Raw genomic sequence first — 107867 nt, 5'->3', positions numbered from 1 at the left:
CAGCAGCTGGGACTACAGGTGCCCACCACCACACCCGGCTAATTTTTTGTATTTTTAATAGAGACGGGGTTTCACGGTATTAGCCAGGATGGTCTCGATCTTCTGACCTTGTGATCTGCCCACCTCGGCCTCCCAAAGTGCTGGGATTACAGGCGTGAGCCACCACACCCAGCAGTGGCCTAGTTTTAACTCAGGGCTCTGCTAAATCGCGTGGGATCACAGGTGTGGAAGGGTTTGCTTTCCGAGAGGACTGCAGAGATTTCCCCCACTCCCTGCTCCAGCCTTCCTTTCTCTCATAGAAACAAATGTAGGGAGTCTCTCTGTTCTCCTGCAGAGTCCAGGGTTGCTGGAGAACTGAGAAGGGCTGTGCCATGGTTTCTTCTCAGCACCAAGAGACTGGGTTTTCCCTGAGAATGACAAACTTGTCAGGTGCGCCCCTAACAAACGTGTATTCAGCACCGAGGACAGCGATCCCAGGAGCCGCCAGAGCCTAGAGGCCCAGAAATGGCTGCAAATGGGCGGAACCATGCTCTCTGTCCACCTCTTCCTCCGTGATCTGGGGTTGAGCGTTCCTTGCTTTCAGCTGTGGTTTCACCCCTCAGCTTCGACTTTAACAATAGCATAAGATGATCAGTAAATACCTAAAATGGAGACCTGATCAAGGAAGGGAGAGGTGGGGACACGTGTGTGTGAGTTCTGGGAAGCCTTTAGGACAACTTCACCCCTCACCTGGGTACCCTGATGAGCGTGGTCGGGAGGAGCCCCACGGTCTGCCTTCCTTCACTTCCTTATTCCAGGACACTGGCAAAAATGATGTGGTCCAGTGTGCCCCGCAGTAGCTGGCCTCTGTTGGATGTTTCTTGCCTGTGAGATGACTAAGAGCTGTGGCTCCTGGTCTTTCTACCTCCTCAGTTCTGACCAGGAACACAGAAAGGTCTCTAGCACCCTTGGATCCTGGAAGGGGAAAAGGCAGGAACTCCACAGTCCTTTCCCCTGAGCTACCAAAGCATTCTTCCCCTGCCCCAAGTCAGCGTCATTTGGGGAATGGAGCTGAGAAAACTTACTCTGGGTGTGGAAGAAGGAATTAACCAAACCCAGTGCTCCCTGGGTTCTGAGCAGTGGGGTGGGATTGTGCCATAGTTTTGAATTAAGACTTTGAAAGCACTTTGGGGCCAGGCGTGGTGGCTCACGCCGGTAATCCCAGCACTTTGGGAGGCTGAGGCGGGAGGACCACGAGGTCAGGAGATTGAGACCATCCTGGCTAACACGGTGAAACCCCGTTTCTACTAAAAACACAAAAAATCAAAAAATTAGCCGGGCCTGGTGGAGGGGGCCTGTAGTTCCGGCTACTTGGGAGGCTGAGGCAGGAGAACGGCATGAACCTGGGAGGTGGAGCTTGCAGTGAGCTGAGATGGCACCACTGCACTCCAGCCTGGGTGACAGAGCGAGACCCCATCTCGAAAGAAAAAAAAAAAAAAAAAACCAAACCAAAAAAAAAAAAACCCTTTGGGAGACCAAGTGAGGTCAGGATTTCCAGACCAGACTGGCCAATATGGCGATATATATCTCTACTGAACCTGGCCAATATATCTCTACTGAAAACACAAAAATTAGCCGGGCATGGTGGTGGGTGCCAGTAATCCCAGCTACTCGGGAGGGTGAGGCAGGATAATTGCTTGAACCCGGGAGGTGGAGGTTACAGTGAGCCAAGATCATGCCACTGCACTGCAGCCTGGGTGACAGAGTGAGACTTTGTCTCAGAACAAACAAACAAAACCACCAAGAGATGAATCCACCTGGGGAAGTATGTCTTTTTCAGAAGCCATAAAGCTCATCACTGCTATTATGAACTGAACTACATCCTCCTTCAAAAATGTGTAAGTTGGCGTCCTAACCTCTGGTACCTCAGAATGTGATTGTATTTGGAGATAGGGTCTTTGAAGAAGTGATTAAGTTAAAATGAGGTCAGTTTGGGATTGTGAGGCAGATGGATCGCTTGAGCCCAGGAGTTTGAAATCTACCTAGGCAGCATGGTGAGAACCCCATCTCCAAAAAAAAAAAAAAAATTTTTTTTTCTGGCCGGGCGCGGTGGCTCAAGCCTGTAATCCCAGCACTTTGGGAGGCCGAGATGGGCGGATCACGAGGTCAGGAGATCGAGACCATCCTGGCTAACACGGTGAAACCCCGTCTCTACTAAGAAATACAAAAAATAGCCGGGCGAGGTGGCAGCGCCTGTAGTCCCAGCTACTCGGGAGGCTGAGGCCGGAGAATGGCGTGAACCCGGGAGGCGGAGCTTGCAGTGAGCTGAGATCCGGCCACTGCACTCCAGCCTGGGCTACAGAGCGAGACTCCGTCTCAAAAAAAAAAAAAAAAAAAAAAATTTTTTTAAGTTAGCCAGGCTGGGCACGGTGGCTGATACCTGTAGTCCCAGCACTTTGGGAGGCAGAGGCAAGTGGATCGCTTGAGGTTAGGAGTTCAAGACCAGCCTGGCCAACATGGTGAAATCCCGTCTCTACTTAAAAATACAAAAATTAGGCCAGGCGCAGTGGCTAACGCCTGTAATCCCAGCACTTTGAGAAGCTGAGGCGGGTGGATCACCTGAGGTCAAGAGTTCAAGACCAGCCTGGCCACCATGGTGAAACCCCATCTCAACTAAAAATACAAAAAAGTTAGCTGGGTGTGGTGGTGGGTGCCTGTAATCCCAGCTACTCAGGAGGCTGAGACAGGAGAATCTCTTGAATACTGGAGGCAGAAGTTGCAGTGAGCCGAGATCACGGCATTGCACTCCAGCCTGGGCGACAGAGCGAGACTCCATCTCAAAAAAAAAAAAGTCACTAGGGTGGGCCATAATCCAACCTGACTGGTGTCCTTATTAGAAGAGGAGGTTAGGGCACAGACACCTGGAAGACAAGGGAGAAGGTGGCCATTTGCAAGCCAAGGAGAGAGAGGCCTCAGGAGGAACCAAACCTGCCCACATCTTCATCTTGAACCTCCAGCCTCCAGAACGGTGAGAAAACAAATCTCTGCTGTTTGGGTCACCTAGTCTGTACTCTTTGTTGCAGTAGCCCTAGCAAACGAATATACCAGTTTTTATGGAAAACTCAACAGTGCCCAGATTCCTGGGTTCTGAACAATTGGGGGATGGAATTTTCTCATAGTCTATCTTTTCTCTTTCTTCTCTTCTCTTCTCTTCTTTTTCTTTCTTTTTCTTTTTTCTTTTTTTTTTTTTTTGACACGGAGTCTCACTCTGTCGCCCAGGCTGGAGTGCGGTGGCCGGATCTCCACTCACTGCAAGCTCCGCCTCCCGGGTTCACGCCATTCTCCTGCCTCAGCCTCCCGTGTAGCTGGGACTACAGGCGCCCACCACAGCGCCCGGTTAATTTTTGTATTTTTAGTAGAGACGGGGTTTCACCATGTTAGCCAGGATGGTCTCGATCTCCTGACCTCGTGATTCGCCCATCTCGGCCTTCCAAAGTGCTGGGATTACAGGCTTGAGCCACCGCGCCCGGCCCTTCGTTTCTTTTTTTGAGACGGAGTCTCGCTCTGTCACCAAGGTTGGAGTGCAGTGGCACCATCTCAGCTCACTGCAACCTCTGCCTCTCGCATTCAAGCAATTCTCCTGCCTCAGCCTCCCGAGTAGCTGGGATTACAGGAGCACGCCACCATGCCCAGCTAATTTTTGTATTTTTAGTAGAGACAGGGTTTCACCATATTGGCCAGGCTGGTCTCGAACTCCTGACCTCAAGTGATCCACCTGCCTCGGCCTCCCAAAGTGCTGGGATTTCAGGTTTGAGCCACCGCGCCCGGCCCATGGTTATTTACTCAAGACTCAAAAAAGTTATTGATGATCCCCTCTGGAGGAAATATGTTTTTTTCCATGGGACGCTAAGGACATCCCACCTTCCCCATCCTCCGCAGTCACTTTTCTGTTGATTTCATCAGCCTGTGTTCCCACCACGAGTGCTGCTCTGGGGTGCAGGACGCTCTGGCCCTGGGCTGGTAAGATTCGCTAAAGACGTGTGGTGTGTTCTCTCCTGAGTCTGCGCTTTGTGGGGTTGGTGGGGTTTTCCGTCGGGAGCGGCACCAGCCATCCTGGAACCGCACTTCCAGAACCGCGTCAGCACCAAGGACAGCGCCAGGGAGCCTTGGCGGCAGGGATGGAGCCCCAGATGGGGCTGAGAAGTGGAAGAGGGAGGACCGTCGTGCCCTGGAGCCTGCGGCCGCCACGCCCTTATTCCAGCCCCAGCCTTCAACCCACTACACAGACGCCCAGTGAGCACTACGTGCCTCACGCAGGAAGGAGGGTGGAGAGTGGGAGGCCCTGGGTGTCAACGTAGGGCCCCGGGAGATGTTGATTGACAGGTAGTAGCCCCCGGGCAGGTCCTGGCTGGCCCCACCTCTGACCTCAGGACACGGTCCAGGCTGTTCCGATTCACGTCTGTGCGTGACACCCCCCACGATACAAGTGAAAATCGCCACTCCCTGCCTGCCCCGGGGTTGGCAGCCCACCCCCAAGAGGCTCCCTGCCCTGGCTCCTCGTTTCTGGCCTGGGTGCGAGGATGGAGCTAGGAGAACCCCAGCTCTCTTACAAAATGATGAGTCAGGCCCCTGTCACTTCCGGGATCTTTCCATCCTGGCTCCCCGCAAGGCCAGGAAGAGCGAAAACACGGGCTGGATTCGGTGGAAACGGGCAACACAGGACACAGCGTGAGGAGCGAGCAAGCCGGAAAACCCGGGTAGGGGTGTGGACTGGTTCACCTGAAATGAGATCAAAGATCTAATCGCGGCCGGGCGTGGTGTAATCCCAGCACTTTGGGAGGCTGAGGCCGGTGGATCACATGAGGTCAGGAGTTCGAGAACAGCCTGGCCAACATGGCAAAACCCCATCTCTACTAAAAATACAAAAATTAGCTGGGCGTGCAGGCGCATGCCTGTAATCCCAGCTACTCGGGAGGCCAAGGCAGGAGAATCGCTTGAACCCAGGAGGCAGAGGTTGCAGCGAGGCAGAGGTTGCAGTGAGCCAAGATGACGCCGCTGCACTCCAGCCTGGGTGACAGAACGAGATTCCATTTCAAAGAAAAAGAAAATCTAATCCCGGATGAAAGTCCAGGGAAAGTGAGAGTGAAATAAGCTTACATGAAAACGCAGACCAGACCCCCGAGTGTGGACCTGGATAACGTGGCACACATAGTCAGATTCAGATTAAGCGATATTGCCTGAGGTTTCATCAGCATTCGGTGTGGAGTTAGCCTGATGTCCCCTAAGATGAATAGACTTGTCTCTACCCTGAAGAAGCTTCTTTCACTCTGATAAAAGAAAGGAAAAACAGGCAAAGCCACAGACAATGTGATGAGTATTATAATAAGAGATTTGTTTAGTTTGACTTCAAACATAGGAGGGAATAGCCAACTGTATCTGGGGTCAACCAGAAGTAGAAAGAGAAGTAGGCCCTGGCTGGTGGAGAAAGATTTTACCAGGCAGAGGGAACGGTGTGTGCAAAGGCCCTGAGGTTTGAATCAACCTAGAGTGCTAAGAAAAACATTCACAGACATCTGGGTAGCTGGAGTAAAGATAGGAGAAGAGGCTGGTGAGGTGGGCAGAGAGCAGATCTGAAAGAACTCCAATCTCATGCTAAAGAAATCATTCATTCGGCCGGGCGCGGTGGCTCAAGCCTGTAATCCCAGCACTTTGGGAGGCCGAGATGGGTGGATCACGAGGTCAGGAGATTGAGACCATCCTGGCTAACACGGTGAAACCCCGTCTCTACTAAAAAAATACAAAAAACTAGCCGGGGGAGGTGGCAGGCACCTGTAGTCCCAGCTACTCGGGAGGCTGAGGCAGGAGAATGGCATAAACCCGGGAGGCGGAGCTTGCAGTGAGCTGAGATCTGGCCACTGCACTCCAGCCTGGGCAACAGAGCGAGACTCTGTCTCAAAAAAAAAAAAAAAAAAAAAAGAAATCATTCATTCATTCATTCATTCATTCAACAAATCTTACTGAGAAATGAATAAACATCTATAAGTATCCATCCCAGTGAGGATAAATTGCTACCCAGGAGTGAGGGGGAACAGTGTGATGTCTTATGGGTTGATAAGATGACCGAGGTCCCAGACAGTCTAAAGGGAATCAAACTGTTGGAGTAAAGAAAACTCTTCATTCAGGCTAACTTCTATAGGCAAAATGCCTTTTCCAGTTCACTTGCTGAATACCAGGGGCCAGAGGCTGTGTTGATTTGCTGAAGAGACCTTACCCTGAGAAGGCCAGCCACCCCTGAAGGTATCACCCTTTCTTTTTTCTTTCTTTTCTTTGTTTCTTTTCTTTTCTTTTTTTCATCTTTTTTATTTTTGAGATGGGAGTTTCCCTATGTTGCCCAGGCTGGAGTGCAGTGGTGCGATCTCGGCTCACTGCAAGCTCCGCCTCCCGGGTTCACACCATTCTCCTGCCTCAGCCTCCCGAGTAGCTGGGACTACGGGCGCCCCCACCACACCTGGCTAATTTTTTGAATTTTTAGTAGGGAGGGGGTTTCACCATATTAGCCAGGATGGTCTCGATCTCCTGACCTCATGATCTGCTCACCTCGGCCTCCCAAAGTGCTGGGATTACAGGCGTGAGCCACCAAGCCCGGCTGGTATCACCATTTCTTACTTCTGTCTTCCAAGATCCATCAGCTCCTGCACAGATTAATCTTGTGAATCAAAGGATAATGTTCTAGGAATCACCCTCCCACCCACCCCCCCATGTCTTCCAAGGCTTGATGCTGGCGTTAATCTCTGTGATTCCCTGGGTTGACTATCTGGGAAGGATGATACTATAGTTTGGATCTGTGTCCCCGCCAAATCTCATGTTGAAATGGAATCCCCAGTGTTGGAGGCGGGACTTGGTGGAAGGTGTTTGGATCTTGGGGGTGGACCCCTCGTGAATGATTTAGTACTAAGGAAGGAGACCACTACTCCTGCTGCCCTCCTCCCCCGACCTTGCCTCGTTCACAAGACAGGAGGAAAGAGAGAAAGAAACAAAAGTAAGATAAATAGCCAGACAACCTTGGCACCACCACCCGGCCCTAGGAGTTAAAAAAAGGAATAATAATAACATCAACCCCTGGCCTAAACTACTTGTGTTATCTGTAAATTCCAGACACTGTATGAAAAAAGCATTGTAAAAACTTTTTGTTCTGTTAGCTGATGCACGTAGCCCCCAGCCACGTTTCCCACGCTTGCTCGATTTATCACGACCCTTTCACGTGGATCCTTTAAAGTTGTAAGCCTTTAAAAAGGCCAAGAATTTCTTTTTCAGGGAGCTCGGCTCTTAAGACGCAAGTCTGCCAACACTCCTGGCGGAATAAAAAAACCTCTTCCTTCTTTAATCTAGTGTCTGAGGAGTTTTGTCCACGGCTGGTCCTGCTACCTTTCTTGGTTCCCTGACCGGGAAGCGAGATGATTAAAGGACGGTGGAGGCAGCCCCTTAGGCAGCTTATGCCTGCCCTGTAGAGCATCCCTGCGGGAGACTCTGGCCAGCTTGAGCGATGCGGATCCTGAGAGCGCTCCAGGGTAGGCACTTGCCCCGGTGGAACGCCTCCTCAGAGCAGTGCACAGCAGGCCCCTGTGGGGGATCAACACAGTGGCTGAACACCGGAACGAACTGGCGCTTTAAGTCCAGACATCTGAAACTTGGTAAGACTGGTCTTTGGAACTCGCCCACTCCATTTGAGTGGAAGCGTGGCCTGATCACCCACGGCGTGCCTGTACCGGCACTTTGGTTTTTGTTTTTGATTTGACTTGAATTAATTGCTTGATACTTTGGTTTTAGTTTTTATTTTGACTTGACTTGAATGACTTGATAAACAGGCGTGCCTTTATTGGCGTGCCTTTATTTTGACTTGGCTTAAATTGCTTGACGAACAGGTGTGCCTTTAACAACATTTGGTTTAAGTTTTGGTTTTGATTTCGTGTGAATGAGATGAGTGAGTGACCTTTTACCCTTTCCTTCTTGTAGTGTGTATGTTGTTTTGTCTCGAGAGAAAAATAGGTCAGACACACAGTAAGCCCACTCCGCTAGGAACTCTGTTAAAATATTTCAAAAAAAAAAAAAAGGAAAGTCATCAAATCATCAAAACTTACTCTATTAAAATGCAGGTTACAGAACCTTAAGAAAGGTTTTGCAGGAAATTATAGAGTTAAGTTAACCCCTTAGAGGTTAAGATCTCTGTGTGAATTAGAAGTGCCCTCTGTTGGTGTTGGATGGCCCACCGAAGGAACTATAGACAAGGAACAATTGGCCATGTATTTCAGGTGGTGACAGGGGTTGGAGGACAGCCAGTGTACCTAGACCAAGTTCTTTTTTTTTTTTTTTTTTTGAGACGGAGTCTCGCTCTGTCTCCCAGGCTGGAGTGCAGTGGCCGGATCTCGGCTCACTACAAGCTCCGCCTCCCGGGTTTACGCCATTCTCCTGCCTCAGCCTCCCGAGCAGCTGGGACTACAGGCGCCCGCCACCTCGCCCGGCTAGTTTTTTGTATTTTTTAGTAGAGACGGGGTTTCACCGTGTTAGTCAGGATGGTCTCAATCTCCTGACCTCGTGATCCGCCCATCTCGGCCTCCCAAAGTGCTGGGATTACAGGCTTGAGCCACCGCGCCCGGCCGACCAAGTTCTTTTATATTGACTCATGGTTAAATATAACACAGACAAAATCAGCATAAATTTAGCCCTGTTTAACAGCTTATTGCAGAAAAGCCAAAAGTAAAAGTAAGAGCAGCTTCACCAGCAGACACAGAGTTAAAAAAGACAGTCCCAGAAACAGCAAGAGAAGCCAGTTTTGCAGGAGCCGTCAGAGATAACAGAAATTCTTTCTCCATGTGTCCCAGGCTACCCCGCTTTACCGAGGCCAACAGCCCCTCAGAAACAACATTCAGGAGCTAACACGCCCCAGGTCTCACCTGGAAGGGGAGGATCGGAGTCTCCAGAGACCAAGGAAGGAAGTCAAGATAGCCAGGTGGGCCGTCTCAGATCTGGTCTTGCTCGAGCTATGCAAATGCGTCTCAGGGAGACGCGAGGACCTGTCTATTATAGTGACCAGACCCACACCCATAGGGGCAACAGACTTTCATCTATCAGCCCTTTTCAACCACTGATCTAATAAACTGGAAACACCCTGAACCCGCCACCTTGCTCCCGGCAGCTAGAGCCCTGTGGAGCATGACTGTGTAGAGGTGTTGGACTCAAGCAGACCTGACCTCCGGGACCAGCCTTGGGCATCAGTAGACTAGGAGTTATACGTGGACGGGAACAACTTCATCAACCCACAAGGAGAGAGATGTGCAGAGCATGCGGTGGTAACCCTGGACACTGTCGTTAAGCTGAGCCCATTGCTTTAATTCAGGCCTTAGAACTCAGTGAAGGTAAGACTGTAAACATTTACACGGACTCTCGGCATGCCTGTTTCACCCTCCAAGTGAACGAAAAATTATATAAAAGAAAAGAGCCTGTTAAGCTCTAGGAAAAAGGAGAAAAACACCCAGAAAATGCAATTCAGCTTCAACGTTTGCAGAGGTACTGAGAAGCACTTCTGCAGAGGTTAAGAGCTGGTAGAAAAAAGAAAGACTAAGAGTGAGTACAAAAAAGAAAAATTAGCAATGTGAGAGGACATGAACGTGGATGTAAGTGTAAAAAAAAAGTCAAGTTAGGCAAAGATTCAAGAGCCGGACAAGGCTAGAGAGAGATTAATATGCGAGGTGCAGAAAGAAAGGACACTAGAAGGGTAAATGTTCACAAGGCAATAAAGAAAATGGCCAAGGCCACAAGACAAAGAGGCCATTGGCCAAGGGCTGCCTCACCTTGGAGGAACCAAATACTGATCTGATCAGACTGACAGGAGCTGAAGAATGTAAAGACTAGGGCAGAATATGCACCTTCTCATTAGGCTCCCGGGAGCTCATGGTCACATTAGAAGCTAAAAACAGCAAGATTCTGCCGTATCTGGATTCCAATTTCTCGCTGAAGGCTAAGCCACTAAATAGAGTTACAAATGGGGGGAGAAGAATCCCTCCTCTAAGAAACTGAAACAGGAAAAAGAGCCATACCTTGTGAAAACTTGTTTGTAGACTTCACAGAAGTACCTGTGCTGGAGGTTATCGGTACATGCTAGTGCTTGTTTGCTCATTTAAGATAAAATCAGGTTTCTGCCTATGGTCCTCCTCCGAGTCAGGTGCACCCCCACCAAACAAACTAGGTATTTGCCCTATAAGATTTTGTTCAGTCGGCCATCTCCAAATCATAAGTTAAATTAAAGGTGACCTCCAGAAACTAAAGAAATTAACCTTAACAAAAGCAAATGCAGGCTTTAAAAATAGCCATACAACGTGCTCATAATTAAATAAATGAAAATAAAAAACTTCTTCCTTCTTTTTTTTTTTTTTTTTTTTTTTTTTTTGAGAGGGAGTCTCGCTCTGTCGCCCAGGCTGGAGTGCAGTGGTGCGATCTCGGCTCACTGCGAGCTCCGCCTCCCGGGTTCACACCATTCTCCTGCCTCAGCCTCCTGAGTAGCTGGGACTACAGGCGCCCGCCACCGCGCCCGGCTACTTTTTTGTATTTTTAGAGATGGGGTTTCACCGTGGTCTCGATCTCCTGACCTCGTGATCCGCCCGCCTCGGCCTCCCAAAGTGCTGGGATTACAGGCCTGAGCCACTGCGCTCGGCCAACCTCTTCCTTCTTAAATCCAGTGTCTGAGGAGTTTCGTCTGCGGCTCGTCCCGCTACAGTACCATCCCCATGGTGATGAGTGAGCTCACAAGACATCTGGTTATTTTAAACTGCGTGGCAAGGCCTGGCGCGGTGACTCACACCTGTCATCTCAGCACTTTGGGAGGCCGAGGTGCGTGGATCGCCTGAGGTCAGGAGTTTGAGACCAGCCTGGGCAACATGGTGAAACCTTATCTCTACTAAAAATACAAAAATTAGCTGGGAGTTGAACCCAGGAGGTGGAGGTTGCAGTGAGCCAAGATGGTGCCACTGCACTCCAGCCTGGGTGATATCTCAACATTTTAATAATAATAAAATTTTAAAAAGTGTGTGGCACCTCCCGTCCTCTCTCTCTTGCTTCTGCTTTCGACATGTTATGTGCCTGCTCCCTCTTCACCTTCTGCTATGAGTGGGAAAACTCCCGGAGGCCTCCCCAGAAGCTGGACAGATGCCAGCACCATGCTTCCTGCACAGCCTGCGGAACCGAACCGCGAGCCAGTTAAATCTCTTTTCTCTATAAATTACCCCGTCTCAGGTCTTTCTTTTTTTTTTTTCTTTTTCTTTTTTTTTTGAGACAGAGTCTCGCTCTGTCGCCCAGGCTGGAGTGCAGTGGCCGGATCTCAGCTCACTGCAAGCTCCGCCTCCTGGGTTCACGCCATTCTCCTGCCTCAGCCTCCTGAGTAGCTGGGACTACAGGCTCCCGCCACCTCGCCCGGCTAGTTTTTTGTATTTTTTTTAGTAGAGACGGGGTTTCACCGTGTTAGCCAGGATGGTCTCGATCTCCTGACCTCGTGATCCACCCATCTCGGCCTCCCAAAGTGCTGGGATTACAGGCTTGAGCCACCGCGCCCGGCCAGGTATTTTTTTTTTTTTTTAATTGTACTTTAAGTTCTAGGGCACATGTGCACAACGTGCAGGTTTGTTACATATGTATACCTGTGCCTTGTTGGTGTGCTGCACCCATTAACTTGTCATTTACATTAGGTAAATCTCCTAATGCTATCCCTCCCCCGTCAGGTATTTCTTTATAGCAATGAAAGACTGGCCTAATATAGATGGGGCGATTTCCAGGGGCTTCCATTTCTTCTTTCCACCATCAAAGCTTTCACATTACAGATCAGGGAAGCCAAAGCGTTGTGTCTGCCATTTTATGAGTAGGTCGATTTCAACTTCACTCTCAAGGCCTGAGGAAGGAGCCACACGGGGTCTTTAGAGCCCCCTTGACCCACTGTGCGATGGTCTTTAGGTAAATCCTCCATTCGTTACCTGACACCCCCAAGCACACCAGTCAGACCAGGATTCACAGCGACCTTTGTGTCCCTACAAATTAGGATTGAGTCAGAGTCAGAGTCCAGTAATCTTTTCTCTTTCTCTAATCCCCAGCGACCGTGGACATTGGCCTTTAGGAAAAACTGGGAGAAAGGTTTACAGTGTATGCTTTGACTATTATCAGTGAGTCCACCCTGGGGGAAAAGCATCCCCTACAAGGAAGGGATTCCAAGACCGATAACTGGCTCAGGACTGCTAACAGGTGCGAGGCTTTACGGGTGGACGTGCTGGTGCCTCACCCAGATCTCCTTTGCAGGCACTGAACACTCATTCCTAAGCAGTGTGTCGGCTGCTGGCAGATGCCACGTTCTCAAGAGACTTGCTCTTGGCCGGGCGCAGTGGCTCACACCTGTAATCCCAGTACGTTGAGACACCGAGGCAGGTGGATCACATGGGGTCAGGAGTTCGAGACCAGCCTGGCCAACATGGTGAAACCCTGTCTCTACTAAAAATACAAAAACTGGCCAGGTGCGGTGGCTCACGCCTGTAATCCCAGCACTTTGGGAGGCTAAGGCGGGCGGATCATGAGGTCAGGAGATCGAGACAATCCTGGCTAACATGGTGAAACCCCGTGTTTGTATCTACTAAAGATATAAAAAATTAGCCAGGCATGGTGGCGGGTGCCTGTAATCCCAGTTACTTGGGAGGCTGAGGCAGGAGAATGGCATGAACCTGGGAGGCAGAGATTGCAGTGAACCGAGATTGTGCCGCTGCACTCCAGCCTGGGCGACAGAGCAAGACTCTGTCTCAAAAAAACAAAACAAAACAACAAGAACAACAACAAACGAAAAGTAACTGGGTGTGATGGCAGGTGCCATAATCCCAGCTACTCCAGAGGCTGAGGCAGGAGAATCATTTAATCTGGGAGGTGGAGGTTGCAGTGAGCCAAGATGGTGCCACTGCACTTCAGCCTGGGTGACAGAATGAGAGCAAGACTTCATCTCAAAAAAAAAAAAAAAAGAAAGAAAGAAAAAAGAAAATAGAGGCTTGCTCTTGCTCTTGACCTGAGAGGGATGTGTTTTACTAGCTAAGAAAGTCATGAAACTCTCGTCCCTGGAGAAGCCCATAGACAAAGATTAGAGGTTAAAAGTTCAGATCCTGTCTCTGTGATGGGATCCCTCTGAAGTGATAGCCTCCCTTGGCTCCTTCCTCTGCCCTATACTGCTTTCATCACTCTCTTTCTTGTGAAAGCAAACCCTCAAACGTTTATGAGTGTCTGAACCCTTGCCTCAGGCTCTGCTTCTGGGAAACCTGAGCCAAGGCCCCATGCTGCCCCACTGTGGTGACTCTGGTGCCTGCTCACCAGAGCTAGAGATGGTATCATATACACCAAGTAACACTGTCTTGGTGCTTCTTATCACACTGGTAAGAGGAATTGAAAAGAACTCAGGTGGTGAGGGTCATGCTAACAGGGTCTCTCATCAGTGGCTCCTTGGGAATTTCTGCTCTTAAGGGGGAAAGAGGAGCACGGCTGAGTCTCTCCTGAGGTTGCTGCTAAGATGTTGGCTGGGGCTGCATTAATCTGAAGACTGGACTGGGAGTTGGAGGGCCCACATCCAAGGTCCTACAGGTTTTTTTTTTTTTTTTTTTTTTTTTTTTGGGGTGGAGTCTCGCTCTGTCGCCCAGGCTGGAGTGCAGTGGCGCGATCTCGGCTCACTGCAAGCTCCGCCTCCCGGGTTCCCGCCATTCTCCTGCCTCAGCCTCCCGAGTAGCTGGGACTACAGGTGCCGCCACCACGCCTGGCTAATTTTTTTGTATTTTTAGTGGAGACGGGGTTTCATTGTGTTAGCCAGGATGGTCTCGATCTCCTGACCTCGTGATCCGCCCGTCTCGGCCTCCCAAAGTGCTGGGATTACAGGCTTGAGCCACCGCGCCCGGCCAGGTTTTGTTTTTAGTGTGCCTTCCCCACACACAGGCAGCTGCTCCATGAGGATTTTGGAAGCTGGGGAATGTGGGCCATTTTGTGGAGTGGTTGATTTTTTTTGTTGTTGCTTTTTGTTTTTTGAGATGGAGTATCCCTCTGTCACCCAGGCTAGAGTGCAGTGGTGTGATCTCGGCTCACTGCAGCCTCCGCTTCCCAGGTTCAAGTGATTCTCCTGCCTCAGTCTCCTGAGTAGCTGTGATTACAGGTATGCACCATCACGCCCAGCTAATTTTTGTATTTTTCAGTAGAGTTGGCCACCATGTTGGCCAGGCTGGTCTTGAATTCCTGACCTCAGGTGATCCGCCCACCTCGGTCTTCCAAAGTGCTGGGATTACAGCCGTGAGGCACCATGCCTGGCCAAGGAGTTGGGTTTTGAAGAGAAGGCAAGTCGAGTGTGGTAGGATGGTGGGTGTGGAGTCAACATAAGTAACGTGGTTTTTTCAGACAGGGAGGGTGAGCATGTTTATAAGTTGGAGATCTAGATGGGAGGGAAGAGAGAAAGAAAGAGGGAAGAGAGAGAGAGTGAGTGGGGGAGAGGGAGACGGAGGGAGGGAGAGAGAAAGAGAGAGAGAGAGAGAGAGAGAGAGATCAAAAAGTATAAGGGAGACAGCTAGGTGTGGTGGCTCATGCCTGTAATCCCAGGACTTTGGGAGACCAAGGTGGGAGGATCACTTGAGCCTAGGAGTTCGAGACTAGTCTGGGCAACATAACAAGACCCCGTCTCTATTTAAAAGAGAAATTTAAGATATAAGAGAGAAACAGAGAAAGTTTAGAACAGAAACACAAGTGCCTGGCAGGAATGACATCCGGTGCCTACTGAAAGGAAACTTCTCGCAACCAAACCCTTCTGTGTACAGATGGGGAAACCGAGGCTCTCAGAGACAGAGAAACTGACTTCCCAAGAGCAGTGGTGTGAGAACTTATTTATTTATTTTGTTTATTTTGAGACAGAGTCTTCCTCTGTCCCCCAGGCTGGAGTGCAGTGATGCAAACACAGCTCACTGCAGCCTCCTCCTCTTGGGCTCAACTGATTCCCCCTCCTCAGCCTCCTGAGGAGCTGAGACCACAGGCATGCACCACCATGCCTGGTAATTTACTTTTACTTTTTATAGAGACGGGGTCTCCCTATGTTGCCCAGGCTGGTCTTGAACTCCTGGGCTCAAGGGATCCTCTCGCCTCAGCCTCCCAAATTGCTGGAATTACAGACATGAGTAACCATGCCCAGCTGTTTTCTTTTGTGAGACAGGGACTCACTCTGTCACCCAGGCTGGAGTTCAGTGGCACAATCACAGCTTACTGCAGCCTTGACCTCCCAGGCTCAGGTGATCCTCCCACCTCAGCCTCCCGGGTAGCTGGGACTACAGGCGTGCACCATGCCTAGGTAATTTTTTTCTTTCTTTTTGTTTTTCTTTGCAAAAGATGGGGTTTTGCTATATCGCCCGGGCTGGTCTCAAACTCCTGGGCTCAAGTGATCTTCCCACTTCAGCCTCCTGAGTAGCTGGGCGCACACCAACATGCCCGGCTGGGGTTTGTATTCTTAACTTCCAGACTACATGTGAGATTAAGGCAGTTCACCTGTGCACATAATTATAAGTCAACAAAAACACCTTGAAAAGCCCTGGGTGTCAGGCCCCTTCTGAGCACAGGTGACCTAGGGATGAACTAAAAATAAACGTGACTAAGATTCATCAAGTGTTTAAAACGGGCCAGGCTTTGTTCCAAGACTGTCCACGTAGTAACTCATCTATTTATCTTAGCATATTTACAAGGGTGCCCATTCTTTAGAGATGACGAATCTGAGTCACTGAGGACTTAAGTCATTTGCCCAGGGTCAGATGAATATCTGATGATGAATATGAATATGCAGATGAATATGCAAATTAGAAGAATCTGTGGTGTGGAAGACAGCGCACAGGGTCCTGACTGGGCTAGAAAGGCCCCGGGCCCAGTGTGGGTCATTTCCAAGCTGAATCCTAATGGAGGAGTAGGTAGGAGACTGTTGGGGGGAAAGTAGGCAGGTGCACCTAGGACTGGTGGGGCAGACAGTCTAGGCAAAGGCCAGCAGGTGGGAGCCCGCTGGGCTCATTTTGTGAGAGCTGCAGGGGCTTGTGGGAGACGGAGAGGGGAAAGGCCTCAGAGCCTGAATGGAAGAGCGTGCTCCAGGGACGAGGGGCGTGAGGTCTAAGCCCCAGGCTGCTCTTGATATGTGATCACCCAGCAAGGAGACAAGGGAGTCAGCTGGCCTTTCTCTCAACACCTCCCGCTCTCATCCTGTGCCCCACGACCCACGTTCGTGCAGCAGTGGGACGCAGCACCCAGTACCTCGGATGCAGAGGGAGATTTCAGGGGACAAAGTGGAGTGGGGCTGGAGAAAGGATCGGAGGCATCTCCAGTGTCAGAGCTAGAGGCAGCGGTGAGGGAGGAAGGTGAGGGCCAGCAGGGCAGGGCTGGGAGCTGGGTTCCACTTCCTCCTCCTCCCCTTCCCGCCCTGGCCTCTGGCTTCACCAATGATCTGGGAAAGGGGAAATTCTTGAGTATAAAGTCCAGCAGGTGGAAGGACCAGGCCTGGGACTCCTGGGTCCCCAGCAGTATCTGGAGGCATGGCTGGGGCTGGCGGGGGCCTCAGGGTCTGGGGGAACCTGGTGCTGCTGGTAAGTGCTCCCCACCCAGAGCGGGCTCCCAAGGCAGGGACTCCCAGGTCTGAGGGAGAAGGAGCTGGGTCCCTGCACCTCGATATTGAGGAATTAGGTGCCAAAGATCCCCTGGAGAAGGAAGAGGGCTTCAGGCTTGGCAGAAACTGTAGGAGAGTCTTACACCTGGGCTCTTAGAGACTGCTGTGTCTGCTGCGGGGACACCGGCTTCACCCGGGCTCTTAGACGCTGCTGTGTCTGCTGCGGGGACACCGGCTTCACCCGGGCTCTTAGACGCTGCTGTGTCTGCTGCGGGGACACTGGCTTCACCCGGGCTCTTAGAGACTGCTGTGTCTGCTGCGGGGACACCGGCTTCACCCGGGCTCTTAGAGATTGTTGGCTGCGGCCGGGACACTGGCTTCACCTGGACTCGTAGATACTGCCATGTCTGCTGCGGGGACACCGGCTTCACCCGGGTTTTTAGACACTGCTGTGTCTGCTGCGGGGACACCGGCTTCACTGGGACTCCTAGATACTGCCATGTCTGCTGCGGGGACACTGGCTTCACCTGGGTTCTTAGACACTGCTGTGTCTGCTGCGGGGACACCAGCTTCACCTGGGCTCTTAGACGCTGTTGTGTTTGCTGCGGGGACACTGGCTTCAGGCGACACACAGCTGTGCTCACAATGACTGACGGACAGGGAGCAGCCCCTCCTTCCTCAGACTAAGAGTCCAGACCCCCAGCCCCTCCTCCCTCAGACTAGGAGTCCAGACCCCAGGCCCTCCTCCCTCAGACCCAGGAGTCCAGACCCCAGCCCCTCCTCCCTCAGACTAGGAGTCCAGACCCCAGCCCCTCTTCCCTCAGACCCAGGAATCCAGGCCCCCAACCTCTCCTCCCTCAAACCAGGGGTCCAGATCCCCGCCCCTCCACCCTCAGACCCAGGCCCCCAGCCCCTCCACCCTCAGACCCAGGCCCCCAGCCCCTCCACCCTCAGACCCAGGCCCCCAGGCCCTCCACCCTCAGGCCAAGGTTCCTGTTCCCCAACCTTGGTTTTTTTCTCTCATCCCAGTGTGTTCATTGCTCTCTGCCCTCGGTTTTCAAGGCCATATATTTCGGGAAATGAAATCATTAATTTTATCTCTCGGCCTTCTTGGGTGGAGCCAACCCCAGTCCCTGACTCCGCCCCTGCCGTGCTCCCCCTTCTCGACCCAGGAAAGATGGTTTGGGTGACCTTTGTGACAGCCAACCTAACGGGGGCCCCACCCTCCCGTGCAAGGGTGACTCATGGGGCGGGGGACCAGCCGCTCCTCCCAGCCCCGCAGCCTCACTGGGTGGAGGAGTGGTAGAGAGGCTGACTCCGTTTTCTCTGGGTTCCCTCCAGGGCCTGTGCAGCTGGACAGGGACCAGGGCGACCGGTGAGTGACCCCTGCCTGAACTCACTGCCCACTCGAAGAGGTGGGACCGCAACTGCCATGAACCTCTGGGGGGTCCGCGTGGGGCCCAGTGGTCCGTGGTAGGGCTTATGAGCGCTGTTGTTTCTGGACTCGGGGCACGAGCTCAAGGGGTTGGGAGAGATGGCACTGACCTGGTTCCCTTTTCACCAGACCCTCCTTCCCAATTCTCAGCCCCCAACCCAGTGAGAAACCTGACAGTGGGGACTCAGACCACCAGCTCCATCTCCCTGAGCTGGGAGGTCCTCGATGACCCACAGAACTCCACCTACCGGGTTCAGTGCACTGGAGACTGTGGTAGAACCGAGACACGAACCACAACATACACCGTCACCGTGGATGGACTTAAACCCGGGTCATTGTGTACGTGTTCTGTGTGGGTGGAGAAAGACGGAGTAAACAGCTCTGTGGGGACTGTCACTACTGCCACAGGTAAGAGGCAGCCGCTGTTTTATTTTTATTTCTTTTGTAAGGGCAGTGGTAGGCGGTGGTTGAAAGCTGACAAAATGCGACAGGTTCTTTAGTCCAATCGAAACACAGTGGAAGCTACACATGAGAATTTCAATTTTTCTGTCAGCCACATAAAAATAAGTAAAAAGAAACTGGTCCTCCTGTCTCTCCAAAAAAATTTAAAAATTAGCTGTGGTGGCGTGTTCCTGTGGTTCCATCTCCTCGGGAGGCTGAGGTGAGAGGATCACTTGAGCCCGGGAGGCAGAAGTTGCAGTGAGCTCTGATTGGACCACTGTACTCCAGCCTGGGCAACAGAGAGAAATCCTGTCTCAAAAACAAACAAACAAACAAACAAAAAAAAAAAAAAAGAAAGAAAGAAAGAGAAAGAAACAAATAAACTAAATTACTATGAGACATTTTATGTAGTCCATCAGATACATTTTTTTTTTTTTTTTTTTTGAGACAGAGTCTCGCTCTGTCGCCCAGGTTGGAGTGCAGTGGCATGATCTTGACTCACTGCAACCTCTGCCTCCCAGGTTCAAGCGATTCTCCTGCCTCAGCCTCTCAAGTAGCTGGGATTACAGGCACGTGTCACCATGGCCGGCTGACTTTTGTATTTTTTTATTTTTTTGAGATGGAGTCTTGCTCTGTTGCCCAGGCTGGAGTGCAGTGGCCGGATCTCAGCTCACTGCAAGCTCTGCCTCCCGGGTTCTCGCCATTCTCCTGCCTCAGCCTCCCGAGTAGCTGGGACTACAGGCGCCCGCCACCATGCCCGGCTAGTTTTTTGTATTTTTTAGTAGAGACAGGGTTTCACCGTGTTAGCCAGGATGGTCTCGATCTCCTGACCTCGTGATCCGCCCGTCTTGGCCTCCCAAAGTGCTGGGATTACAGGCTTGAGCCACCATGCCCGGCCGACTTTTGTATTTTTACTTGAGATGGGGTTTTGCCATGTTGGCCAGGCTGGTCTCGAACTGCTGACCTCAGGTGATCCACCTGCCTTGGCCTCCCAAATTGCGGGGATTAGAGGTGTGAGTTACCACACACAGCAGATACAAAATATTATCACTTTGACATGTAATCAATATAAAAAGAATCATTAAGGCCGGGCGCGGTGGCTCAAGCCTGTAATCCCAGCACTTTGGGAGGCCGAGACCATCCTGGCTAACCTGGTGAAACCCCCTCTCTACTAAAAAAATACAAAAAAATAGCCGGACGAGGTGGCGGGCGCCTGTAGTCCCAGCTACTCGGGAGGCTGAGGCAGGAGAATGGCGGGAACCCGGGAGGCGGAGCTTGCAGTGAGCTGAGATCCGGCCACAGCACTCAGCCTGGGTGACAGCGTGAGACTCCCTCTCAAAAAAAAAAAAAAAAAAAAAAAAAAAAAATCATTAAATATATACACCGAGTACATACCCACAAAAAATATAGATATACAAAGGATCAATGAGATAGTTGACATTCTTAATTTCACACCAACTCTTCAAAAGCCGGTGTGGATCTCACACTAATGGCTCATCTCATTTCGCAAAAGCCACATCACGAGTGCTCAACACTCACGTGGAACTCGTGGCTGCCACACTGGACGGTGCAGAGCTGGGCCTCCCTGCCTCCACCTGCTGGATCCAGTGGTTAAGGAAGGGCCGGAAATTTCGAGGGCCAGAAACGACAACTCATTTCCCCTCCGGTGCTGGTTTTCAGCTCCCAACCCAGTGAGAAACCTGACAGTGGAGGCTCAGACCAACAGCTCCCTCGCCCTGACCTGGGAGGCCCCCGAGGGCCCAGACCCACAGAACTCCACCTACTGGGTTGAGTACACCAGAGACGGTGGCAGAAGCGAGACTCGAAGCACAACAGACACCAACATCACCGTGGATGGACTTGAACCCGGTTCTTTGTACGTGTTTTCCGTGTGGGTGGAGAAGAATGGAATCAACAGCTCCCGGGAGACCGGAAATGCCACCACAGGTGAGAGGCAGTCGCCATTTGTTTGATCTCTTATTTGTTTAAGGGACGGTAGGCAGGAGAACAGGGCCGATTGTCCAGTCCATAGTCCCTCTGGGCCACACTGAGCCAGGTACCCATGTCCATATCCTGGGGCAGTCTCAGCTCAGGAGATGAAGAAGGAATGAATGTCCATGGTACCTCCAGCTGTGAAGCTGGGGCCGGTCTGTGTCTAGAACTCTCTAGAATGTGGACCATAATGCCCAGGAGCATCTTCCTGCACCGACAGGAATGTGTAGGGGCCAAGGCATGTTACCTGAGCTTTCAAGGAATGAGATACTGTGAGTGGGGACACTCTGACCCTCTGACTCTTCTTCTAGTTCCCAACTGTGTCACATATTGAGGCTGGAAACTCAGATCGTCAGCTCCATGACCCTGATGTGGACAGCTCCCTGTGTCTACACCTCCATTATCCAATATGGTAGCCACTAGCCACACGTGGCTATTAGATTTAAACTCATTGAAGTTGCATGAAACTGCAAATTCAATTTCATGTTTCATATGTTTGAAAGCCCTGTTGAGGCCAGGTGCGGTGGCTCCCGCCTGTAATCCCAGCACTTTGGGAGGCCGAGGCGGGTGGATCACGAGGTCAACAGATTGAGACCATCCTGGCTAACACGGTGAAACCCCGTCTCTACTAAAAATACAAAAAATTAGCTGGGCGAGGTGGCGGCGCCTGTGGTCCCAGCTACTCGGGAGGCTGAGGCAGGAGAATGGCGGGAACCTGGGAGGCGGAGCTTGCAGTGAGCCGAGATGGTGCCACTGCACTCCAGCCTGGGTGACAAAAACAAAAAAAATGAAAAAAAAAAAAAAAAAAAAGAAAGCCCTGTTGAACAGCCTCCATTTCTTTCTCTGTTCTCCTACCGTACTTGAAGGTAGGAGAACATTTTCGTCATTGAAGAAGCTCAGTTAGAAAGTGCTGACTCAGGTCCTTGCTACTCAAAACGTGATCCGTGTGTAGGTGGCATCCATGTTTCTGAGATCTGATTGGAAATATATTGGCAAGTGACACTGGTGGGAAAAAAAAGGGTGTGGGGGAATGCTGACTCTCAGCTCCATCCTAGCCTTGCTGAGTGAGAACCTGCCTTTCACAAGGTCCCCTGTGAGATGGACACACAGCGAAGAATGAGAAGCACTGGTCTAGACCATACACCCTGCATCTACTGGCACCAGCTGTTGAGGGAGAACTAGGAAGTTTGATGATCAAAAATGGCCACTTGGCCGGGCACATTGCCTCACGCCTATAGTCCCAGCACTTTGGGAGGCCGAGGTGGGAGGATCACTTGAGGACCAGAGTTCGAGACCAGCCTGGCCAACATGGTGAAAAGATATAAAAATTAGCCAGATGTGGTGGTGCACACCTGTAGTCCCACCTACTCGGGAGGCTAAAGCAGGAGGATTGCTTGAACCCGGGCGGCGGAGGTTGTGGTGAGCCGAGATCGTGCCACTGCACTATGGCCTGGGTGACAGACGGAGACTCTGTCTCGAAAAAACAAACAAACAAAAAGCTCACTGGCTGCCCCCATTATGTTCTGTAGTCCTGCTCATATTAGATCTTTCTTCCTAATTTCTCAGCCCCCAGCCCAGTGAGAAACCTGAGAGTGGAGTCTCAGACCACCAGCTCCATCTCCCTGAGCTGGGAGGTCCCCAATGGCCCAGACCCACAGAACTCCACCTACTGGGTTCAGTGCACTGGAGACTGTGGTAGAACCGAGACACGAACCACAACAGACACCAACGTCACCGTGGATGGACTTGAACCCGGGTCATTGTATACGTTTTCTGTGTGGGTGGAGAAAGACGGAATAAACAGCTCTGTGGAGACTGTCACTACTGCCACAGGTAAGAGGCAGCCACTGTATTTCTTTTGTAAGGACAGTGGTAGGCGGTGGGTTGAGAGCTGACAAAATGCGACAGGTTCTTTAGTCCAATTGAAACACAGTGGAAGCTACACATGAGAATTTCAGTTTTCTATCAGCCACATAAAAATAAGTAAAAAGAAACTAGTCCGCCTGTCTCTCCAAAAAAGTTAAAAAATTAGCTGTGGTGGCGTGTTCCTGTGGTTCCATCTCCTCGGGAGGCTGAGGTGTGAGGATCTCTTGACCCCAGGAGGCAGAGGTTGCAGTGAGCTCTGATTGGACCACTGCACTCCAGCCTGGGCAACAGAGAGAAATCCTGTCTGAAAAAAAAAAAAGAAAAAAGAAGGAAGGAAGGAAGGAAGGAGGGAGGGACGGAGGGAGAGAAGGAAGGAAGGAAGGAAGGAAGGAGGGAGGGACGGAGGGAGGGAAGGAAGGAAGGAAGGAAGGAAGGAAGGAAGGAGGGAGGGACGGAGGGAGAGAAGGAAGGAAGGAAGGAGGGAGGGACGGAGGGAGAGAAGGAAGGAAGGAAGGAAGGAGGGAGGGACGGAGGGAGAGAAGGAAGGAAGGAAGGAAGGAAGGAGGGAGGGACGGAGGGGGAGAGAAGGAAGGAAGGAAGGAAGGAAGGAAGGAGGGAGGGACGGAGGAGAGGAAGGAAGGAAGGAAGGAAGGAGGGAGGGACAGAGGGAGAGAAGAAGAAGGAAGGAAGGAAGGAGGGAGGGACGGAGGGAGGGAAGGAAGGAAGGAAGGAAGGAAGGAAGGAAGGAAGGAAGGAAGGAAGGAAGGAGGGAGGGACGGAGGGAGAGAAGGAAGGAAGGAAGGAGGGAGGGACGGAGGGAGAGAAGGAAGGAAGGAAGGAAGGAGGGAGGGACGGAGGGAGAGAGAGGAAGGAAGGAAGGAAGGAAGGAAGGAAGGAAGGAGGGAGGGACGGAGGGAGAGAAGGAAGGAAGGAAGGAAGGAAGGAAGGAGGGAGGGACGGAGGGAGAGAAGGAAGGAAGGAAGGAAGGAGGGAGGGACGGAGGGAGAGAAGGAAGGAAGGAAGGAGGGAGGGACGGAGGGAGAGAAGGAAGGAAGGAAGGAAGGAAGGAAGGAAGGAAGGAGGGAGGGACGGAGGGAGAGAAGGAAGGAAGGAAGGAAGGAAGGAAGGAAGGAGGGAGGGACGGAGGGAGAGAAGGAAGGAAGGAAGGAGGGAGGGACGGAGGGAGAGAAGGAAGGAAGGAAGGAAGGAAGGAAGGAGGAGGGACGGAGGGAGAGAAGGAAGGAAGGAAGGAAGGAGGGAGGGACGGAGGGAGAGAAGGAAGGAAGGAAGGAAGGAAGGAAGGAAGGAAGGAAGGAAGGAGGGAGGGACGGAGGGAGAGAAGGAAGGAAGGAAGGAAGGAGGAGGGAGGGGGACGGGGGGAGAGAAGGAAGGAAGGAAGGAAGGAGGGAGGGACGGAGGGAGAGAAGGAAGGAAGGAAGGAAGGAAGGAAGGAAGAAAGGAAGGAGAAACAAATAAACTAAATTACTATGAGACATTTTATGTAGTCGATCAGACACATTTTTTTTTTCTTGAGACGGAGTCTCTGTTTCCCAGCCTGAAATGCAGTGGTGTGATCTTGACTCACTGCAACCTCCACCTCCTGGGTTCAAGCAATTCTCCTGCCTCAGCATCCCGAGTAGCTGGGACTACAGGCACATGCCACCATGCCCGGCTAACTTTTGTATTTTTAGTAGAGACAGGGTTTTGCCATGTTGGCCAGGCTGGTCTCCAACTCCTGACCTCAGGTGATCCACCTGCCTTGGCCTCCCAACGTGCGGGGATTAGAGGTGTGAGTCACCACGCCCAGCAGATACAAAATATTATCATTTTGACATGTAATCAATATAAAAAGGATCATTAAATATATACACCGAATATACCCACAAAAATAAAAAATATATAAAAAGGATCAATGAGATAGTTGACATTCTTAATTTGACACCAGCTCTTCAAAAGCCGGTGTGGATCTCACACTAATGGCTCATCTCATTTCGCAAAAGCCACATCACGAGTGCTCAACACTCACATGGAACTCGTGGCTGCCACACTGGACGGTGCAGAGCTGGGCCTCCCTGCCTCCACCTGCTGGATCCAGTGGTTAAGGAAGGGCCGGAAAGTTCGAGGGCCAGAAACGACAACTCATTTCCCCTCCTGTGCTGGTTTTCAGCTCCCAACCCAGTGAGAAACCTGACAGTGGAGGCTCAGACCAACAGCTCCCTCGCCCTGACCTGGGAGGCCCCCGAGGGCCCAGACCCACAGAACTCCACCTACTGGGTTGAGTACACCAGAGACGGTGGCAGAAGCGAGACTGGAAGCACAACAGACACCAACATCACCGTGGATGGACTTGAACCCGGTTCTTTGTACGCGTTTTCCGTGTGGGTGGAGAAGAATGGAATCAACAGCTCCCGGGAGACTGGAAATGCCACCACAGGTGAGAGGCAGTCGCCATTTGTTTGATCTCTTATTTGTTTAAGGGACGGTAGGCAGGAGAACAGGGCCGATTGTCCAGTCCGTAGTCCCTCTGGGCCACATTGAGCCAGGTACCCACGTCCACATCTGGGGCAGTCTCAGCTCAAGAGATGAAGAAGGAATGAATGTCCATGGTACCTCCAGCTGTGAAGCTGGGGCCGGTCTGTGTCTAGAACTCTCTAGAATGTGGACCATAATGCCCAGGAGCATCTTCCTGCACCGACAGGAATGTGTAGGGGCCAAGGCATGTTACCTGAGCTTTCAAGGAATGAGATACTGTGAGTGGGGACACTCTGACCCTCTGACTCTTCTTCTAGTTCCCAACTGTGTCACATATTGAGGCTGGAAACTCAGATCGCCAGCTCCATGACCCTGATGTGGTCAGCTCCCTGTGTCTACACCTCCATTGTCCAATATGGTAGCCACTAGCCACACGTGGCTATTAAATTTAAAGTCATTAAAGTTGCATGAAATTGCAAATTCAGGCCGGGCGCGGTGGCTCAAGCCTGTAATCCCAGCACTTTGGGAGGCCGAGACGGGCGGATCACAAGGTCGGGAGATCGAGACCATCCTGGCTAACACGGCGAAACCCCGTCTCTACTAAAAACACAAAAAATTAGCCGGGCGAGGTGGCGGCGCCTGTGGTCCCAGCTACTCGGGAGGCTGAGGCAGGAGAATGGCGGGAACCCGGGAGGCGGAGATTGCAGTGAGCTGAGATCTGGCCACTGCACTCCAGCCTGGGCGACAGAGCGAGACTCCGTCTCAAAAAAAAAAAAAAAAAAAAAAAAAAAAAAAAGAAATTGCAAATTCAGTTTCACATTTCGTGTGCTCAAAAGGCCTGTTGAGGGGCTCCCAGTTCCCCCTTCATCCTCCACTGTGCTAATGCCTACCATATTGGAAAGTCAGAGGCCATCTTCACCACCACACAAAGCTCCCTTGATTCTCTCTTATTTTTTTATTTTTTTTTTAAAGCCGGAGTCTCGCTTTGTCACCCAGGCTGGAGTGCAGTGGCAGGATCGTAGCTCACTGCAGCCTGAAATTCCTGGGCTGAAGCCATCCGCCCACCTCAGCCTCCCAAGCAGCAGGGACTACAGACGTGGGCCACCACGCCTGACTAATTTATTTTTTTTAGAGATGAGGTCTTGCTATGTGGTCCAGGCTGGTCTCTAACTCCTGGCCTCAAGCAGTCTCCCAACCTCCACCCCCCAAATTGCTGAGATTACAGGTGTGAGCAATTGTGCTGGGCCATGGGGCCTCTCTTAGGCAGTGACTCCAGGCATAAAGGCTTCACCTTATGATATAATCTTGCAAGGGCCCGACCTCTTAATGCTATTCCATTGGAGATTAGGTTTCAGCTTATGGATTTGTGGAAGGGGACACACATATGGAGGCTATAGTGCTACTCAAATTATGACCCACGTGTGAGCTGCATCAGTGTTACAGGGAGCTGACTGGAAATGAGTCGGCGCCACCCCAGACCTACTGCTCAGAACCCGCATTCAACGAGATCCCCCGTGAGATGTGCACACATTAAAGTTTTTTCTTTTTTTCTTTTCTTTCCTGTTTTTCTTTTCTTTTCTTTTCTTTTCTTTTTTTTTTTTTTTTTTTTTTTTTTTTTTTTTGAGATAGAGTCTTGCTCTGTTGCCCAGGCTGGAGTGCAGTGGTGCAATCTCAGCTCACTGCAACCTCTGCCTCCTGGGTTCAAGCGATTCTCATGCCTCAGCTTCCCGAGTAGCTGGAATTACAGGCACACGCCACACCATGCGTGGCTAACTTTTGTATTTTTAGTAGAGACAGCGTTGCTTTTTTTTTTTTTTTTTTTTTTTTTTTTTTTTGAGATGAAGTCTCACTCTTGTCCCCCAGGCTGGAGTGCAATGGTGCGATCTCGGCTCACTGCAATCTCTGCCTCCTGGGTTCAAGCGATTCTCCTGCCTCAGCCTCCCGAGTCACTGGGATTACAGGTGCCCACCACCACGCCTGGCTAATGTTTGTATTTTTAGTAGAGAAGGGGTTTCACCATGTTGACCAGGTTGGTCTCGAACTCCCGACCTCAGGTGATCCACCCGCCTCGGCCTCCCAAAGTGCTGGGATTACAGGCGTGAACCACTGCGCCCGGCCAAGACAGCGTTTCTACTAAACCCCGTTGACCATGTTGCCCGGGCTGGTCTTGAACTCCTGACCTCAGGTGATCCGCTTGCCTCAGCCTCCCAAAGTGCTAGGATTACAGGCGCGAGCCACTGCGCCCGACACATTAAAGTTTGAGACACACGGTCTAGAACATACACCCTGCGTCCGCTGGCACCAGTAGTTGAACAAGAGCTAAGACCATGGAGGGCAGTGAGGGGCCCACTCTTGCCCCGTTTTGTTCTGTATGTCTGCCCACATAGGATCTTCTTCCTAATTTCTCAGCCCCCAACCCAGTGACAAATGTCCATATGGAGACTCAGACCAACAGCTCCATCACCCTGAGCTGGGACGTCCCCAGTGGCCCAGACCCTCAGGACTACACCTACGGGGTAGAGTACACTGCAGACGGTGGTGGAACTGAGACCCGAAACACAGCAAAGGCCAGTGTGACAGCTGAGGGACTCGAACCCGGAACCTTGTACACATTCTCTGTATGGGCAGAAAAAAATGGAGCACGTGGCTCCAGGCAGAATCTCAGCATCTCCACAGGTAAGAACCCCCAGTGCCCACTCCCTGTTTTGGCGAGAGATTCAGAACCAGCAGCAGCGGCGTGGCACCTCCTCTGGGCTCTGGCTCTGTAGTCCGTAGGCTCTTCAGCCTCACTGAGCTCAGACACCCCCCTCTCCAAGTTCACAGGTAGATGTAATCACAGCTGGGAGCTGGCTCTGCCCTGAAGAAGAAGACAGCCCGTGCAGACGTCTCCTGCCGCTGAGCGTGGGGCTTCGGGGGCACAGGCCTTTTCTTTCTTCCCCTTCCCCTTTCTCTTTCTTTCTTTCCTTTCTTTCCTTCCTTCCTTCCTTCCTTCCTTCCTTCCTTTTCTTTCTTTCTTTCTTTCTTTCTTTCTTTCTTTCTTTCTTTCTTTCTTTCTTTCTTTCTTTCTTTCTTTCTTTCTTTCTTTCTTTTTCTTTCTTTCTTTCTTTCTTTTTCTTTCTTTCTTTATTTTTTCCTTCCTTCCTTCCTTTCTTCTTCTTTCTTTCTCTCTTTCTCTTTTCTTTCTTCCTTCCTTCTTCCCTCCCTCCCTGCCTTCCTTTCTTCCTCCTTTCCCTCCTTCCTTCCTTTCTCTTTCTTTCTTTCTCTTTCTTTCTTTCTTTCTTTCTTTCTTTCTTTCTTTCTTTCTTTCTTTCTTTCTTTCTTTCTTTCTTTCTTTCTTTTTTTTTTTTTCTTTCTTTTTTCTTCTCTTTCTCTCTCTCTCTCTCTCTCTCTCTCCCTCTTCCTTCCTTCCTTCCTTCCTTCTTTTCTTTTTCTTTCTTTCCTCTTTTTTTTTTGAGACAGGATTTCTCTGTTACCCAGGCTGGAGTACAATGGCACAATCTCAGCTCACCGCAACTCAGCCTCCTGGGCTCAAGCAATTCGCCCGCCTCTGCCTTCCAAGTAGCTGTGACTACAGGCACGCACCACCACACCCAGCTAATTTGTATATTTTTAGTAGAAACAGGGTTTTGCCATGTTGCCCAGACTTGTCTTGAATTCCTGGCCTCAAGTGATCCACCCACCTTGGCCTCCCAAATTGTTGGGATTACAGGCGAGAGTCACTGCGCCTGGTCTCTCTTTCTCTCTCTCTCTCTCTCTCTCTCTCTCTCTCTCTCTCTCTCTCTCTCGATGATCCTGCTCTGTCTCCCAGGCTGGAGTGCAGAGGCACAGTCATAGCTCACGGTAGCCTGAACCTCCCAAGCTCAAGCGATCCTCCCACCTCAGCCTCCCTAGTAGCTGGGACTACAGGCATGTGCTACTGTGCCCAGCTAATTTGTTTTAATTTTCAGTAGAGCTAGGGTCTCACTATGTTGCTCAGGCTGGTCTCAAATTCCCAGGCTCAGGCAGTCCTCCAGGTTTAGCTTCCCAAAGTGCTGAGATTACAGGCCTGAGCCACCGTGCCCTGCCAGGAATATTTCTTAATGAGCTGGGCTGCACAAGGACAGGGCATATCACTGTGTTCTGAACTCTTGGGGACTAGGGGACGTGGAAATCCTGACTCTGCTCCCTCTCCCAGTCCCCAACGCAGTGAGAAGCCTCAGCAGGCAGGACGGGACCAACAGCTCTATCACGTTGCGCTGGACAGCTCCCCAGGGCCCAGGCCAGGCTTCCTACACCTACTGGGTCTCATGGATTGGGGAGGGCATGACTGACCCCAGGACCCAAAACACCTCAGATACTGAACTCATCCTAAAGGAACTGGAAGCTGGCCTCCTGTACCACCTCACCGTCTGGGCCGAGAGGAATGAGGTCAGAGGCTATAACAGCACCCTCACTGCAGCCACTGGTAAGACACACTCAGTTCTCAATACAACTCTATTAGGATGGGGGAAGGGAGAATGTGAAGGGACTTTGGGAGCTCCTTGGGAGACGAAGAGTTCCCATGGGCTCCTCCAGCCTCACCGGCCGGAGCTTAAACCTATAGGCCCCGTTCCTAGTGGGTGTCATTTCTTAGCAGACAGGGCTTTCCAAGCTATGGGACCTGTTTCTTCTCCCTTTCGGAAATGGGCTCTTTGGGGTCAGGGAGAGCCCTCAGTTGTCCAGGACCACCTCTCAGGAGCTGACAGGCACCAGCTGGACAATAGCCAACAGCTGGTCCCAGGGAATTAGATGAACCAAGAGGCCCTCATCTCTCAGCCTAGGCACACTGGGTCCCACTCATGAGAAAATTCAAAATCACTCTGGAGACTAGCTTCATTCTTTTTTTTCTTTTTTGAGACAGGGTCTTGCTCTGCTGCCCAGGCTGGAGTGCAGTGGTGTGATCATGGCTCACTGCAGCCTCGACCTCCTGGGCTCAAGTGATCCTCCCATCTCAACCTCCTGAGTAGCTGGGACCACAAGCGTGAGCCACCATGCCCAGCTCATTTAAAACATTATTTTTTGTAGAGACAGGGTCTCATTATGTTGCCCAAGTTGGTCTCAAACTCTTGGGCTCAAGTGATCTTCCTGCCTTGGCCTCCCTAGGCACTGAGATTATAGGAGTGAGCCACCATGCCTAGCCTGAACCTGGAACTCTTCAATCCTTGGTCATTTGGGCTAAAAAGATGAAATTTGTCAGCTCCCTCTAGAAAGGTGGTGTGTCTAGAGTGAGAAGGCACCCTACCTGGGGTTCCTGTGGAAAAGAAAATACAGAGATCAGATCTCAAGGGCCCTGAGAGGTGGTGGACTACAAATCCCATCACACCATGGAGCCATGACTTCATAAGCTGCAGCGATACAGAGAGTCTGTGGCATCATGGGAGTTGTAGTTTCAGTGGGTGAGATTGGTGTGCATTTGGGAAGAACAAAAAGATGACAGGGTGGGACCCAGGGCTGTAGCCAGGGGACAGAGAGGGCTAGGAGATTCTGGTCCCCACAATCTTTGGGTGTCTAGGCTCTTTCCTGTGGTTCAGCCACCTTAGTCACTGGAGCCATTGATAATGGGTATCTCAGCTTTGCTGTGGGAGAGAGGCAGGCGGGCTAGGGTAGGAGGGTCTTCGAGGATACCCCCTTAGGCCTCTGTTCTCACTTCTCAGCTCCCAGTGAGGTAACAGATCTCCAGAATAAAACTCAGACTAAGAACTCAGTCACGCTGTGGTGGAAGGCCCCTGGAGACCCCCACTTTCAGCTGTACATATACTGGGTCCAGTGGGCCAGTGAGGGACGTCCCCAGAGGGGGCAATATCCCCGAGCGAATTGGGCCAACCAGACCCGCAGGACCAATGAGACACAGTACAAGGTGGAGGCGCTGGAACCCGGGACTCTGTACAACTTCACCGTGTGGGCAGAGAGGAATGACGTAGCCAGTTCCATGCAGAGCCTCCGTGCGTCCACATGTGAGACTCCCCTTCCTGCCTTCACGTGGTGAACTGGGCTTAGCTCAGGCCTTGAGGGCTGAGAGATGAATGGAATACAAATCCCATCAGGCCACGGGCCATGACTTCATGAGCTGCAGTGATGGAGGAGCCCAATGCCTCATGGGAGTTGTAGTTTGGAGGGACTTGTGTCCGTTTGGGGAGGACAGAAAAGGAGGGAAGATGAAGAATTTGGATTTGGGGAGGAAGGGATGGGCTCCTCTCAGAAAACTGGCCTGAGTAGTGGGGGTAGGGGTGGAGGGGGTGGAAAACCACCTTGGATGGCGCTGCTGATCTCTTGCTTCCTTCACCCAGACCCAGACACAGTCACCATCACTTCCTGTGTCAGCACCTCAGGGGGCTATGGAGTCATCTTGACCTGGTCCTGCCCCCAGGGAGGCTACGAGGCCTTTGAGTTGGAGGTGCGAGGACAGCGGGGCTCCCAGGACAGATCTTCATGTGGGAAGGGTGTGTCTGTATCAGGTCTTGGGCCGGCTCAGTCCTACCCAGCCACTATCACGACCATCTGGGATGGAATGAGGGTTGCGTCTCCCTCTGTGACCTGCCACACTGAGAGTGCAGGTGAGCGGAGCCTTGTGGGCCAAGCAGCTACGATGAAATGCTCAGTAGACCCCATCAGGCCCCGTTGTGAGGAAATCAATGGGACTCTTTTGTTTCTCATTTCCTTTGAAACATTGTTTTTATTTTATATTTCCAGATGGAGTTTTGCACTTGTTGCCCAGGCTGGAATGCAGTGGCATGATCTTGGCTCACTGCAACCTCTGCCTCCCGGGTTCAAGCGATTCTCCTGCCTCAGCCTCCTGAGTAGCTGGGATTACAGGCACGTGCCACCATGCCCAGCTAATTTTTGGATTTTTAGTAGAGATGGAGTTTCACCATGTTGGCCAGGCTGGTCTCGAACTCCTGACTTCAGGTAATCCACTCAGGCTCCCAAAGTGCTGGGATTACAGGTGTGAGCCACCACCCCCATCTACAACTCACCACTTAAAGGTACAATTCAATGACTCTTCTTTTTTTTTTTTTTTTTTTTTTGAGACGGAGTCTCACTCTGTCACCCAAGCTGGAGTGCAGTGGCCGGATCTCAGCTCACTGCAAGCTCCACCTCCCGGGTTCACGCCATTCTCCTGCCTCAGCCTCCCGAGTAGCTGGGACTACAGGCGTCCACCACCTCGCCCGGCTAGTTTTTTGTATTTTTTTAGTAGAGACGGGGTTTCACCATGTTAGCCAGGATGGTCTCGATCTCCTGACCTTGTGATCCGCCCGTCTCGGCCTCCCAAAGTGCTGGGATTACAGGCTTGAGCCACCGCGCCCGGCCCATCAGTGACTCTTCTTATATTCACAACGTTGTGCAACCATCATCACTATCAGTTTTAGAACATTTTCATTACCCCCAACAGAAAGCTCACCCCGCTGAACCATCACCCCCTAGTTCTCCCATTCCCCAGCCCCCAGCCCTCGGAAATCTCTCATCCACTTTCAGTCTCTATAGATTTGCCTCTCCGGGACATTTCATTAAAATGCAATCATAGAATGGGCATAGTGGCTCATGTCTGGAATCCCAGCACTTTGAGAGGCTGAGGTGGAAGGATCACTTGAGCTCAGGAGTTCGAGACCAGTCTGGGCAACAGAGTGAGACCCCGTCTCTACCTTTTAAAAAATTAGCCAGCCGTGGTGGTGTGCGCCTGTAGTCCTAGCTACAAGGGAGGCTGAGTCAGAAGGATCACTTGAGCCTAGGAGTTTGAGACTGTAGTGAACTATAATCGGGGCCACTGCACTCCAGCCTGGGTGAAGGAACGAGACCCTGTTTCAAAAACAAAACAAAAAAAATGCCATCATAATTATGTGTTTCTTTGTGACTGGCCACTTTCACTGAGCGTAATTTATTTTGTTTTTGTTTTTGTTTTTGTTTTGAGACTCACTCCGTCACCCAGGCTGGAGTGCAATGGTGCAATCTCTGCCCGCTGCAACCTCTGCCTCCAGGGTTCAAGCAATTCTTGTGCCTCAGCCACCCAAGTATCTGGGATTACAGGCATATGCCACCATGCTTGGCTAACTTTTTATTTATTTATTTATTTATTTATTTATTTATTTATTTTTGAGGCAGAGTTTCACTCTTGTCACCCAGGCTGGAATGCAGTGGTGCGATCTCGGCTCACTGCAACCTCCACTTCCTGGGTTCAAGTGATTCTCCTGCCTCAGCCTCCTGAGTAGCTGGGACTATAGGCGCCTGCTACCACACCCAGCTAATTTTTATACTTTTAGTAGAATATTTGCCATGTTGGCCAGGCTGGTCTCGAACTCCTGACCTCAAGTAATCCTTCTGCCTCTGCCTCCCAAAGTGTTGGGATTTATAGGCGTGAGCCACCGCACCTGGTCCATCCATTCATTTTTACCCATTCCCTGATCCAGTTGATGGATCAGTTGAGTAGTTTCCACTTTTGACTGTTACGGGTAATGCCACTAGGAATGTTTGTGGACAGGTTTTGTGTGGACGTATGTTTGTATTTCTCTTGGGTCTATACCCGGTAGTGGTACTGAGGGATCACATGGGAACTATATGTCTAACTGCCCCCTTCCTTTTTTTTTTTCCTAATGTGGTTGTATCATCTTGCATTAATCAATGGGATACTTGAAGAAGTTTGGAGTTTAGACTTTGGAAAGACCTGGCCATGTGCCAAGACCATGGCCATAAGCCTCACTCTGCCCCATCGATCACTCCCTAGGAATAGGGTTACTTATGAGATTGGGTCTCCAATCTGGAGAGAGACTGGGGGTTGACGCGGCGATCAATGGATGCTGTTTGAACTGGGCTTTGCCAGACTCCATTGTCTGGAAAGTTCTCTGCCTTAGTAACAAGGATCCCTGAGAGAACAGGTCCTCTAGTCCAATTCTGTGAGCCCAAGTCCATGAACGAGTCTCCCCTATAGGTTGTAAGATTCTGCAGTTCCCTGTCAACAAGCACGCTCTTCCCAGGATTGTTGAGAAGCTGCAGCTCGGCGGCCTTCAAGGCTGATGGAGATGGGCCATAGGCTTGAGTCTACCCTAAGACCAGACATTTAATGACAGGTCTTGGAAGAGCTGTGCCGTCAGCCTGAGAGCAGCCATAGACACCACACCACAGATCAGCCGGGCGCGGTGGCTCACGCCTGTAATCCCAGCACTTTGGGAGGCTGAGGCGGGCGGATCACCTGAGGTTGGGAGTTCGAGACCAGCCTGACCAACATGGAGAAACCCTGTCTGTACTAAAAATACAAAAAATTAGCCGGGCGTAGCGACGTGTGCCTGTAATCCCAGCTACTCAGGAGGCTGAGGCAGGAGAATCACTAGAACCCAGGAGGTGGAGTTTGCAGTGAGCCGGGATCGTGCCATTGCACTCCAGCCTGGGCAACAGGGCAAAACTCTGTCTCAAAAAACAAACCAAAAAAAAAAAAAAAAAAGACACCACCAGATCTCAGTAGGCTCCTCTGCTGGGGAGCCCTTCCCCAGCCAGCAGGACCTCTGAGAAGATGAAGCCTCAATTCTGGGGAGAACAGAAGCCGTCCATGCTGGGGACGATTTCACAACCGGCGAAGTGTTTCCTCTGCCTTGGCACTACAGATGTTTCAGGCTAGATCCTTCTTTGTTGGGGGGGAGGGTGGGGGGGCGTCCTGTGCATTGTAGGATATTGAGCCGCACGTCTGGTTCTCACCAACTAGATGCCAGTAGCACTCCCACTTCCCAGCTGTGACAACCAAAAATGTCTCCAGACATTGCCCAGTGTCTCTTTGGGAACAAAATCACTCTTGTTGAGAACCACAAGTCTAAGCTAAGGAAGGTGAGAGTCACTTTTTGAGACATGATTTCACTCTGTTGCCCAGGCTGGAGTGCAGCAATACGATCACGGCTCACTGCAGCCTCCACCTCCCAGGCTCAAGTGATCCTCCTGCCTCAGTCCCCTGAGTAGCTGGGACTACAAGCATGTACTACCATGCCCAGCTATTTTGTTGGGGTCCTTTTTTTCTGAGAAGAGTCTCGCTGTGTCGCCCAGGCTGGAGTGCAGTGGTGCAGTCTCAGCTCACTGCAACCTCCACCTCCCAAGTTCAAGTGATTCTCATGCACAGCCTCCTTAGTAGCTGGGATGACAGGTGTGGACCACCATACCCAGCTAACTTTTGTATTTTTAGTAGAGGCGGGATTTTGTTATGTTGCCCAGGCTGGTCTCAAACTCCTGGGCTCGAGTGATCCACCCACCTCAGCCTCCCAAAGCGTTGGGATTACAGGCGTGAGCCATCGCACCTGGCCAGGAGTCATTCTTCAGCACCCAGGTCACCTGTGAAAATGATGGACAGTTGACTTTTGAACAATGGTCCCCTACACAGTAGAAAATCTGCGTATAACACCTGGGCGCAGTGGCTCACGCCTGTAATCCCAGCACTTTGGGAGGCCAAGGCAGGCGGATCATGAGGTCAGGAGATTGAGACCATCCTGGCTAACATGGTGAAAGCCTCTACTAAAAATACAAAAAATTAGCCAGGCGAGGTGGCGCCTGTAGTCCCAGCTACTCGGGGGGCTGAGGCAGGAGAATGGCATGAACCAGGGAGGCAGAGGTTGCAGTGAGCTGAGATCGCGCCACTGCACTCCAGCCTGGGCAACAGAACGAGACTCCGTCTCAAAAAAAGAAAAAGAAAAAAAATCTGCATATAACATTTGACTCCCCCAAAATTTAACTACTACTACCTACTCTTGATTGGAAGCCTTACCAATAACATAACATATATTTTGTCTGTAATATGTACTATATATTGTATTATTTTTGTTTGTTTGCTTTTGAGACGGAGTCTCGCTCTGTCACCCAGGCTGGAGTGCACTGGTGCGATCTCTGCTCACTGCAAGACCCGCTTCCCGGGTTCACACCATTCTCCTGCCTCAGCCTCCCGAGTAGCTGGGACTACAGGCGCCCGCCACCACGCCCGGCTAATTTTTTTTGTATTTTTAGTAGAGACAGGGTTTCATCGTGTTAGCCAGGATGGTCTCGATCTCCTGACCTCGTGATCTACCTGCCTTGGCCTCCCAAAGTGCTGGGATTATAGGCGTGAGCCACCCCGCCTGGCTGTACTATATACTGTATTCTTATAATCAAGTAGCTAGAGAAAAAAAGTTCTTAAGAACATCCTAAGGAAGAGAAAATGTATTCACTATTTATGAAGTGGATCATCATAAAGGTCTTCATCCCTGTGGTCTTCGCATTGAGTAGGCAGAGGACGAGGAGGAAGGAGGGGGGTTGGTCTTGCTGTCTCAGGGGTAGAGGAAAATCCATGGATAAGTGTGTAAGTATAACTGGACCCACGCAGTTCACACCCGTGATGTTAAAGAGTCAGCTGTAGTTGGACCAGGCTCCTGGGGAAGAGGAAAGGCTGGGCAAGGTTGGAGACAGATGACCAGATAAGACCTGCGCTCTAAGAGTTCCCAACGCCTCCTCCCCACAGGGGTCATTGCCGGAGCCATCGTGGGCATCCTCCTATTTCTCATCCTGGTGGGCCTGCTGTTTTTCTTCCTGAAGAGGAGGTGAGACTCCGCACAGGGCTGACCGCCTGGAGGGTGGGGGCTGGAGAAGAAGGAGGAGGATCCCTGGTTGCAGCCTCACCCCTGAGCCTTTCATCCTAACGTCCTTTTCCCAGGAATAAGAAGAACCCGCAGAAACCAGAACTTGGGGATCTGGTCTTCAGGTGAGCAGAAGGTCTCGGGGGCGCGTCGGAAAGAATCTGGTCAAATCAAGGGGTGTTTGCCGGCTGCTGGCTAGGTCAGAGGGCTTTCCTTGAATATCCTGCCTAAAATATTCCCGCGGGGTGTGGCGGCTCACGCCTGTAATGCTAACACTTTGGGATGCTGAAGTGGAAGCATTGCTTGAGGCCAGGAGTTCGAGACCAGCCTGGGCAACCTAGTAAGACCGCCAGAGGGTGGATCAGTGCATCTACCCACAAAGGTCTCAGAAGGGACCCAGGCCCCTGCGGCTTCTGCGACAGGGACCACAGCCCTTCCATCTCGACTCACTCCCCAAGCAGCCTGGGCCAGTGAATTCAGTTCTGGTCTCAACTCCTGGACTTTCATTCATTCATTCAGCAGAATTCATTCATTCATTCAGCAAATATCAGCTGAGCACCAGCATGTATCAGGCACTGTTCTAGGTGCCAAACAACAGCTAATTAAACCAAGATTCCTGCCCAGCAGGGGCTTATACCCTGGTACAGGAGATATCAATAAACAAGATCGCTGGGGCACGGTGGCTCACGCCTATAATCCCAGCACTTTGGGAGGCCAAGGCGGGCAGATCACGAGGTCAGGAGATTGAGACTATCCTGGCTAACACGGTGAAACCCCATCTCTACTAAAAATACAAAAAATTAGCTGGGCTTGGTGGTGGGCACCTGTAGTCCCAGCTACTTGGGAGGCTGAGGAGGAGAATGGCATGAACCTGGGAGGCGGAGCTTGCAGTGAGCCAAGATCCCGCCGCTACACTCCAGCCTGGGCCACAGAGGGAGACTCCATCTGAAAAAATAAAAAATAAAAAAAAATAAATAAATACACAAGGTCATTAAAAATATGATATAAACTTTCAGACGGGGCCAGGCATGGTGGCGCACACCTGTAATCCCAGCTACTCAGGAGGCTGGGGCAGGAGAATCACTTGAATCCAGGAACAGAGGTTGCAGTGAGCTGAGATTGTACCATATATATATAGAATAAACTTGGAGACAAAGCAAGAGGAGGGGATAGGAAGGGTAGAGGAATATTTTGATTTTTTTTTTTTTTTTTTTTTTTTTTTTTGAGGTGGAGTCTTGCTCTGTTGCACAGGCTGAAGTGCAGTGGCACGATCTTGGCTCACCGCAACCTCTGCCTCCCGGGTTCAAGCAATTCTCCTGCTGCCTCAGCCTCCTGAGTAGCTGGGACCACAGGCATGCACCACCACACCCAGCTAATTTTTGTGTTTTTTAGTAGAGACGGGGTTTCACTATGTTGGCCAGGCTGGTCTCGAACTCCTGACCTTGTGATCCACCCACCTTGGCTTCCCAAAGTGCTGGGATTACACGTGTGAGCCATGGCCCCTGGCCTATTTTGATATTCTTCTAATGTGAAAATTAGAAGAAATTAGAGAGAAAATCAGAAGAATTATTTTATTTTATTTTATATATTAATTTGTCAAGACAGGGTCTCACTCTGTGGCCCAGGCTGGAGTGCAGTGGCCCTATCATAGCTCACCACAGCCTCGACCTCCTGGGCTCCAGTGGCCCTCCCACCTCAGCCTCCCCTGTAGCTGGGACCACAGGCATGCACCACAATGCCTGGCTAATTTTTAAATGTTTTGTAGAGATGGGAGTGGGAGGGGGCGGTCTTACTAGGTTGCCCAGGCTGGTCTCGAACTCCTGGCCTCAAGCAATCCTTCCACTTCGGCCTCCCAAAGTGTTAGCATTACAGGCGTAAGCCGCCACACCCCGCAGGAATATTTTAGGCAGGATATTCAAGGAAAGCCTTGCTAACGAGATGACTAAGAGGCAGTCATCTGAGTACAAACCTACGCAAGTGGGAGAGGAGCAGTGCACGCATCTGGGAAGGGCGTTCCGAGGACAGGGACAGGCGAGTGGAGGGCCCGAGGCAGCAGCACACGTGAGGTTCGGAGAACATTGTGCATCTCCCACTGAGCAGAGCGAGGAAAGGGAGGGAGGTGGGAAATGAGATCAGAGCGACATCAGTGGGGCCAGAGCAGGCACAGGCTTGTAGATGAAAGTTAGGACTTTGGATTTATTGTGAGATGGGAGTTCTTAAAAGATTTTGAATAGATTAGTGACATAGTCTAACAGGTGTAAGAAGCAAAGGGAAGAGATTTGTAATAATCCAGACAAGAGGCCAGGCGCGGTGGCTCACACCAGTAATCCCAGCACTTTGGGAGGCTGAGGCAGGAGGATCACTTGAGGTCAGGAGTCCGAGACCAGCCTGACCAACATGGTGAAACCCTGTTTCTACTAAAAATACAAAAATTAGCCGGGCATGGTGGTGGGCACCTGTAATCCCAGCTGCTCAGGAGGCGGAGGCAGGAGAATCGCTTGAGCTTCGGAGGCTGAGGTGGCAGTGAGCCGAGATCACACCATTGCACTGCAGCCTAGGCGACAGAATGAGACTCTGTCTCAAAAAAAAAAGAGAGAAAAAGAAAGAAAGTGAAACTACAAGAATGGGCCAAACCCTGTAAGAAGTGTGTGTCCAGTGAGAAAAGTGGCTTGGGGCTGGACACTGGGGAACAGTTACCTTTTAAGACGGACAGAGGAGGAGGGGCCTGCCCAGGAAATGGACGAGCAGCAGCTGGGTAGGTGGGGGCCAAGCCAGGACCGGTGTTCAGGAACAGTGCAGATCCAGGAAACAAGCAGGCACAGGCGATGGTGCTAAACGATGCTGAGCAGTCAGGCTGGTGGGGGCTGAAACATGGCCTTTGCAATTACAGACAGGGAGGTCATGACGATTTTGGAGAAAGGTGGTCCCTGGAGTGGTAGATACAGACTCCAGGCCATGGTGATGGGATAACAGGAAGGAGAAACACTGGTCTGCATGAGAAGATTGAGTGTAGAGCTGTCTGAGTAGGTTTATTATTATTATTATTTTATTTTTTATTTTTTGAGATGAAGTCTCGCCCTGTCACCCAGGTTAGAGCATAGTGGTGCGATCTCAGTTCACTGCAACCTCCGCATCACGGGTTCAAGCGATTCTCCTGCCTCAGCCTCCCGAGTAATCGGGACTACAGGTGTGCAACACCACGCCCAGATTATTTTTGTATTTCTAGTAGAGACGGGGTTTCACCATGTGGGCCAGGCTGGTCTCAAACTCCTGACCTCGTGATCCACCTGCCTTAGCCTCCCAAAGTGCTGGGATTACAGGTATGAGGCATCGCGCCCGTCGAGACAGCATTTATAAAATTCTATTACAAGCTGGGCGCAGTGACTCATGCCTGTAATCCTAGCACTTTGGGAGGCCGAGGTGGGAAGATTGCCTGAGATCAGGAGTTTGAGACCAGCCTGGGAAATACGGTGAAACCTTATCTGTACTAAAATATAAAAAATTAGCCAGGTGGGGTGGCGGGCACCTGTAGTCCCAGCTACTCGGGAGGCTGAGGCAGGAGAATTGCTTGAACCTGGGAGGCAGAGGTTACAGTGAGCCGAGATCATGCCACTGTACTCCAGCCTAGGCGACAGAATGAGACTCTGTCTCCAAAGGAAAAAAAAAAATTATATTACAAGAGGAAGAGTGAGAAAGAGCTGAAGTTCCATGAAGTCAAGCAACTTTTTTAAATGTTTTAATTTTAGTTTTAAAAATTGAGACAGGATCTCACTCTAGGCTGGAGTATAGTGTGGCAAACACAGCTCGCTGCAGCCTTGACCTCCTGGTTCAAGTGATCCTCTCATCTCAGCCTGCAGGTAGCTGGGACCACAGTTGTGCACCACTATGCCTGGCTGATTTTTTAATACTTAAATTTCTGTGGAGACAAGGTCCTGCTGTGTTGCCCAGGCTGGTCTTAAACTCCTGGGCTCAAGCAATCCTTCTGGCTCAGCCTCTCAAAGTGCTGGAATGACAGGCATGAGCCACCGCGCTGAGCCTCCCTTGTTTTTGAGGCTGAGTCATAGTCCATTGTATGGCTCGACCACGTTTGGTTTATCCGTTCCCCCATAGATGGAGGTTTAGGTTGCGTCCACCTCTGGGCTATCCTGAACATTATAAATATGGGCATGCAAATAGCTTTTTAAGTCTTTGCTTTCAGTTATTTTGGGGATATACCCAGGAGTGGCATTGCTGGATCAAAAATACCTTTTCATTGATCCCAAAAGCACTATATATATATAAAATATACGTGTATATATATACACATACACACACACACATATATATGTATACATATATATACATGCCATTATTATAAGATTTCAGTGAGTGGAAAGGATATCTATATATCTCTATATATAGATATCTATCTATATCTATCTATATATAGATATCTATATCTATCTATATAGAGATATATATATATATATAGAGAGAGAGAGAGAGAGAGATGGACAGAGTCTTACTCTGTTGCCCAGGCTGGAGTTCAGTGGTGCAGTCTCGGCTTACTCAACTTCCACCTCCCGGGTACAAGCGATTCTCCTGCCTCAGCCTCCTGAGTAGCTAGTAGACTACAGGCAGACACCACCATGCCTGGCTAATTTTGGTATTTTTAGTGGAGATGGGGTTTCTCCATGTTGGTCAGGCTGGTCTCAAACTCCTGACCTCAGGTGATCCGCCCGCCTCAACCTCCCAAAGTGCTGGGATTACAGATGTGAGCCACCGTGCCCAGCCCTCAAAAGCACAAGATTAAAAGAGGTTACGGTCTTTTCTCCCTGCTCCCCCAAAACCCGTAGCTTCCCAGGGGACATCCTGGCTGAAGACTTCGCTGATCACGTCAGGAAGAATGAGAAGGACAGCAACTGCGGTTTTGCAGACGAGTACCAGGTGGGGATGGGACAGAAGGGCTGAGCTCAGCCTCCCTCCGGTGGCCTAATCCCCAATCCCCACCCCTTGGCCAGACCTCATGGCTTTCAGGATTAAGCAAAAGCAGCATCGCATACGTCACTGGATTGTGCAGAGATTCCCAGGCATGTTTTCTTTCCGCTCACTGACATCTTAAAATAATGGCGGGTCAGTCCTAAAGTAACTCTCTCCGCTCCCACCAAGTGAGTCCTTTCTCCCCTGACACCTGCTTTCTTGCCTGCCTGAGGAAGTCCCACGGTTCCCTAAATCCTCCTGAATGCCCCACAGGGCAGGTGGCACACATATGTTCTGTTTTGGTGGGTGCCATAGAATCTCAGGGTGCAAGGAATAGACAAGGGGTGATGTCGAAGAAGGCAAGGGGAGCTTGGGGGGTACCCTTGAGGGAAAGTAGAGAAAATCCAACACCAGGTACTGCCTCTGCCTGCACTCCCAGCAACTGTCCCTGGTGGACCACAGCCAGTCTCAGACGGTGGCGTCAGCTCCGGAGAACAACGGCAAGAACCGCTACAGAAATGTACTGCCCTGTGAGTCTCGGGCTTCTGCTGCTTTCGTCCCAGCCCCGATCTACTCAGTTCCCCATCCCGGTCCCCTTCTCCTACCTGCTTTGAGAGACAAGACCTGCCTCCTACCGTGGGAACCCACACACACTTTTTTCTTTTTCTTTTTCTTTTCTTTCTTTCTTTTTCTTTCTCTTTTTCTTTTCTTTTTTTTTTTTGAGATGAGTCTCACTCTGTCGCCCAGGCTGGAGTGCAGTGGCATGATGTCGGCTCACTGCAACCTCCGCCTCCTGGGTTCACGCCATTCTCCTGCCTCAGCCTCCCGAGGAGCTGGGACTACAGGCGCCCGCCACCGCGCCCGGCTAATTTTTTTTTTTTTTTTTTTTTTTTTTTGAGACAGAGTCTCGCTCTGTCGCCCAGGCTGGAGTGCAGTGGCCGCATCTCAGCTCACTGCAAGCTCCGCCTCCCAGGTCTACGCCATTCTCCTGCCTCAGCCTCCCGAGTAGCTGGGACTACAGGCGCCCGCCACCTCACCCGGCTAGTTTTTTGTATTTTTTTAGTAGAGACGGGGTTTCACCGTATTAGCCAGGCTGGTCTCGATCTCCTGACCTTGTGATCCGCCCGTCTTGGCCTCCCAAAGTGCTGGGATTACAGGCTTGAGCCACCACGCCCGATGGCTAATTTTTTATATTTTTAGTAGAGACGGGGTTTCACTGTGTTATCCAGGATGGCCTCGATCTCCTGACCTTGTGATCCACCCGCCTCGGCCTCCCAAAGTTCTGGGATTGCAGGTGTAAGCCACTGTGCCTGGGCCCCCCTCCCCATTTTTTTCCTTTGAGACAGAGTCTTGTTCTGTTGCCCAGGCTGGAGCGAAACGGTGCCACCTCAGCTCACTGCAACCTCCACCTCTCGGGTTCAAGCAATCCTCCCACCTCAGCCTCCCTAGTAGCTGGGATTACAGGGCCCGCCACCATGCCTGACTAATTTTTGTATTTTTAGTAGTGACTGGGTTTCACCACGTTGGCCAGGCTTGTCTCAAATTCCTGACCTCAGGTGATCCACCCACCTCAGCCTCCCAAAGTGCTGGGATTACAGGCGTGAGCCACTGTACCCGGCTGTGGGTCCCTTTGAGAGTCCTCCTGGCCTGCTCCCTGCAGCTGGGGTCCCTCCGCCCCTCCCAATCCCTGCATGGCTCCCAGCGTCTGCCGGCATCTCAGCATGACTTCTGTCCATGGGTCTTGGTCTTGTCTCTGTGCCTCTCTGGGTCTCTCTGCCTGGCTAATGCTGGCCTCTTCTCCTAGATGACTGGTCCCGGGTGCCCCTGAAGCCCATCCACGAGGAGCCAGGCTCTGACTACATCAATGCCAGCTTCATTCCCGTAAGGTCGTGGTTGGGATTGAAAGGGTGCCCAGAAGGCCTGGAGAGATCAGAGCTGGCGGGGGGTCATCTAGAGGCCCCCCTGACCCGCCTGCCTTCCTCAACCAGGGTCTCCGGAGCCCCCAGGAGTTCATCGCCACCCAGGGTCCCCTGCCACAGACGGTGGGTGACTTTTGGCGCCTGGTGTGGGAACAGCAGAGCCACACCCTGGTCATGCTGACCAACTGCATGGAGGCCGGCCGGGTGAGAGATCTGAGTCCTGGGTGCTGACTGGGTGCAGGACCCTGCCCCGAACACTGATCCAATGTAGACCCCACACCCAGACCTCACGGATTCCTCCAGGGTGACCCCGGGTGTCCTCGGTGTAGACCTGTTCCCCACTCTCCCCCCAGCCCATCTGCTGGTTCACATATGGGGCCTAAAGCAGACCCCACAGATCTGGGGAAGAGGAGTTCTGTTCTCTGACCCCTCCTCCGCCCCCAGGTGAAGTGTGAGCATTACTGGCCTCTGGACTCGCAGCCCTGCACCCATGGACACCTGCAGGTAACCCTGGTGGGTGAGGAAGTGATGGAGAACTGGACGGTGCGGGAACTGCAGCTCCTCCAGGTGCGTGTGTCCAGCCCCGTCCTGGCCCTCAGCCTTCTCCTATGACATATGCCATGCTTCCAGGACCCTCCACCAACTCCAACCTTCCACTCACTCCTCTGAGGAGCTGCAGTGTGCCCCAGGGAACCCACTCCTAGTGGTAGAAGCCGGGTCCTCCTTACATTCATCTCCAGAGCCTGTGAGCGCTCCCTCCTTCCAGGTGGAGGAACAGAAGACACTATCCGTGCGGCAATTCCACTACCAGGCCTGGCCAGACCACGGCGTTCCCTCCTCCCCAGACATCTTGCTGGCTTTCTGGAGGATTCTCCGGCAGTGGCTGGATCAGACCACGGAGGGAGGCCCACCCATTGTACACTGCAGGTGGGGACCAGCCCAGGACCCTTGGTCTTGAGAGAACCGCTCCCTTGGGGCTCAGACGATGTTATTAGATGGGACCCTGGGAACTTACAGGGGAGGTGGAAGAGGGAGAGAAGGAGGAGGTGGATGCGGAAGATAAAGGGGGATGTGAAGCAGTTAAGGAAAGAAGGAGGGGCCAGGTGCGGTAGCTCACGCCTGTAGTCCCAGCACTTTGGGAGGCCAAGGCAGTCGGATCACGAGGTCAAGAGATTGAAACCATCCTGGCTAACACAGTGAAACCCCATCTCTACTAAAAATACAAAAATTTAGCCGGGCGTGGTGGTGGGTGCCTGTAGTCCCAGCTCCTGGGGAGGCTGAGGCAGGAGAATGGCGTGAACCCGGGAGGCGGAGCTTGCAGTAAGCCGAGAACCTGCCACTGCACTCCAGCCTGGGCGACAGAGCGAGACTCTGTCTCAAAAAAAAAAAAAAAAGAAAGAAAGAAAAGGAAGATAAGGATGAAAAGATGGGAATGAAAGATGAAAAGGCAGGCCAGGTGCGGTGGCTCACGCCTGTAAATCCCAGCCCTTTGGGAGGCTGAGGCAGGTGGATCACTTGAGTTCAGGAGTTTGAGACCAGCATGGCCAACATAGCGAAACCCTGTCTCTACTAAACATACAAAAATTAGCCAGGTGTGGTGGCAGGCACCTGTAATCCCAGCTACTCGGGACCCTGAGGTAGGAGAATCGCTTGAACCCGGGAGGCGGAGGTTGCAGTGAGCCGAGGTCACACCACTGCACTCCAGCCTGGGTGACTCTGTCTCAATTTAAGAAAAAAAAAAAAGGAAAAAAAGAAAAATGAAAAGGTAAAGGCAGAGAAAGTTGAATGCAGAAGAGAAGGGAGAAAGGATGAAGACGCAGGATGGAGATGTGGTCACAGATTCTGAGAAACACTGGACACATTTCCTTGTACTGGAGTGCAGGGCCTCCCCCGTCAACTGCTTCCCTGATACTTATTTTTGTTTTGTTTTATTTTATTTTATTTTATTTTATTTTATTTGAGATGGAGTCTTGCCCCATCGCCTAGGCTGGAGTGCAATGGCACAATCTCAGCTCACTGCAACCTCTGCCTTCCAGGTTCAAGCAATTCTCCTGTCTCAGCCTCCTGAGTAGCTGGGTTTACAGATGCTCACCCCTGCACCCGGCTAATATTTGTAATTTTAGTAGAGATGGGGTTTCACCATGTTGGCCAGGCTGGTCTCGAACTCCTGACCTCGTGATCCGCCCGCCTCGGCCTCCCAAAGTGCTGGGATGACAGGCGTGAGCCACCACACCTGACGCTTTCCTGATATTTATGCTGAAGTCCCGTAGGTCAGATTTCACCTGACGGTAACTATTAGAGAGATGAGGAAGAGTGACAGCCCCTGAGACTGGGGCTCTGGTTTCAGTGACAGTGAACCTTTACACACTCCTACTGTTTCTCATAACATCCTCATGGCAAAATTGTCCTCCCCATTTTATTTTATTTATTTATTTATTTGTTTATTTTGGAGGCGGAGTTTCGCTCTCGTTGCCCAGGCTGGAGGGCAATGGAGCGATCTCGGCTCACTGCAACCTCCGCCTCCCAGGTTCAAGCGATTCTCCTGCCTCAGCCTCCTGAGTAGCTGGGATTACAGGCGTGTGCCACCACGCCTGGCTAATTTTGTATTTTTAGTAGACACGGGGTTTTACCGTGTTGATCAGGCTGGTCTCGAACTCCCAACCCCAGGTGATCCGACCACCTCAGCCTCCCACATTGCTGGGATTACAGGCGTGAACCACCGCGCCCGGCAATGTCCCCCCATTTTAGAGTTGAGTGGATATCATTACATCATTCCATTAGTATACGTGTCCAGAAGCATATCTAGAACAGCCAAAGCAACAGACACTAAACAGATTAGTAGCTTCCAGGCCCTGGAGGGAGACAGGGAATGGGGAGAGGCAGCCTAATGGGCGTGGTGTCTGCTTTAGGGGTGATGAAAGTGTTTTGCAAGTAGATAGAAGTGGAGGCTGCACAATGTTGTGAGTGTGGTAAATTGCTTGCATTCAAATAGCTAAATTTTTTTTCTTTTTTTTTTGGAGACAGAGTCTCGCTGTGTCACCCAGGCTGGAGAGCAATGGCTTGATCTCAGCTCACTGTAACCTCCGCCTCCTGGGTTCAAGCGATTCTCCTGTCTCGGCCTCCTGAGTAGCTGGAAATACAGGCGCCTGCCATCCCACCTGGCTAATTTTGGTATTTTTAGTAGAGATGGGGTTTCTCCATGTTGGCCAGGCTTGTCTCCAATGCCTGACCTCAGGTGATCTGCCCACTTCAGCCTCCCAACGTGCTGGGATTGCAGGCGTGAGCCACTGTGCCCAGCCTAAAATAGTTAATTTTTTTTTTTTTTTTTTTTTTTTTTTTTTTTTTTTTTTGAGATGGAGTCTCGCTCTGTCACCCAGGCTGGAGTGAAGTGGTGTGATCTTGGCTCACTGCAACCTCTGCCTCCCGGGTTCAAGCGATTCCCCTGCCTCAGCCTCTCGAGTTGCTGGGACTACAGGAGCATGCCACCATGCCTGGCTAATTTTTTTTTTTTTTTTTTTTTTTGTATTTTAGTAGAGATGGAGTTTCACCATGTTGGCCAGGATGGTCTTGATCTCCTCACCTCGTGATCCACCCACCTCGGCCTCCCAAAGTGCTGGGGTTACAGGCGTGAGCCACTGTGCCCAACCTAAAACAGCTAATGTTTTCACGGGGCACGGTGGCTCATGCCTGTAATCCCAGCACTTTGGGGGACTGAGGTGGGAGGATCACTTGAGTCCAGGAGTTTGAGACCAGCCTGGGCAACATGGCAAGACCCTGTCTCTATAAAAACATTTAATAAGTTAGCCAGATGCAGTGGTGTGTGCCTATGATCCAAGCTACTCAGGAGGCTGAGACAGGAGGTTCACTTGAGCCCAGGAGGTCAAGGGTGCAGTGAGCCGAGGTCATGCCACTGCACTCCAGCCTGCGTGACAAACAAAACAAAACGAAAGACTAATTTTGTGTTTAAAGGAATTATTCAATTATTGGCTGGAGAGTTCTTCTTCCTGTGTTTGAACCCCAGCTCTGTCACTTATTAGCTGAGTGGCCTGGGGTATGGGACTTCACCTCACTCAGCCTCCATTTCCCCATCTGTACAAAGGATGTGCTAGTACATCCCACTTCTTAGGTTTGGGAGGAGCGAAGAAGGCCCATCAGGCACTCAGAACAGAGCCTAACAGATGGAAGGAACTCTAGGCATAGTTTTGTTGTTATTGCTGTTGTTGCTGTTGTTGTTTTTTGAGATGGAGCTTTGCTCTTGTTACCCAGGCCGGAGTGCAATGGTGCGATCTCAGCCCACTGCAACCTCCACCTCCTGGGTTCAAGCAATTCTTCACCTCAGCCTCCCAAGTAGCTGGGATTACAGGGGTGCGCCACCACACCCAGCTAATTTTTGTATTCTTAGTAGAGACAGTGTTTCGCTAGGTTGGCCAGGCTGGTCTCGACCTCCTGACCTTGGGTGATCTACTGGCCTTGGCCTCCCAAAGTGCTGGGATTACAGGTATGAGCAGGCATAGTTATTGTCATCATTCAAACACAGATCCCTCCAATCAGCCATGACCCCGGACCCTCGCACTCCTGCCGCCTTGGTCTGACCCTTCCCTTGTTCTGCCTAGCGCTGGCGTGGGTCGCACAGGTACCCTCATTGCCCTGGACGTCCTGCTCCGGCAGCTGCAGTCCCAGGGTCTCCTTGGGCCCTTCAGCTTTGTGAGGAAGATGAGAGAGAGCCGGCCGTTGATGGTGCAGACTGAGGTGAGGCAGCCCCTCAGCCACACAGGATGGGAGTCGGTGGGTGGAGGTACCCTGGGGCTCCACACAGCCCAGATTTGGGGGGAGGCCCCTCACTCCCATGCCCGTTTCCCAGGCTCAGTACGTGTTCCTGCACCAGTGCATCCTGCGGTTCCTCCAACAGTCAGCCCAGGCCCCAGCCAAGAAGGAAGTCATTTATGAGAGTGTCGAAAATCTCATCTATGAGAATGTGGCCGCCATCCAGGCCCACAAGTTGGAGGTCTAAGTGACGAGAGGGCTGGGTCGGCAGCCCAGGCATCCTCAAGCTCTGAACGCCCACTTGAGCCCAGATTCCTAGAAGAGCAGAGGGCTGGGTTCCCAGACTCCTAGGTGCTGTGGGAGGAGGAGACTGGGATCCCAAACTCTGGTTTCCCCAGGACAGAGTGGTCTGATGGGCTTCAGATGAACCCTATGGGAGCTGGGGATCTGGATTTCTGGTTCCTTGAAGGAGAGAGATGGTAGCTTGGATTTCCTAGGTCTTTCAGGGAGGAGGAAGCTGGGAGTCCAGGATACGGGAAGAAACAGACTGGAGCCTGGATTCTGAGGCAGGAAGGAATTTGGGTCTGGAGTTCTGGCTACTTGAGGACCAAAGGCAGGCAGGATCCTGCCTTGCTTTTACTTCAGAAACCAAATCAGTCTTCTATAATCTGAGGTCGGAGGGAGTCCCTGTGCCCAAGGTCTCCCTGCACCCCACCATCCACATATATTTTTCCTTCTATCCCATAATTTATTAAATCACTGTTCTCCCCAGAGACAGTTGTCCCATGGATTTCTGGGTCCGGAAATAATATTGGGTTGGGAGTAGGGACGGGTTCCTGGTATCTAGGGATAGAGGCAAACGTCCAGGAGGGGACTAGAGGGACCCATACATTGGCACATGAAAAAATGTAGGTTTGGGTGGTTGAGTCTCTCAGAGAAGGCAGAGTCCAGACGTCTGTGTCCAGGATCTGGGCAGCATGGACAGGGCTCGCTGGAGCTAGGTGCTTGGGGACTTGCTTTCTGAGCTTTTCTTTTACTCTTTTTGTTGTTGTTGTTGTTGTTGTTTTGTTGTTTTTGTTTTTGAGACATGATATTGCTTTGTTGCCCAGTCTGGAGTGCAGTGGCTTACCGCAGGCTTGACCTCCCGGGCCCAGGTTATCTTCCCACCTCAGCCTCTAGAGTAGCTGTGATCACAGGTACGCACCACCACGCCAGACTCAGTTTTGTAGAGACGGGATTTTGCTGTGTTGCCCAGACTGGTCTCCAGCTCCCGGGCTCAAGCATTCCTCCTGCTTCGACCTCCCAAACTGCTGAGATTACAGGTGTGAGTCACCGCACTGGCCGCCTCTTGGGACTGGTGTTAGGCGATCTTAGAGGGCGATGTCTGGGGGCTGATAGCTGGGTACTTTGAGGCTGAACCCCACAGAGTCTGGGTCTCCAGTGAGCGTCTAGGGTCTCCTAGGTCCTAGGACTGAGTATTCTGGCATGCCGTTCTTCGGGCTATACAGGGTGTGTGTCGTGTGTGTTGGGGCGGGAGGAGTGGAGTGGTCTGGACGGCCAAAGACTGGACCAGAAGGCAGAAAATTCTAAGGCACCAGGATAAATATCTGTGGGCGTCACCGAGGTTCCCCGGTGGAGGCGGGAGGAGGGGCGGGGCGGGGCTTTCCGCCTACCCGAGACCAAATACGGGCACACACAATACACACCACACACGCGCGCACACGCACACGGGCACACACGCGCGCACGGGATCTGGCTTCGCTCCGCGGCTCCCCCGCCCGGCCGAGCTCCGCGATCAGCACCCGGGACAGCGCCACCGCCCACGTGCGGGGGGCGGGGTCCGGGCGGGGCTGGCGCCTCCGCGTCTCCCGGGAGCGTCCCGTCCAGCCGCCGAGCAGGTAGGAGCTGCTGGGACCCCCGCCCTCAGCCCATCCGCATCCGCATCCCTAGAGGCAAGGGGTGTGGGAGTGGGGGCTGGGGCACTGGGGGGACCAACAGAGACAGTGGGAGGGCTGGAGCCTGAAGCGGAGAGACACAGATTTGGGGACGCGAGTCAGGTATGAAGAAGACAAAGAGCCGAGGGCGCGGAAGGGGGCGCAGGCGCAACGAAGGGGGAGAGACCCTGGGGACAGAGGCCAGGCGATAGGCAAGAGAGACGGGCAGAATGGGGAGGCAGACACAGGGAAGACGCCTATTTGGGGTCAAGAGACAGCGTGGAGACCGAGGCGGTCACGAGAGCTTGTGTGAAGACAGCACGGATGCGTGGAGAGACCAACAGGCCAAGAAGGATGAGGGGGGCTCAGCACAGGCACCGGGCAGCCCCCGACCCGCCCTCCAGCAAAACGGGGGAGAGGGAAGAGGGAACCTGCATCTCAGCTCCCAGGACCAGGTGCGGAGGGAGCAGTCGGCTGTGGCCGCTCGGACCACAGGCTGCCCCTCCCCACCTCGCGGGACCTCAGGATCCCAGTCGGGCTCTCGGGGGGTTCCCAGGCACCAGTGGGCCCCGGAGCGAGCCTGCCCCGCCGGGACTCCGCGTCTGTGCGTCAGCCCCGCCCGTTGTCCTGGCAACAGACCGTTGCCCGGGCAACCAGCTTTGCTCCCACCCCGCTCGAGAGGAGCCAGGCTGTTGCTCTGGGCAACGCGGTCTGCTGGTTCCCACGCCTGCCTTCGCCCGCTTCCGGTTCAGGCCCTGCGGAGGGGCGAGGACAAGGCAGAAGTCAGCGGGATGCCTGTGGGGCCGTGGAGGAAGAGGGTATCCCTTTGGGATTCAACTAGGTCCTGGACACCCCCCTCTCAAGCGCAGGGAGGCTGAAACTACAACTCCCAGCATGACTCGCGGTGGCTGTCCGGTTTCTGCGCGGCTGTTCGTGCATGGGCCTCATGGGAGTTGGAGTTCTTTGTTGTGCGTGGGGCTCAATGGACGTCTGGGGTGGGAATGGGGGACTAGGGTGCTTGAGTGCCTCTGCAGAAAAGACTCTAGGAACCCGCCACCATGTTCCCGGAGCCCCCAACCCCGGGGCCTCCATCGCCCGACACGCCTCCCGACTCCAGTCGCATCAGCCACAGCCCCGGTGAGCAAGACCCGGGGGAAGACGGTGGGGGGGGGGGGGGGGCGAGCAGAGAGAAAGCCTGGCCAGGATTCCGAGGGGCAGGATTCGGACGGGTGTACTCGGGCAGGCGGGCTGGAAAATCCGGCTGGGATTCCGGGTCGTCATCCTGGACTAGAACGCGAAAGAAATCGGGAAAAAGGAAGGAACAGGCCGGGCGCGGTGGCTCAAGCCTGTAATCCCAGCACTTTGGGAGGCCGAGACGGGTGGATCACTAGGTCAGGAGATCGAGACCATCCTGGCTAACACGGTGAAACCCCGTCTCTACTAAAAAATACAAAAAACTAGCCGGGCGAGGTGGCGGGCGCCTGTAGTCCCAGCTACTCAGGAGGCTGAGACAGGAGAATGGCCCGAACCCGGGAGGCGGAGCTTGCAGTGAGCTGAGATCCGGCCACTACACTCCAGCCTGGGCGACAGAGCGAGACTCCGTCTCAAAAAAATAAATAAATAAAAAGGAAGGAACAAAATTGCAACAAAAATCGAAACCGGATCGAGGGGTGTTGCATGGAATGGGATCTTAGAATTGGAAGGTCCACCTAGCCCTTCTTTTACAGATAAGGAAACTGAGGCCCGATGAGGAGCAGGGCTTCTTCTAAAAAGCATCAGGAGTTGAGCAGAAATGGGGGGCGGGGGCGGGTAAGGAAAGGCAGAACTAACAGGCAAGCAAATCCAGATGGTATCAGCCTGGGTTAGGGCATCGAATCTCTCTATAGGCCACATTAGGTGGAAGAAAAACGCGGAAAGAAATGGAATGAAAATGGCTGGAGGGAAAAGGACGCCAGCATTCCAGCTTCCGCGTGCTGCCCAGGCCTCAGTGTGTGTTGTCTCCACCCCTCTGCAGTGCCCCCCTGGGCCCTGGCCACCATCGTGCTGGTCTCAAGCCTCCTCGTCTTGAGCTGCTGTTTCTGTCTCTACCGGAAGTGCTGTCGGAGGCGGACGGGCAAGAAGAGCCAGGCCCAAGCCCAGGTCCACCTTCAGGAAGTGAAGGGGCTGGGCCAGAGTTACATAGACAAGGTGTGGCCCAGCCCAGCCCCTCTACCCGGCCCCTTCCCGCACCCTGCTCCTCTCAATGGCCCAGCGGGTCCCAGTCCCTGCTCCCTTCCCTCCTATAGGAACCCACCTTACTGGCTCATCCTCCCTGTGTGTCTAGCCCTCAACTGGACTCTGGGGACCTGGAGATGGAACAGAACTAGCTGCTGTTCACAAGAACCTCCCAGTCTGGTGGGGTAGTCAGGCACTGACACAGACACTCACCACACAGGGTAATATGTGCCGTTCTACAGGGTCTCATAGGAGCGCAGAAAAGGCATCCCACTGTATAGAAATCTACAGAAACGTATAAATATTTGGCTCTGGGCCAGGTGCGGTGGCTCACACCTGTAATCCTAGCAATTGGGAGGCTGAGGTGGGCAGATTGCCTGAGGTCATGAATTCTAGAGTAGCCTGGGCAACATGATAAAGCCCTGTCTCTACTTAAAATACAAAAAATTAGCCAGGCGTGGTGGCGTGGTATAATCCCAGCTACTGGAGAGGCTGAGGCACTGAAACGGGGAAGTGGAGGCTGCAGTGAGCTGTGATCGCGCCACTGCACTCCAACTTGGGTGACAGAGCAAGATTCTGTCTCCGATAAATATATAAATAAATAAATAAATAAATAAATAAATAAATGGCTTTGAAAGCTGAAAACCAGCTTTGTGCCAGAATACTTTAAAATGTGCTGATTCCTTTTGGAGAATGAGACATATTTACAGTAAGAAAAATTTTAAAACCGAGGGTCAGACACAGGAGCATGGTGGAGGTGACCTCTGCACTGAGACCCAAGGAACAGAGTTAACTGAGACCAGAGAGAAGGACATTCTAGTCCAAGTTGGAGCATGTGTTGAGGCCGCATATCCAGATTCAGGCCCCATATCCAGATTCTGAGGCTTATTTGGGGAACAAAGAGTCATTTTTCACAATAGCTGCACTCTGGAGTGAAGTGTCTGGAGAACTCAGCAGTATCTACGTCATGAGGGTGATGAAAGCTACAAATATGTTTTGAGCATGAGAGGGACAGGGTCAGATGGTGTTAGGATGACTCCTCTGGAACCCCCGTGTAGGACAGATCTGTGGCGAGGAATCCAGGGAGGAGGCCAGTGCAGCAGCAGCCCAGAGAGGATAAAAGAGATTTTCATTGGACGAGGCTGTTGGAATGGAAAGTGGTCACTGCAAGGTCTGAAAATTAAGTCTCTCAGTGCAGAGTGCAATGTTTGCCTGGGAGCCAGACAGCCCTAGGTTTCCAACCAAAAGAGACCATTTCCCGGTTGTGTGACCTTGGAGAATTCACTGTCCCTCTCTGAACCTCAAGTTTGCAGTCACTAACTTGGTATTTCCCCTCCTTCCTTCTCAATAAGGAGCTGTTACAATTAGTATCCATAAAGGGTCCTGGTGTCTAGCCCCATCCCTATCCCTTAAACCAGTGATGTTCAAAGACTGCAGCAGAATCACACAGGGTACTTGTTGAAATGCAAATTCTGGAGCTAGCACCTTACCTGTTGAGTCAGCATCCCTGAAGAGGTGACCTCAGGCGTTTTGTCACAGGACTCAGGGGAATTCAGGTTTACATTGAATTTTAAGAATTGCTGTCCTAGGTTAAGGAGACCTTCTGCTTTTTCATTCTACTTTAGAATAGCAAATACACAGTAAATATGCCATTTCTCCTCCATGTTTTGCTGTGCTAAGATCACAAGTAAACATGGCAGTTTGGACTAGCACCCCGATACATCCATTAGCATGTGAAATACAACCTGCATTATTCCTGTGGGCAATGGGACACTATTAGTACTTGTTTTAATCTAAGCATGACAAACACATGTCTAGTCCCTGCCCATAGCAGACACCACTAATCAAACATTCACAAACATACTGCATCTGTGTTATCATGTCTATTTCCTGCCTGTGGCAGACATCTCTAGTCAAATACTGACTCTGCTTAGCCTGTGAGCGCTCAGGTATAGCCCAAGGGACTTGTGAGCCTCTCTTGGCTTCTGAACCTGAAGGATACTGAAATCAGGGGAAGACTTCACCTACCCTTACCCCTGGCTCCCTAAGGTGCAGCCAGAAGTGGAGGAGCTGGAGCCAGCACCATCCGGGCCAGGGCAGCAGGTGGCAGACAAGCATGAGCTAGGACGACTGCAGTACTCCCTGGATTATGACTTCCAGAGTGGCCAGGTGGGTGTGGAGGAAGGGGATGCTTTGGAGGGAGGGTCCCAGGGGTTCTAACCACTTCTGAAAGGAGCCATGGAAGGGAGGCTAAGACTAGTGTTCCCCGCCTCCCCCACTGTGCCTGGGCCCTGCAGCTGCTGGTGGGCATTCTGCAAGCAGAGGGATTGGCAGCCTTGGATCTGGGTGGCTCCTCGGACCCCTACGTGCGGGTCTACCTGCTGCCGGACAAACGGAGGCGGTACGAGACCAAGGTGCATCGGCAGACGCTGAACCCTCACTTTGGGGAGACCTTTGCCTTCAAGGTGAGCTCCTGCCCTCAGGCCCCGTGTTCCATAGCCTGCGCCCGGTCCCTGGAACACTGAGGACCGACCCCTTCCACCTTTCCTGAAGGCGGCCACAGCTCAGGTGGCAGCTACCCGCTCTGGGGCTATTATTCCACTGGACTCTGGGCACTGCTGACTCCTGGGCTGTAGCCTGGTCCTTGGGCAGTACCATTTGGGTTCCACTGACCCGTGTTTTTTTTCCCCATGGATCCCTGGACTTCCCCATTTGAGTTCCCCCAACTGTTCGCTTGGACCCTCGCTGCCTCACTCCACGCCTGCCTTATGGATGTGCTGCGCCTAACCCTATGTCTGACTTCCTGCTCTCTACTGCGGATTCTCTGTGCACTCCAGGTCCCCTACGTGGAGCTGGGGGGCAGGGTGCTGGTCATGGCGGTGTACGACTTCGACCGCTTCTCTCGCAACGACGCCATCGGGGAGGTGCGGGTCCCCATGAGCTCCGTGGACCTGGGGCGGCCGGTGCAGACCTGGCGGGAGCTGCAGGCTGCTCCGCGGGAGGAGGTGAGCATGCGCGGCCACGCCCCGAGCCACGCCCCAGGCCCCGCCCACAACATCTTGAGCCAATCAGATCATAGGCCTTCCAGACCCTCGGGGCGGCGTGGATTGTACCCTTGGGTCCTTAACTGTGGACCGTTCCATTCCAAAGTGTGGGGAGAAAAGACAAATGGAGGGGGCATGGATGTGGAGCCGGGACTCTGACGATGGGCCCCTCTCCTTCTTTCAGCAGGAGAAACTTGGGGACATCTGCTTCTCCCTCCGCTATGTCCCCACGGCCGGGAAACTCACCGTCATCGTCCTGGAGGCTAAAAACCTGAAGAAGATGGACGTAGGAGGACTGTCAGGTGTGTGGGAAGTAAGGGAGTGGGGTGTGTGGGGATGGCGTGGGGTGGGTTCTCGTTCTGGCAGTTTCTGAGCCCCGAGGGTTTCTTCGGGGACAGGGAGGCCCAGGCTGCCGTGGAAGACATGGATTTTGGGATAGAGCTACGGAGACCCGAAGGGTGTAGGCGGTGTTTCTATGTTGGCCCAAGAACTCAGCAGTGGAGAGCTATAAGACTCCTCCTTCCTCTCCCCAGATCCATACGTTAAGGTCCACCTGCTTCAGGGCGGCAAAAAGGTGCGGAAGAAGAAAACCACCATCAAGAAGAACACTCTGAACCCCTATTACAACGAAGCTTTCAGCTTCGAGGTGCCCTGTGACCAAGTCCAGGTGAGCTCAAACCTGCCGTTCTCCAAAAGCCCAGACCCTTAGTAATCGCCATTGCTAGGCAGAGGGAGACTTTTTAGCATCTCCCTAGAAACCAGGTGAGGGGCTCTGAAGTTATGCCCTCCGTCTGTTTCCTCTTATGAGGACCAGGAAGCCTCCTCTACTCCAGAAGAGACTCCTTAAAATTGGATGTGGGCATCCTATCTGCTCTAAGCAGGATCGGTATGCCCCACCCACTAAGCGGGACCAGGATGCTCCACCCCTAAGCAGGACCAGATGCCCCACCCACTAAGCGGGACCAGGATGCCCCACCCCTAAGCAGGACCAGATGCCCCAACCCAAGCAGGACCAGATGCCCCACCCTAAGCAGGATCAGTATGCCCTACCCCACCAAGCGGGACCAGGATGCCCTGCCCCCAAACGGGACCACAATGCCCCCACTCCTAAGCAGGACCAGATGCCCCACCCCAAGCAGGACCAGGATGCCCCGCGCTAAGCAGGAGCAGGATGCCCCGCCCCCAAGCAGAACCAGAATGTCCCGCCCCCCACGTGGGACCAGGATGCCCCGCCCCAAAACGGGACCAAAATGCCCCACTCCTAAGCAGGACCAGGATGCCCCGCCCCCAAGCAGGACCAGGATGCCCCGCCCCCCACGTGGGACCAGGATGCCCCGCCCCCAAGCGGGACCAGGATGCCCCGCCCCCCACGTGGCACCAGGATGCCCCGCCCCCAAGCGGGACCAGGATGCCCCGCCCTCCTCAGGAATATGGGTCTAAGAAAAAGAGACCTCCCCTTACCTCTTTAGGGATGGCGCCTACCCTAGCTCGGCCCCTGTTAAAGTTCTGCAGCTTTGCGGCTCTTAGGAGGCTGCTCCCCCAAGAGGCGCCGAACACACGCTCTGCAACCTTGTCCTGAGGGTTCATCTCCTTAGAAACCTGGCTGCTCAGGAAGAAAGGCGCCAGAGCCGCCTCCTCACCGCAGGCTCCGTCCCTCCCGTCCCCCTCGCCCGTCCCGAGCTCCGGGGTCCCGAGCCCTCGGGGGGCAGCGAGACGTACCCTCAGCTGTGAAGGTGGCCACTGCCCCTTCCGGGCCTCCTCCCCTCACGCTCCTCTCTCCTCCTCCTCCCGCGCCCACCCCAGAAGGTGCAGGTGGAGCTGACCGTGCTGGACTACGACAAGCTGGGCAAGAACGAGGCCATCGGGAGGGTGGCCGTGGGGGCGGCCGCCGGCGGGGCTGGCCTGCGCCACTGGGCGGACATGCTGGCCAACCCGCGGCGGCCCATTGCCCAGTGGCACTCGCTGCGGCCGCCGGACCGAGTGAGGCTGCTGCCTGCGCCCTGACTCCCACCCGAAGCCGCTGGCCAAGCCTGGACTCTAGCCCCTGACCCCAGACTCCCGAGACCGGCCAAAGCCAAGCCAGCCCTACCCGTAAGCTTCCTCTCCCCATTACCCTCCCCCCACCTTCCACCCCAATCATCTGAACCATTCCTGTCTTCTCACCCCCAACGGTGCCAATCACGACCACGGTCCAGCACACTCCCCCGACCCCCGCGGACACACCCAGACGCCCCAGGGACCCCTGGGAAGGGAAGGCAGCTTGGCTTCTCCTGCCCCTGGGTCCTGCTCCCTGCTTTGACAATCAGCCATCCTCGTCTGCTCTCCTCTCTCTTCCAACACAGCCCGTTCCTGCACTGCTCCTGGGGCCAAATAAATTTTCAGCAACTGCGGTGGCCTGGGCCCATACTCCTTGATGGGGGTGGGCATGGGCTGGGGCCCAAGAGGAAACCTCGTTTGCAGGAATGGGCGCACGCAGGGCAACGTGCACTTCGTCCTGAAAGCCGCTGAGAGAGACTGGCCTGGCCCCATGGACTCCCTCACACTCTCACCCGTTCATTCCTCACTCACCACTCTGAGCCTGGGTTTCCTCCTCTGGAGAATGTTGGGATAATAATAACTCCTGCCACACGTTAGCTGTGAGGAGTCCGCGAGAATTCCCTTGCTTGTCCATGAATTTATCCCCTCGCTTGCTCACCCATGACTCACATCGATTTTCAGACCCATTTCTGCATCCCTCCCTCCCTCTCTTTTTTTCTTCCTTCCATTCCATATTCCTTGAGGTCTTCTGTTGAGTGCTGGGGCCCCAGAATAGATGCAAAGACAGACCTGACCCCCCAAGCGACTTACTGTCATCAAAACAAAGGAGAGGCACGGAGCCAGGGAATAAAATCTCCAGAGCCTGCGAGAGAGGATGGAGTTAAGCAAGGAAAGCCAATGATTTCAACTTCACCTCTTTCTTTTTTCTTCCCTCTTCTTTTTTCTTTTTTCTTCCCTCTTCTTTTTTCTTTTTTCTTCTTTCTTTCTTTTTCTTTCTTTCTTTCTTTCTTTCTTTCTTTCTTTCTTTTTTTCTTTCTTTCTTTCTTTCTTTCTTTCTTTCTTTCTTTCTTTCTTTCTTTCTTTCTTTCTTTCTTTCTTTCTTTCTTTCTTTCTTTCTTTCTTTCCCTCTCCCTCCCTGCCTCCCTTCTTTCCTTCCTTCCTTCCTTCCTTCCTTCCTTCCTTCCTTCCTTCCTTCCTTCCTTCCTTCCTCCCTCCCTCCCTCCCTCCCTCCCTCCCTCCCTTCTTTCCTTCCCTCCCTCCCTCCTTCCTTTCTTTTTTCTTTTCTTTTTTTTTTTGAGACAGGGTCTCGCTTTTTCGCCCAGGCTGGAGTGCAGTGGTGTGATCTGGGCTCACTGCAAGCTCCGCCTCCCGGGTTCACGCCATTCTCCTGCCTCAGCCTCTGGAGTAGCTGGGACTACAGGCGCCCGCCACCACACCCGAGTAATTGTTTTGTATTTTTAGTAGAGATGGGGTTTCACCGTGTTAGCCAGGATAGTCTCGATCTCCTGACCTCGTGATATGCCCACCTTGCCTCCCAATGTGCTGGGATTACAGGCGTGAGCCACCACGCCCAGCCCTTTTTTTTCTTTTCTTTCCTTTTCTTTTTTTTTTAGATGGAGTTTCGCTCTTGTTGCCCAGACTGGAGTGCAGTGGCACAATCTCGGCTCACTGCAACCCCCGCCTCCCGGGTTCAAGCGATTCTCCTGCTGCCTTACCCTCTTCTTTCTTCTTTTTTTTTTTTTTTTTTTTTTTGAGATGGAGTCTCGCTCTGTTGCCCAGGCTGGAGTGCAGTGGTCGGATCTCAGCTCACTGCAAGCTCCGCCTCCCGGGTTGACGCCATTCTCCTGCCTCAGCCTCCCGAGTAGCTGGGACTACAGGTGCCGCCACCTCGCCCGGCTAGTTTTTTGTATATTTTTTAGTAGAGACGGGGTTTCACTGTGTTAGCCAGGATGGTCTCGATCTCCTGACCTCGTGATCCGCCCGTCTCGGCCTCCCAAAGTGCTGGGATTACAGGCTTGAGCCACCGCGCCCGGCCTCTTCTTTTTTTTGACAGGGTTTCACTCTGTCCCCAGGTTGGAGTGCAGTGGTGCAATCATAGCTCGCTGCAGGCTCAACCTCCTGGGCTCAAGGGATCCTCCTGCCTCAGACTCCTGAGTAGATGGGACCACAGGCACATGCAACCATGCCTGGGTATTTTTTTTTTTTAGAGAGATGGAGTCTTGCTATGTTGCCCAGGCTGGTTTCAAACTCCTGCAATCCTCCTGTCTGAGTAACTGGGACTGTAGGCATGAGCCGCCACACCAACCTCATTGTTCTTTCAACGAATGCTGCCTCCTACTCTGTTTCAAGCAAAGATGATAGTTCCATTGGCTTCTACCTTATCTCATCCCATACAGAATTTTGGGTGGTGAACAAAGACCTGTAAGATTTGGCCAGAGAACTCTCTGAGCAGCAGATTAAGTGGAGAATGAGGCAAAAATTACCCCACGTACCGAAAAAGGAGGCAGCAAACAAACTTGCTCCTAAGCTTCCTGGTAACCAATGGGGAAAGTGAAAATAGAACAGCTACACAGATTATAATATCCATGAGATTTTAAATTTTTCTCCAAAGGAATTCAGTAACTTTTCATGTGTGTGAGTGTGTGTGTGTATTGGTGTAGAGCATGTCTTTATGAAGACAGCTCTTTATGTTACTATTATTACTGCCAATAATAATCCTCACAGCAAACTCATGAAATAAACATGATCGGCTGGGCACGGTGGCTCAAGCCTGTAATCCCAGCACTTTGGGAGGCCGAGATGGGTGGATCATGAGGTCAGGAGATTGAGACCATCCTGGCTAACACGGTGAAACCCCGTCTCTACTAAAAATACAAAAAATTAGCCGGGCGCGGTGGCGGGCGCCTGTAGTCCCAGCTACTCAGGAGGCTGAGGCAGGAGAATGGCGGGAACCCGGGAGGCGGAGCTTGCAGTGAGCCGAGATCGCGCCACTGCACTCCAGCCTGGGCAACAGCGTGAGACTCCGTCTCAAAAAAAAAAAAAAAAAAAAAAAAAAATACAAAAAACTAGCCAGGCGAGGTGGCGGGCGCCTGTAGTCCCAGCTACTTGGGAGGCTGAGGCAGGAGAACGGCGTAAACCCAGGAGGTGGCGCTTGCAGTAAGCAGAGATCCAGCCACTGCACTCCAGCCTGGGTGACAGAGCGAGACTCTGTCTCAAAGAAAAAAAAAAAAAAGAAACATGATCATTATTCCCGGTTGACAAATGAGCCCAAACTATGCTTTAGAGAATTTGGGGCTGGGCGTGGTGGCTCACACCTGTAAAAGTGAGGCTGAGGCGGGCGGATCACGTAAGGTCAGGAATTCAAGACCAGCCTGGCCAACATGCTGAAACCCTGTCTCTACTAAAAATACAAAAAGTAGTTGGGTGTGGTGGTAGGCACCTGTAATCCCAGCTGCTAGGGAGGCTGAGGCAGGAGACTCGCTGGAACCCAGGAGGCGGAGGTTGCAGTGAGTCGAGATCGTGCCATTGCACTCCAGCCTGGACAACAAGAGCAAAACTCCATCGAGAGAGAGACAGAATGAATTCCTGTGAAATGCTCAGAATCACACAGCCAGAAAGCCTGTCTCTAAATCCTGGGATTGATTTAGGTGATGACAATGGGGTCCTTGGTTCTCCGTCTCAACAAGAAAGCAGAGCGGTAGAAGAACAAAACCATTACAAATGGCAGTCCACACTGGGACCAAAACGTAAAAGGGCTGAGATAATTTAGGGAGGGTGGACAGGGGCAGCCTTCCTGAGGAGGTGCCGTCTGGGCCATGACTTGAATGACAAGGAGGAATGAAGCTTGCAAAGGTTAGGGAGAAAAACGGTGGAATATTATTTGGTCATAAAACAGAAGGAAGCATTGATTCCTACTTCAGCATAGATGAGTCCTGAAAATATTATGCCAAGTGAAGGAAGCGGACACAGAAGGCTGCATAGTGCAAGATTCCTTCCAAAAGAAACCTCCTGAACTGACAGATTCATACAGACAGAAAGATTCGTGGTTGTCAGGGACTGAGGAGAAAGAAATGGGGAGATAAGTGGGGTATGGGTTTTCTTTTGGAGTGAAGAGAAAGTTCTGGAACTAGATAGTGGTGATGGTTGCACAGCATTGTGAGTGTACGAAATGTCATCCCCAATTAATAGTGTGTGTGCTTTACACCAATTTAAAAAGAAAACAAGGCCAAGCACGATGGCTCATGCCTTAATCCCAGCACTTCGGGAGGCCAAGGCAGGAGGATTGCTCGAGCCCAGGAGTTCCAGACCAGCCTGGGCAACATAGTGAGACCCTGTCTCTACAAAAGAATAGAAAAAAATCAGCTGGACATGGTGATGCGTATCTGTAGACCCCGCTACCTGGGAGGCTGAGGCGGGAGGATTGCTTGAGTCTAAGATTTAGAGGCTGATGTGAGTTGTGATTATGCCACTGCATTCCAGCCTGCGCCACAGAAGGAGATCTTGTCAAAAAAAAAGAAAAAGAAAAAAAAAAAGAAAGAAAGAAAAGAAAAAAACAAAACAGGCTAGTCATAGTGACTCAGGCCTGTAATCCCAGCACTTTGGGAGGCAGGAGGATTGCTTGGGGCCCAGGGTTTGAGACCAGCCTGGATAATAAAGTGAGACCTAATCTCTATTTTTAAAATTTGTAAAGTTAGCTAGGTATGGGGGAATGTGCCTGTAGTTCTAGCTACTAGGGATGCAGAGGTGGGAGGATTGCTTGAGCCCAGGAGTTTCAGGCTGAAGTACTCCAGCCTGGGCAACAGAGAAAGTCCCTGTCTTAAATAAATAAATAAAGCCGGGCGCGGTGGCTCATGCCTGTAATCCCAGCACTTTGGGAGACCAAGGCAGGCAGATCACCTGAGGTCAGGAGTTTGAGAACAGCCTGACGAACACGGAGAAACCCCATCTCTACTGAAAATACAAAATTAGCTGGGTGCGGTGGCGCCTGTAGTCCCAGCTACTCAGGAGGCTGAGGTGGGAGAATCGCTTGAACCGGGGAGACGGAGGTTGCAGTGAACCGAGATCGCGACATTGCACTCCAGCCTGGGCAACAAGAGTGAAACTCCGTCTCAGATAAATAAATAACAGCCTGGGCAACTAGTGAGACCCTTTCGCTACATACAGACACACACACACACACATACACACACATACACATACACACATACATACACATGCATACACATGCACACATACACACACATACATACATACACACACACGCATACACATACACACATACATATACACACATATATACATACACACACATATACATACACACAGAGATACACACATACATACACATGCACACACACACATACATACACATACACTCATACATACACACGCATGCACACACATACATACACACATACATACATACACACATACATACATACATACATATCCGGGCATGGCGGCACTTGCCTGTGGTCCCAGCTACTAAAGATGAGGGGGAGGAGAATTCAAGGCAAAAGAACCCCAAGTTGCAAAGGCCCTGGGGTTCAAACGGCATGGTGTGTTCTTCAAGGAGCCAAGAGGCTGGTGTGGCTTCAGGGGTGGATAACTGCATAGGGAATAGGGAGCCAAGCTAAGGAGCTGGGAATGTGTCCAGGTGCGGCGGGAAACATTTGGAGGATTTGAAGAGGTGGGAGACATTATTTTATTTATGTTAAAGATCACTCTGGGACAGGTGCGGTGGCTCATGCCTGTAATTCAAGCACTTTGGGAGGCTGAGGCCGGTGGAGCACTTGAGGTCAGGAGTTTGAGACCAGCCTGGGCAACGTGGTGAAACCCCGACTCTACTAAAAATACACAAAAATCACTGGGGCTGAGCATGGTGGCTCACGCCTGTAATCCTAGCACTTTTGGAGGCTGAAGGCAGGTGGATTTCCTGAGCTCAGGAATTCGAGACCAGCCTGGGCAGCATGGTGAAACCTCGTCTCTACTAAAAATACAAAAATTAGCAGGGCTTGGTGGTGGGCACCTGTAATCCGAGCTACTCAGGAGGCTGAGGCAGAAGAATTGCTAGAACCTGGGAGGCGGAGGTTGCAGTGAGCCAAGATCATGCCACCGCACTCCAGCCTGGGTGACACAGCAAGACTCCGTCTCAAAAAAAAAAAAAAAAAAAAAAAAATCGCCGGGCTCAGTGGCTCACGCCTGTAATTCCAACACTTTGAAAGGCCGAGGCGGGCAGATCACCTGAGGTCGTGAGTTGGAGACCAGCCTGAGCAACACGGAGAAACCCTGTGTCTACTAAAAATACAGAATTAGCCGGGCGTCGTGGCGCATGACTGTAATCCCAGTTACTCGGGAGGCTGAGGCAGAAGAATGACTTGAACCCGGGAGGCGGAGGTTGCAGTGAGCCAAGATGGTGCCATTGCACTCCAGCCTGGGCAACAAGAGTGAAACTCCATCTCAACAAACAAACAAACAAAACAAAAAACATACACACACACACAAAATAAAATAAAAATAAAAATAAAAAAATTAGCGGGGCGTGGTGGCACACGCCTGTAGTCCCAGCTACTTGGGAGGCTGGGACAGGAGAATCACTTGAACCTGGGAGGTGGAGGTTGCAGTGAGCCGAGATCACGCCACTGCACTCCAGTCTGGGCGTCGCAGCAAGACTCCGTCTCAAAAAATCACTCTGGCTCGTTTGCTGAGAGTATGTTGGGGGAGTGGGAGAAATAGGGAGGAAAGGCATTAATTCTCCAGAGAGAAAGCCAGGATCTGGGGCTCTTGCAGGCTTAGAGCTGGCCTGGGAGAGGCTGGTTAGCCAGGCTGATTCTACAGGAACTGCTGAGGTCTCAGCCTTCATTTCCCCAGTGGGTATTGTCTTCCCAGTACCCAGATCTGCCCTCAGGAGGCAGATCCGCTGCCCCTCTGCCAGCTACACACTACATTCCCATCTCACAGAGCAGGACACTGAGGCTCAGAAAGGGTGACTGGTCTAAGCTCATGTGTCTGGGCAAGGAAAGGAGGCAGAGAGCCAAGTTTCCTTGGGCGCTGAGCCCAGTGCGGAGTGCTGGGGTGATCTAGAGATGTGCCTCATTCAGACTCTGCTTTTTTTTTTTTTTTTTTTTTTTTTTTTTGACAGTGTTGCTCTGTTGCCCAGGCTGGAGTCCAGAGGCGCAGCTCACTGCAACCTCCGCCTCCCGGGTTCAACAGACTCTCCTGCCTCAGCTTCCAGAGTAGCTGGGATTACAGGTGCGTGTCACCACGCCCGGTTGATTTTTGTATTTTTTAAGGTAGAGGCGCTGTTTCACCATGTTGGCCAGGCTGGTCTCCAACTCCTGACCTCAAGTGATCTGCCCACCTCGACCTCCCAAAGTGTTGGGATTACAAGTGTGAGCCACAGAGCCCGGCCGACTTACCCTTATTTTAATGCAGTGCATTTAACTGTACGATTACAGAATTTACCTGTAGTTTTTTTAAATTCATGTCAGAAGGGTAATGTGCCGATGTCGTAACAAGGTTTGAAGGAGGCACATCTCACACATGCGCGTGAACACCCAATCATCCTGCCTAGAAACTACAAAAGGATATAGCTGTAAGTTTAAATTATTGCTTCGTGCGACAATAACCAGCTTACAAAATCCCTGAATATTTAATGACCTGCACATCAGCGCCCCACCTGTGGGCAGCTCTGAGTGGTAGAGCCCACGTTGTGCTGGGGCGGGGAGCGGGCTCAGAAGCCTGCCGTCTAAAGTCTAGACACTTCACTTTATTTGGGTTGCTCAAAATTCAGTTACGTAGGAACAAAGGCAGCAGATGGAAAAAAGAAAAAAAAAACAGGAAATAAGATTATGCTCCGTTCACTCTCAATTTTACTCAGCCCAGGGCCCCTCCATTCCAGAAATTTGGACCGACCCTGACTCCGCCCCAACCTGTTTAAGCCCCGCCCCTTCTCCCGTCAGCGCCGTCGTCATGACAACCGCGTCCGCATGTCCTCTTCCCCTAGGGGTGGGGGAAGCCTGGCCCTCAGTGCTCCCATTGGCCAAAAGTTTGTAGGGGGCGGGCCTCGCTCACTTTCATTGGTCAGTTGCTCGCTGTGGTCCCATCCCCCATGCTCCCATTGGTTGATTGATCGAAAAGGGCGGGGACTCTGGGCAGCAGTTGCGGAGTGCCGCGGGTCCACAGTGCTGCACCGAGCAGAGAGGAAGGGGCGTCCCGGGATATTTGGAGGATAAAGGTGTGGGCAGGGTATCATGTGGAGGCAAAGGGGCGAGAAGTGCGGGGCGGTGGGAGGGGAGCGGGGCGGGCAATATGTGGGATTCTCAGAATGTCTTTTCCGCAGGGTGATGACCACACCTGCCGGCTCCGGCAGGGGCTTCGGCTCCGTGTCCTGGTGGGGCCTGTCCCCGGCGCTGGACCTGCAGGCTGAAAGTGAGTCCCAGCACGCAAGGTCTGATACACCGTCTGCCTTCCCAGCCTGAGCAGACGGCCTTTTAGAGCTCGTAGTCCCAGCGTCGGTGGCAGGGGGCGCGCTAACGTTCTCCAAGGATCCAACGGCGGAGGGCGCGCTCCCAGGGGCAGCCCCGAGGTCCTGTCTGCAGACTATGAATCCCAGAATACTCGAAGGAAACACCTCCCCTTAGAACCTAGGCCGCAGGCGCGACGCCTACTGGGATTTGTAGTCCATTGTTGCAGGGGATGCTACGGTGTTCGGTCTGCCAACCACCATGGTGCCCCAGCCAGCTTTCATCTTGCCAGGTCCTCCTGTGGACCCAGATTCCCAGGCCGATACGGGGCACAGCACCCCCGAGCTAGACGTGCTGCTTCTGGGCTCTGTGGATGGACGGCACCTGCTGCGGACGCTGTCCCGAGCGAAGCTCTGGCCTCGCAGGAGGTTCAACGTGAGCTGGGATGAAGATGAGAGCCCAGATTCCCGAGTCCTTGAGGGAGGAAGGGATTGGAATTCTAAAACCTCAAGTCCAGGAATGAAGGGGCTGGAGACTCCTAGATCTGAGGGAGGTGGAAGTTGGGAGCGAACTCATGCGTCTTGGGGAAGGAAGGGGCTGGGGTTTGGAACTCGTGGGTTCTGTAGTGAGGAAGAGCTCAAAGATCAGGTCTATTGAGGAATGGAAGGAAAGAGGGCTCTGGGGACCCAGACTCCTGTGTTTGAAGGAAGAGGCTGGTACAGAACTCCTGGGTGTGTGGAAGGAGAGAGCTGAGGGCCTGCTCTCCTGGGTCTCCTAGGGCCCAGGCAAACAGGTCTCAGAGTTATTCTACCCTGTCCATCCTTCTAGTTCTTTGTGCTGGAGAATAATCTGGAAGCTGTGGCCCGACACATGTTGATCTTCAGCTTAGCCCTAGAGGATCCAGAGAAGATGGGGCTGCAAGGTCTGTTGCTAGGACCCAGGAATTCTGACTGCTGGTCTCCTCCCCCTCCCTAGAGGGATTCTGGCATTTCAACGGTACAATTAACAAGTTTGGTTATTTTTCCGGGAGGCAGAGGTTGCACTGAGCCGAGATCGCGCCATTGCACTCCAGCCTGGGCAACGGTAGCAAAACTCCATCTAAAAACCAAAAATGTTTGGTATTTTCCAGTGTGGTACCTCTGATGGAAAAAAAAAAAATCATATATATTTATTGATGATGGTCCCCTCTGATGTAATTTGCCATCTTAGAGCCTCAGCTTCTCCTACCTGTAAAATGGGGCTAAATATAATACATCTTAGAGCCACTTAGAAAATTCCAGGAGAGGCTGGGTGCAGTGGTTCACACCTGTAATCCCAGCACTTTGGGAGGCCGAGGCGGGTGAATCACGAGGTCAGGAGATCGAGACCATCCTGCTCAACATGGTAAAACCCCATCTCTACTACAAATACAAAAATTAGCCTGGCGTGGTGGCGGGTGCCTGTAGTCCCAGTTACTCGGGAGGCTGAGGCAGGAGAATCCCTTGAACCCGTGAGGCGGAGGTTGCAGTGAGCCAAGATCATGCCATTGCACTCCAGCCTGGGTGACAAGAGCAAAACCTCCATCTAAAAAAGAAAAAGAAAAAGAAAACAGGTTTGTTTGTTTGTTTTTTGAGGCAGAGTCTTGCCCCGTTGCCCAGGTTGGAGTGCAATGGCACAATCTTGGCTCCCCATAACCTCTGCCTCCTGGATTCAAGCAATTCTCCTGCCTCAGTCTCCCAAGTAGCTGGGATTACAGGCATGCACCACCATGCCCGGCTAATTTTTTGTACTTTTAGTAGAGCCGGGGTTTCACCATGTTGGCCAGGATGGTCTCGAGCTCCTGACCTCAGGTGATCTGCCCACCTTGGCCTGCCAAAGTGCTGGGTTTACACTCATGAGCCATCTCACCTGGCCCCAAGAATAAAGGTTTAATTGACTCACAGTTCCACAGGCTGTACAGGGAGCATGCATGGCTGTGAAGGCCTCAGGAAACTTACAATCACGACAGAAGGTGAAGGGGATGCAGGCACCTGTTCCATGGCAGGAGAAGGAGCAAGAGAGGCAGCGGGGAAGAGTCACACACTTTCAAACAATCAGATTTTGTCGGAACTCACTATCACAAGAACAGTAAGGGAGAAATCTGCCCCCATGACCCTATCACCTCGCATCAGGCCCCACCTCCAACGTTTGGGGATTACAATTCAACATGAGATTTAGGTGAGACACAGATCCAAACCATATCAGTCATTAATAACCCAGAGAATTCAGAGTACAGATTGTTCAAAGTTCTTTTTTTTTTTTTTTTTTTTTTATGAGACGGAGTCTCGCTCTGTAGTCCAGGCTGGAGTGCAGTGGCCAGATCTCAGCTCACTGCAAGCTCCGCCTCCTGGGTTTACGCCATTCTCCGGCCTCAGCCTCCCGAGTAGCTGGGACTACAGGCGCCTGCCACCTCGCCCGGCTAGTTTTTTGTATTTCTTAGTAGAGACGGGGTTTCACCGTGTTAGCCAGGATGGTCTCGATCTCCTGACCTCGTGATCCGCCCGTCTCGGCCTCCCAAAGTGCTGGGATTACAGGCTTGAGCCACCGCGCCCGGCCCTGTTCAAAGTTCTTAAACAGCTAGAACTAAACTGATCTATTTTACTAAAAGGCACACAGTTCTCTTCTATTAAGTTCTTAAACAACTAACATGAAACTATTTCTTTTTTTTTTTTTTTGAGATGGAGTCTCGCTCTGTCTCCCAGGCTGGAGTGCAGTGGCCGGATCTCAGCTCACTGCAAGCTCTGCCTCCCGGGTTTACGCCATTCTCCTGCCTCAGCCTCCCGAGGAGCTGGGACTACAGGCGCCCGCCACCTTGCCCGGCTAGTTTTTTTTTTTGTATTTTTTAGTAGAGACGGGGTTTCACCGTGTTAGCCCGGATGGTCTTGATCTCCTGACCTCGTGATCCGCCCGTCTCGGCCTCCCAAAGTGCTGGGATTACAGGCTTGAGCCACCGCGCCCGGCACATGAAACTATTTCTATGTCTATGTGTATATATATATATTATATACAATGAAAGGTATATACACTCATCCCTCAGTAACACTGGGGACTGGTTCCAGGACCCCTGCAGATACCAAGATCCGAGGATGCTCAAGTCCCTCACAAAATGGTGTAGTACTGCCAGGGGCAGTGGCACACGCCTGTAATCCTAACACTTTGGGAGCCTGAAGTGGGAGGATTGCTTGAGACCATGAGTTTGAGACTGGCCTGGTCAACATAGTGAGACCCCGTCTCTACAAGAAATAAAATATTAGCTGGGTGTGGTAGCTAATGACTAGTCCCAGCTAGTTGGGAAGCTGGAGGGGGAGGGTCCCTTAAGCCCAGGTGGTCGAGGTTACTGTGAACTATGACAGCACAACTGCACTCAGCCTGGGCAACAGAGTGAGACACTGTCTCAAAACAAAAAAAGATATACTCACAAATAGCCTGTACACATCCTCCCATACACCGTAAATCATCTCTAGATTACCTATAATATAGGCCAGGCATGGTGGCTCACGCCAATGCTGGCATCCCAGCATTTTGGGAGGCCGAGGTGGGTGGATCACCTGAGGTCGGGAGTTCTCGACCAGCCTGACCAACATGGAGAAACCCCATCTCTACTAAAAAAAAAAACAAAAACAAAAACAAAATTAGCCGGGGTGGTGGCCCATGCTTATAATCCCAGCTACTCGGAAGGCTGAGGCAGGAGAATCACTTGAACCCAGGAGGCGGAGGTTGTGGTGAGCCAAGATCGTGCCATTGGGCTCCAGCCTGGGAAACAAGAGTGAAACTCCGTCTCAAAAAAACAAAAAGATTACCTATAATATGTAATACAATGTAAATGCTTATACCATATTTTACAATTTGTATTTTTGTTTTACTGTTGTATTGTTATCTTTTGCCCCAAATATTCTGTGTCTGCGGTGAGTGTGGAATCTGCAACTCTAATTCCTTCTTCTAGGTAGTTATTTATTTATTTTAGAGGCGGAGTCTCATTCTGTTGTCCAGGTTGGAGTGCAATGGCACGATCTCAGCTCACTGCAACCTCCGCCTCCGGGTTCAAGCGATTCTCCTGCCTCAGCCTCCCGAGTAACTGCGACTACAGGCGCCTGCCACCTCGCCCACGGCCCTGTTCTTCATGTAGTTTTTGGAATGCGTGGGGAGTTTGCAGGGGTTCATTGTCTTCATTATATGACTATGACCTAACAACATATTAACGGTCTAATTCCTGGGCTCCCTCCTCCGCACATTCCCCCAATTATCTCCCCCTCTCCCTAGAGCGGAGCGAGACCTTCCTGGAGGTGTGGGGGAACGCGCTGCTGCGCCCGCCGGTGGCCGCCTTCGTGCGCGCCCAGGCCGACCTGCTGGCTCACCTGGTCCCCGAGCCCGACCGCCTGGAGGAGCAGCTGCCCTGGCTCAGCCTCCGAGCCCTCAAGGTGCCGCCGCCCGGCCTCCATCTGGGATCGGGTGGCCGCGGGAAGAATGGAAGTGCGCAGTCCAAAGGACGTGCGTTGATGGAGCAGGCGGCGGGTTCGGGAGTTCGAGTCCCAGTCCCCGACTCCCACTGTGGGATTTGGCCTGGGGGCAGCAGGTGGCTTCTGCTTTCGGAACCTCAGTTTTTCCATCCGAGAAACGGGGGAATCGTTCCCCTGTTCTGGGATGGAAGAGAGGGTCAATTAGAAGCCGCTCTCCCTGCATCCCTCTCTGCTTCCCTCTCTCCCCACGCGTGCCTCGCCCCGCAGTTCCGCGAGCGGGACGCCCTGGAGGCCGTGTTCCGCTTCTGGGCGGGCGGCGAGAAAGGGCCGGAGGCCTTCCCCATGAGCCGCCTCTGGGACTCGCGGCTGCGCCACTACCTGGGCTCCCGCTACGACGCCCGGCGCGGTGTCAGCGACTGGGACCTGCGCATGAAGCTGCATGACCGCGGGGTGAGGGGCACAGGAGGAGGGGCTGGGGGCCTGGACTCCCGGGTCTGAGGGAGGAGGGGCTGGGGGCCTGGACTCCCGGGTCTGAGGGAGGAGGGTCTGGGGTCTGGACTCCCGGGTCTGAGGGAGAGGGGCTGGGGGTCTGGACTCCTGGGTCTGAGGGAGGAGGGTCTGGGGTCTGGACTCCCGGGTCTGAGGGAGGAGACACTGGGGGTCTGGACACCTGGGTCTGAGGGAGGAGGGTCTGGGGTCTGGACTCCCGGGTCTGAGGGAGGAGGGGCTGGGGGTCTGGACTCCTGGGTCTGAGGGAGGAGGGGCTGGGGACCTGGACTCCTGGGTCTGAGGGAGGAGGGGCTGGGGGCCTGGACTCCTGGGTCTGAGGGAGGAGGGGCGGGGGGCCTGGACTCCTGGGTCTGAGGGAGGAGGGGCTGGGGGTCTGGACTCCCGGGTCTGAGGGAGGAGGGGCTGGGGTTCTGGACTCCCGGGTCTGAGGGAGGAGGGGCTGGGGGCCTGGACTCCTGGGATGAGGGAGGAGGGTCTGGGGGCCTGGACTCCCGGGTCTGAGGGAGGATGGTGTAGGGGTCCCTCCATGGTGGGTTCATTGAGGGGTCCCTTCTTCCTGTCCCCCACCCCAGGCCCAAGTCATTCACACCCAGGAGTTCCGACGCTGGCGGGACACAGGCGTCGCCTTTGAACTCAGGGACTCCAGCGCCTATCACGTGCCCAACCGGACCCTGGCGTCGGGTCGCCTCCTGAGCTACGTGCGTGTCCACTGCCTGTCCTGGCCCACTGCTGCTTCTCGGAGACCCAGGAGTCAGGGTCCCCAGCCTCGACCTCACCCGCCTCCTCTCTCCCTCCTTTTCCAGCGCGGGGAGCGCGTGGCAGCGCGCGGGTACTGGGGGGACATCGCCACAGGGCCCTTCGTGGCCTTCGGCATCGAAGCCGACGACGAGAGCCTTCTGCAGACCAGCAACGGACAGCCGGTCAAGGTGCGCGGCGAGGCTGGGACTGGGGGTGGGAGTGGGGCTGGGGGTGGGAGTGGGGCTGGGGGTTGGGGTGGGGGGGGGGGCTGGGGGTGGGAGTGGGGCTGGGGGTGGGGTGGGGCTGGGGGTTGGGGTGGGGGTGGGGGTGGGGCTGGGGTGGGGGTGGGGCTGGGGGTGGGGTGGCGCTGGGGGTGGGAGTGGGGCTGGGGGTGGGGCTGGGGGTGGGAGTGGGGCTGGGGGTGGGGGTGGGGCTGGGGGTGGGGCTGGGGGTGGGGGTGGGGGTGGGGCTGGGGGTGGGATGGGGCTGGGGGTGGGTGGGTGCGCAAGACCCCGCCTCCACCGCAGGCCCCGCCCCAGCTCCAGACCCAACCCGTCGCTGGGCGGGGACGACTCCATTCAGGGAACAGGCCCCATCCCCGCGGGATAGGTCCCGCCCCACTTCACATCCTCCAAGCAGCTGCGGGAGTTCTAGTCCTGGACCGAGGACTCCCCGCGTTCTAAGCCCCGCCCCGCCATCCCGGCCCCGACGTCTGGCCACGCCCCTTCTACCCCTAGACGGCCGGGGAGATCACGCAACACAACGTGACAGAGCTGCTCCGCGAGGTGGCCGCCTGGGGGCGCGCGAGAGCCAGCCGGGGGGACCCGGAGGAGCAGCAGCGCTCGGAGGCAAGCCCGGAGCCAGGGACTCCAGGTAAGTCCCAGGTAGGCCAGGGACAACAGGTAAGCCAGGGACTCCAGGTAAGCCACGGATAACAACAGGTAAGCCAGGACTCCAGGTAAGTCCCAGGTAGGCCAGGGACAACAGGTAAGCCAGGGATAACAGGTAAGCCAGGGATAACAACAGGTAAGCCAGGACTCCAGGTAAGTCCCGGGTAGGCCAGGGACAACAGGTAAGCCAGGGACTCCAGCCTCCAGGTGTTTCACACTGGAGTGTGGACTGACATGATTTGGAATGCCTGGGCAAGTGACGGCTTCTTGATATTCTGTCTTTTCCTCTCTTCTCTTTCTCTCCCTTTCCTAAATTCTGAGAGCATGCTTAGGATTCTGAATTCCACTAGTAGAATTCAATCTTATCTGCAAAGGGCTAAGCTATCCAAGAATATTCTCACAGGGTGCTGGGTCCCAGCCCTCCCTTGGACACCATCCTGCACCCCGGATCCGCGCTCTGGGCCTCCTTCCAGCCATCCTCCAACCTGGCCCTCCCTGAGTGTCTGTCCGACAGGGCATGTCACATGCGGCCCTGGCCACCCACCCTCTTTCCCTCTCTAGTCTCAGTTGCCTGATCTGTACAGTGAGCCTCTGCCTGCTGGGCTGACCTTCCCAGAATTTTCCAGGAATCCACCTCAGAGGAAAGATTTTTTTAAAAGCTTCAAGAGGACAAAAAGTGTCATCTCCAAGTCCTGTGTGCCTGCCCAGCTCTGCCCAGCTCTATGTATCTCTCTGGCTTTCTGCCCTCATGGCTCTGCCCGTCAGAGGTGACCCCTCTATCCCCTTCCTCCGGCAGCCTCCACTCCGGAATCATTCACTGTCCACTTCCTGCCACTCAATTCTGCTGAGACTCTCCACCACAAGAGCTGCTACAATGGCCGGTTCCAGCTCCTCTATGTGGCCTGTGGGTAAGCAGGAGGCGTCTGTGCTCACAAAGACCCAGGATCAGGCCCCCAGCCCCTCCTCCCTCAGACCCTGGAACCCAAGCCCCAGGCCCTCCTCCCTCAGATCCAGGAGTCCAGGCACCCAACCCCTCCTTCCTCAGACCCAGGAGTCCAGGCCCCCAGCCCCTCCTCCCTCAGACCCAGGAACCCAAGCCCCAGCCCCTCCTCTCTCAGACCCAGGAGTCCAGGCCCCTAGCCCCTCCTCCCTCAGACTCTGGAACCCAAGCCCCTCCTCCCTCAGACCCAGGCGTCCGGGTGCCCCAACCCCTCCTCCTTCAGACCCAGGAGTCCAGCCCCTCCTTCCTCAGACCCAGGAGTCCAGCCCCAGCCCCTCCTCCCTCAGACCCAGGAGTCCAGGCCCCCAGTCCCTCCTCCCTCAGACCCGGGAGTCCAGGCCCCAGCCCCTCCTCCCTCAGACCCGGGAGTCCAGGCCCCCAGCCCCTCCTCCCTCAGACCCAGGAGTCCAGACCCAGCCCCTCCTCCCTCAGACCCAGGAGTCCAGACCCAGCCCCTCCTCCCTGGTCCCTGAGTCCAGACCTCCTGCTCCCTTCTTTCCCAGGACCCAGACTCCAGTGTTGCAGCCCCTCCTCCCTCAGTGTCTGGGTTCCCAGAGCCCCCTCCTCCCTCAGCTGAGTCTCGGCTTGTCCTCGGTCCTCACTGCAGGGTGGTCCATCTTCTCAGCCCCGAGCTTGGGGCCTGTGTGGCACCTGGAGGAAACCTGATTGTGGAATTAGCCCGGTGAGCCAGTGGGGTGGAGGGCGGGGAACATCCCGGCTGGGGATCAAAATCTGGGTCCCTGACATGGCGCTTCCCATCTGCAGGTACCTGGTGGACGTGCGGCAGGAGCAGCTGCAGGGATTCAACACCCAGGTCGGGGAGCGAGCTCAGGCAGCGGGATTTGCTCCACAGACCGGGGCCAGGCCCTCAGAGACCTTCGCACGTTTCTGCAAGTCCCAGGACTCGGCTCTGGGCAGCACTGACCCAGCTGTGGAACCCAGAACTCCGTCCCTTGACGTCCTGGCCCAGCCTCTTGAAGCCAGCAGCCCAGCCCCTGAGGGCCTGACCCAGCCTCTGCAGGGCGGGACCCCACACTGGGAGCCCTGCCAGCTGCCCTCTGAGTCTCCAGGTTCACTCTCAGAGGTTCTGGCTCAGCCCCAAGGGGCTTTGGCTCTGTCCAACTGTGAGTCAGACTCCAACACTGGAGTCTGACCCAACCCCTAGATACCCCTTATCTCCAACTTCCAAAGTCAGGTTGTAGGATGAGAACCCGCTGATACCATCCTAAGCCCGCTGCTAGAGTCCCCAATTTTATTCTAATCATTCCCACTCAGTACCCGCCACCCCCACCCTGGGAGTGTTGATAGAATTTCAAATTCTATTTCTGAGATTCTATTTCTAGAATTCTAGATTGTTCTCTCAGAATTCCAAATTCCACTTCTGAGGCCCTGAACCCAGTCTAGGATCGGACCCTGAGTCTCAAGCCTTTGACTTTGGCCCCCTTGTTCCCAGGCACCCTGTGGCTGGCTGGGGGCTGGGGTGTCTCCTCACCAGGGCCTGGTCAGCACCCAGATGGTTCAAGTAAAGCAAGTTATGTCCACCTCTCTGTGTGTCCAAGTGTCTTTCCTGTCCTATGTCCGTCTCCAGGGCTGGGAGAGAAAGACCCAGGAGTGGTGGACAGAGGAAGCCAGAAACCAGATTCCTGGGTTTCCGGGACTTGACCAGTGGGTCTAGGGAGGACAGGACTGGGGTCTGGACTGCTGGGTCTGAGGGAGGAGGGGCTGGGGGCCTGGACTCCTGGGTCTGAGGGAGGAGGGGCTGGGGGTCTGGACTCCTGGGTCTGAGGGAGGAGGGGCTGGGGACCTGGACTCCTGGGTCTGAGGGAGGAGGGGCTGGGGATCTGGACTCCTGGGTCTGAGGGAAGAGGGGGCTGGGGGCCTGGACTCCTTGTCTGAGGGAGTGGCTGGGGTCTCCCAGGGTCCTAGGACTGAGGAAGGAGGGGGCTGGGAGGTTGGGCATTCTGTGGGTCTGAGGGAGGAGGGGTCTAGGACTCCAGGATCAGAGGGAGGAGGGTCCGGAGTCCTGTGCCCCGAGGTGGCTGGTGATCCAGCTGGAGCAGGGCCCACCCCACCCCTCACGTGCCCCGTTATCTCGCATGGTGGGCAGGGGAGGAGGAGGTGACAGTATATTTAGTCTCTGTCCTTGCCCTTTATCTCAGTGTCCTCGGGGAGTCTCAAGCAGCCGGGAGGAGACTGACGGTCCCTGGGACCCTGAAGGTCACCCGGGCGGTCCCCTCACTGACCCTCCAAACGCCCCTGTCCTCACCTCCTGCCATTCCCGGCCTGAGTCTCAGCATGGCGGATAAGTGAGTGATGCCCCAAGGCAGTGGGAGTTGGGGGCGACCTCTCAGGTTCCCAAGAGGGGTCAGAGCTGAGAGTCTGGACCCCTGGCCTGTGAGGTAGGGGTAGGGGCTCTTGGTTGAAGAAAGGAAGCGGGTTTGCGAGTCAGACTCCTGGAACCAGAGGAAGGGGAAGCGGTGTCCCCCGACCTCTTGGTCAGAGGGGCTTCCGGGGGTCCCTTAGGAGACAGACAGGACACAGCCCACCACTAACCCCCATCCCCGGTTTCTCTCCTTCCAGGAGCAGCGATGCGGTGAGAGCAGCAGGCTAAGGCGTGGCTGGGACCCCCAGGGCCAGGGTGGGCGCTGCAGTGAGGGGTCTGGGGCGGGAGGCTGCAGCCCTAGCAGAGGGTGCGGTACGGTAAGGGCTGGGTGGGGTCTTGGTGGTGATGGGGTCCCCACTCCTCCAAACCCAGGCTGGGGAACCTCGCCCTGCACCAGCCCCAATCAGACGCCGCTCCTCCAACTACCGCGCTTACGCCACGGAGCCACACGCCAAGGTGGGAAGGGGCTTCCTGGGGGCCGAGTACAGGCGCTGGAAGGACCCGAGACCCTGGGAGTGGGGGGAGGAGCCAAGGCTACGAAGGGGGCGGGGACTACGCGGAGAGGCGTCAGGGGCGGAGTTTTGCAAAGGGTCACACTCGGATTGGTGACAGCCGCCTGTGGGCGTAGTTCCGTTGCCCTTGGATTTCCTTAGGGATAGATGGGAAGTGCCTATCCAAAGCCAGAGACCCGGATTGGTGGATGGGAATGAGGGGCGTGGCCTGTCATAGACTCAGGGCGCAAGTTGGAAGTGGGCCCAAATCTGGACCGGCTGGGGTTGCTGGGGGTGCCTTGAGGTCCCCTCCACCGTCGTCTCCGGATCCCCCTCCATGATGCTTCCTTGCTCCATCTCACCCTGGCAGAAAAAATCTAAGATCTCCGCCTCGAGAAAATTGCAGCTGAAGGTGAGCACGGGAGGTACAGGGAAGGAGCAGGCACGTGCTCAGGGGGCGGAGCTTGAGAGTGGGTGGGGCTTTCGGGGTAGGCGGGCGGGAGTGGGCGGGGGTTTGGCCGCTCGGGGCGTGGCTTTATCGGGGAGTCCTGCTCCGGGTGGGGCGGAGCCTTGGAAAGGTGGAGACGAAACTCGAGGGTTTAGAAGGGCAGACGGGGTTCCCTACGCCTGGTCTTTTTCCTGATGCCCCGGGTGGGCTACGCTTCCCTCCCACCCCTCCGCAGACCCTGCTGCTGCAGATTGCAAAGCAGGAGCTGGAGCGAGAGGCGGAGGAGCGGCGCGGAGAGAAGGGGCGCGCTCTGAGCACGCGCTGCCAGCCGCTGGAGTTGGCTGGGCTGGGCTTCGCGGAGCTGCAGGTACCGGCTCCCAAGGCAGGTACTCCTGCCCAGCCTGGGATCCGAGGTTTCTAGTCCCCGGAATTCAGCAGAACAGCCTCTGTCCCCTCTTCTGCTCGGGACCCAGGCGTCCAATATGTCTGTCCTTACCCAATTCTATATGGTTCGTGGGACTCCCGGCCCCTAACACCCTTTGTGTGCAGGTCTCTGGAGTCTTGGCTCCAACCTACTCCTTCAGGATCATGTGGCCCTCCTATCCCAGACAGGGTCCAGGCCCCAGCCCCTCCTCCCTCAGAGCCGGATGTTCAGGCCTCAGCCCCTACTCCCTCAGACCCAGGAGTCCAGGCCCCAGCCCCTCCTCCCTCAGACCCAGGAGTCCAGGCCCCAGCCCCTCCTCCCTCAGACCCAGGAGTCCAGGGCCTCAGCCCCTCCTCCCTCAGACCCAGGAGTCCAGGCCCCAGCCCCTCCTCCCTCAGACCCAGGAGTCCAGGCCCCAGCCCCTCCTCCCTCAGACCCAGGAGTCCAGGCCCCAGCCCCTCCTCCCTCAGACCCAGGAGTCCAGGGCCTCAGCCCCTCCTCCCTCAGACCCAGGAGTCCAGGCCCCAGCCCCTCCTCCCTCAGACCCAGGAGTCCAGGGCCTCAGCCCCTCCTCCCTCAGACCCAGGAGTCCAGGCCCCAGCCCCTCCTACCTCAGACCCAGGAGTCCAGGCCCCAGCCCCTCCTACCTCAGACCCAGGAGTCCAGGCCCCCAACTCCTCCTCTCTCAGACCCAGGAGTCCAGGCCCCCAGCCCCTCCTCCCTCAGACCCAGGGGTTCAGGTCTCCAGGCCTCCAGGCTTCCCCCAAAAACACACACCACGTTCCTCCTCCAGGACTTGTGCCGACAGCTCCATGCCCGTGTGGACAAGGTGGATGAAGAGAGATATGACATACAGGCAAAAGTCACCAAGAACATCACAGAGGTGGGACGCATGGGCAGCTCGGGTACCTTCGGGGTAGTGAGATACCTGGTATTTGGTCTCTGCCTGACCCCTTGCAGCTGCTTTTGGCTGCACATCCCAGGAGACCCAGGACAACTGTGAGCCTGGCAGGGCTGGGGCAGAAGGATGAGTACAATATAGTCAAGGAAAGCTGTTGTAGGCAGAGGGAACAGCACATGGAAGGCCATGGGTTGGGAAACAGAAAATATGTTAGTGAACATGTTCAGGGCATCACATGTTGGTAAATTAGCTCAGGCATTGGCCAGGGAATTGCGATTTGCATGTAGCTGGACCAGGTTATGCCAGTGGTTTTGTGAGGTGAGGCTGGAGCGTATGAAGAGGCGGATTCAGTTCCAGGATTAGAAGCTTAGACTGGGAGCCTAAGCTGAGAAGAGACTGGATGAGGCCTCGGTACTGGAAGACGAGATAAGGAGAATAAAAAAGGAGTGTAGGGTGGAAGAGTTGGGTGAGGGGGAAATGGAGGCAGGAGTATCCACACCCCTGTATACTGCCTCCCCCCAGATCGCAGATCTGACCCAGAAGATCTTTGACCTTCGGGGCAAGTTTAAGCGGCCCACCCTGCGGAGAGTGAGGATCTCTGCAGATGCCATGATGCAGGCGCTGCTGGGGGCCCGGGCTAAGGAGTCCCTGGACCTGCGGGCACACCTCAAGCAGGTGAAGAAGGAGGACACCGAGAAGGTGAGTGTGGGCTAAGGCCAGGAAAGAGAATGCTGAGGGGAAGGGCTGTGGGTACCAACAACCCTGGGGCCTAGCTGGAGGGCAGACGGTGCTTGAAGTTGGGGGTAGAAGCAGCTAGCTAGTACGGGGTCCTCCAAAATGCAAGAGGAAGACAGGAAGTGCATTAGGGCTACAGGAAGTCCATGTAAGAGCAAAGAGGTGCATGAAGGGCTGGGTGCAGGGGCTCATGCCTGTAATCTTTGAGATTAAAAAATTTTTTTTTTAATTTCCTTTTTTTTTTTGAGATGGAGTCTCTGCTGCCCAGGCTGGAGTGCAATGACACCATCTCGGCTGCTGGAGTGCAGTGACGCCATCTCGGCTCACCGCAACCTCCGCCTCCCAGGATCAAGTGATTCTCATACCTCAGCCTCCCAAGTAGCTGGGACTACAGGTGCACACCACCACGATATTGTTTTAATTTCTACAAATTTCTTTTTAAAATTGATTAGTCATGGTGGTGGCATGCAGCTTCTCAGGAGGCTGAGGCAGGAAGATCGCTTGAGCCCATGAGATCGAGGGTGCAGTGAGCTATGACTGTACCACTGCACTCCAGCCTGGGCAACACAGTAAGACCCTATCTTAAAGAAGAAGACAGGAAAGACAGGAGTGGATGCCTGAAACCATGGATTGTACTGAACCCTATATATAATTTTTTTCCTATACAAACCTATGTACCTATGATAAAGTTTCATTTCTAAATTAGACACAGTAAGAGATTAACAATAAATAATAATAAAAGAAGGCTGGGCATGGTGGCTCATGCCTGTAATCTCAACACTTTGGGATGCTAAGGCGGGCAGATTGCTTGAGCTCTGGAGTTCGAGACCAGCCTGGGAAACATGGCGAGACCCCGTCACTACAAAAAATACAAAAGTTGCCAGGTGTGGTGACTCACACCTGTAATCTCAGCGCTTTGGGAGGCCAAGGCAGGTGGATCATAAGGTCAGGAGTTTGAGACCAGCCTGGCCAACCCAGTCAAACCCCATCTCTAGTAAAAATACAAAGATTTGCTGGGTGTGGTGGTGGATGCCTGTAATCCCAGCTACTTGGGAGGCTGAGGCAGGAGAATTGCTTGAACCTGGGAGGCAGAGGTTGCAGTGAGCTGAGATCTCACCACTGCACTCCAGCCCTGGCAACCGTGGGAGACTCCATCTCAAAAAAAAAAAAAAAAAAAAAAAAGTTAGCTGGGCATGATGGCACACACCTGTAGTCCCAGCTACTCAGGAGTCTGAGGTGAGAGGATAGCTTGAGCGCAGGAAGTTGAGGCTGCAGTGAGTCGAGATTGCACTCCAACTTGGGTGAGGGAACCAGACCCTGTCTCAAATAATAATAATAATAATAGTAAAATAGAACAATTATAACATATTGTAATAAAACTCATATGAATTGGTCTCTTTCTCAAAATATCCTATGGCCCTGTAGTCACCCTTCTTTTCCTTGTGATGTGAAATGACAGTGCCTATGTGCTGAGATGATGTGAGGTGGATGACATAGGCATTGTGACCTAGCATTAGGCTAGGTCCTATGAGAATCCATCAAACTTATGAATTATTTCTGGAATTTTCCATTTAATATTTTTGGGCCATGGTTTACTGAAACCACACAAAGTAAAATTGCAGATAAGGATGAACTACTACAATAAGAAGGAAGGAGACAGGAAGTGCATAAGGCAGACAGAAAGTGTAGGGGAAAGATAGGAAGTGCAGGAAGGAGACAGGAAGTGGATAAGGAAAGACAGAAAGTACATGAGGGAGACAGGAAGTGCATGGGGAAAGACAGGAAATGCATGAGAAAAGACAGGAAGTGCTGGGGAAAGACAGGAAGTGCATGGGGGACAGGAAGTGCATGGGGAAAGACAGGAAGTGCTGGGGAAAGACAGGAAGTGCATGAGGGGGACAGGAAGTGCATGAGGGAGACAGGAAGTTATGGGGAAAATTGGCAGGGATTATCTTGAAAAGATGGGAAGTGCTCCAGAACTAGACACTTAGACAGGCATCCAGGGTAGAGTGGCCCCACAGGCTGGAGGGAAGACAGGGATTCTTGAGAGACTGGAGACCAGGAAGAGACCCTAATCTCTGACTCTATCGCCATCCTCCAGGAAAACCGGGAGGTGGGAGACTGGCGCAAGAACATCGATGCACTGAGTGGAATGGAGGGCCGCAAGAAAAAGTTTGAGGGCTGAGTCTTCCTACCTACTGCCCCCGCCCTGAGGAGGGCCCTGAGGAATAAAGCTTCTCTCTGAGCTGAAAGTGACTCCATGTCTATTACCAAGGGCTTAGGCAGGAGAGAGATGGGAAAACTGAGGGCAGGGCTCCCCCAAAGTCACACAGCAGGTCGGGGACCAGATGGATCTCCCATGTGGAGCACTCTTGGCTCTGTTATCAAAAAGAATTCCAGGGTTCATGAATTTGGAGAGGGGAGCTTTGTTTCTTAAGAAGCAGATCACAACCTGCAAACTGGAAGCGTGGCTTCTTGCCAAAAAACAGAAGCAGGCACTTTAAGGGAGGGAAGAGCAAGGCAGGAATTTACGCTGAGTGGGTTGGCTACGTGCACGTATTCAACTGGTTATAGAAGGAGCTATGAATATTCATGGACAGGTGGACACACACATGTGTGACAAGCAAACATGCATTTTTTTTTTTTTTTGAAATGGAGTCTTGCTCTGTTACCCAGGCTGGAGTGCAGTGGCACAATGTCAGCTCACTGCAACCGCCACCTCCTGGGTTCAAGCCATTCTCCTGCCTCAGCCTCCCGAGTAGTTGGGACTACAGGCGCCGCCACCTCGCCCAGCTAGTTTTTTGTATTTTTTAGTAGAGACGGGGTTTCACCGTGTTAGCCAGGATGGTCTCGATCTCCTGACCTCGTGATCCGCCCGTCTCGGCCTCCCAAAGTGCTGGGATTACAGGCTTGAGCCACCGCACCCGGCCGAGACGGGGTTTCACCATGTTGGCCAGGCTGGTCTCGAACTCCTGACCTCGTGATTCACCAGCCTCGGCCTCCTAAAGTGCTGGGATTACAGGCGTGAGCCATCGTGACTGACGACAAATATGCATTTTACATGATGGTGGAGGCTTAATATTTAAGTGCATCCCATTGAATGCATTCGTATGGAAACATGAAGCAGGCATATGAAGGCACCCAGTGCACAGCCTCTGTCAAAAGTCAGAACCAGTCTGTGGTCCGTGGTATCTTATCAGGAGAAAGTTACTGAAATCAGTCTCTCATTCAACTAATGCTGTAGCTATGCGTTGTGGAACAGGGGGTTCAGTTAGTCAGCATCTGGCAATGGATGGCTGCAATTGTTGTAATATTGCATATCTTGAGGCCAGTGTTTGTTTAGCTGCTAGAAAAAGGAAAAGCCTTGTGGCAATTAGAACATAGTTTATTATATAAGTGTAGGGATGCGTGACTTAACCCTTGCCTGGCATGGCCTCAGGTCTTGTTTATAATTTGGTATCTTATTGCCACAAACAGTTCATTCTATCAGTCTTCTGATCTCTATTGTCACAGCACCTCTGGCCCATGTGGAGTGCACAGAGATGCCAAGACTAAAGCTCAAAGAGAGAGACACACAGAGAAACAGATAGGCAGAGAGACATACTGGCAACAGAGGGACTGAGTTGGGAGTAGAGAGAGAAGGAGCCAGACAAGGACCCAAAGAGAGAGGGAGAAAATACCATGGATGCATAGAAGGAAGTGCAAAGAAAGGAGAAAAGAGAGGCAGAGGTATAATCACAGCAAGGTGCGGAGACGTGGAGACCCTATAAGAGAGGGAAATGGAGAGCCACAGAGCGGGAACTGCGGGCACTAAGACATGGAGAGAACTAGAAAGACAGAGACGTGAACATGGACACAGAGACCCAGAGCCAAAAAGAGACAGAAATGGGGTCACAGGTGGACAGAAATGCACAGAGAAACTGTGAGCCTCCACGGACACAAACGCTGAGAGGGGCAGACATGCAGAGACACCCACAGAAATGCAGAGACAAAACCACCTAGAGACACATGCCAAGAAACACACTGAGGGACCCAGAAAGAGACAGATGCAGAGAGAGCCCAAGACAGACCCCAGCGAGAGGCCCCAGGAAAAGCACAGAAACACAGAGACGGACCACGAGAGGCAGAGGTACTGAGAGGTACTGAGAGGCGAGGCCGGGAGGGGAGGAGGCCTGCTCTCCAGGGCCGGCTTGAACCCAGAACTCAAGGTCATGGCTTGGCTAGGAAGCGCGAGGGGGACACCAAAAAGATCAGTGTTAGATGGAGGTGGGGAGGGAGGGGAGGTTTCACCCTAATTGACACCCCCTCTCCCTCCTCCTCCCCACACCTGCTTCCCGGCTTTAGTGCCTGTTGTCACCAGGATGGAATCCTGGTGGCAGACAAAAGGGTGGGGGTGGGGAGGGGGAGACAAAAAGATGGACAGAGACAGAGGGGGAGACTAAGAAGTGGAGACAGACACACAGAGATACACAGATGGAGAGCCACAGACACAACAGAAACGGGGGTCCAGAAAGAGACCACGGTAGAAAGAGGGAACGGAGAGAAGAAAACAGAAAACATTCCTTATAGCCCATTTGTCATTAGTAGGTCCTCCAAGGACCTACTGTGGGCCGGGCGTGGGGACGTCAAAGCACAGGGAGCTATAAGGGAGGTAGCTGCAGCACCATGAGACCTGGGGGTGGGGTGGGGGCGGGAGCGGGGCTCCTGGGCCGTGCAGATGGGGTTAGCATGGGGTTGGGGAGGGGCCCGCGGAGGCTTTTGGACTCTGAGTGTGGAGCCAGGGGCAGCGGGGCTGTCTCTGAGCTCCCAGACTTGTGTTTGAGCAATGGAATTCTCTCCCCCTCCCTATCCCTTCGGGGCGGGGCCAAGCCTCCCAGGGCCAGCTATAAACTCCCGGTAGCTTCAGTGCCCTCAGCAAGGCTCAGCCACGAGCTTCTCAGCATCTCAGACACAGCCTAGGTAAGGGGCTCTGCGGGGCCCTGTGGTCTCCAAAGACTGTGTCCTTGCGGGAGGGGGCAGGAGGTGGGTGGGGAAGATGTGGGGTGTGGAGAAATGGTGCAGAGGTAGGTGGGGCAGACAACTGGAAGTCTGGGAACTTGAGAGGCTCAGACTTCAGGGGGACTCAGGATAGAGGGGAAAATACTGGGATTTGTGGGTCACACAGATCCGAACCTGGGGCTGCCAGGACTTGGGTGTCCCAGAACAAAACCTCCTAGGATCTTGGGGTTCTGGGAATCTGGGGGAAATCTCAGCAGTCAGGGATATCTGGACTTGGAGGTCAAACAGTCTGGGTGTCAGGATTTGGGGCCTCAGACTCTGAGGGTATCAGGAATTGGGGGTGGGTCTCACAATCTGGGGTTTTAGGAGTGGAGGCCTCGGAATCTGAGGTATTATGATAGAAAGCACGAGAACTTGGACTGTCATTATCTGGGTATCATGAATTGGGCCTCCGAGGTTAGGTATCAAGATTTTGGGGGTCTCATATTCTTGAGGTTTCAGAATTTAGGTCCCAAGACCTGGGGGTGGTCTTAAGATGTCCCGGCCCATATCTGGACTATCAAGAACAGCTGTGAGGACTTGCTGGTCTCAGAAACATGGGCATCACAGATTGGGGTCTCAGAATCTGTGGGTATTGGGATTTGGGGCTAGGCACCCCGTGGCCTAGGGAATCTCAAAGACTTTGAGGTCCAAGAATATAGGGGTCCGGGTGAGGTCTGTGGACAGAAGGTGCCCTTTATGCTCCTGCCCCCTGCATGATGTATGGGAAGGTGAAAGGGGAGACAGGTGGGGAGGAAGCCAGCCAGCGGGGAGGGGTGAGTGGGAGAGGGGATGAGGGTGACTAATTCTCCCAGAAGCCCCCCTTCCTCAAATCCCTTCTTAGGAAATGTCCTCTGTCTCACCATCTATGACATCCCCCCGAAATAGCTCCTGGGGGTGGGGCAGCTATTGTCTTCAGGCCACTGTCCCTTCTCAAATGCCTTCTCCTAATCCCAGCTGGATCAGGTTCCCATGGACTTGTCATAAGACAAAAGAGGACAGCTGTGTGGAGGGGGCAGGGTCTGCAGCCTCCTGGCTGTGCCAGGACCACACCTACCAAGGTCTGTCCTCATGCGTGCTTTAGGACAGCCAGCCCCCTCCCTCGGACCCAGGAGTCCAGACCTGAGCCCTCCTCCCTCAGACGCAGGAGTCCAGGTCCCCAGCCCCCTCCTCCCTCAGACCCAGGAGTCCAGACCCCCAGCCCCTCCTCCCTCAGACTCAGGAGTGCAGACTCCCAGCCCCTCCTCCCTCAGACCCAGGAGTCGAGACCCCCAGCCCCTCCTCCCTCAGACCCAGGAGTCCAGACTCCCAGTCCCTCCTCCCTCAGACCCAGGAGTCCAGACTCCCAGTCCCTCCTCCCTCAGACCCAGGAGTCCAGACTCCCAGTCCCTCCTCCCTTAGATCCAGGAATCCAGGCCCCAGCTCCTCCTCCCTCAGACCCAGGATTCCAGACCCCAGCCCCTGCTCCCTCAGACCCAGGAGTCCAGCCCCTGGCCTCTCCTCCCTCAGACTCAGGAGTCCAGACCCCCAGCCCTTCCTCCTTCAGGCCCAGGTGTCCAGCCCCTGGCCCCTCCTCCCTCAGAACCAGGAGTCCAAGCCTCCATCCCCTCCTCCCTCAGACCCAGGTGTCCAGGCCCCCAGCCCCTCCTCCCTCAGACCCAGGAGTCCAGACCCAGGAGTCCAGACCCAGGAGTCCAGGCCCCAGCTCCTCCTCCCTCAGACCCAGGAGTCCAGACCCAGGAGTCCAGGCCCCCAACTCCTCCTCCCTCAGACCCGGGAGTCCAGACTCAGGAATCCAGGCCCCCAGCTCCTCCTCCCTCAGACCCAGGAGTCCAGACCCAGGAGTCCAGGCTGCAGCTCCTCCTCTCTGACCCAGGAGTCCAGGCCCCCAGCTTCTCCTCCCTCAGACCCAGGAGTCCAGCCCCCAGCCCCTCCTCCCTCAGACCCAGGAGTCCAGCCCCCAGCCCCTCCTCCCTCAGACCCAGGAGTCTAGGTCGCCCCCTCCTTGGGGCCCCACCCCACTGGGCCTCTTCTCTCTGTTTCTTAGGCCGCACCAGGATGTCGGACACCGAGGAGCAGGAATATGAGGAGTGAGTGCCGCACTGGGAGGGGTTGGGGCGTGCAATGGTGGAGAGGCTCTCCCACCCCAGGTCTAACTCTCCCCTTCCTCTTTCCCCACACCCGTCCGCAGGGAGCAGCCGGAAGGTGAGTAGGGAGTGGGCCGGCCCCTTGGGATGGAGACACCCCCAGGAACTCTTGGGACGGGAGGCGAGGCTTGTGTCACCCTGGCGGGGAAGGGGCAGCTCAGCCCTCGGGCCCTCGCCCGCCCTCTCCGGGTCTGGAGCGTCTCCCCGTGCCATCCCTGCACCGCCAGGGGGCACATGCCCAACGCAGCCGAGGCCAGAGGGACCCCCGGTCCAGCAGAGGCTGGAACCTTGGTCTCTGGCCACTCCCCGCACCCCTGCCCGAGCTCCTAACGTTTTCTCTTCTGTGCCCCCATCTCCAGAGGAGGCTGCGGAGGAGGAGGAAGGTGAGGTCCCGGACTCCGCAGGTCTGGAGCTGGGGGCGGGGGGCTGGAGGCGGGGACGCTGGGCCCGGGAGGAGGGGGCGGGACGGGGCTCCCGACGGCCTCGGCTCCAGGTCCTCTAACAGCCTCTCCCGTCTCTCCCTCTCTCCCCCGCCGCGCCCGGGCGTGGCCGCTCCCCCCTCGCTCCCCACACCCTCGCTGCTCCTCCCGCCCCTCCCCAGCCCCCGAAGAGCCGGAGCCGGTGGCAGAGCCAGGTAACCGCGGCTGCTTCGCTTCCCGAGACCGATGTCGGGGGCCCGGGGGGACCCCCGATATCCTCGGGCTCCAACCTCCACGACCACCCTTCCCTCCCTCCGCCCCCATAACCCGCCCCCAGGCCCGGTCCTTTAAGCCTCTGAGAGCTCCTGCGCCCTCTCGGGGCCGGGAAGGGAAATGGCCCTGCCGTGGCTTTAACCCGTTCCCTTCCTTCTTAAAGGGACCGACACCCAAGCCTTCTTCCCCAGTCTGGAGGAATCTTTATAGAAGGGTTGGATGTTTGCGGAGAAGCACCACCCCGTCACCCTCATCTTCGCCTCCGACCTTGCCTGTTATTTTCTCCCCCATATACATTCAAAGGTTGGGGCTTGGAATTTAGGATTGCAGAGGAGGCTAGCCCTGGGAGTCAGGGTCTCCAAGGTGGGGGTGGAGGGCCAGCTGGGGAGAGAGCTCTGGGGTCACTGAATAAAGACAGAGGTTGGCCCTCCCCGCACTGCTGGGTCTTAATGGAGGAGGGCAGGCGCTCTGGGCATATAAATAGAGAAGGGTCTGGGGGTTTGCACTCCTGGGAATGCAGACAGCGGCGGTGGGGGGTCCCCACACCAGTTCTGAATGTATATCTGATGCGTGTGACCCTCTTCCTCCTTTACAGCCTCCCTGACTTTCCTTCCCTCTTTTCTTCTTCCCATGCCCCTCCTCTGGAACTGGACTCCGGAGTCCTTCCCTGGGCTCCTGGGGGCCGAGGCTTGGGGGGTCCCTCCCCAGGGTGTGTCAGGCCTAGTCCCTCTCCTCTAAACTCTTGCTAATTATCTCTTTGTATCCCCCACCACCAACAGAAGAGGAGCGCCCCAAACCAAGGTGAGACCCTACAGGGTGGGGGGCCCCAAGCATACATCTTCCTAAATATTCCCTCTATCCCCAGAGATAGGGTGTGAGAAAGGCAGAGATGGAGGGAGGAAATTGAAACAGCAGTCAACATTTCTCCACCTCCTTCTGCTCCTCCTCCCTCCCCCTCCTCCCTCCCCCTCCTCCCTCCCCCTCCTCCCTCCCCCTCCTGCCCCTTCCCCTCTCCCTCCTCCCTTCACCTCCTCTCCCTCCTTCCGCCTCCTCCTCCTCTTCCTCTTTTTCCCTTTCCCCTTCCCCTTCGTCTTCTCCTCCTTCATCATCGTCATAGTCTCCACTCTATTACCCAGACTGGATTGCAGTGACCCAATCCTGGCTCACTGCCTGGACATCATGGCTTCAAGCAATCCTCCCATCTCAGCCTCCCGAGTAGCCGGGACCACAGGCATGTGTCACCACACCTGGCTTTTTTTTTTTTTTTCTTTTTGTAGAGCTGAGGTCTTGCTATGTTGCTCAGGCTGGTCTCGAACTCCTATCCTCAAGCAATTCTCCCACCTCAGCCTCCCAGAGTGCTGGGATTACAGGCACAAGCCACCATGGCCAGCCAGTCTGTTTCCTTCTTTCCACCCAATGGTCCCTCTTCCCCTCGCGCCTTTACCATCACCCCAGCCTCCTCTCTGGCCTCCTTGCCTCCAGCTTGTGGCTCATCCTCCTCCATGACTCCAGAGAGACCTTTAACACCAGCACTAACCCCGCCCCTCCTCTGCTCAGAATCTTTCCTCAACTCCCCACTACCCTTAAGATAAGTCAAAGCAACTAGCCTGCATTCAAAGCCTTCCCCATCTGGCTCCAGCCGAGCTCTCCAGCATCTCCCTTCCCCACTGACAGACACACAGTATTTCATGGTTCTCTAGCCACGCCGTGCTTTTATACCCCGAGCCTTTGCACACACTGTGCCCTCTGCCTGCATAGTGACAGGTGGGAGGATCGCTTGAGGATAGGAGTTCAAGACCAGCCTAAGTAACAAAATGAAATCCCCCGCATCCCTACAAAAAATTTTTAAAAATTAGTCGGGCACAGTGGCACACACCTGTGATTCCAGCGACTCAGGAGGCTGGGGAAGGAGGATTGTTTGAGCCCAGGATTTGGAGGCTGCAGTGAGCTGTGATTGCACCACCGTATTCCAGCCTGGGCAACAGAGCAAGACCGTCTCTAAAACATAAATAAAAATAGGGGAATGGGGCTGGGCGCAGTGGCTCATGCCTGTAATTCCAGCACTTTGGGAGGCTGAGGGGGGCAGATTACCTGGGGTCAGGAGTTTGAGACCAGCGTGGCCAACATGGTGAAATCCTGTCTCTACTAAAAATACAAAAATAATTGGCCAGGCACGGTGGCTCAAGCCTGTAATCCCAGCACTTTGGGAGGCCGAGATGGGCGGATCACGAGGTCAGGAGATCGAGACCATCCTGGCTAACATGGTGAAACCCTGTCTCTACTAAAAAAAAAAACAAAAAAACAAAAAAATTAGCCGGGCGAGGTGGCGGGCGCTTGTAGTCCCAGCTACTCGGGAGGCTGAGGCAGGAGAATGGCGGGAACCCAGGAGGCGGAGCTTGCAGTGAGCTGAGATCCGGCCACTGCACTCCAGCTTGGGCGACAGAGCGAGACTCCGTCTCAAAAAAAAAAAAAAAAAAAAAAAATTAGCCAGGTATTGTGGTGGGCACCTGTAATCCCAGCTATTTGGGAGGCTTGAGGCAGGAGAATCGCTTGAACCGGGAGGCGGAGGTTGCAGTGAGCCAAGATCGTGCCATCGCACTCCAGCCTGGGCGACAAGAGTGAAACTCCATCTAAAAAAAAAAAAAAAAAAAATGGAGGGAGGGAATGGACTGACAGGGATTCCAAGGCAAAGGGACAGGATTTGGGGATTGTTGGGGCAAGGAGAGGGAAGCAATGGGGGCAACCCCTAAGGGTCTCTTGGGCTGGGGAACAGAGTGGACAGTGGGGCTGCCATCTCCTTCTCAGAGAAGATGGTGAGCTCCATCAGGACGTCGTGTGTGGGAAGGTGAGAAAAGTTCAGGAGATACCTGCTAACTTGAGTCTGGGGCTTAGGAGAGAGTCTGGACCAGAGATACTTGGCGAGTCCTCAGCAGTTGACAATACCAGAAGTCATTGGAGTGAATGGCATTGATGATGAGAAAAGGGAAAAGGGAGGCTCCCTGGCAGCTCACGGGGGTGTGGGGGGCCAGGAGACAGGGATGGAACAGCCCCGGGGGTGGGAGGCAAGCCAGTATTTATTCCTGTAAAATATGGTGAGCCGTATTGTCTTCTCACACATGATGCCCCGAAGGAGCTCAACTTTTCCAAGATGGAGATGGTAGCCCCACTGTGCACTTGGCTGCCTGGCCCAGAGACCGCTGGGGATTGTCCTCACCTCCTCCCTCCCCTTGCCCAGCGACCCCTAAGTCCTGTCCCCTTCATCCTGGAATCGCTCTTGGTTGTCTCAGAAACCCAGAAAAGAGAATTCCAAGGAAGTGGCAGGAAATCAGAGCAGGCTGAGGGCTGAACCTCAGAGCAGCACCACCCAATAGAATAGATGGTAAGACACACACATCACTTACAATTTCTTACTAAAGGCCAGGCACGGTGGCTCACGCCTGTAGTCCCAGCACTCTGGGAGGCTGAGGCGGGAGGATCACTTGAGCTCAGAATTTCAAGACCACCCTGGACAACATAGTGAAGCGCCATCTATCTATCTATCTATTTTTTTTTTTTTGAGATGGAGTCTCCCTCTGTCACCCAGGCTGGAGTGCGGTGGCATGATGTTGGCTCACTGCAACCTCCACCTCCTGGGTTCAAGCGATTCTCCTGCCTCAGCCTCCCAAGTAGCAGGGATTACAGGCATGCACCACCATGCCCAGCTAATTTTTTTTTTTTTTTAATAGAGATGGGGTTTCACCATGATGGCCACACTGGTTTTGAACTCCTGATCTCAAGTGATTCACCCGCCTTGGCTTCCCAAAGTGCTAGGATTACAGGCATGAGCCACCGCGCCCGGCCTGTGAAACACCATCTCTACAAAAAATTTAAAAATGGCTGGGCAGGGGGGCTCACGCCTGTAATCCCAGCACATTGGGAGGCTGAGACAGGCAGATCGCCTGAGGTCGAGAGTTCAAGACCAGGCTGGCCAGCATGGTGAAACCCCATCTCTACTAAAAAATACAAAAATTACCCAGGTGTGGTGGCAGGCGCCTGTAATCCCAACTACTCGTGAAGCTGAGGCAGGAGAATTGCTTGAACCTGGGAGGCGGAGGTTGTGGTGGGCCGAGATGGCACCATTGCACTCCAGCCTGGGAGACAGAGCAAGACTCTGTCTCAAAAAAAAAAAAACAAACAAACAAAAAAACAACTTGCTAGGCATACTTTTAAAGTACAGCAACAACATAGGAAAATTTAATTTTCATAGCACAGTTCTAAAAATCTGTTACATAAATTTTTATCATTTCAACATGTAATCAGCATAAAACATGATTCTGTGCGTTTCACTGACAACCTGCCTCAGTTGGGACCCTCCACGTTCAGGGGGCTGGCGGCTACCTCACCAGGCAGCGCATCCCGGAGGTGGGAGGTGGCTCAGGGAGGTCGGGCCACTCATGGTCTCTATGTTTCCGTCCACCCAGCCGCCCCGTGGTGCCTCCTTTGATCCCGCCAAAGATCCCCGAAGGGGAGCGTGTTGACTTCGATGTAAGTGTCAGAGACCCCTCCCCAGGCGCAGTTGCTAGTCTTCAAGGGGCTTTTGTTTCAATCATGAAAAGGCGCCGGGCTGGGCCGCGGTGGCTCACGCCTGTAATCCCAGCACTTTGGGAAATTGAGGTCAGGAGTTCGAGACCAGCCTGCTCAATATGGTGAAACCCCGTCTCTACTACAAACACAAAAATTAGCCGGGCGTGGTGGCGGGCCGTCTGTAATCCCAGCTACTCGGGAGGCTGAGGCAGGAAAATCGATTGAACCCGGGAGGCGGAAGCTGCGGGGAGCTGAGATCGCGCCATTTCACTGCAGCCTGGGAGAAAAGGTCCCCACTCCCCACTCCCCACTCCCTTCTTTGGGCAGCTCTGTCTTTGCAAGAGCTGATTAGTGTCAAACACGAGGCATTGCTGCCACCTGCTGGACACCACCTGGGAAACGGTCCAGTTCACCGTCCTGCATGGGGGAGGCGCTGGGAGGCCGCTGCCCTCTCCAGGGTCTCCCAGGACTGACTCCCCGTGTGTCCTGCAGGACATCCACCGCAAGCGCATGGAGAAAGACCTGCTGGAGCTGCAGACGCTCATCGACGTGCATTTTGAGCAGCGGAAGAAGGAGGAAGAGGAGCTGATTGCCTTGAAAGAGCGCATTGTGAGCCGAGAGTCCGGGTGCCCCCCAGTCTTCCTCTCTCCACGTGGATCCCTTGCATCTTGGGAGATGCAGATAATGGTTTTCCTTCTAGTACAGAGCTGAGCCTGAGGCTTTCGGGAATTCATCCAAGTCGGTGGCCACACTCCAGCCTGTTTATCTCCACTCTTCACCCACTCTGGGGAGGGATGACTGGGGGTACGTCCCTGCACCCCTTTATTCTTCTCCGTTCCCCAGGAGCGGCGCCGGTCGGAGAGAGCCGAGCAACAGCGCTTCAGAACTGAGAAGGAACGCGAACGTCAGGCTAAGCTGGCGGTGGGTGCCTGCCCTGCCCTGGGAGTCCAAATGTTACTTCTTCAGCCAGATGCCCATTTTGTTGTTGTTATTATTATTACTATTATTATTATTTGGAACTGAGTCTAGCTCTGTCACCCCGGCTGGAGTGCAGTGGTGTGATCTCAGTTCACTTCAGCCTCCGCCTCCCAGGTTCAAGCAATTCTCCTGCCTCATCCTCCTGAGTAGCTGGGACTACAGGTGCTCCCCATCACGCCCGGCTAATTTTTGTATTTTTAGTAGAGACAGGGTTTCACCATGTTGGCCAGGATGGTCTCGATCTCCTGGCCTCGTGATCCACCTGCCTCAGCCTTCCAAAGTGCTGGGATTACAGGTGTGAGCCACCGCGCCCCGGCCTATTATTATTATTATTGTTGTTGTTGTTATTTTGAGACAGAGTTTCACTCTCGTCACCCAGGCTGGAGTGCAATGGCGCGATCTCGGCTCATTGCAACCTCCGCCTCCCAGGTTCAAGCAATTCTCTTGCCTCAGCCTCCTGAGTAGCTGGGATTACAGGCCTGCGCCACCACACCTGGCTAATTTTGTATTTTTAGTAGAGACGGGGTTTCTCCATGTTGGTCAGGCTGGTCTCGAACTCCCAACCTCAGGTGATCCGCCTGCCTCAGCCTCCCAAAGTGCTGGTATTATAGGCATGAGCCACCACACCCGACCTATTATTATTATCTATGTATTTATTTGGAGGCAGGGTCTTGCTCTGTCACCCAGGCTGACGTGCAGTGGCGTGATCCTAGCTCACTACAGCTAGGACCTCCCGGGCTCAAACGATTTTCCCACCTCAGCCTCCAGAATTGCTGGGACTACAGGCATGCGCCACTCTGCCCGGGTATTTTTTTTTTTTAATTATTATTTCAATTTTTTTGTAGACACAGCATTTTGCCATGTTGTCCAGGCTGGTCTTTAACTCCTAAGCTCAAGCAATCCAGCTGCCGTGGCCTCCCAAAGTGCTGGGATTACAGGCATGAGCCACCGCACCCAGCCTGGATTCTCCATTTTCTTCTTTTTCCTTTTTTTTTTTTCGAGACAGTCTTGCTCTGTCACCCAGGCTGGAGCGCAGTGACGTGATCTCGGCTCACTGCAACCTCTGCCTTCTGGTTCAAGTGATTCCCCTGCCTCAGCCTCCTGAGTAGCTGGGATTACAGGCACCCGCCATCCGGCTTGGCTAATTTTTGTATTTTTAGTAGAAATGGGGTTTCTTCATGTTGGTCAGGCTGGTCTCGAACTCCTGACCTTAGGCGATCCACCCCCTTGGCCTCCCAAAGTGCTGGGATTACAGGCATGAGCCACCATGCTTGGCCATTATTATTATTATTATTATTATTATTTGAGATAGGGTCTTTCTATGTTGCCCACGTTGTTCCCAAACCCTGGGCTCACGTGATCCTCTTGCCTCAGCCTCCCAGGTAGCTGGGATTACAGGCACAAGCCACCTGCCTGTCACCCAGCCGAGAAGGGGATTTTGCAGATGTGATTAAGTTAAGGATCTTGAGATGGGACAGTTGTCCTGGAATATTTGTGGGGAGGGGCAAGATCATCACAAGGGTCCTTATAAGAGGAAGGCCAGAGGGTCATACTGAGAGATTTGAAGATGCTACATGGCTGCCTCTGAAGATGGAGGTAGGTCCACGGGCCCAGACGTGCAGGCAAGCAGCTGGAAAAGGGAAGGGAATGAATTCTCCCCTAGAACCTCCAGAGAAAATTGGTTCTTGATTTCAGCCCAGTGGGACCAATTTCAGATGTCTGATCCGCAGAACTGTAAGATAACAAGCTTGCATTGTTTTTCTGCCACTAAGTTTGCAAATTATAGCAGTGATAGGAAACTAAGCTTGGGCACGGTGGCTCACACCTGTAGTCCCAGCGCTTTGGAAGACAAGTGGATCACTTGAGGCCAGTAGTTCACGACCAGCCTAGGCAACATGGTGAAACCCTGTCTCTACTAAAAATACAAAAATTAGCTGGTCGTGGTGGCACATGTCTGTAATACCAGTTACTTGGGAGACTGAGGCAGGAGAATCACTTGAACCCAGGAGGTGGGGTTTGCAGTGAGCAGCTCAGAGATTGCACCACTGCACTCCAGCCTGAGTGACAAAGGGAAACTCCATCTCAAAAAAAGAAAGGAAACTAATTCAGGTACGGAGTACTGGGTGTACAAAAAGCCTCATGTCCACCATAAGGAGAGGGGGCTCAGCCTGGACAAGCCACTATTTCTGGAACATGCAATGAAGAGTTTCTCAAATGTTGTAATTCCTTTGCTAAATATTCTAGAACCCCTTCCTCAGGCTCGAAGCCATCAGCCTCTTTAATCTCTCCAGTCCTTGGACTTATCACCAGTTACCTTCCTTGACCCCCTTAAAACAGACATTCTCATCTCCTGAGACTAAGGGCAACTGCGGCCCAGACAGGCTGAGCATCTGGAGTGAGGTCACATAGCAAAGTTCACTATTGGCTGTTTCAGGTTGGAGGCATGCAGAAAAAGCAGGCATTTCTCCTTCTCCTCCTTCATTTCCATTTTTTTCTGGGGGGATATTAAGACCCAGGAAGGGGGCCGGGCTAACGTTTGCAATCCCAGCACTCTGGGAGGCTGAGGTGTTGCAGATCACTTGAGGTCAGGAGTTTGAGACCGGCCTGGCCAACATGGTAAAACCCAATCTCTACTAAAAAGACAAAAATTAGCGGGATGTGTTGGTGTGCGCCTGTAGTCCCAGCTACTTGGGAGGCTGAGGCAGGAGAATCACTTGAACCTGGGAGGCGGAGGTTGCAGTGAGCCGAGATCGTGCCACTGCACTCCAGCCTGGTCTCAAAAAAAAAAAAAGCCCAGACAGGGGAAGGAACGTACAGGTGATCACACGGGAGACCTGGCCCCCAGGAGGAGACACCTGTCTCTCTGCTGGTTCTGATGTCCCTGGCCTGCTGATCCCTGTGCTCCACTCAGCACTGAATTGAGCCCCCATCCTTCCCGTCCCAGGGCCCTCCTCCCTCAGGCCCAGAGGGGCAGCCATGAGGTTAACCCCTTCCTTCCCACAGGAGGAGAAGATGAGGAAGGAAGAGGAAGAGGCCAAGAAGCGGGCAGAGGATGATGCCAAGAAAAAGAAGGTGCTGTCCAACATGGGGGCCCATTTCGGCGGCTACCTGGTCAAGGTGAGTCAGCCTGCAGGAGCCTGAGGTCTAAGTTCTGAGGGGGAAGAGGCTTGGGGCCAGACCTCTGGTTCCTAATGGAGGAGGGTCTGGGGCCTGGACTCCTGGGTCTGAGGGAGGAGGGGCTGGGGGTCTGGACTCCTGGGTCTGAGGGAGGAGGGGCTGGGGGTCTGGACTCCTGGGTCTGAGGGAGGAGGGTCTGTGTCCTGGACTCCTGGGTCTGAGGGAGGAGGGGCTGGGGGCCTGGACTCCTGGGTCTGAGGGAGGAGGGTCTGTGTCCTGGACTCCTGGGTCTGAGGGAGGAGGGGCTGGGGGCCTGGACTTCTGGGTCTGAGGGAGGAGGGGCTGGGGGTCTGGACTCCTGGGTCTGAGGGAGGAGGGCCTGGGGTGCAGACCTGTGGGTTCCAATATGGAAGTGGTCTGTGGGATCTGACCTGTGGGTCCCGACATGGGGGTGGTCTGTGGGATGTGACCCCCAGTTTACTGTGCCCCCTCCCCAACCCTCAGGCAGAACAGAAGCGTGGTAAGCGGCAGACAGGGCGGGAGATGAAGCTGCGCATCCTGTCTGAGCGCAAGAAGCCTCTGGACATTGACTACATGGGGGAGGAACAGCTCCGGTAGGTGCTATGGGGGGCTCGGGGCTGCAGGGGCCTGGGTGTGAGACAGGGGGATAAAGGAGCTCACACCCACATCTGGGTGGGCAGATACCCCGGGTCTCAGCTCCGGTGCTGTGTGACTTTGGGCAAGTGGCTTCCCCTCTCTGGGCCTCTGCTGCCTTCTCTGTGAAACGTGTCACTGACAGAGAACCCACTTTTCGTGGCTGCCGTGGCCTGTAGCATCTGACAGGTGTTACCGGGGAAGCCGGACAAGATGACTTCCTTCCCGCCCAGTTTAGGAGATTTTGTTAACTCTGTGATGTGCCCTGGAGCTCAGGATGGGCTGTGCCTTTCACCTAAATTCAAGCTAGGAATGCGGTGAGAATGTTCCAGCTGCGTCCCTCGCCTCTAGAGCCAGGACCGCCTGCCTCTCATGATAAGATAAGCCACAGGACGGCAGGCTGACGGGGGCTTGCTTCAGGAGCCCCCCTGCATCTCCGTGTTCTCTGGCCTGGGCTGTGGCTCAGAGACTTCAACCCACCGCAGAGTGGCGCAGTGATCGGGTTTGCCGCTTGCACCGAAAGCCCCTGCCCGGGGCTCAGTGCCAGCTCCGTCCGCTACTTTGTGATCCTGGGCACGTTATCTGACTTCTCTAGGGCTCCCATTCCTCACTGGCAGAATAAGGATGTAATTACATAATCGACCTCACAGAGCCGTGAAAGGGCAGTGAGATAGAAATAATAATTACAGGCTGGGCCTGGTGGCTCATGCCTGTAATTCCAGCACTTTGGGAGGCTGAGATGGGAGGATTGCTTGAGGCCAGGAGTTGGAGACCAGCCTGGGCAATGTAGTGAGACCCAATCATTAAAAAAATAATTACAGCAGCAGCTTCCTATGGAGGGTTTACAACCCTGTGAGGTAGATACTATTATTATCCTTGTGTTAACAGTGAGAAGCCTGAGGCACAGAGAGGTTAGGTAACCCTTCCAGGGTTGCCCAGCTAACAAGTGGAAGAGCTGGGATTTGAACCCAGGCAGTCTGGTGCAATAGTCCATACTCTTTGCTACTGTGCTGTAATGTGGCTTGATGGTAAATGTTTAACAGCTGCTCTCCAGGGGGCAAAACGTCTAGATTTAGCACGTGCCCATTCCCATGGTGTAAATACTTCCACCTTGCTCCTTTCAAACTATTGTATGAGGACACTGAGTGTGGAGTCGGGAAAAGATGTGCACCGCAGGCTCCTGGAAGGCCTCTGCGGGGGCGGTGGGCCGTCCTTCCTGTGCACATGATGCATGTAAAGTATTGTCAGCCAGGCGCGGTGGCTCACGCCTGTAATCCCAGCACTTTGGGAGGCTGAAGTGGGTGAATCACTTGAGGTCAGGAGTTCGAGACCAGCCTGACCAATCTGATGAAATCTCATCTCTACTAAAAATACAAAAATTAGCCAGGAGTGGTGGCTTGCGCCTGTAATCCCAGCTGCTCTGGAGGCTGAAGCAGGAGAATCACTTGAACCTGGGAGGTGAAGGTTGCAGTGAGCCAAGATTGCACCACTGCACTCCAGCCTGGGCGACAAGAGCAAGACTGTCTAAAAAAAAAAAAAAAAAAAAAAAAAAAAAAAGGCTGAGGTGGGAGGATCACTAGAGCCTGGGAGGTCGAGGCTGCAGTGAACTGTGATCATGTCACTGCACTCCAGCCTGGGTGACAAAGTGAGACCCTATAAGAAAGAAAGAAAAGGAAAGAGGGAGGGAGGGAGGGAAGGAAAGGAAGGAAAGGAAGGAAAGGAAGGAGTAGGTTTTAGTCCAGGGCTGGTTTGGCAATTCTACAAAATCAGACACCCAGACTCCTATTTTTTTATTTTTTTTTTTGTTTTTGTTTTTTTTTTTGAGACAGAGTCTCGCTCTGTCGCCCAGGCTGGAGTGCAGTGGCCGGATCTCAGCTCACTGCAAGCTCCGCCTCCCAGGTTCACGCCATTCTCCTGCCTCAGCCTCCCGAGTAGCTGGGACTACAGGCGCCCGCCACCTCGCCCGGCTAGTTTTTTGTATTTTTTAGTAGAGACAGGGTTTCACTGTGTTAACCAGGATGGTCTGGATCTCCTGACCTTGTGATCCGCCCATCTCGGCCTCCCAAAGTGCTGGGATTACAGGCTTGAGCCACCGCGCCCGGCCTATTTTTTTCTTCTCACTCACTACTTTTAGCCCAATAGTTCCATCCTCAAAATCACTCATAGTCCAATATGGCTGCTAGAGCTCCAGCCATCACATTTATGATCCAAGCAGCAGAAAGAAGATGTAAGAGAAGAACCACACAGTCTTTTTTGGAAGCCCTACCTGTAGGGTCCAGCCCCACAGGGTCGGTGGGATTTCTCCCCATGTGCAGAGACGAGAGATTGTAGAAATAAAGACACAAGACAAAGAAAAGACAGCTGGGCCTGGGGGACCACTACCACCAAGACGTGGAGACCGGTAGTGGCCCCGAATGCCAGGCTGTGCTGTTATTTATTGGATACAAGACAAGGGGGCAGAGTAGGGAGTGTGAGCCATCTCCAGTGATTGACAAGGTCACGTGAGTCACGTGTCCACTGGACGGGGGCCCTTCCCTGTTTGGCAGCCGAGGAGGAGAGACAGAGAGAGGACACAGCCTATGCCATTATTTCTTCATATCAGAGGTTTTTAGTACTTTCACTAATTATGCTACTGCTATCTAGAAGGCAGAGCCAGGTGTACAGGATGGAACATGAAGGCGGACTAGGAGCCTGACCACTGAAGCACAGCATCACAGGGAGACGGTTAGGCCTCCGGATAACTGCAGAGGTGGAGGAGTAGAGTCTTCTCTAAACTCCCCAGGGACAGGGGAACTCCCTTTCCCAGTCTGCTAAGCAGCGGGTGCCTTTCCTTGGCACTGACGCTACCGCTCGACCACGGTCCACTTGGCAACGGGCATCTTCCCAGATGCTGGCGTTACCGCTAGACCAAGGAGCCCTCTGGTGGCCGTGTCCGAGCATAACAGAAGGCTCACACTCCTGTCTTCCGGTCACTTCTCACCATGTCCCTTCAGCTCCTATCTCTGTATGGCCTGGTTTTTCCTAGGTTATGATTATAGAGTGAGGATTATTATAATATTGGAATAAAGAGTAATTGCTACAAGCTAATGATTAATGATATTCATATATAATCATCTATGATCTATATCTAGTATAACTATTCCTATTTTATTTATTTTATTATACTGGAATGGCCCGTGCCTTCGGTGTCTTGCCTCGGCACCTCGGTGACTTGCCTCCCACACCACCCAGTGACCTAGTTTCATCCCATCAGCCACCCCTACCTGCAAGGGAGATTGGGAAGAGTAGTTTTTCAACTCAGCCTATGGCACAAGATTCTATTTCTAGAAGAAAGGGAGAAGGGCTAACAGGTAGGCAAGCAGCCATCTCTTCCACAGTTTTATTTCCATATCTTCTAGAGAAGGAAACAGGATTCTAAAGGAAGTCACTTGACATATTCATAAACCAGAGAATGGCATGGCTGGGATTTGAACCATGGGCTTCTAACTGCAGAGCCTGGGTTTGCTCTTTTCTTTCTGCCTTTTCTTTCCCCCTCCCCTCCCCTCCCCTCCCCTCCCCCTCCCCTCCCCTCCCCTCCCCCTCCCCCTCCCCCTCCCCCTCCCCTCCCCTCCCCTCCCCCTCCCCTCCCCTCCCTTCCCCTCCTCTCCTCTCCCTTCTTCTCCCCTCCCCTCTTCTCCCCTCCCCTCTCCACTTTCCTTTCTCCTTTCTCCTTTCCTTTCCTTTCTTGCATCTTGCTCTGTTGCCCAGGCGGGAATACAGTGGTGCCATCACAGCTCACTGCAGTTTTGACCTCCCAGGTTCCCTCCACCTCAGCCTCCCAAATAGCCGGGACCACAGGGGAATGCCACCATGCCTGGCTAATTTTTTTTTATTTTTAGCAGAGGTAGGGTCTTCTATGTTGCCCAGGCTGGTCTCGAACTCCTGGCCTCAAGCGATCTGCCCTCCTCTGCCTCCCAAAGTGCTGGGATGACAGGCGTGCGCCACCGAGCCTGGTCTCTTAACCGTGACACCCTTCTCTCCCCTTGGGAAATGTGAGAGCTCCAGCTCGGATATGGAGAAAGCGGGCACAGATCGTAAAACTCTTGGCCTCCAATATTAACATATGGTGCCGACAGCGCTGAACTCACAGTCACAGTCTCGCTGTGTGGCTTTGGGTGTTCCCACACCTCTCTGGGCCCAAGTTCTTCTCTGTCCCTGGGCCTAGGGCCTGGCCTGCCTGGCTGCCTCCATCACAGCCCTCCTGCCCCACCAGGGAGAAAGCCCAGGAGCTGTCGAACTGGATCCACCAGCTGGAGTCTGAGAAGTTCGACCTGATGGCGAAGCTGAAACAGCAGAAATATGAGGTGAGACCCAGCTCTGCAGGGAGGAAGGGTAGGGCTGGGCTGGGAGGGACCAGCAAGTTCTGTGCAGGGTTGGGTGGCCCGTCCCGACGTCCCCACTGGCTGTCCCAGCATCTGCTTTCTGCTTCCACAGATCAACGTGCTGTACAACCGCATCAGCCATGCCCAGAAGTTGTGAGTGTGATCCTGTCTCGAGCCCTTGCTCTCGTCCCCACCCTCCCGCGGACTCTCAGGCCTCTCTTTCCTCCCTCTGTGGGCTCCATCCCCCACTGCCTCTGGGTTTCTGCCCCTTTCTCTTTGTTCTTCCTTCTCCGTCTTCCTCTCTCTGCTCTCGGAATCCTGGGTCTCAGTCCCTTTGTCTTTTTCCTTTCTTATTTTTAGTTTTTGAGAGGGAGTCTTGCTCTGTTGCCCAGGCTGGAGTGCAATGGTGCAATCTCAGCTCACTGCAACCTCCATCTCCCGGGTTCAAGCGATTCTCCTGCCTCAGCCTCCCAAGTAGCTGGGATTACAGGCGTGCGCCACCACGCCCGGCTAATTTTTGTATTTGTTTAGTAGAGACGGGGTTTCCCCATGTTGATCAGGCTGGTCTCGAACTCCTGACCACAGGTGATCCGCCCACCTCGGCCTCCCAAAGTGCTGGGATGACAGGTGTAATCCTGAGCCACCGCGACCAGCCCCTTTTCCTATGTTCCTCTAAATCCATGGCCGGGGAGGGGAGGGCCAGTCTCATTCCCCGGAGGACACTGGGCAGCGTCGGGAGGCATTCGGCTGTCACAACTGGAGAGGGGCCACAGACATTTAGAATGCAGAGACCCGCATGCTGCTCAGCGTCCTGCAATGCCCAAGACAGGGCCCCACACAGCAAAGAATGATCTGGCCCAAATGTCTACGGTGCTGAGGTTCAGAGGGTCTTCTCTTTTTTTTTTTGAGACAGTCTCTCTCTGTCACCCAGGCTGGAGTGCAGCGGCGCGATCTCAGCTCACTGCAACCTCTGCCTCCCTGGGGTTCAAGCGATTCTCCGGCCTCAGCCTCCTCAGTAGCTGCGATTACAGGCGCACGCCACCGTGCCCGGCTAATTTTTGTATTTTTAGTAGAGACGGGGTTTCGCCACGTTGGTCAGGCTGATCTCAAACTCCTGACCTCGTGATCCGCCCACCTTGGCCTCCCAAAGTGCTGGGATTACAGGCGTGAGCCACCGCATCCGGCCGAGAAGGTCTTCTCTGAATCTCTCTCTCTGTTTCTCGACTGATGTCTTCCTTCCTCCCTCCTCTCCCTCTCCCTTCTCCTCTTCTCCCGTTTCCTGTCTCTTTCACCCCAGCCCTTCCTGCATGTTACCTACCCAGGCCCAGATCACCCAACCCTTCCTCCCCCTACGCTGGCCCCTGACTCATAAACATTCATCAGCTCCGCCATGAACACCCTGCATCACCCCCAAATGTCAGCTCCCACGTGTCAGTGAGGCCTTTGGCCACCAGCCGCTGCCCCCCAGTCGTAGAACCCAAAAGAGATGACAGCTGTTTTGCACACGGCTTCCTCTGGGCAGACAGGGCTAATATTTTGGGGGATGGGCTTCCTGAATTGAGGGCCTGGGGCCCATTTCAGAGGCTGGAGGGGCCCCTTCTTCCTGATACCACCTCCTTCTTCTACAGCCGGAAGGGGGCAGGGAAGGGCCGCGTTGGAGGCCGCTGGAAGTGAGGACGCCGCCCCGGACAGTGGCCTGCTCTTACCCACCCGGGAAGCCTGGGAGTGTCAGTCCCTTCGGTAGCTTGAAATAAACGCTTCCCTCAGACACCTGCTGGGTTCTCTGATGTTATTGTTGTTGATATGCGGCTGGTCTCTCGTGGTTCATTGACTTCTTTTTTTTTTTTTTTTTTTTTTTTTTTTTTTGAGACGGAGTCTCGCTCTGTCACCCAGGCTGGAGTGCAGTGGCCGGATCTCAGCTCACTGCAAGCTCTGCCTCCCGGGTTCACGCCATTCTCCTGGCTCAGCCTCCCGAGTAGCTGGGACTACAGGCGCCCGCCACCTCGCCCGGCTAGTTTTTTTTTTGTATTTTTAGTAGAGACGGGGTTTCACCGTGTTAGCCAGGATGGTCTCGATCTCCTGACCTCGTGATCCACCCGTCTCGGCCTCCCAAAGTGCTGGGATTACAGGCTTGAGCCACCGCGCCCGGCCTCATTGACTTCTTATTACCAACACGCCATTGCTTGAAAGAGTGTCATCAATAATAATCATTAGAGTATGGCAGACTGAACCTTCACTCACTGCTGGTGGGAATGGAAAATGCAACAGCTTTGCAAGCAACCTGGCGGTTCCTCAACAAGTGAAGCCTTTCCACAGGACCCAGCCGTTCCCCTCCTAGATGGATGTCCGAGAGAGCCAAGAACCTTTGCCCACACAAAAGCTTGCACATGAATTTCATAGCAGCATTTTTATTTTTAATTTTTTTTTTTTTTTTTGAGACAGAGTCTCGCTCTGTTGCCCAGGCTGGAGTGCAGTGGCGCGATCTCAGCTCACTGCAAGCTCCGCTGCCTCCCGGGTTCACGCCATTCTCCTGCCTCAGCCTCCTGAGTAGCTGGGACTACAGGTACCCGCCACTGCGCCCGGCTAATGTTTTTGTATTTTTAGTAGAGACGGGGTTTCACCATGTTCGCCAGGATGGTCTCGATCTCCTGACCTTGTGATCCGCCTGCCTCGGCCTCCCAAAGTGCTGGGATTACAGGCCTAAGCCACCACACCTGGCCTTTATTTTTAATTTTTAGAGACAGGGTCTTGCTCTGTCACCCAGGCTGCAGTGCAGTGGTGTGATCATGGCTCACTGCAGCCTTGAATTCCTGGGCTCAAGTGATCCTCCCACATCAGCCTTTGAAAGTGTTGGGATTACAGGCGTGAACCACTGCACCGGCCGCAGCATTTTTATTTATTTATTTATTTTTTATTTTTTTTGAGATGGAGTCTTGCTCCGTCACCCAGGCCGGAGCGCAGTGGCATGATCTCGGCTCACCACAACCTCCACCTCCCGGGTTCAAGCAATTTTCCTGTCTCAGCCTCCCAAGCAGCTGGGACTACAGGTGCCCGCCACTACGCCTGGCTAATTTTAGTATTTTTGGTAGAGATGGGGTTTCACCATATTGGTCAGGCTGGTCTCAAACTCCTGACCTCAGGTGGTCAGCCCGCCTCGGCCTCCCAATGTGGTGGGATTATAGGTGTGAGCCACTGCGTCTGGCTTTTTTTTTTTTTTTTTTTTTTTTTTTAGACAGAGTCTCACTCTGTCACCCTGGCTGGAGTGCAGTGGTGCGATTTCGGCTCACCGCAACCTCTACTTCCCAGGTTCAAGCAATTCTCCTGCCTCAGCCTCCCAAGTAGCTGGGATTATAGGCGCCTGCCACCACTCCTAGCTAATTTTTATATTTTTAGTAGAGACGGGGTTTCACCACGTTGGTCAGGCTGGTCTCGAACTCCTGACCTCAGGTGATCCGCCTGCCTCAGCCTCCCAAAGTGCTGAGATTACAGCTGTGAGCCACCGTGCCCAGCCCACTGCATTTTTCTTAATAGCCTAAAGGCAAGCAACTCAAATGTTCATTAACTGATGAACATACATTGATAAACATACGTTGGTTCATCCACACAGTGGAATGTTGTTTAGCCACAGAAAGGAATGAAGGGCTGACATGTGGTGTGACATGCATGAACCTTGAAAACATACTAAGCGAAAGGAACCAGACATCAAAGACCACATATTATATGATTCCATTTGTATGAATTTTCTAGAATAGGCAAATCCATAGAAGCAGGAAGGAGGTTCGTGTTTTTGAGGGGCTGGGGGACGGTGGGTAGAGATGACGGCTAAAGAGAATGGCGTTTCTTTTTCGATGACAAACGTGTTCTGGAATTAGATAGTGGTGACAGTTGCACAACCTGTGAATATACTGAAAAACTCTGAATTGTACTTTAGATGGTACATCTTATGATATGTAAAGTATATCCAAATTAAGAAATTCAAAAGCAGGCCAAGTGAGGTGGCTCCTGCTTATAATCCCAGAACTTTGGGAGATCGAGGCGGGAGGATCTTTTTTTTTTTTTTTGAGATGGAGTCTCGTTCTGTCGCCCAGGTTGGAGTGCAGTGGCGCAATCTTGGCTCACTGCCAAGCTCAAGGCAGGAGGATCTCTTGAGGTCAGGAGTAGGTGACCAGCCTGGCCATCTCTAGGAAACCCTAGCTCTACTAAATTACAAAAGAAAAAAGAAAAAAAAAAATGAGCTGGGCATAGTGGTGCCTGTAATCTCAGCTACTCAGGAGGCTAAGGCAGGAGAATCGCTTGAACGGTGGGGGCGGGGGGGCGTTGCAGTGAGCCGAGATTACACCTCTGCCCTCCAGCCTGGGTGACAGAGCAGGACTCCATCTCTCACACACACACACAAAATGCAAAAGCACATTTAAAAAGTGACACGTGGCCGGGCGCGGTGGCTCAAGCCTGTAATCCCAGCACTTTGGGAGGCCGAGACGGGCGGATCACGAGGTCAGGAGATCGAGACCATCCTGGCTAACACGGTGAAACCCCGTCTCTACTAAAAAATACAAAAAAAAAACTAGCCGGACGAGGTGGCGGGCGCCTGTAGTCCCGGCTACTCGGGAGGCTGAGACAGGAGAATGGCGGGAACCCGGGAGGCGGAGCTTGCAGTGAGCTGAGATCCGGCCACTGCACTCCAGCCTGGGCGGCAGAGCGAGACTCTGTCTCAACAAAAAAATAAAAATAAAAATAAAATAAAAAAAGAAAAAAAGAGACCAGGCGCTGTGGCTCATGCCTGTAATCCCAGCACTTTGGGAGACTGAGGCGGGTGGATCATGAGGTCAGGAGATTGAGCCATTCCTGGCTAACATGGTGAAACTAAAAATACAAGAAAATTAGCTGGGTGTGGTGGTGGGTGCCTGTAGTCCCAGCTACTCAGGAGGCTGAGGCAGGAGAATGGCATGAACCCAGGAGGTAGAGCTTGCAGTGAGCTGAGATCACGCCACTGTGCTCCAGCCTGGGCGACAGAGCGAGACTCCATCTCAAAAAAAAAAGAAAAAAAAGAATTGAGCTTCTGGCCTGGGATGTGGGCTTCTACCTGTAATCCCAGCACTTTGGGAGGCCGAGGTGAGGGTATTGCTTGAGGCCAGGAATTCGAGACCAGCCTAGGCAACATAATGAGACACCATCCCTACCAAAAAATACAAAAACTTAGCCAGATGCGGTGGTGTGCACCTGTAGTCCTAGGTACTTGGGAGACTGACACAGGAGGATGGCCTGAGCCCGGGAGTTTGAGGCTTCAGTGAGTTATGATCACACCACTGCACTCTAGCCTGGGTGACAGAGCAAAACCCTGTTTCAAAATAAATAAATAAATAAGGCTTCTTCTGCTCTTCTGTGTTACTTCCAGCTATAGGGTCACTTGATGAGCACAGCATGATTTCTCGAGCTGCAGCCATCACGTCCACTTTCTGAGAAGGAGGAGGGCAGAAGAGAAGACCAGAAATGGGCAGCCTTCAGCTGAATCAGCCCCTTTGATGAAGCCTTTCTGTTCCTTTTTTTTTTTTTTTTTTTTTTAGATGGAGTCTTGCTCTGTCGCCCAGGCTGGAGTGCCGTGGCGAGATCTTGGCTCACTGCAACCTCTGCCTCCTCGGTTCAAGCGATTCTCCTGTCTCAGCCTCCTGAGTAGCTGGGACCACAGGCATGCGTCATCATACCCTGCTAATTTTTGTATTTTTAGTAGAGATGAGATTTCACCATGTTGGCCGGGCTGGTCTCGAACTCCTGACCTTGTGATCCATCCACCTCGGCCTCCCAAAGTGCTGGGATTCTAGGCGTGAGCCCCTGCACCCTGCCTCGACGAAGCCTTTCTGGAAGCTCCGCCCAACAATGTTCATTTCCATGTCATTGGCTTCCTCTCATTGCAAAGGAGACTGGGTCTCCACGTTGTGCTTTAGCTAGCTGGGTGCTTTACTATTCCAAATAAGATTTCCATTGTACTATTGAGGATGGAAACGATAGCTGTGGGCAGACATTAGCAGTCTCTGACACAGTCTACCCTTTTTGTTACACAGCACAAATATGTAGATCCTGAACACAGAACATACTTGCTTCCCAAGAACAAGAACCCAGGTTCTTGGAGGTCAGACCAGGTTCATGGAGGTCAGACCAGGTTCTTGGGGTCAAGCCAGACCCTTTTTTTTTTTTTTTTTTTGAGAAGGAGTCTCACTCTGTCACCCAGGCTGGAGTGCAGTGGTGTGTTCTCAGCTCACTGCAACCTCCGCCTCCCAGGTTCAAGCAATTCTCCTGCCTCAGCCTCCTGAGCAGCTGGGAATACAGGCACGTGCACCACACCTGGCTAATTTTTTGTATTTTTAGTAGAGATGGGGTTTCACTATGTTGGCCAGGCTGGTCTCGAACTCCTGACCTCGTGATTCACTCACCTGAGCCTCCCAAAATACTGGCATTGCAGATGTAAGCCACTGCTCCTGGCCAAGCCAGACCTATTAGTCAGGCTTGGGTGTGTCTCTGGATGGGTTAGCATCACATAAATAAAAAGACAAGTTATCTGGCTGGGCATTGCAAAGTGCTAGTATTACAGGCGTGAGCCACCATGCCTGGCTGTGCTTATGCTTGTACATGTCCATGTAAACATGTCTATGTACATTTTCATGACTGTGATCGCTTATTTGTGGGGAACACAGGTTGGGATATCTCATCTGCCCAACCCACCCAATGAACTGTGGGATGTGTTCTCACCATTAGCTCTATTAGCAATCTTTACCTGGACTGCCATCCTTAGACTTTTATTTCTACTTAAAAAATGGTATCCCACTAGAATGGTTAAGAATTCCAGCTCTGAGCTGGGCGCAGTGGTTCACACCCATAATCGCTGCACTTTGGGAGGCTGAGGCAGGTGGGTCACTTGAGGTCAGGAGTACAAGAACAGCCTGGCCAACATGGTGAAACCCCATCTGTATAAAAAATACAAAAATTAGCCAGGCGCGGTGGTGTGACCCTGTAGTCCCAGCTACTTGGGAGGCTGAGGCAGGAGAATCACTTGAACCTGGGAGGCAGAGGTTGCAGTGAGCTGAGATCACACCACTGCACTCCAGCCTGGGTGACAGAGTGAGACTCCATTTCAAAAAAGAAAATGGTAGGTGCAGTGGCTCATGCCTGTAATCCCAGCACTTTGGGAGGCCGAGGCGGGTGGATCATGAGGTCAGGAGTTCGAGACTATCCTGGCCAACATGGTGAAACCCCATCTCTACTAGGAATACAAAAATTAGCCAGGCGTGGTGGCGCACGCCTATAATCCCAGGAGAATTGCTTGAACCTGGGAGGCAGAGCTTGAAGCGAGCCGAGATCGCACCACAGCACTCCAGCCTGGGTGACAGAGCGAGACTCTGTCTCAAAAAACAAAAAACAAAACAAAACAAAATTCCAGTTCTGGATTTGACAGTCCTGAGACTGAACCTTGTCTTGGCCAATTTCTAGCTTTGTGACTGGGGCTAGTTTCTTAGTCTCTGCCTCCTGGAGTTGATGAGATGA

The 107867-nt window shown here is 53.3% G+C and overlaps 5 protein-coding genes and 1 non-coding gene across 23 annotated transcripts; 5 read left to right on the top strand and 1 right to left on the bottom strand.

Moving 5' to 3' along the window:
- Positions 1–16510: 16510 nt before the first annotated feature.
- PTPRH (protein tyrosine phosphatase receptor type H) lies at positions 16511–48866 on the top strand. 4 transcript variants are annotated; one of them, XM_050771665.1, is made up of 20 exons: positions 16511–16634; positions 17996–18029; positions 18240–18497; positions 20211–20477; positions 22089–22355; positions 24556–24822; positions 27270–27536; positions 29035–29304; positions 30533–30832; positions 31166–31432; positions 36337–36415; positions 36529–36576; positions 41287–41377; positions 41850–41940; positions 43215–43291; positions 43399–43533; positions 43774–43896; positions 44096–44256; positions 47943–48078; positions 48191–48866. In XM_050771665.1, the coding sequence occupies exons 1-20, from the start codon at positions 16584–16586 to the stop codon at positions 48338–48340; spliced, it is 3339 nt and encodes a 1112-aa protein (XP_050627622.1). In that variant the 5' UTR covers positions 16511–16583; the 3' UTR covers positions 48341–48866. The 4 variants fall into 4 exon arrangements, with proteins under 4 accessions (XP_050627622.1, XP_050627624.1, XP_050627623.1 ...); XM_050771667.1 differs by lacking the exons at positions 20211–20477; positions 22089–22355; XM_050771666.1 differs by lacking the exons at positions 22089–22355; positions 24556–24822.
- Positions 48867–49852: 986 nt separating this feature from the next.
- Positions 49853–57421, top strand: SYT5 (synaptotagmin 5). 5 transcript variants are annotated; one of them, XM_050771769.1, is made up of 9 exons: positions 49853–49991; positions 51041–51164; positions 52042–52214; positions 54291–54410; positions 54539–54706; positions 55079–55246; positions 55470–55587; positions 55819–55952; positions 57089–57421. In XM_050771769.1, exons 2-9 carry the CDS (start codon positions 51086–51088, stop codon positions 57287–57289), a joined length of 1161 nt encoding a protein of 386 aa, XP_050627726.1. In that variant the 5' UTR covers positions 49853–49991; positions 51041–51085; the 3' UTR covers positions 57290–57421. The 5 variants fall into 5 exon arrangements, with proteins under 5 accessions (XP_050627726.1, XP_050627729.1, XP_050627728.1 ...); XM_050771771.1 differs by lacking the exon at positions 49853–49991 and having other exon boundaries at positions 51026–51164; positions 54297–54410; XM_050771770.1 differs by lacking the exon at positions 49853–49991 and having other exon boundaries at positions 51026–51164; positions 55473–55587.
- A 7385-nt stretch (positions 57422–64806) lies between these two features.
- Positions 64807–64910, bottom strand: LOC126943673 (small nucleolar RNA U13). Its single transcript, XR_007721812.1, has one exon. It is a non-coding gene; the product is annotated as a small nucleolar RNA U13 (small nucleolar RNA).
- A 496-nt stretch (positions 64911–65406) lies between these two features.
- DNAAF3 (dynein axonemal assembly factor 3) lies at positions 65407–74943 on the top strand. 2 transcript variants are annotated; one of them, XM_050771730.1, is made up of 12 exons: positions 65407–65558; positions 65664–65752; positions 66080–66222; positions 66616–66709; positions 70066–70223; positions 70530–70712; positions 71345–71470; positions 71576–71698; positions 72248–72383; positions 73197–73308; positions 74008–74082; positions 74166–74943. In XM_050771730.1, the coding sequence occupies exons 2-12, from the start codon at positions 65668–65670 to the stop codon at positions 74551–74553; spliced, it is 1623 nt and encodes a 540-aa protein (XP_050627687.1). In that variant the 5' UTR covers positions 65407–65558; positions 65664–65667; the 3' UTR covers positions 74554–74943. The 2 variants fall into 2 exon arrangements, with proteins under 2 accessions (XP_050627687.1, XP_050627688.1); XM_050771731.1 differs by lacking the exons at positions 65407–65558; positions 65664–65752; positions 66080–66222 and adding an exon at positions 66233–66298.
- A 603-nt stretch (positions 74944–75546) lies between these two features.
- TNNI3 (troponin I3, cardiac type) lies at positions 75547–81034 on the top strand. 2 transcript variants are annotated; one of them, XM_050771842.1, is made up of 8 exons: positions 75547–75706; positions 75981–75993; positions 76156–76239; positions 76645–76686; positions 76958–77104; positions 77940–78029; positions 78570–78746; positions 80884–81034. In XM_050771842.1, the coding sequence occupies exons 1-8, from the start codon at positions 75696–75698 to the stop codon at positions 80965–80967; spliced, it is 648 nt and encodes a 215-aa protein (XP_050627799.1). In that variant the 5' UTR covers positions 75547–75695; the 3' UTR covers positions 80968–81034. The 2 variants fall into 2 exon arrangements, with proteins under 2 accessions (XP_050627799.1, XP_050627800.1); XM_050771843.1 differs by having other exon boundaries at positions 75549–75706; positions 76958–77089.
- A 1789-nt stretch (positions 81035–82823) lies between these two features.
- On the top strand, positions 82824–102101 carry TNNT1 (troponin T1, slow skeletal type). Of its 9 annotated transcripts, XM_050771799.1 has the most exons (14): positions 83550–83741; positions 85867–85909; positions 86011–86024; positions 86326–86349; positions 86568–86600; positions 87438–87459; positions 91119–91182; positions 91714–91830; positions 92065–92142; positions 95203–95316; positions 95821–95930; positions 100223–100313; positions 100444–100484; positions 101960–102101. In XM_050771799.1, the coding sequence occupies exons 2-14, from the start codon at positions 85878–85880 to the stop codon at positions 102003–102005; spliced, it is 786 nt and encodes a 261-aa protein (XP_050627756.1). In that variant the 5' UTR covers positions 83550–83741; positions 85867–85877; the 3' UTR covers positions 102006–102101. The 9 variants fall into 9 exon arrangements, with proteins under 9 accessions (XP_050627754.1, XP_050627755.1, XP_050627760.1 ...); XM_050771802.1 differs by lacking the exon at positions 86568–86600 and having other exon boundaries at positions 83548–83741; positions 86326–86370; XM_050771804.1 differs by lacking the exon at positions 86568–86600 and having other exon boundaries at positions 83549–83741.
- The last annotated feature ends 5766 nt before the right edge of the window (positions 102102–107867 follow it).

This window comes from Macaca thibetana, chromosome 19, assembly GCF_024542745.1.
Source record: "Macaca thibetana thibetana isolate TM-01 chromosome 19, ASM2454274v1, whole genome shotgun sequence".
NCBI classification, from domain to species: Eukaryota; Metazoa; Chordata; class Mammalia; order Primates; family Cercopithecidae; genus Macaca; species Macaca thibetana.
Note: the sequence above shows the minus strand (reverse complement) of the source record. Positions and strands in the feature narration are given on the sequence as shown.

Bases quoted from the DNA above. Each gene is read 5' to 3' on its own strand.
- DNAAF3 (XM_050771730.1), top strand. From the start codon at position 65,668: ATGACCACACCTGCCGGCTCCGGCAGGGGCTTCGGCTCCGTGTCCTGG. The intron at 70,224-70,529 runs GTGCCGCCGCCC...CTCGCCCCGCAG, and splicing joins TCAGCCTCCGAGCCCTCAAG to TTCCGCGAGCGGGACGCCCT. The intron at 73,309-74,007 runs GTAAGCAGGAGG...TCCTCACTGCAG, and splicing joins CTCCTCTATGTGGCCTGTGG to GGTGGTCCATCTTCTCAGCC.
- TNNI3 (XM_050771842.1), top strand. The intron at 77,105-77,939 runs GCAGGTACTCCT...TTCCTCCTCCAG, and splicing joins TGCAGGTACCGGCTCCCAAG to GACTTGTGCCGACAGCTCCA. The intron at 78,030-78,569 runs GTGGGACGCATG...GCCTCCCCCCAG, and splicing joins TCACCAAGAACATCACAGAG to ATCGCAGATCTGACCCAGAA.
- SYT5 (XM_050771769.1), top strand. From the start codon at position 51,086: ATGTTCCCGGAGCCCCCAACCCCGGGGCCTCCATCGCCCGACACGCCT. The intron at 51,165-52,041 runs GTGAGCAAGACC...ACCCCTCTGCAG, and splicing joins TCGCATCAGCCACAGCCCCG to TGCCCCCCTGGGCCCTGGCC. The intron at 55,588-55,818 runs GTGTGTGGGAAG...TCCTCTCCCCAG, and splicing joins GGACGTAGGAGGACTGTCAG to ATCCATACGTTAAGGTCCAC.
- TNNT1 (XM_050771797.1), top strand. From the start codon at position 85,903: ATGAGGAGTGAGTGCCGCACTGGGAGGGGTTGGGGCGTGCAATGGTGG. The intron at 92,143-95,202 runs GTGGGTGCCTGC...TCCTTCCCACAG, and splicing joins AACGTCAGGCTAAGCTGGCG to GAGGAGAAGATGAGGAAGGA. The intron at 95,931-100,222 runs GTAGGTGCTATG...CTGCCCCACCAG, and splicing joins ATGGGGGAGGAACAGCTCCG to GGAGAAAGCCCAGGAGCTGT.
- PTPRH (XM_050771665.1), top strand. From the start codon at position 16,584: ATGGCTGGGGCTGGCGGGGGCCTCAGGGTCTGGGGGAACCTGGTGCTG. The intron at 36,577-41,286 runs GTGAGCAGAAGG...CAAAACCCGTAG, and splicing joins CTTGGGGATCTGGTCTTCAG to CTTCCCAGGGGACATCCTGG. The intron at 44,257-47,942 runs GTGGGGACCAGC...TGTTCTGCCTAG, and splicing joins CCACCCATTGTACACTGCAG to CGCTGGCGTGGGTCGCACAG.